Below are 144,179 nucleotides of genomic sequence, written 5' to 3'. Positions count from 1 at the left end.
ATTAAATCACTTTTAATTTTTAAACAAAAAAATAAGATATATGTGAAGAAAATGTTTTACACCAGAGAATCACATGTTCATGGTCTTTTTTCTCCATTTTCATTTGTCTTGTCCTCTAGGAGGCCAGAAGATTACATCTGATATCCTGTACTTAGAAACACAGGTAGTTCTGAGCCATTTGATGTGAGTGCTAGGAATTATACTGGGTTTACAAAGGAGCAGTACCACTAACCGTCTAGTTCCCAGTGGTGCCATTAAAATACAGAGGATGATGATGCTGCATTACCCCACCTGTGTCCTAGCACTTGAAGGTGATGGTGTCCCTTATAAATGTTTGGAGAAGGAATCAATGGGTTTTTACTGCTGTATGAATGGACTTTACACATTGGTTCTTATTTTCATAGTAACCACAGTTTTTTTGATGTGAGTAATTGTAACACAAGGATTTGTGGAAAGCCATCAATTATATTGGAAAAAAAGACCCATAATTTGAGATCTAGTCTAACTTTTGGAATCATTTGGAGACAGGATATGTCCACATAGCCCTGGCTGTTTTAGAACTCAATTTGTGAAGCAGGGCATGGTGGCACACACATGTAATGCCAGCACTCAGGGAGAAAGAGACAGGCTGATCTCTATAAATTTAAGATCAGCCTGGTCTACAAAGTGAGTCCAGGACAGCGAAGGATACATAAGCAAATTATTCCTTAAAAACAAACCAACAAGCTATTGCTTTGAATTCTTTTGAACCATCCAAAGAATTCACTCTGTGGACCACACTGGCCTCAACTTCAGAGACAGGGACGTGCCACTGACTCCCAGGTCTATGATGACAGGCACCACCCCTGAGCCACAGCTGAAATGTTTTTAAAATAATCTTCTTAAAACAAGGAATGAAATGATAAAATAAGATGTATAAAGGAACCATTATTCTTTTAATAAAGAGTAATAATTCTTCAAATTCTACAGTTATTTATACTTAAAAAAATATTTCTGATGTTGTCTACAAGTGAGTTCTTTGCTTTGTTAATTTCATCCATTTAAAAGTGTTTGAGTGTATGTATACAACTATTCCACAGTGTGTATGTTCCAGTGAGAGGACAATTTATTGCTATTTCTAATCTACATCCTATATTTGAGTTTTCAACATGGAACCCAAAGAGTCTTTTGGTCAGTGAACACAAGGGCCATTATTTAGGTTGAAAAATTATTTATGTGCTAGTTTGTGTTTGCATACACAGCAACCCAAGTATAACAATATTACAAAAGTCTGTGGTTGTGATAAAAGCTACCCAGAGATTGAGCTCAAATCATCAGGGTTAGCAACAACGAACTTTACCCACTGATACAATTCTGTGACATTCACTTGTAGTTCTGAGAAAATGTTATGAACAAGTCTTTATTCCTAAAAATAAACTAACACATTCCACAACACAAAAGCAGTAAATCATTTATACTTTCAAATAGCACTTATTATCCAAATCATATCATTTTCTTACATCCTAAGATGACAACTTGTTTATAACATGAATAGAGGACAATGTTGTCTTGATGTACTGTTTCAAGTAAGTTTATTTGAGTATCAATGAGCTCAGTGGGGGAATGTTTGTGGTATGTAAAACTGGCAACATAACCTTGAACATCATATCACAATGATGAAAATAAACCTCAAAAAGCATCACACAATATTCATATATCTTTCATTGCCCAAGATCCCACAGTTACATTACACACACACAAAATTCTTTTTTGAAATGAATCTCATTGCTGTTAAATTATCTAACACCTCTAGACAATTCTCTTAGAAGGCAGTTTTTCAATATGATGTGACATATAGCAAATATGGGAACATGAAGAAGCATGGAACTTCAAACAATATATACATACATAACCAAATTAATTAATTACTAACATTCAAGCAAGGCTGAAAACATCTTAAAGAAATTTGTGAAAATATAAAAAAAGTGGAATGCCTTCTCAGAGACCCTTTCTTAAAAACTATGATCACACACTGCCTGATAGAAATAAGCAATGGACCACATAGATGATGGAGATTTCCTTCTATACATTGCAGCAGAAAAATATCTATCACCAATTGGAAATGCAGTAAAAGATGAACAGCCACCACAGAAAGAATATCAGAACAACTTAATAAACTTCTGTGAATGCATTTGCTACACACACAACAAACTTCAATATTTGCTCCAATGTTTCAGTTCAGACCACAACCACAATTGGTGAGCTCCTCCATTACATTTAAGTGAACACAGTAAATAATTTACTTGCTCCAAGGTTACGATAAACAGATTTTAAAGTTTCTTTTCTTGAAATTGAATACATTTGTTATGTCCAAAGAAATCAAATCTTATATACAAATAGGGTTGCTCTCTTCTATGAATTCTTTTCTACTTCTTCACCTCAAGATGATATATCAAGATTTAAGATATTTACAGTACTAGAGACATGGCTTTGCAGTTGAGTTCATTCCCAGGACCTAGGTCAGGTTTTTCACAACTGTCTATAATTCTTGGTACAAGAAGATCAAAGGGTCCATTTTTCATGGAAACTAGAATGGACAGGCACAGAAACATGGAAAGACACACTGATATCACATAATGTGAATTAAAACAAATCTTAAGCTAATATATGTTTACTCAAGAATGTTTTACTTGTATAAGCATTCATGCAGATGTTGAGGCATCTACAGGCTTATCTACAGAGTTTTTCTGCATCATGAATTCCCTCATGTAAAAGAAATCAAACAAGTAGGATTGAAGTCAGAGAAATGAATCCTTCTCAGTTGGTGGTATCATTTGTGAAGGTTTAGGAAATGCAGCACTCTTGGAGGAAGTATGTTACTTGGGGTGGGCTTGATAATTTTCAACTGCATAACATCTGTAGTTCCCACTCTGCTTCATGCTTCTGGTTGAGGATGTGAGTTCCAAGTTTGATATGTTATCTGCTATGTGTGACAATTGTGATGCCCATTTCATAGAGATCCCAACTCACTCTGCAACCATAAGGCAAAGCAAACACATTTGGAAGATTGACACAGACATTGTGTATTGTCACAAAAAAGGCAGTAATACACACACATAAATTTTACAAGTGGATGATTTATTTCATGTAATTAAAGAGCCTTTTGAAATCTAAAATTTATAGGCCTTTTGTCCATATATGCTTTCAACTGGAAACAAAATAAGGATGGATATCATAATTCATGAATACATTGTTGACACTTGTTAGAATTTTTCTCCCAAATAATTTCGTGTAACTGAATACAAGTTGGTGGGTCAAAGATCTTGCAAATTTTTCTCCTACTAGATTTTCTTCATAATGAGTTCTTTCAGGTTTTCAAGGACTACTGTGATACACAATGGCTTTGTGAGATGTAGCTCACAGACCAAAGCTTTTACTCTTTTAAATGGTACCATGAAGCAGAAAACATTACCATACTCTGATTACATTCATGAAGTTTTTTTTTGTTTTTTTTTTTGTAACATGACTTTTTCTCATGATTTCAAAGACAACTCCATGAAAAGGATTTATTCCATTGCTTATTCATAGGGTTTCACTGCAGTATGTGTTCTTTTATGTATTTGGAGATAAATGCATTAAGGCTTTATCACATTGAATACATGTGTAAGGTTTTTCTCTACTATCTGTTCATTTATATACTTGAAGATGACTTTGACATGCAAAACTTGTAAAAGCAAATTGTATGTGGGAACATGTAAAAGCAATTTGCATAAGTATTTCCTTTAAGATACCAGCCTCCATTGATTTATAGGGTGAGCATAAGTTTAAGTTCATAGTCCCTAGGAAATCTGTAGACTTCCCAATAGCTGACCAGCTTTCATCACTTAACTTTTGTTGCCCAAAACATGACTGTTACATACCATGGTTTCTGGTGCCCTAACAAAATGACTGACCCAAACCACAGATTCTCTTTCCTAAAACATAATACCGTTTCTTAACCACAAAAGAACAAATGTATATGATTGTTTTGACTGTAAAACCTACATTTTGCAACAGGTGACTTCCCCAATGACATAAAAAAAAATTCCATATCCCTAAACCATAACTGATGGAAATAATTTAGTTTTAAAATGTTAAAGATGTTTATGATTTTCAAGCTTACAACCTCTGTAACTTTCTGACTCATTGGACAGGTAGGCATCACAGTTCAGCTCCCAAGAACATTATGTGGCCCTAATCAACCAGTAGTGCCTGGATGACAATAAAATTTTGTCATCTGTATTGACCTAGTGTTTGTGTTGTATTGGATTCAGTGGACAGAAGAACACAAAAGTCTTACCATATTAATTATATTCTCATATTTCTTCCTCCATTTTGAAACTTTTATGATAATGTAGAATATACATATGTGCAAAGGCCTCACATTTTAACAAATTCATAAAGTTTCTGTTTGTACAAATTCTTTCATGATGATGAAGATTATACAAATGTGGAATAGCTTCACCATGTAAATACACTCAGTATGTATTTTTTTCCATAATGAACTCTTTCATGAAGTTAAAGATGATTGTGAAGAGAAGTTTTTATTAGGAGATGACTGTTGTAAAGGCTTTTACAACATGTGTAAAAGGTTTTACCATATACGGTACATTCATGAGGTTTCTCTCCAATGTGAGCTCTTTCATGTATTAGGAAATGACTGTTACATGCAAAGGCTTTAGCACACTGTTTATATAAATAAGGTTTTCCTCCAGTGTGTGCTCTTTCTTTTATTAGATGACTGTTACGTGCAAAGGCTTTAACACATTGATTACATCCATAAGTTTTCTCTCCAGTGTGAGTTGTTTTATGTATTAGGAGACTACTGTTACATTCAGTGGCTTTCCCACATTGGATACAATTATAAGGTTTCTCTCCAGTATGTGTTCTTTATGTCACAGGAGATTACTATTATGTTAAAATGCTTTATCACATTGGTTAAATTCATAAAGTTTCTCTCCAGTGTGCATTCTTCTATGTACATAGAGATTATTATGGCATGCAAAGGTTTTGACACATTGGTTGCATTCATAGGGTTTCTCTCCAGTAAGTGTTCTTGTTGAAGATGACTCTTACATGAAAAGCCTTTATGACATTGGTTATATTCATATGGATTTTCTGCAACATGAATTTTTTTGTATTAGGAGATGACTGTGTACAAAGGTGGTTCATTCACTGCTTACATTCATAGGGTTTTTCTCCAAGCTGTGTTCTTTTTGTCTTTAGAGACTACTCTGAAATGCATAGACTTCACCACATTGGATACATTCAAAAGATTTCTCTCCAGTGTGAGTTCTTTAATGTACTACCAGATGACTTTTGCATGCAAAGGCTTTCCCACATTGGCTACATTCATGAGGTTTCTCTCCAGTGTGAGTTCTTCTGTATATTTAGAGATTACTGTTACATGCATAGACTTTATTTAACACATTGCTTACATTTATAAGGTTAATCTCCAGTGTGAGTTCTTTTATGTTTTAGGAGATTTATGTTTTAGGAGATTACTGTTCAGTGAAAAGGCTTTACCACATTGGTTACAGTCATAAAGTTTCTCAACAGTGTGCATTCTTTTATGTAATAGACTACTGTGACATGCAAAGGCTCTACCATATTGGTTACATTCATAAGGTTTCTCTCCAGTGTGATTTATTTTATGTAGCAGGAGAATATTTTCATATGCAAAGGCTTTACCACAGTGGTGACATTCCTAAGGTTTCTCTCCAGTGTGAGTTTTTTTATGACTTAGGAGATGACTATTACTTGCAAAGGCTTTACCACATTGGTTACATTCATACGGTTCCTCTCCAGTGTGAGTTCTTTCATACATTAGGAGATTAATGTTACGTACAAAGGCTTTACCACATTTGTCACATTCATAAGGTTTCTCTCCAGTGTGAGTTCTTTTATGTCTTAGGAGGTGATGGTTACATACAAAGGCTTTACCACATTGGTTACATTCATAAGGTTTCTCTCCAGTGTGAGTTCTTTCATGAATCAGGAGACTACTCTTATGTGCAAATGCTTTACCACATTGGGTACATTCATAAGGTTTTTCTCCAGTATGAGTTCTTTCATGTATTAGGAGATTAATGTTACGTGCAAAGGATTTACCACATTGGTTACATTCATAAGGTTTCTCTCCAGTGTGAGTTCCTTTATGTTTTAGGAGATCACTGTTAGATGAAAAGGCTTTAACACATTGGTTACATTCATGAGGTTTATCTCCTGTATGTGCCCTTTTATATCTTAGGAGTAGACTGTTATGTGCAAAGGTGTTATCATATTGGTTCCATTCATAGTGATCCTCACCAATATGCATACTTTTATACGTGTGGGGACTCCTACGATATGAAAAGACTTTATCATATTGAGTATCTTCAGGGGGGTTGTCTCCACTATGATTGTTTCCATACCTGCAAAGATAATTGGCACATATGAAATCTTTATCACATTCATTATACTAATGAATTTTTTGTGCATGTCACTTAATTTTACAATTTGGTGTAAATATAAAGAGGAATTACATCTTGAGTTTTCATCATTATTTCTACATTTACGGTGTTCTTCTCTGCGGATTGTTTTGCATATTTGAAAATACCTGTGATGGTAAAAACATTGGTTATCTGGCTCACATTTATACCCTACTTTCTTCTATAACATGTTTTACCACAGATTTGTAGAAAACTGCAAGACTACAGAGCTTTACCACAGTGACTGGATTAATAGATTTCCTTATACTGTGTGCCATACTAAATATGCAAAGATAATTGAGACAAACAGAATAATTTGTATATTCCTAAAAATTATATTTTCTGCAGTGGGATTTTGTGAAAATTCGTAATGAAGTTAAATAACCAGTTAAGTGATGTTGCTGTATATTGCATGAAAGTGTATCAGTATATGCTGATTGCTGAGCCAGCAGAGAGCTAAGTGATGACCAGATTGTGGAATTGCTCCTTTTATGGACCATCTCCTGTCCTATATTTTGTAAACATTTGTCCATCCTTAAAAAGTTCTAACAACTGATAGCAGAGCACAAAATGGATGCCTGAACTTCTGAGTGTGAGAGGGTTCCTGGGAAGAAGAAAGCAAATGACAGGCTATTCACCAGCAGGCCAATGAAATTAACAGATTGACATGAACATGAACAAAGAGGTAGAGCTGGCCATGCATCGGGACACTGTGCTAGGTTTATTTGTGTTAGGGGAAAAAAGGGTTCAGAATCTGCCCAGTTAAATTGCCTAAGCTTTTAATTATTAAAAAAGATTCTGTGTCATTATTTGTACTGCTGGCAGCTCTGAATAACCCATATAAAGCTTACTAGGTATTAATTTTTGACATCTATTCAAAATGAGGATTACTATACCTTTTAGTTGTTCTGGGTGGTACATCATTTCTTTTAAGATACATATACTAACATGACTTGTAGTCATTGTATTATACAATATAACTATTTAACTATTAAAAGAATAATAAAATGACATGGTTTCATGTTGCATTCACACATTTGATTTTTGTTCATCATGGACATGGGCAATAGGGATTATGTTTTTTTCCACAACAACATTCTTGACTCTAAAATACTGCCCTTCTCACAAAACTTAGCAACATTACTACAAGAATATGAATAAACCCAGCTTTACTATGGACTACTTGATTAGTATAATGTTTTAGATATACTTTCATCACCTATTTACTATGAATACATTTGGTAATACCTGAGCTGTAGGAGACTAAACAAATTGCAGTTCTGCCTCATAGCACTAATGAGGCTATGATTTAAATGTTGATCTTGCATAAGGTATGGTTTCCTTGCATTCTTTCTTACAGGAATGCCTTGCAAACACACATCAAATAACTAACACGGAGGTACATGGTTTAGTAACAAGTTAATAATCATCAATAAATACACTTAAAGCAGTTCATTTACACTGTCCTTTCTCTTTCAAACTTCGAAGACATAATAAAGTTTTCTCAGAATTAGTCATTTCAGCTTACATATAAAAATTATATGTAATTTAACACATGTCTTGCATGTGTTTTAGAAGTTTAACAATGCTCTTCAATATTATCATTTTCCCAATTGTAGCCTAAAATACAGTAACAGAAAATGTATGATTTATTATTGGAAAAAGGCAAAATTTAGGTCGTGATCTCTACTCAATCAAAGAACCATTCATCTCATTCTTCCTCATCCTCAAGAGAAATTACAGAAGCACATCTATAATGAATTAAAAGTTTCCCCATATTTTAATAAGTAAAGAATATTCATTTTCCTACCTATAGCAGTGAGGTTCCCGTAGGTCTCCAGCATCACATCTTTGTAGAGACTCTTCTGGGAAGGATCCAGCAAAGCCCACTCTTCTTGAGTGAAGTTCACATGCACATCATTGTAGGTCAATGCACTCTAATATATCCGCACACATGTACAACAGAAGGCATGATACTAGAATACTGGAAAGGTATACTTCATTTATAATATTTTCAAAGAATTCTGGTGTTTCTTCTACTTATTTTCTGACACACAAGTTCTAATTTAATAAGCAACTCCTTTTAGGAGGAAACTGAATAGTAGGTACATATCTCTAATTTTTGCATCCTTTAATTAGGATATAGACTTTCAAGAAAAATGCCAATTAACAGACAAAGAAAGAGTAAACAGATCAAAAGTATTGAGCCCATATGAGAAAAATAGTATGAATGATTCCTGATTATAATAACAATGGGCAGCCTGGGTGTATTTTCTGATGTCTTTAATTCCAAAATCACTCAGGGGACAGAGGCAGGTGTATCTCATAGAGGTGGATGCTAGCTTACTCAAAGCAATAAGTTCCAGGACAATAAGCGGTACATAATAAGACTCTGAATATTCTACAAAAAAATTAATCAAACAAAAGATAGAAAAAACTAAGAGAAAGTTCCTACAAATTGTTATACATTCTCTCCAGTTCTGTACTCATTTATAGACACCTGAACTACCTCATTTTAAACCGTAGTATCAATAGGATCTTGCTAAAATGAAATGTATATTTGAATAATTAAAATAGGACAGATGAAAATATTAGCAATGTAGATGTTGATCATAAATAGGCAATATTGATTAGTGTTTAAGAACTGTCTGATCTTCCAGAGGACCAGGGTTCAATTCCCAGGACCCACATCACAGCTCATTGCTGTCTGTAACTCAGTTCAATCAAACTGATATCCTCACATCAATGCACACAAAATTAAATTAATTATGAGAAATAAATGAATGAATAAACAAATTAATTAATGAAATAGGCAACATAGGGCATGAAAGATGGCTCAGCAGTAAAGACTTGTTGGTCTTGCAGATATTTGTACCTGATTGCCAGTATTTACATAGGTGGGGATCAGGAACCATGCAGTTGGTGGGTTAAGGGTGACAGATTCCACACAGAAACCTGGTAATCAAACTCCAGTGACAATACTCAAAGATACAGTTCTAACACTATAAACAAGTGTAACAGGTTTTAAATGATTGAAAGCCCAATTGTACCATCACATGCTAGCCTCAAGTACCAGTAACAATCAATCAGGTTAGTGCAACTGAAAGGAATGTTGGAGTTGTAGGGTACCCCACAACTTAGGAAATCTCCATAAAGAAGGGGAAAGCAACACTGCCCTAGTGTTGTATCTCTTTGAGACTTCAATAGTGTGTTAGAAGTAGCTAGTAGAAAAACACTGTATGCAATGGATCAGAACCTTTCAAGGAGTTAAAGGAGTTCCTGAAGCTTCACTTGCCTTTCCCTATGGACCTCTTAAGGGCTTATCTTGACATATCCCACACATCGTTACTCACACCTATCCATGATTCTAAATTCAAAAGTTCTGAGGCTATCTTCTGAGTACGGTGAAGACTAATCACACATGAAGTATTTATTCACAGGAACAGGTAAAATATTAATATTCATTAAAAAAATTAAAACAAGCAATCATATGATTCAGGAGATTTAAGCAGTATTAATGTCATAATGAAGATCAACACAAGAGCATATGTAATAGGTACATTCCAGGCTTATCACGTAATAATATAACTACAACTGCCAGCACTCTAAAGACACTTTAAACTTGATCTCTAAGTTGAGGCCTGCCTGGTCTATATACCTACATACAGGACACACAGGAATACAAAAAGGAAATGACTTCAAAAAAAAAACACCACAAAACAAAACAACAACAACAACAAAAAACAAGGCTTATATATCCTAAGAAAAAATAAGCAGTCATTAAAAGTTTCCCAAACAAAAAAGAAAACTCTGAGCCAGCAGGTTTTTGCAAAAAAAATTGTACCAGACTTTCAAAGAAAAGCTAATACAAATACTCCTTAAAGTATTCCACAAAGTAGAAATAGAAGGAACATTGCCAAAATCATTCTATGGCATCACAGTCACCCTGATAACTAAATGACATAAAGACACAACAGAAAAAGAATTTCAGAACAATCTCCCTTATGAAAGTGATGTAAAAATACTCAATTTAATACTCACAAACCTAATCCAAAACCACATCAATGATATAAGCCCCCAAGAGGAGGAAGCCTTCATCTCAGTGATGCAGGAATGGTTCAACATATGTAAATCCATCAATTTAATCCACCGTATGAACAAACTGATAGAAAAAAACCCACAAGATCATCTCATTACATGTTGAAAAGGCCTTTAAGAAAAATCAAACACCTACTCATCTTAAAAGACTTGTAGAGATCAGGCATACAAGGTTCAAACCTAAACATAACAGAGGCAACCAAGAGCAAGCCTATAGCCTACATCAAATTAAATGGAAAGAAAATTAAAGCAATTCCACCAAATTCCTAGCTAGAGTAATAAGACAACGGAACATATTCAAGGAGATAGAGATTGGAAAGGAAGACAGCAAAGTATCACTATACAAAGACGATATTGCAGTATACATAAGTGAATCTAGAAATTCTACAAGAGAATTCCTAGAGTTGACCAACCCTTTTCACAAAGTGGCTTGGTACAAAATTTACTTAAAACATTGGTAGCCCTTCTGTATACAGACATTAAATGGGCTTAGAATGAAATTAGGGAAACAATACCCTGAATAATAACCACAAACAATATAAAATACATTTCGTATAACTCTAACCAAGCAAGTGAAAGATCTTTATGGCTAGAACTTCAAATCTCTGAAGGAAAAAACTGAAGAAGATATCAAAAGATGGAAAGAACTGCCAAACTCATGGATCATACAATTAGCATTGTAAAAAATGGTCATCTTACCAAATATAATCTACAGATTTGAAGCAATTCCCATCAAAATTCCAACACAATTTTTTATAGACTTTGAAAGAGTAATCATTAACTTCATTGGAAAAATGCAATATAGGTAAAACATTTCTGTAGTATAAAAGAATTTCTGGCAGTACCAACAGCCATAATTTTAAGCTATACTACAGAGCAATGGTAATAACTTCATGGTGTGTTCATAGAAAATCACAGGTTTATCAATGGAACCAGATTAAGGACTGAGAAATAAACACATATTCCTACAGGAATTTGATATTTGACAAAGAAGACAAAAAGATACAATGGGAAAATGACAGCATCTTCAGCAATTGGTATTTCTCTAACTTGATGTCTACATGTAGAAGAATACAAATACAGCCATATTTATCACCCTGCACAAACCTCAAGTCCAATTGGATCAAAGACTGTAATGTAAAACTGGATATACTAAATACAATAGAAGAGAGAGTGGGGAATAGCCTCGAACTCATTGGTCCAGGAGTCACCTCTGTGAATAGTACACCAACAGCTCAGACAAGAAGATTAACAATTAACAAAAGGGATGCATGAAAGTGAAAAGCACCTGGAAGGCAAACAACACTATCAATAAGAGAAATGGCAGCATGTGGACTGGGAGAGCACCTTCACCAATCCTACACCTCCCCGAAGGATAATATCCAAATTAAACAATTCAACAAACTAGACAGCAACAAAACAAATAACCCAATTGAATGCTGGCATACAGAGCTAAACAGAGAACTCTCAGCAGATCAAGTGCTAATGGCTGAGAGGCACCTAAAGAAATAGTCAGTGTCCTTAGGCATCACGGAAATGCAAATTAAAAGGATTCTGCATTTCAATCTCACACTTGTCAGAATGGCTCAGATCATGAACTCAAATGACAGCACATGGTGGTGAGGAGGAGTAAGAACACACCTCAAGTTCTGGTGAGAATGACAACTTGAACAAACACTTTGGAAATCCCTTTAGGTGTTTCTCAAAAATTTTAGAATACACCTATCTCAATACCTATATACCTCAATAGCTGTACCAATGAGGGGAATATATTCAAAAGGTGCTGTACCATACCACAAGGACACTTGCTCAACTATGTTCACAGCAGATTTATTTGTAATAAACCATAACTGGAAATAACTTGGCATCCTTCTGCTGAAGAATATATAAAGAAAATGTGATATAGTCACATAATGGAATACCAATTAGCTATTAATAGGAAAGACTTTATGCAATCAGCAAGAGAATGGATGGAACTAAGAAAATTTTTCTGAGTGAGATAACCCAGACCCAGAAAGACCCACGTGGTACTTAATCACTTATAAGTGGAAATTAATCATAAAGTACAGGATAATCATGGAACAATCCACAGACCCAGTGAGTCAAGGATAGCAAAGAGAGGATATAGGAAATTCACTCTGTGACAAAATAAGATAAGTATCTGAATTAAATGGAGAGAAGGAATAGGTTGGAAGTGGGAGTGGTTACAGTAATGGGGATGGACATCAGGTATGGGGAGAGTAGAGGTAGGAGGAAACAAGGAGAAAAATAGAAATCAGGGTGGTTGAGTTTCTGGGTATTGGGAGGCTCCTGGAAGTTTATAGGCATGGCCCTAATCTAACAGCAAGGGTTAATGAGTCTGAAGTTGCCAAATGAGAAATATGCTCTGCAAATTCTCAAAATTCAAGATGTGGGTAAAGATCAATTCAGGAACAGATTTGATACGTACAAATATCAAATTTCATGCCCATCAGCCAATAATATAAAAACAAAACAACAGTACAAAGACAGGCATGTGGGCCCACATCTAACCCCAGGACTTCAGATCCAGGTGGATCTCTAAGTCTAAGGCTTGCTTGATTTACATGCCTAATAACAGGACACAGAAGACAACAGAGAGAACTTTTACTTCAAAAGCAAAAACGAAATTAATAAAATAAAACAATAGAGCCAATAATGCTTTAGAATATGAAAGCAGTCATTAAAAGTATGCCAAACAGACACACACACACACACACACACACACACACACACACACACAAGCCCTGGGCCAGATGGCTTTCGCACAGAATCATACCTGATTTTCAAACAAGAGTTAATATTAATACTTATCAAAGTATTCCAAAAATACAAACAGAAGTAACATTGCCAAACTCATTCTGACAGCACAGTAACCCTGATATCCAAACCACACAAAGACTCAACAAAGAAAGAGAATGTCAGGCCAATCTCACTTATGAACATTGACACAAATTTACTCAATAAAATAATCATAAACCAAATACAAGAACATATCAAAGATATAGATGATGAACAAATAGGCTTCATCTCGTGGATACAGAGATGGTAAAGCATATGAAAATCCATCAATGTAATTCACCATATAAACAAACTTAAAGAACAAAATCACATGAACATCTCATTACATGAGAAAACACATTGATAAAATCCAAAACCCCTTCATGTTATAAAATGTGGAGAAATCAGGCATACAAGGAACCAGCACATACTTAACATAATAAAGGCAGTAAAAAGCAAGATGATAGCCAACATCAAATTACTTGAAGAGAAACTTAAAGAAATCCCATTAATATGAGATACAAGACAAGGATGCCTTCCCCCTCCATATGTCTTCAATATACTATTAAAATCCTACTAGATAGATCAGTAAGACAACTGAAGGTGATCAAGGAGATACACATTGGAAAGAAAGAAGTCAAAGTACCACTATTCTAAGATGATATACTAGCATACATAAATGACAAAAGAAATTCTACCAGAGAATTCCAACAGTTGATATATACTTTCCACAAAGTGGCTGGAAACACCATTAACTAAAATGATTATTAGCCCTTCTGTATACAAATGAAAAATGGGCTGAGAATGATATTTTGGGAAAGAACACCCTGAAGAGTAGCTAAAAACAGTATGAAATATTTTGTTGTAACTGCAACCAAGCAAGTGAAAGACCTCTATGACTAGAATTTCAAGTCTTTAAAGAAAGAAACTGCAGAAGATATCAGAAGATGGAATGAACCAAAAAACCTCATGGATCTGTAAGATTAAGATAATAAAACAGCATTCTTAACAAATGTAATCTATAGATTCAACCCATTTCCCACCAACATTTCAACACAGTTATTTGCAGACCTTGAAAGAGCAAACATAAACTTCATATGGAAAAATAAAAGACCCTTGATAGCAGACCAATCCTGTACAATTGGAATAAGGACACAGAAATAAACCCATACTCCTAATGGAACTTTATTTTCAACAAAGAAGCCAAAACCATACACTGGAATAAAGACAGCACCTTCAACAAATGGTGGTGGTATAACAGGATGTCTATATGTAGAAAAATGAAAATAGACCCCCTTATATCACCCTGCAAAACATGAAGTCCATGTGGGTCAAAGACCTTGACATAAAATCAAAGACTAAATAATCTAGAAGACAAGGTGGAGAAATGTATGGAACTCATTAACATAGGAGACAATAGAACAACAACAGCACAGGCTCTGATCTCACCAATTAACAAAGCTTTTCAAGAAACTAAAAAGATTTTGTAAGTGAAAATACACTATAAATAGAATAAAATGGCAGCCAACAGATTGGGAAAATATCTTTCCAACCTTACATGAGAAAGAACACTAATATCTAAACTATACAAAGAACTTAAAAAAGTAAGGACCAACAAATCAAATAATCCAATGTAAAACTGGGGTTCAGAGCTAACCTGAGAATTCACAACAGAGGAATCTTGAATAACTGAGAACTTAAAGAAATGATCAAAGTCCTTAGCCATGAGAGAAATGGAAGTCAAAATGACTCTAAGATTCCATCTTATGCTACTCAAATGTCTAAGATGAAAAACTCAAGTGACAACACATGCTGGTAAGGATGTAGAGAAAAGGGAACATTCCTCCATTGCTGATGTGAGTACAAACTTCTATATTTCTATGGAAATAAATCTGGTGAATTCTCAGAAAACTGGGAGTAGTTCTACCTCAAGACCCAGCTATACCACTTCAGGGAATATATCCAAAAGATGTAGAACAAGGACATTTGTTGTACTATGTTCATAGATATTTTATTCATAACAGTCAGAAACTGGAAACAACCTACATGTCCCTCAACTGAAGAATGGAAAAAGAACTTCTGGTACATCCATACAATAGAATACTACTCAGTTATTAAAAACTGAGAAATCATGAAATTTGCAGGCAAATGGATCTAAATAGAAAAGATCATCCTGAGAGAGGTAACAGAGATGTAGAAAGACACATATAGCATGTACTTACTTACAAGTGGGTATTAGGTCGATAGTACAGGATAACCATAGTACAATTCACACACCCAAAGAAGCTAAGTAAAAAGGAGGGTCCACAGGAGGGTTCCAAAATGTCACTCAGAATAGAAATAGAATAGAGAGAAGTGGATGAAAAAAGAGAACTGGGCAGAAGTTGGAAGGGGGAGGAAAACAAGTATGGGCACCAAATGTAGGGAGAACTGCATATGAGTTGAGAGAGCTGAGAAAAAGTAGGGAAACTGAGAGGGGCATCTCTTTGACAAGCTGGAGACATTTGACAGGGATGTCTCCTGAGAGGATATGGGTGTGACTCTAGCTGAAACATGTAATTGAGAGGTGGGGAAAAGGCATATGGAAACTGAAGTGATCACCTTCTGGCCAGACTGGACTAGTGAAGAGAGGAAACAACAACTGATCCACAAAACCTATGATCCCAAAATTACTCTGCCTACAAGAAGTTTAGGGATCACGAGGGAACAAAGTTTGAAGGAATGTCCAATCAATAATAGGGGCAACAAGAGACCCAGCTTACACTACAGAGCCGGCCAATGAAATTGTAGATATTGTTTTGCTGTGCTTGTAGAAAAGAGCCTAGACATGCTTGTTATCTGAGAGGATACACCCAGCAGCCAAAGAAGACAGATGCTGGAACTTGCAAGTAAGCATGGGGTGGACTTCCAGCGATCTTATGGAAATACCGGGGTAAAATTGGAAGAATCTGGAGGGGACAGGATGTCACAAAAAGACCAACAGAGACAAATAACCCAGACCCAGGAGAGGCTTACAGAAAATGAGCATGCATGGTTTGGACCTAGTCCTCTTGAACTTATATGTACTATGGGTGGCTTGGTCCATGTGACTTGAGTGGCTACTGGAAGGGGACAGTTTCTAATATTAACTCTATAAACTCTATTGCCTGCTTTTAGATCACCTCCCCATCAGGGTTGCAGTGCCTGGCCTCAATGGATGAGGATATGCTCAGTCCTGATGTGACTTGATGTGTTTGGAGGGATGAAACAAGAAAGGAGGACATTTATATTCCTGGTGGCATAACTTTTAAAATAACCTAATTTCTCATTTGTTGAGGTCACACCGGGTACCTCAGGAGGACAGTATGGTAAATGAATGAAGACAAAAGCAATGGCTAAAGGATTACTCACTTATAAAATACTCTTACAGTCAGTGATGTATTGGTCTTAAAACACCGTGTAATTACAGCATAAGCAATGTCAAATCAATGAACCTCTTTCTCTCTGATTTCAATCTTGCTGCATTTCCATTTGTCCATTGGGTTGGAGAGCTTTAGTTATCTTGTCTACCTTAAAGTTTGCAATAGAAAATGAAGGGCAGAAACAACACAGAACCTAGCTGAAACAATCACCTTCAAAGAATTTTTGTAATATATGGAATTTTTATAATGTGGAGAATCAAATATCAAATATCAGGCTTTTTAGAGCAAGAGTTGTTATAAAAATAATAAGCAAATGTGATTTTATAGTGTACAGTAAAATGTAGAAAGTTTGTTTATTTGGATGGTATGAGAGCTTTCTGCCAATAAGTCATACTGCATGAAAAAGTGAAATGAGTTAAGAAATAGACAGACTTGTTTTGTTTGTATTTAAATAATGACAATAAATTATAGCTGAATAAAAATATAATAGTCTTAGACAAGGGACAAGTTCCTTAGTTTTGTTCTGACCAACTAACATGCCTTAGATGGTAACACTTTTATTTTCATTGGAAAAACATATTTAAAAACTTAACATTTTAAAATATCAGTTTGCATATACTTCATGTATTATATAGTTAAGTATAAACAGTGTATAACATTACATATTTATTTCTATTATTGTGAATAGTTATTCAAACTTTAGTTTTTATTGTAGAGAAGAAAGAATACTCTTTTGGAATTAAGTGAGCAGGTACTCCTTTAATTCCATGTAACAGCAGAAAATAAGTTTTTTTTTTCTGCAGATTATATATTTCACATTGGTGAGAGCAAAATTAATTTCACAAATCTAGATGGGACCAAAGACTATAACTTGACAGACTCCTGAGTGTTGCTTATTCTCTACGCATACAGAATGATAATTGTACATCATGATTGTGTTTTCTATGTCTTCACTTATTTCACTTCTCTTTGATTGCTTTCCTTCTTTCCATTTTTAGTTAGGAAAATTGAATTAATATTTTTTTTAATTGAAAAGGATTCTTCCCTCATACAATATATTCTGACAACAGTTTCCTCTCCCTCCACTTCTCCCATGTCCAGCCTATCTCCATTCTTCCCCAGATCCACTCCTCCCTTTCTGTGCTATGATGACACCAGCTTCAAAGTTGGTCAGTGAACTCAATTCATACACAGGTCCCTCTTTATTTGTAATTGCCCACCCTGTTTGAATAACCTCATTCACTGGTCCAAGCTTAATGTCCAGCCTGAAATGAGTTGCAAGACACTGGGACACAGAGGCAGGATAGATGTTGAAGCAAGTCTTAACCACACAGCATGAAGAAAGGCTGAGTTTTGGGAGACAATGCTCTAAACAAACTAATGAGAAATCCATTTTTAAATAGGAATGGAATTCTTTTTTAAAAATTATTTAATTTTATTTTCTGTGCATTGGTGTGAAGGTGTCAGATCCCTTGGAATTGGCATTACAGACAGTCGTGAGCTGCCACGTGGGTGCTAGGAATTGAATCTGGGTCCTTTAGCAGAGGAGACAGTGTTCTTAACTACTGGACTGTCTCTCCATTCCCAGAAATGAAATTTTTAATGACTGGGAAATGTTGGAGAAGAGAAACAAATAAAAGATTAGAGCAGTGATGCATAAAGAAAAATAAAACTTAGTAAACAATACCGACAACTGACTTTTTTAGAAAGTTAAATATAATTGAAAAACTGTAGGTGTCCTGGCTTTGAACAAAAGTAGACCCTTCTCTGCTAGAGTAATAGCATTAATAAGATACTCTTTGACCTTGATTCTACCTGCACTGTTAGCTGCTGATATTGGTAACCTGACATACAAAGCTACTGCCAATAGCTGAGTCTCAAATTTCTGAGCAGACATAGCACTCTTTAGAAAGACTGCACATAAATGCATAGGATAGACTTTATTTGGAAATTCAATATTCACTGGCTCCATCTAACCTACCCAAGTTGAAACCCACCAATCTGGTCTGTTTTCACTCATACACAAATTTAATACATGCTAGAAATTGAAAAAAATCACTAACTCTGTGGGGATCATGTCCTTCTTCATAGGGTGACCCCTGCAGCTGACTGCCTTAAACTTTAGTCTTTGATCTAGCTATTGCCTATCCTGTTTCACCAAGCAATTGTACATAATAAATTGTTCTTCCTGTTCTGAACAGAAGGCAGAAACCATGCTCCACATGCAAATCCTTTAACTGTAAGTACAATGGACAGTTTATTACTAACTCAAATTATAAAGCTCTTTTTTGGTACAGCCCTTTAACTAATGAATTTATAAAGTTTAATCAAGAGAAAAGCAAAGCCATTGACCTAGGGATAAACAGACTGGGATAAAGGTGACCTCAGTCTGAATAGCTTGTTTTGGGAACATTTATCTACCAGGCTGAGGTGGCAACTGTTCTAGAACTAATATCCCCTCCCAAGGAGAAATCACTGCAAACACAATTAAAAGATTAATTAAGACAGCATACATTTAATGACAGCATACATTCAGCTCTGGCCAATGCTCAAAAGGAGCCAGCTGAGGACGGAATTTTGCATTACACAGATCTTGTAACCCTTAAGTCATTTTTAGGTTCAAGCCCCAGGTTATGTTTTCAGCAATTTAAATGTGGACTGGAGACTTTTAAGTCTAGCCACTTAGAAAGATTTACACAGCAAAAATATTGCCAGAAATACACCAGTGGCTTCAAACAGCAGGCCACTCTTCAGTGACAGGGTCCTGAAGTGAATGTGGCAGAAGAGGAGAAGACAGGAAAAGGCAACATTGGAAAAAATAAAAGCTGAGGTTGGGAGGTCTTGTACAAGTTATGTGTTAAACAAGTAAGAATTTGTCCTTCAGTTCATTTATTTAATCACTTAACAGCCAGATGGAAACCTCCACCTTCCTTTCCTCCCTGTCTCACCCCTACATCCCACTCCTCCCTGCCTCTATCCTCGTAGAAGGTAGAAGCAGAGCCCCTTCCCCATTTAAGTACCAATATACCCTGATGCATTAGGTCTAAATGGGACATATTGTATCCTTTCCCACTGAAGCTAGGCAAGGCATTCCTGGTGGAGGACAGTGATCCACACATAGTCACAGAGTCAGAAACAGCCAGAAACTCCCATTGTTAGGGGAGCTACATGAAGACCAAGCTGCACATCTCCTACAACTGTGGAGGGGTTCTATGTCCAGCCACTCTTACTACTTAGTTGGTAGTTAAGTCTCTGTGAGCCCCATGGGCCAAGTTAGCTTCTCGAGGATAGCATCTGGTATAGCACTTTCAGGGAAAATGGAAGGAAATGGTTAACTTCTATGATGTCAGTAAAAAAATACCCAAGTTTGGCATCCTGCCACAAGGATGATTCTGCACACAAACCCCTGCTGCAAACGCTCTGCGCGGATGCGACCCCCACACTGAAGTGACTCGGATGCCCCTGCTGGCTCAGCGCCCAGGACCACAAGGTCCCTCCCCAGTGGCCGCCGTTGACCAGCCAGTCTCAGAAGAGACCCCACACATCAGCTCCCGCCGCACAGCCGCCTTCTCCTCCCGGCACTCACCATGTTGCGACTTCGGAGCCTGCCTCAGTTCCCCTCGCAGGACCCAAGCAGTGGCGGCAGCACTCAGAGCTCTTCACCTGGAACCACGGGAGCTTGCTCAGCATCAGGAGCTGAACCCGCACAAAAGCACCCGGGAAAACATGCCTCCTATCTTGATTGGCAAGTCCGGTCGCAGGCCCTGATTGGCCAGAGAGTCTTGAGTGACGGGAGCCCCTTCTTTAGGGTTAGAGTGTGCGGAAAGGACACAGCCCTTTAGTCCTTGACCCTGGCTTCCAGGCCAGGACCGCGCCTTCCTCAGATCTGCAGAGATTCGCATTTCAGCAACAGTAATGCCTGTCCTCTCATAACATACATCTGACTGCACACCCCGCTTCGGGACCACCCAGGCCTCCCAGCCTGGCCACTGGAACACTTGTTGCTCTCCTCTATGGGAGGGGATCCTAGGTTCCCAAACTCAAGATCTCAAGGCATGCCTGATCTCCCCCACAGCACTCAGTAAGTAGTTCTCTTTCTTCCTCCTGGTGGATCAGGCTTCCATAGCCCATTATTCAACTGCAGTAGAGTTACCCATCTGTCCCACAAATGGAAGGGGTCCTAGAATATTTACAATCAAGGAGATTTTTTTAATTATTCATACATTTTATAATTAAAGAACAAAATACAAATTAAGCTGACTCTCTATTAAATTAGCATGGTGTTTAAATGCTTTAGCAGTAATATACATATAATAAAATATAAAATGTAGGAATCCATACTCCAAGAAGTCCATTCCTGTGAGATGATTAACATGTCTAGAGAATATATTCAGAATAATCAAACAATGCTAATGAAATGATTGCAGGATTCTTAAGTTATGTTAAATCATATTTATCTTTGGTGGATTGTCAAGTTTATAGTGATTTACAAGTACTACAGAGGAGTTTATTAGATTTTATAAATGACTATTGCAGGAGTTATATAGTCGTCTCAGAGAACAATATGCATTGTTTTTCATAATAAATGCAAAATGCATCCTTGGCAAAAAGTATAAAAGCTGCTAACAAAATTTTGATTGGGACTGTGTGTTCCTTATACATTTCATTTCTGAATATTATGTTTTTTTAAGTTTTTATATTAATTAAAGATTATCACTTTGTATCCCAGCTGTGGCACCCTCCCTCAATCTCTCCCAATCTCACTCTCACTCCCTCATTTCTATCCATGCCCCTCTCTGTCTTTTTTGAGACTGATAGTCCAACCAAGAACCGTGCATGGAGATAAAATAGAACCCCTGCACAGATTTAGCCCATGGCTGCTAATATACAAGTGGGTGTCCTAGTAAGAGGAACAGGGTCTGTCTCTGACATGAACTCAGTGGCTGGCTCTTTGATCATCTCCTCCTTAGTGGGGAGCCACCTGACCTGGCCACAGAGGAAGACAATGAAGCGAGTCCTGATGAGACCTGATAGACTAGGGTTAGATGAAAGAGGAGAACCACCCCTATCAGAGAAATTTCAAGAAACAAGATTTTTGTTTTGTGGCTTAATGTTGGTCTCGGAAAACTGCACCTATGTTTTCCTGGTACCTGTGAAAACCTTGGGAGAAGAGCAGTTAACAGATGAAAAACTTTGTGGAGCAGCGTTTTTAACAGCCACATCTTCCAAAATAAGAAGGTAAACAAAACAAAACATCTGTATTAGTAAAGATTCTCTAGATGATCAGAACCAATAGAATGAATGTACATATGTAGAAAGTGGGCTTATTAGAATGGCTCACAGGCTGTGTTCCAACTATTCCAACAATGACTGTCTACCAATGGAAATTTGAAGAACCCATGTTGCAGGATTATTTGGGCATAATGTGAACTCTGAGATGGTGTTCTTGAAAACTCTGTCTCTAGTTGTGGTATGGCTCAGTACAAGCACACACCTTTAATCCATGAGCTCTCTGCTAAAACAGGCTTAAATAAACTCAACTATAGGTCAAGAGGCCAAGCAAGCAACCAGTTGATACAGAAAGAACATAGGAAAAAAAAAAAAAACTACAGTGAGAGGAAATTTGAAGGACAGGTGGAGAGATGCATGTGAGGTAGAATGGAGGGACATTCCATTTAAAAGAATTTTAAGAATGCATGGAAGGGATAGAAGCTTTTTTTGTTTTCTGGGACTTTGGCTGAGTAGGAAGGTCAGCTGGGTGCTTTCTCTACCTCTCTGAGCTAGAAGGTTTTCACCAGGCATCTGACTCCAGCATCTTTATTGGTGACATCAATTGTTTTGGATTTTGCTTAAAAACAAAAAATCCAGTAATGGTTCAGCCAATTGGCTGGATGTCTCAGCTGGTCTTCAGTATATACCCAAATTCTTAAGAAATGGGCTTTAATGCCAGTTTTTTTAAAAAATGAGCTTGCTAGCCAGAGGTAGAGCCAGCAGACAAAGAGAAAGCTACCATCTCCAATATCATATATACAACATATATATTATGTTGTATATATACAGTGTTTTCTTGGTAAATGTGTGGTTGCTACTGAAAGACTCCCAGGAGCCTATCTAGACGGGGAGACCCCGCTTCCAAAGGAACAGCGAGACCAGCCTTCGGATGCAAGCCGCAAGAGGTTTATTTTGATACACGGGTACCCGGGGCGACCAAGCCTATCGGAGGACTTGCGCGCCTCTCGGTTGGGGTGACGGGTTTTTATAGGGCTCGGGAGCAGGAGGCGTGGTTACAGAAGCGAGAAGCATAGTTACAGGGGTCTAATTGGGTGGTTTGAACAAAGCCGTAGTTAAGTCACGTACCCAGAACAGGGAAGGCGGGAAGGCAGATTGTGAGCCAAGTCACGTACCCACCCGGAACCGGGAAGGCAGGGAAAGAGTGCAGCGAGGTAGCTCTTGCTATACCGCGCCTACTCTACATAGTGTTAACAATCGCTGCTTATCTTTTGGTCTTTCACTGTTAGTCATTAATGAATGGAACTCTCCTGCAAGTGGGGAAATCAGCCTCTGGCAGGGATGAGCTCCCTCATTACATATCCAATGGAAAGTCTTCAGCCCTGAAACCATATAAACAGAACCAACAGAAAGGGATTCAGGTTTAATTCATAAATTTGCACATAACTGCTCACATACTTATAAGGAAAAATTGGAATAGATGAATTTAGAAAGGGATGAAGAAAGGACATGGAAAAGGTAAGTAAAACAATAAATACACCCAACAGAAATGGACTCAGCAGGTATTGTTTATATATTTATTCAAACTTACACACTTAATAGGAAAAAATTGAAATGAAGTATATGGGAAGGGATGGAGAAAGGACATGTAAAGGAGGAAATTATGTATTTTAAATAACATGTACAAAATGAATTTTAAATAAAAAGTTCCTAGTAAGATAGCATGGCAGTGAAGAGCACAGGGTGGTGTTACAGAAGACATAGGTTCAAATTCAGAAAGTAGCTGGTAGGTAAACAGTTCCTTAACTTCATTTCCAATGAATATGATGCCCACTTCTGCCCTCTGCCTGTACTGCACACAAATACATTGAAAAACCTTATGAAATAAAATTTCCTGTGATGACGTCATAACCCTGAGAAGGACTGCAGCCAGAGGTAGTTGAAATGACTTCCTTCTGGTTCTGCATAGAAGCAGCTGTGTCTCTCCTCTGAGCCTGCCTTCTCAGAGACAAAAGCTGCCTTACTCTGAAGTAAGAGTAGCTCACCATATCTGTTCATCTATGAACTGCAAACACAGTGCTTACAGGTGACTTTTCCTTGATGTTTTCTGTATTTGTGTTCTCTGTTCTTTGTATGTGTGAGCATTGTGGCATTGATAAACTCTTCAGGTCTATCTTTCAGGGTATATATTTTGATCCAGAAGACAGATTTGCTCTGTAAGTATCCCAGTACTTTAAGGGTGAAACTTGCAGTCTAGCGTTTTTAACAATCGAAATTGTTCAAAGTAAAACATGGGTCCTGAACTTAGAAGAGATTTAAGGTTGACAGGACATGTGGAATGCAAAAATCTGTTTTAGACTGCTCCCCTTTAAGTAGTAGTCAGAGATGAATGCATGCTACTATTTAAGATATTTTTATTCAATAATCTTTTAAGTGTATGGAGTAATTTCTCAGTATAAAGGTTATTAATTCTAGAATATTGTGATTGTGGAGGTCTTCTCCATCTTGGCCTCCAGTGCAGGACTTCTGGGGTGCATCTTTTTTCCAAAGTGTTACATTATTCTCTTAAGACCAGATAAGAACACTTTGAGATGTTTTAAAAACAATAGACAATATATTAAATAATTGATTATTTTCATGAATTCAGTCTCTCTAATAAAACACATCAGCATAATAAAATTAAACTATTTACCTACTTTTGAGTAGTTCTTTTTGAAATGTATATTTAATCAAAAATAAGAGCCCCTCACTTTGTCTCACAATCACAGACATTCTATGTTAGAATAGATGCTACTGCTGAAAACACATTTTAGGAAGTTTTGGCTGTTAACTATTAATTTGTGGACAATATAAATATCAAAATTTAATTACATGATAGTAAATATTATATATAAGATATGAACGAAATACTTGTTCCCCTTGTTCTTTTTCAGAGTATAACACATTTGGTGTTATTTGAGATTCTTCTATGGAACAGAAAAATAACAAGATCTCTGAAAAACAAGGGGGGAGGGTTTTAAAAACCTTTTAAAAAGGTTGAGCCATTCCAGAAATCAGTGTAGAGATTTCTCTTAAATGAAACAAAAATAAATCTGCCTCATGACCCTGCTCTCTTATTTGTTGACATGTGCACAAAAGATTTAACATACTACTCCAGATATACTTGCTCAGTCACCTTAATTGCTAGTCTATTCAGAATAAGTATGAAATGAAAACTTACAAATATCTTTTAAATGGATAAGGAAAATGTCATACAAATAAAGCAATGGAACTAGAAAAAAATATTGGTTTTGGTTACCCAGAACCAACAAAGTCAAAGATCACTTGTTCTCTCTACTCTGAGGCATCTACTTCCAAATCTTAAGCTGTGAGTATTCACCATGGAATCACTGTAGAAACAAAGAAACATGGTAGGCAATCAATACAGTGGCAGGGTAAAATTGATCTGATTGGGATAATGTGGGGGAGGTACTCTAAATATGAAGGTGGATTATTATAAAAGAAGGAAGTGGGAGAACATCCAGTAAATATATGTGAGAGTCTTAAGCAATCATACTCTGAGTTATCTACATAAAAATAAATATAATACAGATAAGTCCATGCATGAATATAAACACGGTGTTTACATAGAAAATATACAATGCTTACTTTAATAAACTAGCATAATATCTACCTAATATTTTCATTATATCTATATATAAGCATAGTTCACCAGTGACTAAAAATTTTGTTTTGTTTTGTTTTTGCCAAAACAATCATGAGAGAAAACCAAAACAAATTAAAAGCCAAAATTTTGGACAGCATATCTGATACAAAAGAATCCCCACATTAAATGCTCAGAGAACATGCAAAAAAAAAAAAAAAAGGTTGTGAAAACATTGTTCAAGATAGAGGATCAGAGTAGGATCTGGGACTATATGTCCTTTTAATGACAGAAGCTACACTCAAAAGACTTGCCAATATACTTTCATGAACATGAACTGAAGTGCTCCAGGAAGAAATCATAGTCCTCAAACCTATGCAAAGACATATATGGAACAAATAAAACTGAGCATGGGAGAAATATTCTTCCTAGTAAAGAACATAACAATCAGTTAGTTATCAAGCACCAAAAAAGTCACCCTGAAAACATATAGAGGTCACATTGAAAGACTGACCAAAATATTTTTAGAACTCTATATGCATACATATTTGTGTTTAATAATGAAATTAATGAAAAAGACTATGAATGTGTTTTTTCTTCCAAAATACATTAATTTATTTATAATTTCTGTATTGTAACATTCTTCTTTCTCCTTTTTCATTTATTTATTTTTTTATTTATTACAATTTATTCACTTTGTATTCCAGCTGTAGAGCCATCCCTCATCTCCTCCCAATCCCACCGTCTCTCCATATTCTCCATCCATGCCCCGCCTGAAGTCCACTGAAAAGGGAGGTTATCCTTACCTTCCATCTGATCCTAGCTTATAAAGTCTCATCAAGACTGGCTGCATTGTCTTCCTTTTTGTCTTGTAAGGCTGCCCTTCCTCAAGGGGAAGTGATCAAATAGCCTGCCACTGAATTCTTGTCAGAAACAGCAAAGTGGCAGGATACAAAATCAACTCAAAAAAATCAGAAGCCCTCCTGTATACCAAAGACAAAAGGGCCGAGAAAGAAATTAGGGAAACAACACCCTTCACAATAGCCACTAATAACATAAAGTACCTTGGGGTGACACTAAACAAGCAAGTGAAAGACCTGTTTGAGAAAAACTTCAAATCTCTGAAGAAAGAAATTAAAGAAGATATCAGAAGATGGAAAGATCTCCCTTGCTCATGGATTGGTAGGTTAACATTGTGAAAAAGGCCATCCTGCCAAAAGCAATCTACAGATTCAATGCAATTCCCATAAAAATTCCAACTCAATTCTTTACAGACCTTGAAAAAAAGATTCTCAGCTTTATATGGAGAAACAAAAAACCCAGAATCTCCAAAACAATCCTGTACAACAACAGATCATCTGGAGGTATCTCCATCCCCGATCTCAAGTTGTTCTACAGAGCAATAGTAATAAAAACTGCAAGGTATTGGCATAAAAACAGAAAGGAGGATCAATGGAACCGCATAGAAGACCCAGAAATAAACCTACACACCTATGAATACTCGATTTTTGACAAAGAAGCCAAAACCATTCAATGGAAAAAAGACAGCATCTTCAACAAATGGTGCTGGTCCAACTGGATGTTCACATGCAGAAAAATGAAAATAGATCTATATTTATCACCCTGCACAAAACTAAAGTCCAAGTGGATCAAAGACCTCAACATAAAACCAGATACTCTAAATCTGTTAGAAGAAAAAGTGGGGAACAGCCTAGAACTCATTGGCACAGGAGACAACTTCTTGAACAGAACACTAACAGCACAGGCTCTAAGAGCAACAATCAATAAATAAGACCTCATGAAACTGAAAAGCTTCTGTAAAGCAAAGGACCCCATCACCAAAACAAAATGACTGCCTAAAGATTGGGAAAGAATCTTCACTAACCCTTCATCTGACAGAGGGCTAATATCCAGTATATACAAAGAACTAAAGAAGCTGAAAAGCAGCAAACCAAGTAATCGAATTAAAAAATGGGGAAGAGAACTAAACAGAGAATTCTCTGTAGAGGAATATCGAATGGCAGAAAATCACTTAAAGAAATGCTCATCCTCATTAGCCATTAGGGAAATGCAAATCAAAACGACCCTGAGATATCACCTTACACCCATCAGAATGGCCAAGATGAAAAACTCAAGTGACAACACATGCTGGAGAGGTTGTGGAGAAAGAGGAACCCTCCTCCACTGCTGGTGGGAATGTAAACTGTTACAACCACTCTGGAAAGCTATCTGGTGCTTTCTAAGACAATTAGGAATAGTGCTTCCTCAAGACCCAGCTATACCACTGCTTTAGGTATATACCCAAAGTTTGCTCAAGTACACAAAAGGGATACTTGCTCAACCATGTTTATAGCAGCTCTATTTGTAATAGCCAGAACCTGGAAACAACCCAGATCTCCATCAACGGAGGAATGGGTACAGAAATTGTGGTATTTTTACACAATGGAATACTACTCAGCAATCAAAAAGGAGGACATCATGAAATTTGCAGGCAAATTGTGGGATCTAGAAAAGATCATTCTGAGTGAAATATCCCAGAAGGAGAAAGACAAACACGGGATATACTCACCTATATAGACCTATAAGATATGATAAACATAATGAAATCTATACACCTAAAAAAGATAATCAACTGAGCAGACATGGGGTAAGATGATCAATCCTCGTTTAGAAAGACAGATGGGATGTGCATTGAATGTATGACAGGAGTCTACTGAGCGCATCTGAAAGACTCTAACTAGCAGTGTTTTCAAAGCAAAGACTCATGACCAAACCTTTGGCAGAGTACAGGGAATCATAAGAAAGAAGGGTAGTTAGTCTGATGGGGAAAGGATAGGAGCTCCACAAGGACCAGATATATCTGGGCACAGGGTCTTTTCTGAGACTGACATTCAACCAAGGACCATATATGGATATAACCTAGAACCTCCGCTCAGATGTAGCCTGTGGTATCTCAGTAACCAATTGGTTTCCCAAAGTGAGGGGAACAGGACTATTTCTAACAAGAACTCAATGACTGGCTCTTTGGCCTACCCACCCTCCAAGGGAGGAGCAGTCCTGTTAGGCCACAGAGTAGGGCTTTGCAGCCAATCCTGAAGATACCTGATAAAACAGGATCAGTTGAATGTAGAGGAGGTCCTCCCCCTATCAGTGGACTTGGAAAGGGGCATGGTGGAGATGAGGGAGGGAGGAAGGGACTGGGAGGGAATGAGGGATTGGGACACGGCTGGGATACAGAGTTAATAAAATGTAACTGATAAGAAAAAAAATTAAATTAAAAAAAAGAAAAAAGTGTTTTTCCATTATGTAGATGTACCACAGTTTCTGTATCCATTCCACCACTGGGGGACATCTGGGCTGTTTCCAGCTTCTGACTATAAAGCTGCTACAAACATGGTTGAGCAAATGTCCTTGAGCAAATGTCCTTATTGTGTACTTGTGCCTCTTTTGGGTATATGTCTAGGAGTGGTATAGCTGGATCTTGAAGAAGCCATATTCCTAGTTGTCTGGGGAAGCGCCAGATTGATTTCCAGAGTGGTTGTACAAGTTTAAATTCCCACCAACAGTGGAGGAGACTTCCCCTTTTTCCAGAACCTCTCCAGCATGTGTTGTCACTTGGGTTTTTGATCTTAGCCATTCTGATGGGTGTAAGGTGAAATTTCAGGGTCATTTTGATTTGCATTTCCCTGATGACTAAGGACGTTGAACATTTCTTTAAATGTTTCTCTGCCATTTGAAATTCCTGTTATTGAGAATTCTCTGTTTAGTTCTGTACTCCATATTACTCCACAATAAAAAACAAGGAAATCATGAAATTTGCAGGTAAATGGTGGGATCTGGAAAAGATCATCCTGAGTGAGCTATCCCAGAAGCAGAAAAATGCACACGGTATATAATCACTCATACAGGCATATAATATAGGATAAACCTACCACAATCTGTACACCTAAAGAAAATAATGAAGAGGAAGGACTCTTGGTAAAATGCTCAATTCCTACCCAGGAAGGCAAAGAGGTTGGAAATCAGAATGAGAAAAGTGGGAACAAGTCGGGAGCCTGAAATAGAGAACTTCTGAAAGGTTCTGCAAACTATCAATGCAGATGCTGAGACTTATGGGCAACCTGTGGACAGAGTGCAGGGAATATTAGGAAAGAAGTGGGAAACAGTAAGATCTGGAGATGACAAGAACTCCACAAGGAGAGCAACAGAACCCAAAAAATCTGATCATAGGGGTCTTTTCTGAGTCTGATACTCCAAACAAGGACTGTGCATGCAGATAACCTAAGACCCCGGCACAAATGTAGCCCATGGCAGTTCAGTATCCAAGTGGGTTCCATTGTAATAGGAACAGGGACTGTCTCTGACATGAACTGATTGGCCTGCTCTTTAATTACCTTCCCCTGAGGGGAGAAACAGCATTACCAGACCACAGAAGAAGACAATGCAGGCACTCCTGATGAGACCTAATTGACTAGGATGAGAAGGAAGGAAAAGAAGACCTCCCCTATAAAGGGACTTGGGGAGAGGCATGCATGCAGAGGGTGGAGGAAGGGAGGGATTGGGATGGGAGGAGGGAGGGAACCACAGGGGGGGGTACAAAGTGAATAAAGTATAATTAATAAAGAATTTTAAAAAATAAAAATGAAAAATAAATAAGTGTTTTTCTAAGTGTAAAATGGAAAAAAGGGGTTTTCCACTTCAAAAGCTATGAGTATGAAAAATCCCTGCAATACTCAACTCCTTCTGTTTGCCCTAAGTCCAGATATAGTAAACTTGACTGCCCAGAATAGCCATCACACCAGCCAATGCAGAAAAACTGAGAAAGAGGTTTTTGCTGGGGCAGGCAATAAAAGCATGTGAGTCCTTTACAAAGCATTGGTTTTCTTCAACAAAATGAGCACTGGGATTTCATTTAGAGACTATGGATATATCCAAATGTGGGTTCGCCTACTCTGAGCCATGCTAAATAATATCTATGCTAAATTAAATCCTACTCTGAATGTAATCACAATGTAAAATCAGAGATATAAGGGCACTCTTAGCTCAAAGTCATGATGAAATACATGTAATTTAAAAAAAAAGGGACAGAAATGCCTTTGGAATGTTTAATTTGAACCACAAGTTCTTACCTGAAAATTAAGTAACTGACTCCACTAAATTAGATTGCTCAGGAGGCAGTGCCTTCTGTTATTCATGATGTCTGATATATCAGGCGGATGTTTCAATGCTACATTGTAATTGTAACCAGAGTCACTTGAAATTTCCTGGCTTTTCATTGTTGTATTTTCCTCTCCTACCTGTGTTCTGGGATCTCATAACCCTGGGGCTCTGCACCTGCATACTCGATGTGGATGAAAACATGTTTGATTCTTTCTTTCTTCCCCGAACCTCCATGATTTCATCATGGTCCACAGTGAATTTGGAGAGTCCCATAATCTGAAACAGAATTGTAGGTCATCTAAAACTAGCTTGTTTGTTTGGATTGTCGTTGTGAAGGTAGTTTGAACAGGTGATTTTTTAAAAAAATAAATGTATTCCACAAAACTTCACTTAAAATATTTCAAGATTGGCAACTGGTGGTGTCAGTCTTTTGTGTCTGCCATTCAAAAGCACAATAGCCTTGTATCTATCTTGACTCCCTGATCTGTTGTCTTCTCTTTTCACCGATAATTATAACTTTTTTTAAAGAGTAAAGATATTACAGTCAACTGCACATGATCATTTCCTATGTCACCCATTCATAATATTAAGATAATCAAGCATTAAACTCACAATCTGTTCTGCTAATAGCACACTCGTGTACCAGCCACTCCACAATTACATTTTTTAATAAATCCAATGTTGTGTTTTGAAATACCAAAATGATCCAAAAAGTCACAAAAGTCCAGGAAAGCATGATCTTTATTTGAATTATGCACCAAAAACTGACCAGTCTTGGACAAAGGCACAGATTTGGGAACTGACTGATTCTCTGACCAGTCCTCATAGTAAATATTTAAGCAGATGAAAAAAATCTTACTACATTCAGGCCACTACTGATCAAATACGGACTCAGAACAGACTTTGGAGCTGAACTGTGACACGAAAGTGAAATTGTACAGGATTTTTATAGAATGGAAAGACAAATCAATGGGGAGCAGGGAAGGCTGTGGCATTTTCCAATCATACCTTGACAGAGAGCTTTGATCAAGTAAGTAAACATTGGTGACTGAGCCCTATCCAGGACACATGGTTTCTGAGTTCTTGACTTAGCTTTTTCAGTCACTTCCCCTTCTGGCCTTACAGGAACAAAAGATTGGAAAAGCTACTCATAATCAATTTAAGTCCTGACAGGCAACACATTTACAACCTGTGTGTATCAGTTTAGATGATCAGCAGATTCCCTCTTTACACTCTTTACCTATCAACAGACATGAAACACCTGAAGAAGAAGGGTAGGAGTTGGTTCTGGGGCCTGGGAACATGAACTCAATTTTCACCCTGCCAGCAAGAAGGAAGATGTTTCTGAGACAGCAACCATCTCATAACAACTAAAAAGAATAATACTTTACTTCTATAATTGTTCTGCAGTTCTTTAATACAGTTTATCATAAATATGCTTGATATAATCTCATGGTAATATTATACATTACTTTTACTATAATACAATATATACAGTATAATACAAACAAAATTTTGAAATGTTACTTATGTAAAAACGGTTTATGAAAAATTGGGCATGAATTTTTAAAATACTAAAAAGTGTTTTTAGGAGGCTTTGAAGGGAAGAAAGTGAAAGAAAAATGATTTACTTATAATTTTAATATAGAAATAATATATAAATAAATAAATGAGCCAAGCCCAGGGATCCTCAAAAGATAGGAAAATCACTGACTTGGGCAGGCAGTGGTTTCTCTCAGGGTTTGGGTACTCTTGAGTTGGACCAGGGTTAGGGTTAGGGTTAGGGTTAGGGTTAGGGTTAGGGTAGGGGTTAGGGTTAGGGTTAGGGTTAGGGTTAGGGTTAGGGTTAGGGTTAGGACTGATGTACTTCTGCTGATCTCTGGGGAGGAAAACAATCAACATTTCAGCTTGTGATATTATTTACTAATTGTACATTTAATTCATCAGACTGTTTTCCCCCATGATATGGGTAGCCTGGCATATTCTGTTTCATGATAGTACCAATATCATGAACTTTTTATGAATCCCCAAATAGCAATATTTTGACTTATTCCTTGTCCTTGGTCTTTTTTAGCTGACCTCCTTCAGTTTCCTGAGGTCCCATTTAATAATTTAATAATTTAATAATTGTTGATCTTAGAGCCTGAGCAATTGATATTTCATCAGGAAGTTGACTCCTGTGCCAATGAATTCAAGACTCTTCCCCACTTTCTCTTCTAACATATTTAGTATATCTGCTGTTATATTGAGGCCTTTGATCTACTTTGGTTTGAGTTTTGTTTTTTAATTTTATTTTTCTTGTTAGTTACATTTTGTTAACTCTGTGTCCCAGCTGTATCCCGCTCCCTCATTCCCTCCCCAACCCCACACTCCCTCCCTGGTCTCCTCCCTTCCCCTTTCCAAGTCCACTGATAGGGGAGGACCTCTTCCCCCTTCTTTTGACGCTGTTTTATCAGGTATCTTCAGGGCTGGCTGCAAAGTCCTCCTCTGTGGCCTAACAGGACTACTCCTCCCCTGGGGGGTTGGGGAGGTCAAAGAGCCTGCCCTTGAGATCCTGTTAGAAATAGTCCTTGTTCCCCTTACTTTGGAAAACTACTTGGTTACTGAGCTACCATGGGCCACATCCAAGCAGAAGTTCTAGGTTATATCCAAAGATGGTCCTTGGTTGAGTGTCAGTCTCAGAAAAGATCCTGTGCCCGGATATATTTGGTCCTTGTAGAGCTCCTATCCTTTCCATATCATACTAACTCCCCTTCTTTCATATGATTACCTGCACTCTGCCGAGGGTTTGGTTATGAGTCTTAGTGTCTGCTTTGAAACACTGATAGGTAGAGTCTTTCAAATGCCTTTTGCGGTAGACTCCTGTCATACATTCAATGCACATCCCATTTGTCTTTCTAAATGAGGATTGATCGTCTTTGCCCGTGTCTGCTTTCTTGATTATCTTCTTTAGGTGTGTAGATTTCATTATGTTTATCATATCTTGTAGGTCTATATAAGTGAGTATATACCATGTTTGTCTTTCTCCTTCTAGGATACTTCACTCAGAATGATCTTTTCTAGATCCCACCATTTGCCTACAAACTTCATGATTTCCTCCTTTTTGATTGCTGAGTAGTATTCCATCGTGTAAAAATACCACAATTGCTGTATCTATTCCTCCGTTGATGGACATCTGGGTTGTTTCCAGTTTTCTGGCTATTACAAATAAAGCTGCTACAAACATGGTTAAACAAATGTCCTTGTTGTGTACTTGAGCAAATTTTGGGTATATACCTAGGAGTGGTATAGCTGGGTCTTGAGGTAGCACTACTCCTAATTGTCTGAGAAAGCGCCAGATTGACTTCCAAAGTGGTTGTACCAGTTTTGCAGGTAGATAAATAGGATCTATATGCATTTTTTTCTGCATGTAGAGATACAGTGAGACCAGCATCGTTTGTTGAAGATGCTGTCTTTTTTTAATTGTGCAGTTTTGGCTTCTTTGTAAAAATTCAGTTGACCAAAGGTATTTGGGTTTATTTTTGGGTCTTTGATTCAATTCAGTTGATCAACGAGTCTATCTCTATGCCAGTACCATGAAGTTTTTATTACTATTGCTCTGTAGTAGAGCTTGAAATCAGGGATGGAGATAACTCCAGAGGATCTTTTACTGTGTAGTATTGTTTAACCTATTCTGTTTTTTTTTTTCCCTATGAAATTTAGAATTGTTCTTTCAAGGTTTGTACAGATCTGTGATAGGATTTTTATGGTGATTGCCTTTGGTGAGGTGGCCATTCTTACTGTGTTAATCCTACAGATCCAGGAGCATGGGAGATTTTTCTCTTTTCTGATATCTTCTTCAGTTTCTTTCTTCAGATACAAATTTCCTTTCATACAGGTCTTTCACTTGTTTGGTTAGAGTCACATCAAGATACATTATAATATTTGTGGCTATTATGAATGGTGCAGTTTCCTTAATTTCTTTCTCTGCACATTTGTTCCTTTTGTACAGGAGGGCTATTGATTTTTAAAAATCACTCCTGTGTCCAACTACTTTGCTGAAACTGTTTATCATGTCTGGGAGTTCTCTGGTGGACTGTTTTTGGTCACTTACATACACTACCATCTCATCTGCCAATAGCAGTAGTTTGGCTTCTTCCTTCCTGATTTTTATACCCTTGATCTCCCTTTGTTGTCTTATTGCTCTAGGTAGAACTTAAAGTACTATATTGAAGAGGTATGGAGAGAGTGGTCATCCTAATCCTGTCCCAGATTTTAGTGGAACTGCTTTGAATTTTTCTGCATTTAGTTTGATGCTTGCAATAAGCTTGATGTATATAGCCTTAATTATGTTTGAGTATTGTCTGTGTATCCTTGATCTCTCTAAGATTTTCATCATGGTGGGGTGGTTATATTTGGTCAAAGCCATTTTCTGCATCTAATGAGATGATCATGTAATATTTTACTTTGAGTTTGTTAAAATGGTGGATTACATTGATGATGTTTTGTATGTTGATCCATCCCTGCATCTCTGGAATGATGTATATGATGTGTTCTTGGATTCAGTTTTATTTTATTGAGTTTTATTGCATCAAAGTTCATGCATGAAATTGGTCTGGAATTCTCTTTCTTTGTTGGGTCTTTGTGTAGTTTAGGCGTCAAGGTGACTGTGGCCTCATAGAATGAATTTGGCAATGTTCCTTCTGTTTCTATTTTGTGGAAGAGTTTGAAGAGTGTTCACATTAGCTCTTCTTTGAATGTCTGGCAGAATTCTGTACTAAAACCATCCAGACCAGAGCAGTCTTCATCTATCTATCTATCTATCTATCTATCTATCTATCTATCTATCTATCTATCTATCTATCTATGTTGGGAGATTTTTGATGATTCCTTCTATTTTCTTAGTGGTTATTGGACTGTTTAAACGTTTTTTGGATCTTGATTTATCTTCGGTAGGTGAAATCTATCTAGAAAATCATTTGTTTACTTTAGATTTTTGAATTTTGTGGAATACAGGCTTTTGAAGTAAGACCTAATAATTTTTTTAATTCCACATTGTCTCTAGTTATGTCACCCTTTTTGTTTCTGTTGTTGATCTAAATAATCTCCCTCTGCCTTTCATTTAGTGTTTCTAAGGGTTTGTTTATCTTGTTGAGTTTCTCAAAGAACGAGTTTTTTGTTTCATTGATTCTTTGTATCAATCTCTTTGTTTCCAATATATTGATTTCAGCCCCAAGTTTAAATATTTGCTGTCATCTACTCCATATTGTTGTATTTACCTCTATCTGTTAGAGCTTTCACGTGTGCTGCTAAATTACTATTATGGGACCTCTCCAATTTCTTTATGAAGGCACTTCATTTTTTCAAAATGCTGTGAGCTTTTCTCTTAGCACTGCTTTCATTGTGCTTCATAATTTTGTGTATGTTGTGCCTTCATTTTCATTAAAAACTAGAAATTATTTAATTTCTTTCTTTGTTTCTTCCCTGCCCCAGTGGTGTTTCTCTTGTTGTTGACAGGAAAACCTCAAGGAGACCAACAAAAACAGAAAATTTGAACACAGGGGTCTTTCCAGAGATTCATACTCCAACCAAGGATTATGAGTTTTAGGTTATGAAGATAACCTAGAACCCCTGCACAGATGTAGCCCATGGCACTTCAGTGTTCAAGTGGGTTACATAGTAATGGGAAGAGGAACTGCCTGTGACATAAACTGATTATCCTGCTCTTTGATCACTTCCTCCTGAAAAGGGAGCAGCCTTACAAGGCCACAAAATATGACAATGCAGCTACTCCTGATGAGATCTGATAGACTAAGATCAGAAGGAAGGAGAGGGGGACCTCCACTATCAGTGGACTTTGGGAAGGACATGAGTGAAGAAGAGGAAGGGAAGGTGGGATTAAGAGGGGGAAAGAGAGGGATTTATGGGGGGATACAAAGTGAATAAAGTGTAATTGATAAAATTAAAAATAAATTAATTAAGCTATGTAAAAACTAGAAATAAAAAAAAAACTGAAGAGGTCAAGCAAAAACTCAAGTGATAAGCCTCACCAATACAGTCCAAAACATGAAAAAACATTCTCAAGACTATAACAAATGCTATTGTGTTTAGAAAGTCTTTTTTTTTTTCAGGAAGTGAGTTCAAGGCTGTTCTTAATTTCTCATCCATTCTCTGTTTATTGAGTTTACTGAGGTCTTCAACCTATTTTCAGTGAGTTTTGTGCAGAGTGATAAGTAGGGATCTATTTGAATTATTTTACATGCATACTTCCAGTTTGACCACAACAATGTGTTGAAGATGCTGTCTTTATTCCACTGTTTATTTCAAGATTTCTTATTTTAAAAATATCAGGTGTTCATAAGTATGTGAATTTCTACCTGGGTCATCAATGTCATAATTGAGCAAAGTGTTTGTATCTCTTCCAATACCATGCTGTTTCTACTATAGTTTTTAGTTCAATTCAATCTTGGATGGGTGATCCCTCTAGCAGTTCTTTTTAGGATTGTTTTAGCTGTCATAGTTTATTTGTGCTTTTATTTGAAGCTGAAAATTGTCCTTTGTCTGGAATTTTGATGAAGATTGCACTGAATGTTGATGTTGAATGTTTTTCTTGGGATGGAGAGTTTTACTCTATAAATCTTATCTATGAGCAGTGGAGAGCTTCCTAGCCATTGCCCAGGCATAAAGATAAACAGTCTTCCGAAATACAGCAGAAAACTGAAAATCTTCTGCATAACAAAGGACTGCCATCATTCTGAAAATGTAGCAGTGTACAGAAAACTAAAATACTTTTACTATCTACACACCGAAATAAAGGCTAATATTGAAATGCATAAATAAGTCAAAAGAAAATTTACAATCTAAATAAAACACACCTACAATTCTAAATAAAGACTTTTTTATTTTTATTAATTACAGGTTATTCACTTTGGTTCCCAGCTGTAGACTCCTCCTCCAACCCCTCCCAATCCTACCCCCTCCTTCTTATTCTCCTATGACCCTCCCCCATTCCAATGATAGGGTAGGACCCCCCTCCCCTTCACTTTGACCCTAGACTATCAGGTCTCATCAAGACTGGCTTCTTTGTATTCCTCTCTTGACTGGTAAGGCTGCTATCCCCTCAGGTGGAGGTGATCAAAGGGCCAGTCCATGAATTCATGTCAGGTCACTATTTGCAGTTGTTATGATAGTATACATGAGTGACCCCAAAAATTCTACCAGGGAACTCCTACAGCTGATAAACTCCTTCAGCCAAGTGGCTAGATACAAAATCAACTCACAAAAAATAGCAGCGCTCCTGTATACAAAAGACAAAAGGGCTGAGAAAGAAATTAGGGAAACAACACCCTTCACAATAGCCACAAAGTATATAAAGTACCTTGGTGTAACTAACCAGGCAAGTCAAAGACTTGCATGGAAAACAAAAACTTTCAGTCTCTGAAGAAAGAAATAGAACAAGATATCAGAAGAGAATTCTTAAAAAAAAATAATTCAAATGGCTGAGAAACATTTAAAGATATGTGCAAGGTCCATAGTCATCAGGGAAATGAAAACCATTTGTGATGTGGTGTGGTTTGCGATATGGTCTAAAGAGAGTCATAGGGCTAAGAATGTTCAGACATTACTAGTAGGAGTACAAATATGTTTAGCCACTAAGGACATCTCTGTGGCTCTTCCTCAGCAAGAAGGGAATTGTTCTGCCTCAAGAACTAACTATAGTACTCTTGGTCATATATCCAAAAAATGTTTCATCTTTCCATGTAGACATTTTTGCAAAGATGTTTATGACTGCTCTACTCAACACTTCCCAAAATTGGATATAACCCTGACATCCATCAACAGAAGAATAGATAAAGAAAATGTGGACATTTACACAACAAAATATTACTCAGTCATTTAAAAAAGTAAATCATGAAATTTCAAAGGAAATGCATATCTACAGGTAAACTAGAAAAAAGTCAGTCTGAGTATATAGTAACACAAGTTCAAAAATACAAATATGGCATGCATCTACTTACATGATATTATTACTTGTAAAGGGAATAATAAGCATCCTACAGTACATAAAACCATGTAGGATACACAAAGAATAAGGAACTAGTGTTTGAGAAGAAGTAAATAGATCTCCCTAGGATAGGGTAATAAAATAGTTATTTATAGATTGAAGAAGGGCTCATAAAGAAGACTTGGTTGGAAGTGGGGAAGAAAGAAGACATTAAGGAAAGTACTATGAAGAGAGACAGCCAAAATTAAATGTCAGTTGAATGTTACTGTAGCAAACTAACACAGTAGAAGCTTCCTGCAATATATACATAGCTGAAGGTGATCCAAATGAAATAATATGAGAGTCCCAACAGGATGTCACTTGTCATCAAATGAAGACTGGGTTATATCTACTTGAGGTGGTGGCCAAAGGAGTCTCATTGGAATCCCCAAACAATGCACACTTTTGTCAATATTATAATTTGCCCTCCATAAATTCACTGCAAGTCTCCATTGCACTTACTTAACTCACTGAATATAGAGAAATTAAGCTTGTGCCTACATAGAAATTTCACTATATAGTTATATTTATAGATAGATAGATAGATAGATAGATAGATAGATAGATGATAAACAGGTAGATAGACAGACAGATGATAGATAGATAGGTAGATAGATTTGTTTGTGTATAATTAATCTGTATATATTTTTTAAATTCCATTAACCAAAATTTTGTAAGATTATACATAGGAGACATCAATTAATTATTTCATTTGCTTATATATAAGAATTAACATTACACCTTTTTTCCACTTTTCTTCCTTCAAAGCCTCTTGCAGATTTAGCTCTTTGGAAATTTCATGGCTGCGTTTTCATGAATGAATTTTACCTAAGATAGATATCAAAATTTGATTTGCATTATATTGTATATATTATAACAATAATATATAATAATACCATGATATTTTATCAGCAGTAATTATGATAAATAGTGTTACACTAAAGTAGAAAAAGTATAGAGTTGAAGTATTTTTCTTTTTGGTTGTTGTTATGAGACAGTTGACTGAATCCAGCCATCTCAAGACTTCTGCTGCCAGGTTCAAAACTGAATTCATATTCACAGGTCCTAAAGCCTATTCCTATCCTGATTCTTCAGGTGATTCATGTTCGTCTTTTAATCAGGAAAGAATGTAAAGAGGAAAGTGGCTGATACTCTAAACTAAGCACACAAGTCGTAAATGTGTTGCCTGTCATGACTTAAATTGACTATGAGCAGGTTGACCCCTCTTTTGGTCCTGTATAATTCTGAATTTGGTGCCAGACATCCAGGAGGAGGTCTGAATGCAAAAGCTGAGTTGAGAACCCTGAAACCAGGTGTCTTGCATAAGGCTGAGTCACCAGTGTTTACTTTCTTGGTCAAAACCCCATGTCAAAGTATGATTGGAATCTCTCCCTCTCCAGCCCCCACCCCGATGCCCCTTTTCTAGTCCACTGATAAGGGATGTCCTCCTCTTCTACTATCTTACTGTAGCCTATCAGGTCTCATCAAAACTGTCTGGATCCACTTTTCCCATTACCTAGTTTAGCCACCTTGACTGCTGGAAGTGATCAAAGAGCTAGCAAAGTGATCAAAGCGTGATTGCCCTTGCTCCCTTTCCTAGAATAAATCAAATATTCAAACTACCTTTCACAACAGTAACCCAAAACAAACAAGCTATTTTTTTTTTGATGACCTACAATTTTGTCTCAGACTCTGGTGCTCTCCAAAGTCACTGTGGACCATGATGAAATCATACAGGTTGTGGAAGAAAGAAAGAACCAAACATGTTTTTCACCCACATAGAGGAATCAGGTGCAAAGCCCCAGGGCTATGGGATTCCAAGAGTACATGGATGAGAGGCAAATAAAGCAATAAAAGGACAGCAAATTCAGAGTAATTTTGGCTACAGTGACAGACATACCTGAGTACTGTGACCCTCAGATGTCTGGACTTTGCTGCAGTGTGTGTGCTGGCCTGTCATGAGAACCATTGGATATACACAGACTGAGAGCCTGAAGCAACAATAGGAAGCAGCTGCAGCATTCAAAGTCTTCTCTGACATTGTTGAGGTCTGAGCCTGTTCCAAGACCTAAGCCAATAATCTCCTTGGATCTGCCTTGATGCAGGGGTCTGTCTCTGTGTAGTGAAGAGCCTGATATGCCCCTTCCTTTGCTTTGCCTCAGCCTCCTCCTGCAACATGTGTATACATCAATGGGGATGCCTTTATTCAAATGTGATTATTACAGGGAGACCAACACCTACATGGGGGCAGACTTTAACATCGCTACATTTATCCCCATTTCGATCCCACTTGTTCTATCCCAATACCGCCAGAATATTTTTGACAGAGAACCAAGTCAACTATGGAATGTCGACCTGTGAGTATTTGCTTGAACGTACTATGCTTGTTCTGGTTAAAAGATAGTACATGACCTGCTAAACACATGTAATTCCAATGAAAATAATGAACTAGATACAGAACAATGTAAAAAAAAAGTTTCACAATTTTTTTTTCTGCTTCATTATGCCTCTGCAAACATTTCCACTTCTCTTTGTTATGTTTCCAGTCAGAAAGAAATCAGGGATAGAAAAAAGAACAACTTATATGTCTGCTCCATGGTGTGATTCCATGGTGAGACTTACATATTTTTCACACCCTGACTGTAATATGTCAAGATAAGTTTCCATTCTTCTCAGGTTTATTTGGCCATCTAAATGTCTTATGTTTAAATATCTGTTTCTTTCCAGAGACTTGGAGATTTTCTGTTAGAGTGAAATTGAATATCCCTATGTTCTCAGTACAAATCTTAGAATTTCTGGTTTCACATGTTCTGGCTTTAGTATCTCAGAGTTTAGATACTGTGGTCATACTTATAACTTATTTATTTATCATTGATATTGTAATGGGTGCTCTGAAATTCATGTCATTCATGCTCATATTCTGTTCTCTGTTTAGTTAGCTCTGCTGGAAACCTAGTGTTCTCTGATTTGATTAGAGGTTTTATAATTTTCATTTGCAACCTTTTTATCTGTCTTCTCCCTCACAATCTCAATTTTCTCTTATGATTTGTCTTTTATGGTACTCAGTCTTTACTGTGTACAACTGTTTATTCTACCCCTCATCCAAGTTCTGGTGGAGACTGCTGATTCTTGCCTCAAAGCTCAGTTGAAGTCATTGCTTGGCTCTGTCTTCTTTTCTGATGTTCATCTCTTTACTTTCTGAAGTACTCATCTTCCACTTTATCTCTCTGAGAAACTCTGAGTTAAGTTGTTGGTTATTTGATACTGTGGAGGACTCATTAGGCTTTTTCAAATTCCTGTTTTTTCAGTTGATGCTATAATTGATACATATGTTCATTTGAACATCAATTTTGGGATTAGGATAGTCCTTTGAAGAAAAGTACCTTCTTGAAACTTCAATACATATTTCCTCTCTGAGTAGGAAATAAACATACAAGCCTCTGTTCTTGGTAGTTGTATAGTTATGGAGTTTTTGTATAGAAACACACACACACACACACACACTAGGATTCCTAATCTTTTTTGGAAGTAAAGAACACTTAGGAATGCTTTAACAAGATAGAGAAAGCATAGTTCAGTAGCCCACTGCAGCCAGAGATAGAAGGAATCCCAACAAAGGAGGAAGAAAAGAACCTATCCTCAGAGATATAAAAGAGACAGAAAAGGCTGAATTGTTAAAATTGACGGGTCTTAATCTAGATTCTGTTTGACCTGTGATAGGTGCATCAAGTCTCAACTCCTTGATGTTTAAATCAGAGTTGTTTAAAGTTTACACACTGTTATACAAGTTCTGAATATATTAACATGACCACATTGTATAATCTACACTGAAATTTTCACTGTAGGAAAAGCAGGTAACAAGTTTCTATAAACAGTTGTAGTAGACAGATAAGCTTGGACACCAAAAAAGGAATGGTTCTGGGCTAAAAAATGAACAGCCTTTCTTCTCTCTAAATATGTAATGACAGATAAGATTTCAGCACAATGAGAAGCATTGAAGTATATCTTCAGCAGGAATGAAAGGACATTAAAAACTTTGATCCTGTAACTATGAGAAAACTAGCCAGTGCTTTCACCTGGTGGTTTTCATAGTATATCAGAACTCCACTGATTAATATTCTAAAACTCTGAAATTTTAAACTCTCTAAGTCTCATTTTCACATACTTTAAACCACTTTTTCTGGACATTTAAAACTTTCATTTATAAACCTTTAAATCCACTTTCTCCTATTGTGAGCACTTTTGTACTGTCTTAATGTACTTGGAGGTTTTCCTCTCTTTTATATGCTACTTTAAGTTACTTTTGCCCCTGCCTTACCCAGGAAACTCTACTCATTCATTTAATCTGAAAGCTTAGAGAAACACCTTTCCTTTACTACATTTTTTACTACTTTTTGAATTTTTGTAAAGATTTAATAATTTTTTTACATTATGTTTATGAGTGTTTTGCCTACATGTTAGTGTGTGTCCCACTTGTGTACATGGTCCCTTCAGAGGCCAGTGGAGGACATGGATCCCCTAGAAATGGGGTTACACACTATTGGAATCTAAAACTGGCTACTGTTTTCAGGGTCCTCCACAAGAGCAGCAACTAGTCATAACATATCATTTTTCAAACCCAAGAACACTATTTTGCGCATGCTTATTTATTCTTATTTCGTGAACTTGAGAGCTCACCTTCATATATGTGTGTGTGTGTGTGTGTGTGTGTGTGTGTGTGTGTGTGTGTGAATACCACAGGTATGCCTGGTGCCCAAAGATGCCAGAAGGGCTCTTAGGAACTGCAGCTAACCATGTTTCCAAGGCCACCATGTCGGCACTGAGAACTGATGCTAGCTTTTATTCAAAGTGGTCTAGCTATATACCACAAAGAGACACTTTAACACTAAGAGTGCATATAAACTTGTTAGAATTTTTTCAAGTGAGTATGATATAGAATAATTACCATATAAATGGACATGAAGCTCTTACTTATATTCCTAGTGAATACTTTAGTGACTCTTTCATAATCCTGTGCTTGCATGAGCCAAAACAACATAAGCACCTATGTATTCAGTACTCATATGATATAAACACGTGATATTTTATGCACACAATGTACACCAAAAATGTTAGAAACAGTTAAACTTCTGAGAGTTTAGGAGCCATTCGATGATGTTCCTGGGTTGTCATGGGCTCATTCACACAAGGTATATCACAAGAAAAGTCAAAGGCTAGGACCTCTAGGTTCCTGTATTTGATAAAAGACTTTTTGAGAAAAATGTACTGACAATACCCATCATTCTGTTCCTCTGGTTTAGATACAATTGGAGAAACTATCAATATTTGCTGACCTTATACTTTGCCATTGAAGAGATTAATAAGGACTCAAACTTGCTTCCCAATATAACTTTGGGTCCCCACATCTACAATGCCTTTAATTCTAACAAAAAAACTTTGGAGGGCCCTCTGATGTGGCTGTCTGGAAGGAGTGATTATATCCCTAACTACAAGTGCAACACTCAACAGAAGGCTCTAGGAATCCTTTCAGGAAACAAGCCGGAATTTTCTGCTGCAATTGCAACACTGTCAGAGCTCTACAATGTCCCACAAGTAAGTTAGAAAGATATTTTAAGCACAATCACAGACCTGACCAAAACAAACAAACCAATGAAAAACAATAACAGAACAAACAAAAGAAAACAGAGAAGTGTATTATATTTAGTGTAGGCAGATTTCAAATAGCAGTGAACAAATTATTTTGATATAGCAATACTTAACAGATGACAGAGTGGTGAAAATCATGGACAGCAAATTCTGGGAATATCTAAGCAGATCACTTAGTAGTATCCATGATTCTATCTCCAAACAGTGGATTATTTATGACAGATACTCAGTCTATATTTGATCATAAGTCAAATTCTACAGCAAAGATACCTAACTACCCAATCTAGCATATAAACATCTCAAAATTCCTACAGTTGTCAATACCTCACATATGGAAAAAGAAAGTCCAGGACATGTAACTAAGTTTGGCACAATGTTTAATGCCATCACTGATGGAAAACTTTCAAGGAATTAATGATCTCATTCAGGAAATTAGATCCCAGAATAGCACCTACAGAGACCAACCACTTAGCTGTATCATACAACTGACTCTTGCAAGGCTACACTGAAGAAATACATCTGTCATCAGTCATTACTACAAACAGAGAACATACTTGGTGAGCACAAGGGTCAGCAATAATCAAGATTAAAAAAAGCCACATGGTAACTCTCATTGTTATCACTCAGTTAAATAATTCATAAATGAGTTTTAACCTAATGTAATAAAAAATAAAAAGCAATGATTTACATTTGTCTGAGTTTTGTCTCTATCAACTCTATCGAGAGGGATGATACAGTAAACCCTGGCAATGAGGCCCCAGGTCATCATAACTTGAACCATTTTTAACTTAAGAAACTGAATCTCTAAAATCGTTAGTCTATTTCCATATTTGCTTTCCTACAGATGAAGGTTCTTGGAAATATGGTGTTATGTGACAAGAAAGTACCTGTTAATGCTTTCTGCAGTTTTCTCTACATCAGATACTCTTGCATTGTTACTACACCATAGAGATCTATCTTGCCTTTCATAGCCAGTGAACAGCTTATTGACTGCTTAAGACACCTTAATAACTTTGGAGCCTATGGTATTTGTAAAAGACTGTATTACAACACATGATTTAGGGACAAGATAATCTCACAAAAGACATCCTCCTTAACAATATTCAGGCCTTTAACCCTCATATTTGAATTATTAAGTAACTTCCTCACTCAGGGTGATGATTCCAAATACCTGAAACTCAGAATCACTTTTTTCTTTGCTTCTTCAGGTTACATATGGACCATTTGATTCCATGCTTAGTGACAAAGATACATCCCCATCTCTTTATCAGATGTCTACTAAAGACAGAGGTCTAGCCCAAGCAGTGATTTCTTTATTGCTCCACTTTGGCTGGAAGTGGGTGGGGCTCATTGTGTCTGATGATCAGAGAGGAAGGGAGTTTCTCTCTGACCTGAAAGTAAAGATGGTATCAGAAGATATCTGTGTGGCCTTTACAGAAAAACTCCTAGATAATTTTAAGGAAAATGTAAAATATGGTTATGGTTTGCAGAACTTGAAACAACATACACGAGTAAATGTTAATTTATTTTATGGTGATATAGATGACTTGCTGTTCTTCTGTGTAGACATTCATAATATCTTTGTAACCAGAAGGAAGGTGTGGATCTTTGCAAAGCCACACTCGACATACTTAGAGTCTATAACAAGTAAAAAGTATGTTTTGATAAACCTATTCAGTGGAAGCTTATCATTTTTAAAAAAGAGAACTATCCCTGGCTTCAAGCACTTTCTTGAGGCCCTTACTCCTTCCCATTACCCAGGAGATGTTTACATCTCTAAATTCTGGATTGATAATTTTAATTGTTCACCCCCTGCTTTGCGATGTGGAAATCATAAACCCTGTCCAGTGAATATTTCCCTAAAGACTAAGGATAAAATAAATGATATGATAACTATTTCTGAGCCCAGCTACTCCATATGGAATGCAGTGTATGCAGTGGCCCACGCCCTACATAAAATGCTATTGAGAAATACTGAAATGGGATCTAAAGAAGACAGAAACACAGACTGGCTTCTACCATGGCAGGTAAGCCTCACTCATAAGCAGGGGAAGCTTAGAATCTTACGTTATTACTAAGTAATTTGCTGTGGTCAATCCAATAGAATATTTTCATCTTATAATTAAAAGTATAAGTTAAAATAGAAAAGGGTTTAAGTTTTTCTCCATTTAGTTCCATGTTGGCTATAGGCTTGCTGTATATTGTCTTTACTATGTTTAGGGATGTGACTTGTATCCCTGATGCCTCCAAGACTTAGTTAAACATGAATGGGTACTGGATTTTGTCAGATGCTTTTTTAGCATCTAAGGAGATGATCATGTGGTTTTTTCCTCCTTCAGTTTGTTTATATGATTGATTACAATGAGGGATTTCTGTATATTGAACCTGCATGCCTAGGATGAAGCCTACATGGTCATGGTGGATGATATATTTTATGTATTCTGGGTTTTGGTTTGCAAGTATTTTATTGAGTATTTTTTCATCAATGTTCATAAGAGAGATAGGTCTAAGGTCTTTTTGTTGTTGTTGTTGGGTCTTCTTGAGCTTTTGGTATCAAGGTGACTGTGGCCTCATAGAATTAGTTTGGTAATGTTCATTATTCTTCTGTTTTGTGGAACAGTTTGAAAAGAATTGGAGTTAGCTCTTTTTAAGGACTGTAAAATTCTGCACTGAAGCCCTCTGGCCCTGGGCTTTTTTGTAAGGGATACTTTTGACATTGCTTCTTTTTCCTTGGGGCATATAGGACTATTTAATCTATCTACCCAATCTTGAGTTAATTTTGGTAAATGGAATCTATTAAGAAAATTGTCCATTTCGTTTAGATTTTCAAATTTTGTGGCATACAGGCTTTGGTATGATTGTTTGGATTTTCTCAGTATCTGTTGTTATGTCCCCTTTATTGTTTCTGATTTTGCTAATTTGGATAATTTCGCTCTGCCTTTTATTTAGTTTATCTAAGGGTTTGTCTATCTTGTTGATTTTCTCAAAGAACTAGCTCTCACTGATTCTTTGAATTGTTTTCTTTGTTTCTAATTCATTGATCACAGCTCTGAGTTTGATTATTTCTAATTGTCTACTCCTCTAGTGTGTCTGCTTGTTCCCCCCCCCCCCCCGAGGGATTTTAGGTGTGTCATTAAGTTGCTTGTATGAAATGTCTCAAACTTCTTTCTGGTGGCACTTTGTGCTATGTACTTCCTTTTAGCACTGCTTTCATTTTGTCCCATAAGATTTTATTACTATTGCACTGTAGTACAACTTGAAGTCAGGGATAGAGATACCTCCAGAAGTTCTTTTATTATACAGAAAGTTTTAGCTATTCTGTTTTTTTTTTTTGTGTGTGTGTGTGTTTGTGTGTGTGTGTGTTCCATATGAAGTTGAGAATTGTTCTTTCAAGGTTTGTGAAGAATTGTGCTGGTATTTTGATAGTAATTGCATTGAATCTGTTGATTGCTTTTAGTAAGATTGTCATTTTTAGTATGTTAATTTGACCAATCCATGAGCATGGGTGATATTTCCATCTTCTGATGTCCTTTTCAGTTTCTTTTTTCAGAGATGTGAAGCTCTTGTCATAGAGGTCTTTCTCTTGCTTGGGTAGTTACACCAAGATATATTATATTATTTCTGGTTATTGTGATGTATCCTGTTTTCCTAATTTTTTATAAGCCCATTTATCATTTTTAGTCATGTGGACTACTGATTTTATAAGTTAATTTTATAACAGCCAATTTACTGAAGAGGTGAAGGGGTTTGCCTACTGTAGAACATCTCTGGTAAAACTTATATATAATAGTGTATCATCTGTGAATAGGGAAATTTTGACTTCTTCCTTTCCAATTTGGATCCCTATGTTTTGTAGTTGTCTTATAACTCTAGCTAGAACTTAATGTACTGCACTGAAAAGCTATGAAGAGAGTGGGCAGCTTTGTATTTTTCTGTGACTTTAGTGTAATTGCTTTGAGTTTCTCCCCATATAATTTGATTTTGGTTATCAGATTGTTGTATATTACCTTTATTATGTTTATGTAGTGCCTTGTATCCCTGATCCTTACAGGGCTTTTATCATGAAGTGGTGCACAATTTTATCAAAGGCTTTTTTTGCATACAATGAGATGAACATGTTTATTTAATTTTTTTTCTTTCAGTGAATTACAGTGATGGATTTAAATATGTTGAACCATCCCTGCATCCCTGTGATGATGCTTACTTGATCATAGTGGATGATGTATTTGATGTGGTCTTGGACTGGTTTTACCAGTATCTTACTGAGTATTTTTGCATTAAAGTCCTTAATGGAAATGGGTTTGAACTTTTCTTTCTTTGTTGGGTCCTTTTGTGGTTTAGGTACCAGTGTGACTGTGGATTCATGGGACTGAGTTTGGCAATATTCCTTCTGTTTCATTTTGTACAATAGTTTCTGAAATATTGGTGTGAGCTCCTCTTTGAAACTCTAGTAGAATTCCATGCTAAAACCATCTGGTTCTGGGATTTGTTTTTGTTTGTTTGGTAGACTTCTGATGACTGCTTCTATTTTCTTAGGGGTTGTAGAACTCTTTAACCTGCTTACCTGATCTAGATTTAACTTTGGTAAGTGAAACCTATCAGGAAAATTTCGATTTCCTTTAGATTTTTGAAAAATCTAAAAACTTGTGGAATTCAGTCTTTTGAAATAATATCTAATGATTCTTTGGAGTTATTCCCCCTTTTCATTTCTGATTTTGTTTATTTGGATACAGTCTCTCTGACTTTTTGTTAGTTTGTCTAGAGGTATGCCTATCTTGTTGATGTTCTCAAAAGAAACAGCTCTTGGTTTTTACTATGATACTGATTTCATCCATGAGTTTGATTATTTCCTGCTGTCAACACAACTTCGGTGTGTTTACTTCTGTCTGTTCTAGAGCTTTTACAGGTGTTTTTAAGCTGCTACTATGAGAATGCCTTAATCCATTTTAGGAAGACATTTAATGTTATGAAACTTCTCCTTAGCACTGCTTTCATTGTGCCCCAGAAGTTTAGGCATGCTGTCCCTTCATTTTCACTGAATTCTAAAAAATCTTTAATTTATTTCTTCCCTGACTCAGTGGTCACTGAGTTGTTCATTTTCCATGAAATATTTTTTTTTTAGGTTTTCTCTTGTTTCCATTGTTATTGATATCTAGCTTTAATCCATGGTGGTCTGATAAGATAAAAAGGTTATTTCAACCTTATTGTATTTTTTGAGGCTCACTCTCTGTCAAAGTTAAAGGGCAATTTTGAAGAAGCTTCTGTAAGGTGCTGAAAAGAAGGTATATTCTTTTTGTCTGGGTGAAAATTCTGTAAATCTATTTGATCTGTGCATATGTTAGTTTAATTGTTTCTCTATTTTCAGTCTTCATGACCTGTATTTTGGTGAGTGTCGGATTTTGCAGTATTACTGTGGCTGTATTAGTGTATAATTTAAGCTTCAGTAATGTTACTTTTACAAATGTAGGTGCCCTTGTATTTGGAGCAAAACATTCAAAATTGAGATATCATTTTGGTGGATTTTTTTCCATCATATGTAGCTTTTTGCTATGATATGTGTCCTCTCTTATCTGTTTTGAATAAATACAGTTAAAAGATTATTTTATTAGATATTAGGATGGCTTCTTTCAACTTGCTTCTTAGGTCAGTTTCCTTGAAAAACCTATTTTCATCCCTTCACTCTGAGGTAATGTCCTCCTTTGTTTTTAAAAATTTTTGTAGGCAGCAGATTGATAAGTCCTGTTTACGCATCCACTGTGTTAGTCTGTGTTTTTTTTTTTTAATTGAGGAATCGTGTCCATAGATGTTGAGTGATAGTAATGATTAATGGTTGCTAGTACCTGTTACTTTGATTTTTATGATTGCAGCAAGTTTTTGTGTTTCTGTTCTTTTGGTTTTGCAGCAGCGGTGCTTTTTATTTTCTGTGTTTCTCTGGGTGTTGTTTACTTCCTTTGGTTGGGGTTTTCCTTCTAGTATCTTCTGTACTGTTGTGAAGCATAGACACTGGAATTTTCAAGTCCACAGCATGATCTCTCACTTGCTGTGAAGTCACTACAGTTGAATCCTTAGTAACCATGTCCACTGGGTGCCACCATTTTGGATCCTCTTCAAATCTACATCTTCTAAATGGAAATATTATTTTCTGGTCCTGGAGAAAGACACAGGACCGTTTTTCAACTAAGGACATGCTACACACTATACTATCTTCCATCTCATAGACAATATTTCTACTTGTGTTCAGTAGCTCTTGCATTATTTCTATGGGAAATAATTTTAATTTCACTAAACAACTGGGAAGATGAATAAACAAATTAAGCACTTACAAAAATAAGCAATGTTAGAGAGAGGGAAAATTAACTTCTCTTTAAAGTCAGCCAGTAATCTGTGTGGGTCACTCATATCATATGATGTCTCTCTTCAGCTGCATCCATTTCTGAGGAAAATTAAATTTATAAATGCTGCTGGAGATGAAATAAGCTTTGATGAGAACAAGAATATTAGGGAAACATATGATATACAAAACTTTATTGCATATAGTTTACGAAATGCATTGTTACTTAAAGTGGGAGAGTTTGTCTTCAAGAGTGCACAAGATCAAGGCTTTTTCATCAATGAAGTTCTGATTCAATGGCCAAGCAAATTAAAACAGGTCTGGAAAATTTTCAGTATTTAATATGAAGGGAATTATTTGTAAAGAATTATAAAAATTGATTGTGTAATGATTCTTTGAACTTTTAAAATGATTGTGAAATTTTAATTTCTTATGTCTATTGTGAATATTAGCTTGTGTGTGGGTGTTCATGCACCTGAACACGTGTGCTTCTTAAATCCCAATCAACTGTGGTTATCTTCTTCAATTGCTGTCAACTTTATTTTTATCTGTGAAACCCTTACTTTCTGATTTTGCTGAACTCAGTGGACAGAATTACCTAGGTTCTCTGTCTTCATGATCATAAAGTTTGGATTACAGGCCTATTTTTCTGTACCCAACTTTACTTCCATCCTTTCATCATGATCAAATTCATGTTTTCCTGCTTATGTGGCATGCATGTTAAATACTAAAACATCTCTTTAGTTCTGTTTGATGACATTAAATCAGAAATGAACTAATATTTCAGAATTACATATATGTATATACATACACATATAAATATACATACAAATGCACACATAATGTCACCTAATTCCTTAGCTACAATTAGATGAATTGAATTTGAATGTTTGTGTTCATTCATAATGCAGTGAATGAATGATTGAGTGCTCATGGTTATATAAAGGCATGTATGTGTGTTTCTATATGTAAACACACATGCACACAAAGTTCTGTAAATTTTCACGTCTTAATTATAAAGGCTAGCTGATGCTCAAGCATTCCTTCCATTCACATAACTCATACTCAAGCATATCAATAATTTTACAGGGATGTGAGCTAGCATAAATAATTAATAAATTATGGATTTGGACACAAGACATTTCTCTAAGCAATGTATATGGGCTGCCCAATATGTGTGTCAGGAACTGAACTTATATTTCATTTCAAGAGCTATGTGCACTCTTAACAGCTGATCCAGTTATCCAGAAACATATTCCTGTTAATATGTACATATTCATTAGACAGAAACTGAATCCAAACCAAGGCAGAAAAGAGGTCTACGATAGAAAGATTCCCTGTCCTACAAATTTCTAATATATAACAAACTAAAATTGCATTAGAATTTTATTAGTTATGTGATTATCTAAGAAAGCAACTGCTGAAAATCCCATTTGATGACTACACTAAGGTTTGAAAAGAAAGGCATAGAATAATCCCTAGCATTGGGACTCAAGGGTAAAAGTCACAGTAACAGATTATAATTCACCAATGGCCAAACCATTTCACCAGAAAATTGAACTTCCTTTTGGAGCTGAATCAGAGTGCATGGGTGTTACTACAAGACTGGAAATATAAAGGTAGAAAGAAGTGTGCTCGGAGGCAAATGTGATTGGATTCTTGTCTTAAAACCCAAATGTCCCAAAATTCATACAATAAAATCAGTTCTGGCTTGCTGCCTCACAGAAGAGAATATGTTGAAGTTCTACACATTTCACACAGGATAGGCAGTAGTGAGTCATTGTTTGGTCACCATATAGGCATGTTGAACATTTAGTATTGGAAAGTTTGTTAAGTTTAAATCTCCATTCTACAGTCCCACATTAAAACATCAGAGTTAGTCATAAAGAAATACAATCTCCATAGGTTACATGTATTTAGCCTAAAATATTTTAATCTAATGTTCGATATCATGACCAGTTTTTCTGTGTTGCCTTCAGACTCCTCAATCTGTATGTACACAGAGCTGTGTTCCAGGATTCTGGAAAGTACTACAAAAAGAAAGACCGGTCTGCTGTTTTTCTTGTGCATTTTGTCCAGAGCAGCACATTTCCAACCAGACAGGTAGAAAAATAATACTTTTACTCAAACTGTTTGGGAATGGAGATGGGGAAAGTTAAGAAGTGACCTTGGTGTCATAAAGTAGTGCTGTTCCCTATGTCTCTAACCCTCATCCCTGAATCCATTTTTAATCATTGCTGAAGCCACACGATGTGTGAAGTTTAGAGTGACAATTCTCATGCTATTGTGTCATATGCACCCTACTTTTCAAAAACCTGCTTTTGGGTGCACAGAATGGCCATCTCAGCTCTTGCAGTGTTCCATGCTATGAGCTTTCCATTAATTGTGAGTTCTCCAGTTGTCCAGGATAGATTTGTATTTCTGTGATTAACAAACCTAATGATTATTGCCTCAAAGTAACTCCAGGAAAACTACATATCTGATTGTTTCTGAATGCACAAGAAACTGAACTGCATTTACAACACAGTTGTTATTTTCAGTATCAACAATAGAAAAAAGCAAGTCTTTGTAAATGAAAACATGGCTGCCTTTTTAGGGTTGTGGTCAACTGTGTGATAACATATATAAGCAAAATCATATGGAATGAGCAGGTTGCATTTTTATATACAAACACACACACACACCAAGACACAAAGACATTTAATGAGAAAAGAGCCTATGTATTTGAGAGTGAATAAATATAAGGTGAGTCCAGGAGACAGCTTAGAGAAATGAAAAAGAAGAGGCATAGTGAGGTAATTATATTATATTATTTTTAAAATGAAAATTTTTACAAAAAAATAAAAAGTCAGAAGGAAAATACATTAATATCATGATGAGAATCTACTATTTATTCTATTAAAAAGGCCAATCCTTAGAAAACCATAATACAAATGGAATTTTTTATGTATTATTGGAAATGATCAAATGTTGAAAATTAAATATTCTTTATATTCTAAGATATAATGCTATCATAGGTTAAATTCCTTGCAGAGTGACAGAGGACTTCAATTCCTATGTTAAAAAGATATGGAGAGAGCAGAGATCATTGCCTTGTTCCTGATTTCAGTGAAATAATGAAGCTTACAAAGGTCATGAATCAAATACCTAATAGAAGTCCTCAATTGGGATTGATTTGAGTTTCTCTCTGTTCAGGTTAATGTTGGCTATAGGGTTGTTGTATATTGACTTTACTATGTTTAGGTATGTGCTTTGTGACCCTGATCTCTCCAAAATTTTATACATGAACAGGCATTGGATTTTTTTGAATCTATGGAAATGATCATGGAATTCTTTTCCTTCTGTGTGTTTATGTGGTGGATTAAATTGATGGATTTCTATAGACTGAACCACTCCTGCATGCCTGGGATAAAGCTTATTTGACAGTGGTGGATGATATCTTTTATGTGTTCTTGTATTTGGTTTTCGAGTATTTTACTGAGTTTTTTGTGTCAGTGTTCATGACAGAAATTGGTCTGAAGTTCATGTCTTTCTTGGGTCTTGACTGTGACGTGAATGCATCTTCATCGAATTAATTTGTTAATGTTCCTTCTGTTTCTATTTTGTGGGATAGTTTGAAGAGTATTTATATTTACTCTTCTTTGAACTCTGGTCAAATTCTGAGCTGAAACCATCTGGCCCTTGGCTTTTTTGGACAGGGACTTTTGATGACTTCCTCTATTTCCTTGGGGAAGATAGGATGTTTTATTTACCTGATCTTGATTTAACTTTGCTAAGTGGAATCTACCATGAAAACTGTCCATTTTATATAGATATTAAGTTTTTGTAATGTATAGACTTTTGAAGTAAGACCTAATGATTCCTTCGATTTCCATGATTTCTGTCCTTCTATCACCCTTTTCCTTTTTTATTTTGTTCATTTGGATAGTGTCTTTCTACCTTTTAGTTACTTTGGCTAAGAGTTTGTCTCTCTGGTTGATATTCTCAAAGAATCAGCTCTTGGTTTCGATGATTCTTTGAATCATTTCATGTCTAGTATATTGATTTCAGCACTGAATTTGATTATTTCCAGCCCTCTACTCCTCTTGGCCCTGTCTACATCTTGTTGTATTATTTATGGTTTTTCAGTTGTGTTATTAGATTGCTTGTATGAGATGTCTCAAATTCCTATATGAAGGCACGCAGTGCTATGAATTTTCCTCTTAGCACTGCTTTCATTGGGTCCCATAAGTTTGGGCATGTTGTGCCTTAATTTTTATTGAATTCTAGGACATCTTTAATTACTTTTTTATTTCTTCCATGACACCTGTTATTGAGTAGAATTGTTCAGGTTCCATGCGTATGTGTAGGCCTTTTACTCTTTCTGTCATTGTTGAGGTCCAGATTTAGAACATGGTTGTGTAATTGGATCCAAGGGATTATTTCAGTCTTATTGTATGTGTTAAGACTTGCTTTTTGCCTGAATATATGTTCAATTTTGGAGAAAGTTCCTTGATTTGTAGAGAAGAAGACATATTTGTGTCTGGGTGACCATTTTTTAGGACTTCTATTAGGTATTTGATTCATGACCTATATAAGCTTCACTATTTCACTGTTTAGCTTCTGTGACAATGATCTGTCACTTGGTGAGAGTGAGGTGATGAAGTTTACCATTATTACTGTGTTAGGACTGATATGTGATTGAAGTTTTAATAATGCTTCTTTTACAAATGCAGGTGCCCTTCTATTTGGGGCATAGTTGTTCAAGATATTGTTGTCCTCATTGTGGATTTTTCTATGATGAGGACGAAATATCCTTCACTTCTCTTTTGATTAATTTTGTTTGGAAGACTATTTTATTTTTAAGATGGTACTGCCACTTGCTCCTTGGATCCATTTAATTGGAAAACCTTTTTCTACCACTTCGCTCTAAGGTAGTGTCTATCTTTGGGGCTGAAGTGTGTTTATTGTATGCAGCAGAATGTCGAATCTGGTTTCCATAACTATTCTGTTAACATGTTTTTTTATTAGATTGCTGATTCCATTGATGGTGATAGATATTAGTCACCATTGAATTTCAGTTCCTTTTATTGTGGTGTTATCGTGGATAGTGTGTTTGTGTGCTTGTTTTCTTTTGATTTTTGTTCTGATCTTATCTATATCGTGTGTTTTGTGGGTGTAGTTGTTCTCATTGGGTTGGAGTTTTCCTTTTAGTAGCTTCTCAAGGTCAGGGATAGTGCATAGACATTGTTTTAATTTAGTTTTGTCATGGAATATCTTGTTTCCTCCATCTGTGTGATTGTAAGTTTTGCTTACTACAGTAGTCTGCTTTGGCATCTGTGGTCACTTTGCCTCTACATGACATCCTCCCAGGCCCTTCTGGGTTTCATAGCCACTGTTGGAAAGTCTGGTGTTATTCTGATAGGTCTGCCTTTCTATGTCACTTGATCTTTTTCCTTTGATTCTTTTGATATTTTTTCTTCATTGTGTAGATTTATTGTTTTGATTATTATATGCCAAGAGGATTTTCTTTTCTGGTCTAGTCTATTTGGGTTACTGGAAGCCTCTTGTATGTTAAATGTTATCTCTTTCCTAAGGGTGGAGAAATTTTCTTCTATGATTTTATTAAAAATATATTCTGCACTTTGGAGCCTGGAATCATCTATTTAGTCTATTCCTATTATTCTTAGGTTTCACCTTTTCATGGAGTCCTTGCACTTTTCTAATTTTTTGTTTTCTTTGGGAGGTATATCAGTTTCTTCAATTGTAACTTCAATGCCTGAGATTTTCTCCTCCATTTCTTACATTTTGGGGGTGATGCTTATATCTTTGGTACTGGATCTCTTCTCTAAATAGTCCATCTCCAGGGCTTTCTCTGTGTTTCTTTATTGATTCAAATTCCATTTCCAAGAATTGAATAATTTTAATAATTTACTTCACCTGTTTAATTGTGGTTTCTTGTCTATGATGGCCTCTCTTTGTTTGCCTTGTATTTCTCTGTATTTCTTCAAGACATTTATTTTTTCCTCTTTATATGCCTCTAATAAGTGCATAAACATAGATGTAATGTCCTTTTCCTGTGTTTCAGCTGCATTAGAATATCCATTGCTCTTTGGAGTGGGTTCTGGTGTAGCCAGGATGTCCCAGTTTGTCTTGACTATGTTTCTAGGCTGGCCTTTAGCCATCTTGTTGTCTGTAGCCTTACCTATTTCTTCCTGGAACCTGCACCAAAGACTGGATCCTCCTGTCTTTGGAGTTTAGAGTAGTGTTCAGGAAGATGTCAAATATGGAGTGACTCAAGAATGGGTGCTGGCAGTTCAGATGCCAGCATCTTGAAGGACAAGGCACAGGGCAGTGTATGGAAACATAAATATGTAGGGACAAGTGAAATGAAGGACAGGGGTGTGCATGCACTGGAACTCTGAATTTTGGCGTGCAGGTACTGGTACTCATCATTATCATGGTACAGGTGCAGGTGCCCTAGGTGGCATCTGTGGGATTCCTCAGAATAAAGCTGGGCTGCAGCTTACAGGCCTGCTCCGAACTGTGCTCCCTGTATTCAGATTCCCCTGAGTAATTTGGATCTGGGATCCCTGTAATTCTATTGTTCACTTGGTGTCCACAGGGAGACCAGAAGAACAGTGGCTTAGTGGCTGGGGTGCTCTCCTAGTAATCCTGAAGCTGACCCACACAGAACAAGAGGTTTCTGAATTCTGGCTGTTAGAGCAGAGAGTCCCTGGATATGGAGATCCAAATTCACTAGAGAATGTGAAGGGGCAGGTAGCCCAATATTTGCTACTTCTGGATCAGTGAGATGGCCACAGAGGGCTTGGATCATATCGATTCCATTTCCTAGATGGCCTGTCCATAAGAGGAAGCCACAAAGTTGATGCTCTGGATCTAGCCACTTGTCCATACACTGGTCTCAGAGTCTCTGAATCTCTGTCCCTCAGATACAGTGCACACTGGTCTCCACCATCTTAGAATCTTCTTTCTCTCTTTTTTTTTTGATCTTTCATTCTTCCTTTCTGTTGTGGTGGGAACATTTTGTGACCTTTTGAATTTATTTATGGGTATGTTTAGGTCCATTTAGGTTGTTGACTTATTGTTGAATTCATCTTTGAATAATGGTTGCTTGGGCAAAGCTAAAACATCCATCTCATGTACATTTTTTAAGCTTACTGGAATATAGTATTTTAAAAATATTTCCTTAGAATATTCTCAATTTTGTTGCTTTCTGTAGGAATGTTTTTCTGTAATTCCTTATTCTGTTAATTTGAGTATTCTATTTTTTTCTTAATTTATTTGAGATGTGAGTTTGTCAATTTTCTTTATCTTCAGAAAGAGCCAGCTCTTCCTTTGGTTAATTCTATGTATTGTTTTCTTTATTTCTCTTTCATTCATTTCTATTATAATGTTATTTCTTTTTATTATATTATTAATTAATTTGTGTGTGTACTATTGTAGCATCTGCTCACACCTCTCCTCCCAGACCCTCTCTTTCACCTCACCTCCCAACCCAATGTGCCTCTACTCCCTTTCTTTTCAAAAAAAGAAGTCTCCCATGGATATCAACCAACCTTGGCATATAAAGTTGCAATAAGATTAGGCACAACTTCTGTCATTGAGGCTACACAAGGCAGTCCAATTAGGAGACAAAAGAATCAAAGACAGCTTTGGTCTTGCTGTTAGGTGTCCCCATAAAGACCAAGCTGCACAACTGTTGTATATGTGTAGAGAGCCCAGATCTGCCCTATGCATGCTCTATTGTTGGGAGTTCATTCTCTGTGAGCTTGTGCTAGGAGCCTTTCTGTGGGGCAATCCTGAGCATGGAAATGAGAGGTCTTTGTCTGCAGGGTGTTACAGAGAGCAGATATGGAGTCAGCAATGAGAGAGAGAGAGAGAGAGAGAGAGAGAGAGAGAGAGAGAGAGAGAATTCATCAGCTGAAGTGGTCAGAGGAATCTAGCAGCTGACTTATTCAGACCTTTCTTTGGCTCTGACTTATTGTTGACAAGGCTCTTCTGGTTTATACAAGTTTCACAGTACAAACACATATTAATGATTATACAAGTGGTAGAGAATGGGTATTTGATGTTTTTTAATTATCCAGGGATAAAAGCTCAGTTACAATTTAAGCAGTACACACGGAATATATTTGATTATCATTATTGGCCCTATAACTCTACTTTAAACAATCTAAAGAATGTCTCCTTCAAAGAAAACACATTTAATATGGGAAAGCCTGCTTTCAGGCTCCCATTGTTTGCAGTATGAGTGTAGTCCAGAGAAACAGAAAACACTTTAACTGATCTCTTTATGCATAGCAAATACAAATAAATAGCTCCCTTTACTCTATCTATGTATCACCATCTATGCTACAAAGTAGAAAAAGTTTAGTTAAGTCAATTTATCTTATTTACTGAGTTTTATTTGGTCAGGAGTGTGCTCTCTGTGACCTTCTATCTTTAAACTACATTTTCAGGAAGCTCTAAGCCTATAATAAAAGATCTTAAACCTATACATGAATCTCCAGGCCTCTCAGGGTAGTCACATTGCCTCTGTTTACCCTGCACCAATATACTGTTTAGAAATTCATATACCCCAAGAAAACTCCTGAAATAATGGCCTCAACTCTCTCTCTGCTTAACTCTGCTTAACAATCTCCAGCTCACAAAGATTTTTAAACAGTGGATAGATAAAGTTTAGTATTTTCATAAGGCTCAGGTCTCATCACGGCTGGCTGCATTGTCTCCCTCTATGGCCTACTAAGGCTGCTCCCTGTTAAGGGGAGGTGATCAAAGAGCCAGCCACTGAGTTAATGTCAGAGGCAGTCCCTGGTCCACTTAAAATGCAGCCAGTCCTGATGAGAACTGATAGGCTAGGGTCAGAGGGAACAGGAGGAGGACCTCCCTATCAGAAGACTTGGAGAGGGGCATGAGAGGAGATGAGCATGGGAAGGTGTGGAGGGAATGAGCAAGGGTGCTACAGCTAAGATACAATGTGAAGAAACTATAATTAATTTAAAATGCCTAATTAAAAAAAAAGACTCAGACATTTTTTCTGTAGAAAAAAAAAAAAAAGAAATTGAATCATAGTGCCGAAATTCCACAGTAATGCAAAACACAATTAAAAAAAAAAAAAAAACAAAAAAAAACAGAAGTTAGAAATAGAAGAACAATGATTGTAACAATCTGCTCATCTTTGCTGCAATAGCACCAGGCAACTGTACTGGCTTCATAACTCTCAACAATTTCATTGAATATGGCTGTGTCATTCCCCCTTTCTGATTTAACATTTTTGTAGACTTATGGTATTTATGACATGCAGGTCATTTTTCAGTCTTCAGAATATTACTGGAAGAACAAGAGTGAAAGTTAGAACAATTCCCAGGATTATTCTGGAATTAATAATGAAAGACAAAGAGTCCTGTCCTGAGTCAAAGGAGGTCAAAGATTATAGAAATTTATTTTCAACTTCCACAGCTGAGATAGGTAATGATTGGTCTGAAATTATAGCTGGAGTTTGTTGATGTTTATTTATCGCCAAATCAGAACTGTTCCATAGGTCATGGAGGTGAGACCTAACTTATTCCCATGTTACCTTAGAAAAATTATAGGAGTGGGATAACAAATATCCACTGAAACAGTGAGTAAAAAGAAAAATGAGAAGAACCCATGATGATGGAAACAAGGAAGTGTATTTTTATACATTGATATCACCAAAATACACTGTACACATACTTAGAATCTCAAAGTGTAAAAACAGATTTGAAGGCTCACTTGACAGTATTACTTTATCTGAATATGAATAAAATAGATTTCACTGCCCTTGAGAAACAGTGATAAGCTGCTGAGAAGAAAGCTTATTTTTAATTAAAGAAGATAAACAGTAGAAATGAGAATTATAAAGAGTTCGTGTACTTGGCAGTAACAGGAAGAAAAATATACCAGAACACACACATCACTGGAAAGCACTTTAATGAATTAAATGTGCAACAAATAGATATTTATATAAGGTGAAATGTTGATCCAATTTCTCCATACAGATCAGCAGGAGTGCATCCCTTGCCCAAGTCAAGAGTACCCAAACCCAGAGAGAAACTATTGTCTGCCCAAGGCAGTGACATTTCTTTCCTTTGAGGATCCTCTGGGCATCGCGCTGGCATGCATAGCTATGTGCTTATCTGTCAACACAATTGCAGTTTTGGGAATCTTTCTCAAACACCAAGAATCTGCCATTGTTAAGGCCAATAACAGGACTCTCAGCTACACCCTGCTCATCTCCATCCTCTTCTGCTTCCTCTGCTCCTTTCTCTTCATTGGACGCCCAAACACAACCTCCTGCATACTGCAACAAATAACATTTGCACTTGTGTTCACCTTGGCTATTTCCACCATTTTGGCAAAAACTATAACTGTAATTCTGGCCTTTAGGGTCATGAAACCAGGGAGAACAATGAGAAGGTTGTTTGTCTCAGGCGTCTATAATGCTGTCATCCCCATCTGTGTCCTGATCCAATTTATTCTCTCTGGAGTCTGGCTGGGAACCTCACCTCCTTATATTGACACTGATGAACACTCTGTACATGCTCATGTCATCATTTTATGCAACAAGGGCTCAGTTACTGCTTTCTACTGTGTGCTGGCTTACTTAGGGACCCTGGCCTTAGGCAGCTTCACTGTGGCTTTCCTGGTAAGGAACCTGCCTGACACATTTAATGAGGCCAAGTTCCTGACATTCAGCATGCTGGTCTTCCTCAGTGTCTGGGTCATCTTCATCCCTGTCTACCAGAGCACCAAAGGCAAAGCTGTCATGGCTGTGGAGGTCTTCTCCATATTGGCCTCTAGTGCAGGGCTGCTAGGGTGCATCTTCTTCCCTAAGTGCTACATTATTCTCTTAAGACCTGATAAAAACTCTTTGAGATGTATTAAAAATAAAAAATGATCATTTTGATATATTAGTTTTCTTTTTACTAATAAAACCTATTAGTATACTAAAATTAAATTATTTTAAGTAACTTTTAAGTAACTTTTTTAAGTAACTTAAAGTAACTTTTTTAAGTAACTTAAGGTAACTTTTTTAAGTAACTTAAAGTAAGTTTTAAGTAACTTTTTTCTTAAATGTATATTTAAACAAAATAAGAGCCCCTCACTTTGTAGAACAATCACAGACATTCTATTTTAGAATAGAAGCTGCTGCTGAAAACACATTTTAGTAAGTTATGCATGTTTTTTTATCAATTTTTGGACAATATACATATTCAAAATCTAATTACATGATAGTAATTGAGATAAATAGTACATGAACAAATACTTGTTTTCTTTGTTATTTTGTGGAGTATACAGGGCTTTCGGTGATATCTGAGATTTTTCTATAAATGAGGCATGAAAAACAATTTCTGGAAAGCGGTCCGTGGTGTGTCTTTTTTTTTTTCAGAGATGAAGACTGAACCCAGGGCCTTGTGCTTGCTAGGCAAGTGCTCTACCACTGAGCTAAATCCCCAAACCCTCTGTGGTGTGTCTTTTAAACAGGTTGAGCCATTCCAGAAATCAAAGTAGAGAATTTTCTAAACAGAAATTATAAATCTGCTGCTTGACTCTGCTCTCTTTTCTTTGACATATGTAAAAATGACTTGACATCCCACTCTACAAGTACTTGCTCAGTCACCTTCATTGCTATTCTGTCCACAATAGATAGGAAATGAAAACTCATAAATGTTTATCATGATAAATATCATACATATAAATAGATGTAAGTAAAAAAAAATAATTTAGGTAACCCATATCCAGAAGACAAATATCTTTCATTCTCTACTCTGGGGCATCTAGCTCCAAATGTTGATTTGTGAGTATTGATCATGGAATAACTATAGAAACAAGAAGGCATGGTGGGTAAGCAATACAATGGCAGATACAATTGATCCGATTGGGATAGACCAAGGGAGGTACTCAAATTATGAAGGAGGATAAATATAAAAGAAGGTAGTGGGTGAAATAATAGTAAATTTTTGAAAGAGTTTTAAGCAATCATACTGTGAATTATATACATAAAATCCCTATAATACATGTAAGTCCATTCATGAATATAAACATGTTGCAGTCTAGATATTTTCAATAATGCACACAGATAAGTATAGTTCACCACTGACCAAATTTTATGCTACTGCCATCTAACCTGAAAACTACAGTCCATTTCCAGCCTGAAAAGATGTTTTTTTGTTTGGTCTGAAATACCTGAAAATAACATGATACAGGAGGAACTAGGAAAATGAAGAGGAGCCATGCTAACTCCTGAAAGTTTAATTTCCACCAAGTGTCAGATTCTTGGAGCATAACTTTATAGTTATTCTCAAGTGCCTGCTTTTTCAACAATACATAAGACATTGAAGACATGGCATGCATGCTTGTGGGTGCTCGTGTTTCCCTTAACATTCACCATAGTCCACCTAAAGAGGAATGTACACACCAATCCAGCCATACACCTTTCACTCTCCAATGGTAACTTGCCTACAAGATTTGCTGGTGTGCTTGTGGAACAAATTTCATGGAAGTGACCAATTAATATTTGGTTGAGTTTCAGGAGGCCCACTCCATGAAAAGGAACCTTGATCCAACATGGCTTGGGTGGCCAGGAGCCTGCATCTACACAGGCCAGGGACATCAGAGAAATGTAAATGCTATAGTTGTGCTAAAGGAGCACAGCCATAATCACAGATCGATGCCTTACTCAGCCATCATAGAATACTTCTTCCTGCAGCAGATAGGAACAAATACAGAGACCCACATCCAGTTGATTCTCAGACAGTGAGAGGCCTTGGACCATTCCACTCTAAATGAGATGTCTCCAGCAATTTCCTCCCCTAAGGGCTCAAGGAACTCTGTGCAGAGTGTAAACACCAAAGAGGATGAAGGACAGGAGGGTAACAAGGCCTTGTAAACACAGCAGGACCAACACACATATGAATGCACCCTGACCCACAAGCTAGCTTTTCTATCACATTCCCCTGTTGGGGCTACCTTGCCACACCACAGGGCAAGAGGATTCACTGAGTCCTGATGTGTCTTGATATAATGGCATGGGTGGGTGGACACAGGGGAGGGGATGATCCCCTTCTCTGAGGAGCCAGGTGAGGAGTGATAGGGGAAACAGGGAGAGTAGAACCAAGAGGAGGGAAGGGAAGGGTCTACGACAGGGATGTAAAATGAATCAATAAATATTAAATAATGATATAATAATAAATGAGGGGGCTGGAGAGATGTCAAAGAGCTTAAGAGCACAGGCTTCTCTTCCAAACGTCCTGAGTTCTATTTCCAGCACCCACGTGGTTGCTCACAACCATCTATAGCGAGATCTGGCACCTTTTTTCTGGTATGCAGGCAGAATACTCTACAAATAATATATTTTCAAAAAAAAGATCCCCTTTCTCCAAAAAAGAACACTCACTATCTCTTTAAATAATAATAATAAATTTTAAAGATAGTTTTCTCCAAAGGGCCAAAAAAACAGACTAATCGGTTAGCCCCATGAGCGGCAACAGATGGCAACAGAAATATTCAAGGGCATATTTGTGGGTTGTCAAAGCTACAATATTTATTCACTTCTTTTGTATGCCTGTGGCTTCTGGTTTTATGCTTTCATGTTATTTCTGTGTAAGCGAATATCTGTATCTCTGTACCCGTGTTTCCCTCATGTTTTTTCTTTGCTCCTTTTATTAATAACATTAGGCACTTCAACCATTTTATTGATTTCTGGAAGATTGGAGCCTGACAATTTCCTCTTTATGAAATATGAAAGTGTGTGCTTGTGACATAAATCCACCTCCCCAAACTAATGATCTGGCCTGCCATTTAGGGTTTTCTGGTCTAGGGTTTGGTGCATGTCTGTGCTTCTTTGCTATCACCGCTGTGGTTTAAATCAATTTTTGAAGTACTAAGCCTTTCCTGGCCAAGGGCAATCCCAGAATTCTAAGCCATCCCTTGATTATCTGCTACTACTGCTTCCTCTACTATTTATTCTACATTGGCCACCACACCACAGTCATCTGCGTCACCCAGCAAGCCACTCTGAGGCTCTGTTCATGATTCATTTAGGGTGTATATATTTGAGAGAGAGAAAGAAAGGGAGACAGAGAGATAGAAATAGACAGACAGAGAAAGAATACTGCTATGTGTGTGTGTGTGTAGATAATGCTATAATTCAGGAACACTGAGGCAGTTGCTGGTATCAATAGCCTATCATCCTTCTCATTTGCTCTTGGATTCGACTTGTTGTCTGTGCAGTTTGCTGGGAATTTCTCTCCCATGTTAAAAGAGTTGCACACCCTGAACCTGACCGCCCACCTCATCATGGGAATGAGAATGCCCACAGAGGTGCTGTGTCTACAGAGTCTGACTGACCACTCAGAACTGGAGTGATGTGGAGATGTTGATGTGTCCAGAGCCTGATAACAATTTGTCTTGGGCCATCTTTAGCCCCTATTTGCCATTCCTTGCCAGCCTCTTGGTTGGACCTAGTGTCTTAGGACTGATGAATACCTGTAGGGTCATGCTAAATAGAACACAAGCTTCTTCCAGGCCGGTTGTTAAGAATTTCACCTTATGGTATTGGAGGCCCATAGCTGAGTTTCCTCTTTTGCCATAACCCACTTTTCTAAGGTCTCACTGAAGAGCATTTATGGCTGTTCTGATAGTATATATATTTAATGGGATTGCCTCCACATGGGAACGTGGAATTTGGAGTGACCCGAATCTATGCCCCCGGGCCATGGTTATTGTCATGTTCAACAAGGACACAACTCCTGCTTTCTACTGTGTTCTGGGATACTCAGTTGTCCTTTCACTGATGAGTGTCCACTGTGATTTTTCTGGCTAGAGCTTTCCTGGCTGATCTACAGAAGCCAGGATCCTGACACCCAGTGTGTTGGTGTTCTGCAGTGTCTTAGCCACTTTCCTGACTGACCCCTATAGCACCGTGGGCAAGGTCAAGGTAGTTGCAGAGTTTTCATGGGAACCCAGAAATGTCGGTGACTGCCTTCTTGACTTACAGTCAATATTGTGAGAGGATTTCTACCAATAAGCCACAACACTGAGGATGAGATCATGGATGCCTTTCATAGTTCTGGGGCTACAGAGAAGGCTCGGGGTTAAAAGCACTTGTTCTTGCAAAGGACCAGGTGTGTTTCCCACCTGATAGCTCACCCCATCTGTAACTCCAGTTCCAGGGGACTCAGCTCCCTCTTCTGGTCTCTTAAGGCAACAGGCATCCACCTGGTACACAGGTACACCTATTCACGTAGGCAAAACAGTCATATGTGTAAAAATAAACAGATGGGATTTACAGTTCTTAGGAGAGGGAAAAAAAAGATTAGTAAGTAAAGCTATTTTATTGGCCCCACAGCCACAGCTTAAATTTACATAATCCCAGTTTAAATGTGCCCAGTTTAAATTCTGCTCAGCCAGGGCCCAGCAAGTCCTTGCTCCCTGAAAAAGAAATTCTGGGATCCCTGCCACACTTTCTTTAATGAGCCAACTCTCCCAGTGAAAAACAGGCCTGGTCTCAGAAAGGTAGACAGAGATTATAAACTGTTTTTATAGATAATAACAAAAAGCCAGGTGTGGTGTTATACACCTGTGACCATCAGTGGGGCAAGGAGAGGTATGTGGGGTCTGTGTGAGTTCCAGGTCATCTGGGTTTGCAAAGCCAGTTCAGGACATGCAAGGAGGAAGGAAGGATGGAGGGAAGGAAGGACGGAGTGAAGGAGGGAGGGAGGGAGGAAGGAAGGAAGGAAGGAAGGAAGGAAGGAGGGAGGGAAGGAAGGAGAGAAAGAGAGAAATAAAGGAGGAAATGAGGGAGAGAATGAAGGAGGAAGAGAAAGGGATGGGAAGGAAAGAAGGAGGGAGTGAAGGAGGGAGGGAGGAAGGAAGGAAGGAAGGAAGGAAGGAAGGATGGAGGGAGGGAAGGAAGGAGAGAAAGAGAGAAATAAAGAATTCCAGGCTGCCCCAATTGCTTGTGAATTATTTTGAGACAGGGTCTCTCTTTGTTGCTCCAGCCAAGTCCCGGACTTGCTCTGTGGACCAGGATGGCCTCGAACTCACACCTCCCTGAGCTCCAGAACGCTGCAGAAACCTACTCACAACCGTACCCTCCCCTCCCCTCTCCTCCCTTCCCCAGCCAGCAGCCCCCACCGGGTTTGGACTCACTTGGCAGCGTCCTTGTCCTCTGGTAGCTCCTGACGTTGTGGGTCTTGCTCTTGTGCTCCGCCTTGTGAGAGAAGAATGCTGTGCGGGGGTAAGTGAGGAGAAGGTCACAGTTAGACACACTCCGGGGGTGGAGGAGAGGACGGGGTATCAGACCTTTCAATTGTCTCCCCAAGACTTTAAGATGCTTCCTGGATTCTGGAGGCAGAGGAGGAAGAGGAGAAAGAGAAGGAGGAGGAGAAGGAGAGGGAGGAGGCAAAAGAGGAGGAAGTTAGAGGAGAAGGAGGAGAAGAAGGAGGAGGAGAAAAAGAAGGAGGAGGGAGGAGAAAAAGGAGGAGGAGGAGAAGGAGAAGGAGGAGGAAAAAGAGGAGGAAGGAGAAGGAGGAGAAGAGGAAGGAGGAGAAGGAGGAGGAGGAGGAGAAGGAGAAGGAGGAGGAAAAAGAGGAGGAAGTAAGAGGAGAAGGAGAAGGAGAAGTAGGAGGAAGAGAAGGAGGAGGAGAATGAATTAATGAATGAATGAGTGAATGAATGAATGAGGGCACAGAGGACTGAAGGATTTGCACAGAGGGTTAAGTCCATTGCCTGTGAGAAGGGAACCCAGAGAGAAGGAGCTGATAACACATCATTATCATTATAACGTACTAATAACATCTTTGCCATCCTCCTGGAAGCTTCACGTGACCCAGGTCGCAGGACAAGGACCCCCATGTGACCCCTCAGGCAGGTTACCCAGAGGGCCGAACGCTTACCATCAGACCAACCTCCAAGAGGTGACCTCTGAGGAGCTGGAAGGGACTGGCCTGGAAGGGCGTCCTTTGAGCTCCACAGCACATTCCAGTGCATCGCGTAATGTATTTAAATATATTCAAATTTATTCAAATACCCGTGTATTAAAATAAAGTCAAACACATTCAAATATATTTAAATGAGCTTGAATACTCAGGGTTCACAGACGAGGAGAGACAGAGAAAAAAAAGAGACAGACACAGAGAGACAGAGACTCAGAGACACAGAGACAGAGACACAGAGAGCCAGAGACACAGAGACATAGATACAGAGATAGAGATACAGAGGGAGACAGAGAGACAGGGACAGAGAGAGACAGAGAAACAGAGAGACAGACAGAGAGACAGAGACACACACAGAGACAGAGATACAGAAAGACAGAGAGACAGAGACAGACAGAGGCAGAGACAGGGACAGAGACAGAGAGAAACAGACATACACAGAGACAGAGATGGAGACAGAGAGACAGAGACACAGAGACAGATACAGAGAGAGAGACAGATACAGAGAGACAGAGACAGAGATGCACAGACAGAGAGACACAGAGAGAAACAGAAAGACAGAGAGACATAGAGAGACAGAGACAGAGACAGACACAGAGAGATAAACAGAGACAGAGAGACAGAGACAGACAGAGACAGATAGAGGCAGAGAAAGACAGAGACAGAGTCAGAGACAGAGACAGAGAGTCAGAGAGTCAGAGACAGAAACACAGACCAACAGAGACACAGAGAGAAAGAGACAGAGAAAGACAGAGACAGACACAGAAACAGAGACAGACACAGAGACAGAGAGACACAGAGAGGCAGAGAGACAGAAAGACAGAGACAGAGAGATACCAGAGTGCTGTGCAGAGGGGACAGGACCCCTGTGTCCACTCCACATCCAAGGATGGAGGGCGATGGTGATTGTGACAGTGACAGTGATGGTGGCAGAAGGCGGCTCTGAGGAAAGCTGGGAAAGGGCCCCTCGCACTTCTCACACACACAAGAAAGTGACAATAATAAAATAATAATAGTAAACAGACAAAATTACCAATAAATGATAAAAATCAGGTAATAATAATCAGATGATAATAAACAGATAATAATAAACCGATATGAACCAGATGATAATAATCAGATGGTAATAAACAGGTAATAATAAACAGATAATAAGGATCAGATGATAATAATAATAATCAGATGATAATAATATCAGATAATAATAATAAGAAAATAATAATAAACACATAATCATAATCAGATAATAATAATGAACAGATAATAATGATCAGATAATAATAATCACATAATAATAATCAGATAATACTAGCCAGATAATAACAATCACATAATAATAAACAGATAATAATAATAAACAGATAATAATAATAAACAGATAATGATAATAATATCAGATAATAATCATAATCAGATAATAACCATATCATAATTTACAAATAATAATAAACGGATAATCATAATGGTAATCAGTTGATAATATCAAATAATAATGATTAGATTATAGTAATGAAGAGATAATAATAATATCAGATAATAATGTTCAGATGATAATATAATAATAATCAGATAATAATAATCAGATGATGATAATCAGATGACGATAATCAGATGACCAAACCCCAGCGGGTGATGGAAGTGAGCTGTCCCGTGAGGGCTGGGACTCGAACTCGAACCGGGAGGGAGGCGGGAGCTGATGCAGAGGCAGTGGACCAGCCGCCCAGGGCTGGCTCCGTCCACAGGGGCCATGGTCTCACCACAAGCCCAGAAGATGGCTCCTCCCACAGGGGGCGGGATCTCCTCACCAGCCCAGGTGATGGCTCCTCCCACAGGGGGCCTGGTCTCCTCACCAACATGGCTCCTGCAGAAGTCCTCTCCTTCACAGGAGCTAATTTCAGATCAAACCTCTTTACAAAGCTTTCCGGTTTGGGCCAGCAGCTGATTTTTACTTATTCCTAGAGGAGAATCCTAGGCTCCCTCCGCCATTTCTTTTTTTTTTCCTGGTGATACTTCCTGACCAGTTGTTGGTGGTCAAGAGCTAAAGTCCTGTCCCTAATATTATCATGAACCCTGGAATCCTCCCGAAACAGACGGAGAGAGAGAAAGAGAGATTGTTATGTGAATTTTAACAATGTATTTTAGTTAAAGCATTAGAAACACAAAATTAAAAATGTTATTAAACCTTGAATGGAGAAAGATAAACGAGCTTACAAAGGTGGCGAGCCTGCTAGAATAATACATCAACTTTAAACTCAGAAAGAAATCAAAACACAGAGCCTGACTCCTTGGACACCGTCATTGTTAGCAAAGAGGTTATCATCTGCAATGGTATGTATTAAAACCGAGAGAGGGATACTCTTTTAGGATAAACACATATGAAAAGACTTGATGTGTCCATAGACGGGTCTGTAGAGAAAATGAGGAGGAATGCCTCCACCTAAGGAGAAGAATTAACACATCCGAGACATCATAAGGTGCTTAAGACGTTCCCCTGCGATGTTAGGTGGTTGAATAAGCCCAAGAAAACAGCATGAGGTCATGAACATGACAGGAATTGGCATACATCTTTCGACAATAATTCAATAAGTGGTCTAAAATTCTCAATAAAAAACACACGAACTACCAGACTGTCTAAGAGACAGGATCCACCTGTTTTCTACTTCCGAGAACATCCCCTCTACATTAGACACAGAAACTGACTTGTGGTCACAGGTTTGAAAGAATCACAAGGAGGTGGAACTGGAAAACAACCATATTCTATCATCTGAGAAGATTTTTTATTTTTTTGGTCTGACAACATGCACTTCGAGTCAAAAGTTGTCAACAGGGGAGATCCAAAATGGAGGTGTAAGCATGCAAGGAGGTGAGAGCATGCAGTGAGGTGTGAGCATTCAGGGAGGTATAAGCATGCAGGGAGTTGTGAGCATGAAGGGAGGTGTGAGCATGCACGTAGGTGGGAGCATGCAGGGAGGTGTGAATGCGCAGTGAGGTGTGAGCATGGTAGGAGGTGTGAACTTGCAGGGAGTTTTGAACATGTAGGGATGGTTGAACATGCAAGGAGATGTGAACATGTAGACAGGTGTGAATGTGCAATGAAGTGTGATCATGCAGGGAGGTGTGAGTATGGTAGAAGGTGTGAACTTCCAGAGAGGTGTGAGCATGGTATGAGGTATGAACTTGCAGGGAGGTGTGAACATGTAGGGAGATGTAAACATGCAAGGAGGTGTGAATGTGCAGGGAAGAGTGAGCATGCAGGGAGGTGAGAGCATGCAAGGAGGTGTGAGCATGGTAGGAGGTATGAGGGTCCAGGGAAGTGTGAACCAGCAGGGAGGTGTAAGCAGGAAGGTGAAAGCCTACTGGGAGGTGTGAAAGTGCAGGGAGGTGTGAGCCTGGTAAGAGTTGTGAACATTGTAAAAGTTGTGATAGTTTTAGGAGGTGTGAATGTGCAGGGAGGTGTGAGCGTGCAGGGAGGTGAGAGTGTGGAAGGAGGTGTGAGCATGGTAGGAGGTATGAGGGTCCAGGGAGGTGTGAGCATGCAGGGAGGTGTGAGCATGGCATGAGGTGTGAAAATGCAAAGAGGTATGAATGTGCAGGGAGGTGTGAGCATCCAGGGAGGTGTGAGCATGCAGGGAGGTGTGAGCAGGCAAGTAGGTGTGAGCCTCATAGGAGGTGTGAGAATGCAGGGTGGTATGAGCATGGTAGGATGTGTGAACTTGAAGGGAGTTGTGAGCATGGCATGAAGTGTGAACCTGCAGGGAGGTGTGAACATGTAGGGATGGGTGAACATTCAAGGAGGTGTGAAAATGCACGGAGGTGTGAGCATGCAGGAAGTGTGAGCATGCAGAAAGTGTGAGCATACAGGAAGTGTGAGTGTGCAAGGAGGTGTGTGCATGCAGGGAGCCGTGAGTGTGGTAGGTGTGAGCGTCCAGGGAGGTGTGAGCCTTGTAGGAGGAGTGAGTGTGCACTGAGGTGTGAGCATGGTAGGAGGAGTGAACTTGCAGGGAGGTGTGAGCTTGTAGGGAGGTGTGAGCATGCAGGGATGTGTGAACGTGCAGGGAGGTGTGAACATATAGATAGCTGTGAACATGCATGGAGCTGTGAATGTGCAGGGAGGTGTGTGCATGCAGGGAGGTGTGAAGGTGCAAGGAGGTGTGAATGTTAAGGGAGTTGTGAGCGTGCAGGGAGGTGAGAGCATGGTAGGAGGTGTGAACTTGAAGGGAGGTGTGAGGGGAAGAAGGTGTGAAGTTTTAGGGAGGTGTGAACATGTAGGAAGGTGTGAATATGGAAGGAGGTGTACGTGTGCAGGGAGCTGTGAGCATGATATTTGTGAGCATCCAGAGAGGTGTGAGCCTTGTAAGAGGAGTGGGCATGCAGTGAGGTGTGAGCATGGTAGGAGGTGTGAACTTGCAGGGAGGTGTGAGCTTATAGGGAGGAGTGAACATGCAGGGATGTGTGAGCATGCAGGGAGATGTGAACATGTAGAGAGGTATGAATGTGCACAGAGCTGTGAATGTGCAGGTAGGTGTGTGCATGCAGGGAGGTGTCAGCATGGTAGAAGGTATGAACTTGCAGGGAGGTGTGAGCATACAGGGAAGTGTGAATGTGCAAGGATGTGTGAATGTGCAGGGAGCTGTGAGCATGCAGGGAGATGTGAGCATGGTAGGTGTGAGCATCCAGGGAGGTGTGAGCCTTGTAGGAGAGAGTGTGCAGGGAGGTGTGAGCATGGTAGAAGCTGTAAACTTGAAGAGAGGTGTGAGCTTGTAGGGAGGTATGAACATGTAGGGACATGTGAGCCTGCAGGGAGGTGTGAACATGTAGAGAGGTGCAAACCTGCACAGAGGTGTGAATGTGCACAAAGGTGTTAGCATGCAGGGAGGTGTGAGCCTGCAGGGAGCTGTGAGCATGGTAGAAGGTGTGAACGTGCAGGGATATGTGAGCATGCAGGGAGGTTTGAGCATGCAGGGGGATGTGAGCCTTGTAGGTGTGAGCATCAAGGGAGGTGTGAGCATGCTAGAAGGTGTAAACTTGCATGGAGGTGTGAGAGAGGTGTGAACATGCAGGGAGGTGTGAGCCTGCAAGGAGTTTTGAACATGTAGGGAGGTGTAAATGTGCAGGTAGGTGTGAATGTGCAGATAGGTGTGACTGTGCAGGGAGGCATGAGTGTGCATGGAGGTGTGAGCATACAGGGAGGTGTGAGCATGCAGGGAGATGTGAGCATGGTAGGAGGTATGAACTTGCAGGGAGATGTGAGCATGTGGGGATGTGTGAGCGTGTGGGGATGTGTGAACATGTAGGGAGGTGTGACCGTGCAAGGAGATGTGAGCGGGCAAGAAGGTGTGAGCCTTGTAGGAGGTGTGAGCATGAATGGAGGTGTGAGTGTAGTAGGAGGTGTGAACTTGCAGGGAGATTTGAACCTGTAGGGAAGGGTGAACATGCAAGAAGGTATGAACGTGCAGGGAGGTGTGAGTGTGGTAGATGAGAGCGTCCAGGGAGGTGTGAGCATGGTAGGAGGTGTGAACTTGCAGGGAGGTATGAATTCAGGGTATTGGGTGGGCTATGCCAGCCTTGAGGACCGTAAAACATGGAAGAACTGAGGGATTGCTGGGAAAAAATTGGCAGCTAATTCTGTATTGATATGTTAAATATGAACCTCTGCCTTTTGTTCCAGGTATGAAACCTACATCTATGGAAATATAAACTTCAGACTGAGCAGTTTGGTCTCCACTAGGTAATGATTAAAAAATGAGCTCACAAGGAAGAAAGGTGGCAAAGACAAAGATTCTATTTTTCTTTGCTTTCTTTATATCTTCTTTCTTTTCTTTGAGGGAGGGTGGGTACCCAGACTGGACTCAAATTTTTGCTGTCGTTTTGCTTTTCTAATTAATTTGTATGTTATTAATCATTTTTATTTTTTCACAATTTATTCGTTGTATACCCCTTTTAAAGGTCACTCCCTCAACTCCTACTGGTCCCACACTTCTTCCCTCTTTCCCCCAAACCCTTTCCCCTAATCCTCTCATAGGGGGAGTTCCCCTCCTCTCCCATCCATCCACACATTATCAGAACACTACTCAGCTATTAAAATCAGGGAAATAAAATTTCTGCTCTTATTACTTCTGCATAGGCCACTGTGCTCACATCAGAAGATTTCATACCATGAACCTTGCCTGCAAGCTTACTGTGAACTAAACAATAGGTATAACTCATTTTAGAGAGTTCCACCCCCAAGACACTGTTTGATTTACCATCTCACATCAAGAAACATGTGAAATTTGAAATGCTATGAAGTGTGAAACATTTTTTTTCACAAGCATTTCAGAGAACGTGGTTCTCTTGCTGCCTGGAGGCTGTTTCCCACCAGCCCAGGAAGGAAGGAGGCCCAGAAGATGAGGTATAAAGCTTGGAAGCCACCAAAGCATAACAAAGATCAGAATACTCGGGGAAAGTAAGTTCAACTTTAGAAAGTAAGTTCAACTTTAATTCTAGAAAACAGAGGGTATGTACCCCTTGGGGAGTGACTGGGATGCTCTAAAATAAGTGTAGATAATTTTTTAAAACAGGGCACTTCAAGGATGCTTGATTTGCATTAAACAGCACATTCCTATCATGTGAAAAAGAACATGGAACCTAATTAACCTATATTTGAAGGGAGGGGAGTTATCAGGGATCTGTGTCAAAGGCCATGTATCAATTTTGGTTGGTGGCATCTATGTCTAAAGGCACTCTCCAGATGAAGTCAGGCAGAGAAAACACACCCTTGCCATGGTTTTACAACTAGGCCAGCAGCAGGGTCATACATGGAAGAGAAAGCCTCCTCCCTCACATCTCAAAATTCAGTCTGGGTTGTGATGGTTTTCAATAGAACCCCTGGAACCATAGGTATGTGCACGCAAAGAAACTTCTACAGGCTACCACTGTTGTGATACTCTCAGAGAACTTCCTGGCTGGTGTTAGTTCACCATTCCCTACATATTCATCCACTGGACTCAAAGTTTCTTGTGTAAAGTGAGGCAACTGAAAACAGTAAATGGTGAGAATCAAGATTATCAATAAGTCTTCCATAAACACCTTATTATATAATACTGTTGCATGTAATTGATATTCACCATTCATTGTATTTTTTTTAAAAATAAGTTTATTTACTTTAAATTCCAATCATAGTCCCCCACTCTTCCCTCCCCCAGTACTACCCTCTATTCCTATTGCCCCTATTCCCTTTCCCCTTCAGAAAAGGGAGGTCAGTTCCATTGAGCTGGTTTTTCAGTTCTGCTGGATCTCAGTAGACCAAAGAACACAAAGGCCTTTCCATATTGCTTATAGTCACAGAATTCCTCTCTAGTAAGGATACTTTTATGATGATGATGGCTCTAGATTTGTGAAAAGCCTCACCATTTTAACACATTCATAAGTTTTCCTCCATTATGAATCCTTTCATGATGATGAAGATTATACAAATGTGGAATGGTTTCACCATGTTAAAAGCACTCACAGGCTTTCTGTCCATTAGGATTTCTTTCATGAGTATGGAGATTATTCTGAAGTCCAAAAGTTTTTTCACATTGGTTACAGTCAGACAGCTTCTTTCCAGTATGTGTTCCTTTATGTATTAGGAGACATTATGTGCAAAGGCTTTACCACACAGTTATATTCATATGGTTTCCCTCCAGAATGTGTTGTTGTCTTAGGAGATGACTGTTAAATGGAAAGGCTTTATCACACTAATTACCTTAACAAGGTCTCTCTCCAATGTGTGTTTTTTCATGTTTTCGGAGACTACTCTGTTGTGCAAGGGCTTTATCATGTTGAGTATATTTATAAGGTTTCTTTCCAGTATGTGTTCTTTTATGCCGTATGAGATTGCTGTTTTCTGCAAAGGCTTTTCCACACTGGTTACATTCATAAGGTTTCTCTCCAGTGTGTGTTCTTTTATGGCTTAAGAGAGTACTGATTTGTGCAAAGGCTTTACCACACTGGTTACATTCATAAGGTTTCTCTCCAGTGTGTGTTCTTTTATGGCTTAAGAGAGTACTGATTTGTGCAAAGGCTTTACCACACTGGTTACATTCATAAGGTTTCTCTCCAGTGTGTGTTCTTTTATGCTGTATGAGAGCACTGTTTTGTGCAAAGGCTTTACCACACTGGTTACATTCATAAGGCTTCTCTCCAGTGTGTGTTCCTTTATGGCTTATGAGAGCACTGTTTCGTACAAAGGCTTTACCACACTGGGTACATTCATAATGTTTCTCTCCAGTGTGTGTTCTTTTGTGGCTTAAGAGAGTACTGTTTTCTGCAAAGGCTTTACCACACTGGTTACATTCATAAGGTTTCTCTCCAGTGTGTGTTCTTTTATGGCTTAAGAGAATACTGCTTTTTGCAAAGGCTTTACCACACTCATTACATTCAAAAGGTTTCTCTCCAGTGTGTGTTCTTTTATGGCTTAAGAGAGTACTGTTTTGTGCAAATGCTTTACCACACTGGTTACATTCATAAGGTTTCTCTCCAGTGTGTGTTCTTTTATGGCTTAAGAGAGTACTGATTTGTGCAAAGGCTTTACCACACTCATTACATGCATAAGGTTTCTCTCCAGTGTGTGTTTTTTTATGCCGTTTGAGATCACTGTTTTGTGCAAAGGCTTTACCACACTGGTTACATTCATAAAGTTTCTCTCCAGTATGTGTTCTTTTATGCCGCGTGAGATGACTGTTTGTTGCAAAGCCTTTACCACATTGATTACATTTATAAGACTTCTCTCCTGTGTGTGTTCTTTTATGCCACATGAGGACAGTGGTATAGGGGAAGGCTTTACCACATAGAGTGCATTCAAAGGGATTCTCTCCTTTATGACTGCTTTCATGCCTGCAAAGCTAATTGGCACATGTAAAAGATTTACATTTCATTACACTAATAAATATATTTATCTATATGAATTAATTTCATAATTTGGTGTAATGGTAAAGAAGAATCAAATTTTAAAGTTTTATCACTTTATTTACTTTCATGGTATTCGCCTTCATTATGGGTATTTTTGAAAATCCCTGTGATGGTAAGAGCATTTGTTATGTGATTCACTTTTGTAGCATCATTTTTTCTATAAGAGGTTTTCTCCTATATATGAATAGTATTGTTAGAATTCAGAGTTTTACCACAGCAATCCCATTCAAAAATTTTTGTACTGTATGAATGATACTTCATTTACAAAGTGAGCAAGGACAATCAGAAGAAGTTCCAAATTCCTAGTATTTGTAGGTATTTTCAGCAGTATGAGTTTGCTGATGAATTCTCAGTTAAGTTGCAAAATCAATTAACAGTAACCACTTATCACATTCAGAAAATTTATTCACAGTGCGGACTTCTACAAAAAGAATTGTTCTTGGAGAAAGAGAGGGACACTGCTTCTATCAATATCCCTATGCTCATGTGTCACAAAAGCATTTTGACATATGATATACCAGTTTAATTTACAAGAATAATAAAAGATTCCCACATTGAATTAACAGTTTGTTTTTTGTTCATCATAGACATGTCATATAGTGATTAATGTTTCTCCTCAACAATATTCTTGATTCTCATAAGCTGCACCTTTCACTAAACTTTACAGTGTTACTGCGTGAATATGAGTAACACTGGTTGTCCTATGAAATATTTGCTCATTAGAAGGTTTTGGACACATACTGATCACTTATTCAATGTGTATACCTCTTACAATATCTGATTAGATAGAATGAGACTAATCATATTGGCAGTTCAAGTCAGTAGCTGTAATGTCCATATGGTTCAAATGGTATTTTCAATTACAATATTATTTTGTTTTCTTCTATCTTAGGGGAGTGCCTTGCAAACCCAAATCAGATACCTGACATTGAAGTACATGGAATTGTTAGATTTTAATGATCATCAGTACACTTAAAGCAGTATTGTTTGTACACTGTTGCTTTTCTTTAAAACTTCTAGGACACAGCCAGCTGTGCTGGTACATGCCTTTAATTCCAGCACTTGTGGAGGCAGAAGCAGGCAGATCTGTGTGATGTTGAGGTCATTCTGGTCTAATAAGCAAGTCTAAGCCAAGCCACAGCTACACAGAAAACAAAAACTATTTCAAAAACAGAAAAAAAAGCAGCCAACAAACAGACAAACAAACTTCCAGGACACATTAAAATTTCTTAAGATTCATATCTGTATCATTGTGCACATAAAGTTACCTTTTATTACTTGTAGAACTTTGAAAATGTTCTCCAATATTATGGTGTTCCCAATTGTAGCCTAAAATATAGTACCAGAAAATATATATTATTTTGAAATATATTATTATTAAGGCAAAACTCAAATCACTATCTTCTTGTGACCCTTAGAACCATGCTTGATTTAATCACTTCATTCCTCCTCAGTCTCAATTGGAATTACAGAAGAGAATCAATAACAAAGTAAGAGTTGTCTCCTTATTTTAAATATGAAAAAAAATGCTGTCTTACCTATAGCAGTGAGGTTTTTACAGGTCTCTAGCATCACATCTTTGTAGAGTTGCTTCTGGGAAGGTTCCAGCAAAGCCCACTCTTCTTGGCTAAATTTCACATGCACATCATCGAAGGTCACTGAATTCTAAAATTTGCCATACATTTGTACAAAAGAAAGAGTGGCAACAATATAAATTTATACTTCATTGGCAATATAATCATATAATTCTAGGGCTTCTTCTGTTTATTTTCTGACACAGAAGTGCTAGTGTTAGAGAGTTGGGTGCTGTGAATCAGGTGAAGGATGGGAGAAGAAAAAGCCTAAAGGTTAGATTGTAAAGGAAACAAAAGGCTTGCTTTGAAAACCTATGTTAAAGGTGTTGTATTAGTTTGTAAGACATGTGTATGACGTAGCCATTAGTTGGGTTCTTGAGTGATCTATGAATCATCTTCAGTTACTTGGGCAAGTAGGTCAGGAGCCTGTCATGAGACAGGTGGAAGGAAAAGACACAGTCATCATATTTTATCTAGCAACAAATGAGATGTGGATATCAGGGGACAGTGAACAGATGGGTGACATCAGTCAAAAGACAACATGGTACTGAATATCATGTTTTCACCAGGGCTTAGAGATGTGCCATATAAGTATATGAAAAGGGGGGCTCATATATTTGTGGAAGGGAAAGTGGACTACAGTCAATAGATGGATAAAAATGATGTGAGTGGCAAGCAACAATAATCATAGCGGATAACATCATATTTCTGAGTAACCAGACAAAAGAAAAGGCATACAACACATGATTATTCTTTGATCATTGTTTTGTACACTTTCCTTTCTACATCATGTATAGTCTATAGTTTAAAATAAAGATTATAACTTTTCTATTAAAAATAAGTGTTAATGTTATCACTAAGTCATTTTAGAAGAAAACTGAATAATGAAGTTTAACTGTGTCATATCTGAATCATATCTGAACTTTTTTGAATAGGATATAGCTTTGGAATAGTCATGGTAATTCATGTGGACAAAGACCAACAGAGAGGAGAGAGCGAAATGAAAGAGAGAGACAGAGACACACAGAGAAATTAAGAGATGGACAGTACTAAGTACACATCAGAGAAATTTATGAACAATTACTAACAACAAAAAATGATCGACAAGCTGTGTGTATTCTGTTGTGCCTTTAATTTCATCACTCAGGAGGCAGAGGCAGGTGTATCTTATTGAATTGGATGCTAGCATGATCTATACAAAGAGTTCTAGGACAGCCAGACCTATATAGTAAGACAGAGCCTCCCCTAAAAGTCAATCAAACAAATACAAACGATTGAAATAACTGAGAGGTCTTTACTGAAGCTTCTACAAGGAATTATACACTCACTCCAGTTGTGTATTCATTTTCCAGAAATCTGCACTGCCCTAGCTTAAACTGTAACTTTAATAAGATCTTACTAAAAGGGAATGCATGTTTAAACAGCTAAAAATAGAAAGATGAAAATATTAACAATATAAATGATGATCTTAAATAAGCAACATAAGACAGGAGAGATGGTTCAGCATTGAGGAGCTCTTGCTGCTCTTTCAAATAATTGGGCTCAATTGTCAGTGTTTAACTGGGACCCGCTACTATCAGTTGCTATAAGTTCATGAATTATGAACACATCTTTGGACTACTGTGATGATCAGGCACGCAAGAGGTTCATATTCATGCATACAATCAAAATACTCATATTCAGTAAAAATTAAAAAACAGATCCCAGATGGCAGACCTGATCCCACACTGTGTCTGATCAGCGGGGTAGCAGAGACTGCACAGTGACAAATTGTTGGAACTATTGGCCCCCAAACACCATTGACTGTATTTACCAGGTGATAAGAAACCCAATGTTGAGAAAAACAATTGGGTTCAACCTCAGAGTACCCAGCTAATCCCTGTAAAATTCCCTGGGCTGTTGTGGCAGGAGTAGGGTTTTCAAGCAAAAAGACCCAAGAAGCATGTCCTGATCAATTTCCCAGGCTAAACTGTGCACCCCAGGGCGCCAGAGACGGGGAGTCCCAGTCTCAAGAAAACCCCACAGGGAAGGAAGCAAGTGGGACTGACCAAATGTTACCCAGTCTATCCCTGGAAAAGGTCCTGTAGACCTGTGGGTACACAGCAGCCAGCCCTGAGTGGGGTTCCAGCCACCAGTCCCTCCCACCTGACTCTTCGTCACTGACAGAACTGTGTGCCCCAGGGCACTAGATGCTGGGTTTTCCTGTTGGGAGAAAACCCACAGGGAGGGAAACAGCAGATCCCAGCTTAGAGCACTCAGCTGACCCCACCACCACTACCACCACCACTACCACCCCACATATGGGAATATTCTTGGAAAAAGTTCCCAGGTTCCTGTCCAGTCACCAGCTTGGAGCCACCATTCTCAAGCAAGTGCCTGTGCACTCTACACCACCCCCAACAATAGAGACTGGGTCTTCCTGTTGGGATAAAACCCAAAGATGGAGGAAATATCTGGCCCTACCTCAGGACACCTATCTCCAGAAAAGTTTCTGGTTATACACAGGCTCCAGACTCTAGCCTCTTGCTGTACACATGAGAGTAGTGCTCATGTGTCACTGATTAGCACTTGGGTACTGGGAAAGAGAGCTCCAAACTCAGACCTCCAGAAGCCTGGGTTCCCTGATATCAACCCCCAGATACTGCCCCAAGGGACAACCAGTTATCCTTAACTAAACTGACCAAACCCCAGGGTACCCAGGTTACAGCAGCAAGCTCACTAAATTTACATCAAGAAACCCAGCAGCAGCACAGCTGTCTCTAGGACTTCTCTGGGTGAGAGGAGAGCCCCCTTTACTAACAAAGGCCACAATTAGTACTCAGGTCTGTACACCTGAGGTGAGCTGTGGCAATTCCGGAAAAACACCTGCCATTCAGTGACCATACCCAAAAAGCTGAGGAGGCCTCCTTTGGGAAAAATCATCTTCCTGTCAAGGGTATTCGACCCACTATAGGATCCCAGGAAGTACCAGAAACTAACCCCCCACACCTCAGATAGCCTAATGGGTAGAGGCCAGCACAAAAGCTCAACCAACAAAAGACAGAGCAATATGGCATCCCTAGAACAAGTTATCCAGGAGCAAGCAGCCCTGGATAACCCAGTGTAAATGAAATTCAAGAAGATGACCTTACATCTGTGCTTATGAACAGGATAATAGAGGAAAAAAATAAACTGCGTAAAGACCTAGATGAAGATAAATTCAAACAGATTATTGCCATCTGCAAAGAAATGGAAGAAGATAAAGTCAAACAGATTATGGCCATCCTTAAAGAAATACAGGAAGTTTCAGCCAAACAATCTGTGGCCTTTCTTTAGAGAGGAAATACTTAAATCACTGAAAGAAATTAAATTCAAACAAACAGCTGAAGGAATTGAAGGAAAATATAGTCAGACAGGTGAAGGAAATCAATAAAATGGCTCAAGATCTGATAATAGAATTGGAAAAATTAAAGAAAACACAAATTGAGGAAATTGTGGAGAGAAAGAACTTAGGGAAGAAAACAGGAACTACACAGGTAAGCATAGCCAATAGACTATGAGAGATGGAAGAAAGAATCTCAGGTGTGGAAGACACAATGGAAGAAATCAATGTATTCATCAAAGAAAATGTTAAATCTACAAAATTCCTGACCATCCAAGAAATCCAAGACAACATGAAAAGGCAAAACCTAAGAATAATAGGAATAGAGGAAAAAGAGTTTCCTTCCTCCAAGGCTCAGAAAATATTTTCAGCAAAATCATAGAAGAAAATTTCACCAATTTAAAAGAGAGGTCTATACGAATACAAGAGGCCTACAGAACACCCAATAAATTGGATCAGAAAAGAAAATTCTCCCACCATATAATAAACAGTAAGTATACAGAACAAAGAAAAAATACTAAAAGCTGCAAAGGAAAAAGATCAAGTAACATATAATGGCAAACCCATCAGAATAACACCTGACTTCTCAACAGAGACTATGAAAGCCATAAGGCCCTGAACAGATATCATGCAGACCCTAAGAGAACATAGATGTCTGCCTAGGCTACTATACCCAGCAAAAGTCTCAGTCATTAGAGATGGAGCAAACAAGATATTTAATGACAAAAACAAATTTAAACAACACCTACCCACAAATCCAGAGGTACAGAAGCTCCTAGAAGGAAAACTACAACCCAGGAAAGCTAACTACATTCAGGCAAACACAGGAAATAAATAATGTCACTACAGCAAAACTAAAAGTAACCAAGCACACAAACACACTACCACAAGCAACATCAAAATAAAAGGAACTAAAAAATAAATAAATAAATAAATAAATAAATAAAAGGAACTAACAGCTACTGGTCATTAATTTCCCTCAAAATCAATGGAGTTAACTCTCCAATAAAGACACAGACTAACAGAATGAATACTTAAACAAGACCCAACAAACTGTTGCATACAAGAAACACATCTAAGTCACAAAGATAGACATTACCTGAGAGTAAAGAGCTGGAAGGGTCCAAGCAAATGGACCCAAGAAACATGCAGGAGTAGCCATTCTAATATCTAATAAAATAGATTTTCAACCAAAATTAATCAAAAGACATGAGGAAGATCATTCCATACTCATCAAAGGAAAATTCCACCAAGAAGAAATCAAAATTCTGAACATCTATGCCCCCAATACAAAGGTACCCACTTTTGTAAATGAAACATTAATAAAACCTAAACTGTACACAGATCCCCATACATTACTACTGGGAGACTTCATCACCCCACTCTCAACAAAGGACAGGTAAACAACAGAAATTAAACAAAGAAACAATATCTCTAATAGAGGTCATGTATCAAATGGACCTAAATGATATCTACAGAATCTTACACCCAAAGACAAAAGAATTTACCTTCTTCTCAGCACCTCATGGAACCTTCTCCAAAATAGACCATATCGTTGGCCACAAGTGAGTCTCAACAGATATAAGAAGATTGAAATAATACCTTGTAACCTATCTAATTACCATGGACTAAAGCTGGACCTCAAGAACAACAGAAATAGCAAAAAGCCTACACTCACATAGAAACTGAACAACTCACTACTAAATGACAGCTGGGTCAGGGAAGAAATAAAGAAAGAAATTAAAGTCTTCCTAGAATTTAATGGAAATGAAGACACAACACAACCAAACTTATGGGAGACAATGAAAGCAGTGCTAAGAGGAAAGTTCATAGCACTAAGTGCCTTCAAGAAGAAATTTGCAACATCTCACACAATCAACTTAATAGCTCATCTAAAGGACCTAGAAAAATAGAAGCAGACACACCAAAAAGAATAGACACCTGGAAATAATCAAACTCAGGACTGAAATCAATAAATTAGAAACAAATAAAACATTTCAAAGAATCAATGAAACTAAGAGCTGGTTCTTTGAGAAAATTAACAAGATAGACAGATCCTTAGCCAAACTAACTAAAAGGCAGAGAGAGATTATCCAAATTTAAAAAATCAGAAATGAAAATGGGACAAAACAAAAGACACTAGGGAAATCCAAACAATCGTTAGGACTTACTTCAAAAGTCTATATGCCACAAAATTTGAAAACCTAAATGAAATGGACAATTTTCTTAATCAATTACACTTACCAAAGCTGAATCAAGAGCAGGTAAATCAATAAAATAGTCCTTTATCCACTAAGGAAATAGCATTCCTCAAGACTCCAATCCACAAAAAGCTCAGGACCAGATGGTTTCAGTGCAGAATTCTACCACACCTTCAAAGAAGAGGTAACTCCAGCTATCTTCAATTTATTCCACAAAATAGGAACAGAAGGAACACTACGAAACTCATTCATTGAAACCACAGTCACCTTGTAACCTAAACCTCACAAAGACCCAACAAAGAAAGAGAATTTCAGGCCAATCTCCCTTATGAACATTGATGCAAAAATACTCAACAAAATACTTTGCAAACCCAATACAAGAACACATCAAATTTATCATCCACTATGACCATGTAGGCTTCATGCCAAGTATGCAGGGGTGGTTCGCTATACAAAAATCCATCAATGTGATCCACAATATTAAAAAATTGAAAGAAAAAAAAAAAACAAATGATAATCTCCTTAGATGCTGAAAAAGCATTTGAAATAAAATCCAGCATCCATTCATGTTTAAACTATTGGAGAGATCAGGGATACAAGGCACATACCTAAACATAGTAAAAGCAATATACAGCAAGCCTGTAGCTAACATCAAACTAAACGGAGAGAAACTTACAGCAATCCCACTGAATTCATGGACAAGGCAAGGCCGCTCACTCTCTCCATATCTCTTCAACATAGTTCTTGAAGTCCTTGCTAGAACAAGAAGAAAATTAAAGGAGACCAAAAGGATACAAATTGGAAAGGAAGAGGTCAAAGTATCACTATTTGCAGATTATATGATAGTATACCTGAGTAACTCCAAAACTTCTACCAGGGAACTCTTACAGATGATAAACACCATCAGCAAAGTGGCTGGATACAAAATTAACTCAAAAAAATCAGTAGCCCTCCTGTATACAAAAGACAAAAGGGCTGAGAAAGAAATTAGGGAAACAACACCCTTCAAAATAGCCACAAAGGACATAAAGTACCTTGGTGTGACCATATCCAAGCAAGTCAAAGACTTGTATGAAAAAAAAAAAAAACTTCAAGTCTCTGAAGAAAGAATTAGAAGAAGATATCAGAATATGGAACTATGTCCAATACTCATGGCTTGGCAGGGTTAACATAGTAAAAATGGACATCTTACCAAAAGCAATCTACAGATTCAATGAAATTTCCATCAAAATACCAACAGAATACTTTACAAACCTTGATAGAAGATTTCTCAACTTCATATGGGATGCAATGAAAGCAGTCCAAAGAGGAGTTTGAATAGCAACAAAGGCCATCATAAGCTATTGGAGACATCCCATACAAGCAACTTAATGGCATACCTGAAAGACCTAGGAAAAAAAGAAGCAGACACACCCAGCAAGACGAGACCACTAGGAAAAACCAAACTCAGGGCTGATATCAATAAATTAGAAACAAAGATAATAATTCAAAGAATCAACGAAACCAAGAGCTAGTTCTTTGAGAAAAAAAAAACACAGACAAATTCTTAGCCAAACTAAGTAAATGGCAGAAAGATACTATCCAAACCAACAAAGTCTGAAAGAAAAAGATGTAATAGACACTGAGAAAATCCAAAGAACCATTACCTTTTATGTCAAAAGCCTATATGCCCCAAAATTTGAAAATCTAAATGAAATATACAATTCTCTTTAAAATCCACTTAGCAAAGTTGAATCACCATCAGGTAAAGATATTAAATAGTCTTATAGTGAATAAGGCAATAGAGGCATCCATCAAAATACTCCCAACCAAAAAAAATCCAAGGTGATTTCAGAGCAGAATTCTACAAGACCTTCAAAGAAGAGTGAATACTGATATTCTCCAAATTATTTCACAAAATAGAAATGGATGCAACATGACCAAATTCCTTTGGTGAGACCACAGTCACCTTGATAAATCCTCAAAGATCCCCAAAAAGAAAGAGAACTTCAGACCAATCTCTTTTATGAACAATGATGTAAAAATACTCTATAAAATACTTGCAAACCAAATCCAAGAACATATCAAAGATATCATCCACCATGACCAAGTAGGCTTCATCCCAGGCATGCAAGTGTGGTTAAGTATATGGAATCCATCAATGTAATCCACTGTATAAACAAATTTAAAAAAAAGACCATTTTCTTAGATGCTGAAAAAGCATTTGACAATATCCAACTGTTATTCTTGTTTAAATTCTTGGAGAGACCAGGGACAAAGGCACATATCTAAAAATAGTAAAGATAGTATACAGAATATACAGAATATATACAGAATAGTATATAGCTAACATCAATCTAAATGAGAAAATGTTAAGTCAATTCCACTGGACTTGGGGACAAGACAAGGCTACACACTCTCTCCAAATCTCTTCAATACAGTACTCAAAGTCCTATCTAGGGCAATAAGACAACTAAAGGAGATTAAGAGGATACAAATTGATAAGGAAGAAGTCAAAGTATCTCTATTCACAGGTGATATGACAGTATACAAAAATGAGTCCAAAATTCTACTGTGATGTCATGAATCCCTTGCAATGTGAAAATAATAGCACTGAGATGTCAAAATTGCTTTGTGATATCCTAATAGAACCATTGTGAAGTCACAATTCAATTTTAATGTCATGATTCTGTAGTGATGGCCCAATAGCCACATTGCAATGTGATATTACAATTGTGATGTGCTACTAGTAACATTGTGAGGTCACAATACCATTATGATGTCTTGGTAGAATTGTAATATCATGATATTGTGACGTCACAATCGTATCATTCTGATTTCAAAATATGAATGTTATGTCCTACTAGTTTACAATTGTGATGTCATAATTCCCTTATGATGTTACAATAGTCTCTGTGATATCATAATTGTGATATCAGAATGCCATTTTGACTAGAGAAATGTACCATTGTGAGTTCATAGCACAATTGTGATGTTACAATCGGACCATAGTGATTTCACAATAAAATTGTTATGTCCTACTAGTACACTGTGATATCATAATTCCCTTTGATGTCTCAAAAGTAGCATTGTAATGTCAAAATATCTTTGTGATCTATTAATACCTTACTAATATCATAATTCCATTGTTACACCATAGCACAATTGTGATGTCACAATAGTAAACATTTGATGTCACAATTCAATTGTAATGCCATAATTCACTAGTGATGTCACAGTTGAACCATTATGATGTCAAAATACGATTATGATATCCTATTAATACCACTGTGATTTTGCAGTACGGTTGTGATATCCTAGTAGTACCATTGTGAGGTCATAAAAAATTGTGATGTCACAATTGTAACAATGTGATGTCATAAGGTCACAATGCTACCATTGTATTGTCACAATACAATTGTGATGTCCTACTAGTACTATTGTGGTATCAGAATATTCCTTTGTGATATCCTAATAGTACCATTATGATGCCATAATGCCATTGTGACAAAGAAATAGTATCATTGTGATATCATGTTTCAACTGTCATTTCACAGTACTACCATTGTGATGTCACAATACGATTGTGATGTCCTACGAGTACCATTGTGATGGCATAATACACTTGCGATATCACAATAATAGCATTGTGATGTTACAATGTCTTTGTGATATACTTATAGTATCATTTGATGTCATAATTCCATTGTGACTACAGAATATTACCATTGTGATGTCATAGTAAAATTGTGATGTCACAATAGTACCGTTGTGATGTCTCAAGTCAATGGTAATGTCATAATATTCTAGTGCAATGTCACAATAGTAGCTTTGTGATGTCACAATGTCTTTGTGATATCCCACTAGTACCATTCTTATGTCATAATGCCATTGTGAGTAGAGAATAGTATCATTGTGATCTCATTGGATGTTACAAGAGTACCATTGTGATGTCACAAGTCAATTGTTATAATTCTCTAGTAATGTCTAAATCATTAAATTGTGATGTCACAATAAGATTGTGATGTTCTCCTAGTACCATTGTTATGTAATAATAGCATTGTGGTTTCACAATAGTAGCTTTCTGAAATCACATTGTCTTTGTGATGTCCTAATATTACCATTGGGGTGTCATAATACCATTGTGACAAAACAATAGTACCACTGTGATGTCTAAAGTCAATGGTAATGTCATAATTCTCTAGTGATGTCATTATAAAACCATTTAGATGTCCCAGTAATATTGTAATGTCCCACTAGTACCATTGTTATGTCATGATACCCTAGTGATGTCACAATAGTAGCATTGTGATGTCATAATGCCATTGTGACTAGAGAATAGTTCCTTAGAGAAATCATAGTACAATTTTGATGTCACAATAGTACCATTGTGATGGGACAATTCAATTGTAATGAAATAATTCTCTAGTGACGTCACAAACGAACCATTGTGGTGTCACAATGTGATTGGGATCTCCTGTTAGAACCATTATCGTGTCATACTACATATGCGATGCCACAATAGTAACATTGTGATGTTACAATGTATTTGTGATATCATACTAGTACCATTGAGATGTCATGATGCCATTGTGACTAGAGAATAGTACCACTGTGATGTCATAGTACAATTGTGATGTCACAAGAATACTATTGTGATGTGACAATTCAATTGTAATGACATAAGTCTCTGGTGAAGTCACAATTAAAACATTGTGATGTCACAATATGATTCTGATCTCCTGCTAGTACCATTGTCATGTCATAATGTACTTGCAATGCCATAATAGTAACATTATGATGTCACAATATCTTTGAGATATCCTACTAGTAGCATTGAGATGTCATAATGGCATTGTGACTAGAGAATTGTACCATTGTGATGTTATACTACAATTATGATGTCACAAGAGTACCATTGTGATGTCACAGTTCAATTGAAATGTCATAATTCCCTAGTGATGTCACAATATGATTGTGATGTCCTGCTAGTACCATTGTGATGTCATAATATACTTGTGATGTCACAATAGTAGTTTTGTGTAGTCACAATAAATTTGTGATGTCCTAATAGTACCATTGTGATGGCATAATGCCATTTTGACTAGAGAAGAGTAACATTGTGAGGTCATAGCTCAATTGTGACAACACAATATTACAATGGTAATGTCATAGTACTCTCGTAATTTCACAATCACAAAATTGTGACATCACAATACAATTTTAATGTAATACTTGTATCATTCTGATATCATAATATACTTGCGATGTCACAATAGTAGCTTTGTAATGTCACAATGTCTTTCTGATATTCTAATTGTATCATTGTGAAGTCATAATGCCATTGTAACTAGAGCATAGTAACATTGTGATTTCATAGTACAATTATGATGTCAAAATTGTACCATAGTGATGTCACAATTCAATAGTGATGCTACATTTCTCTAGTGATGTCACAATTGAACCATGTTGATGTCAAAATTAGATTGTGATATCCTACTAGTACCATTGTTATGTCATAGTACAATTATGATATCACAATAGTAGCATTGTGATGTCACAATGTGTTTGTGATATCCTCATGGTACCATTGTGATGTCAAAATGCCACTGTGATTAGACAATAGTTCCATTGAGTTGTCATAGTACAATTTTGAAGTCATAATTGTAGCAGTCTAATGTCACAAGTCAATTGTAATGTCATAATTCTCTAATCATGTCAAAATCATGCCGTTGTGACATACCAATAGGATTGTGATGTCCTACTAGTACCATTTTCATGTAATAATACACTTGCAATGCCACAATCGTAAAATTGGTACGTCACAATGTCTTTGTGATATCCTACTAGTACCATTGAGATGTCATCATGCCATTGTGACTACAGAATAGTACCATTGTGATGTCATAGTACAATTGTGATGTCACAAGAGTACAATTGTGATGTCACCATTCAATTGAAATATCATAATTCTCTAGTGATATAAAACTATGATCGTGATGTCCTGCTAGTACAATTGTGATGTCATAGTATAATTGAGATGTCACAATAGTAGCTCTATGATGTCGCAAAGTCTTTGTGATATCCTACTAATACCATTGTGATGTCATTGTATACTCTTGGTGCCACAAGTGTACCATTGTGATGTCACAAGTCATTTGTTATATCATAATTCTCTAGTAATGTCGAAATCACTAAATGGTGATGTCAGAATAAGATCGTGATATCCTCCTAGTAATAGTATGTCATAATAGCTTAGCGATTTCACAATAGTAGCTTTCTGAAGTCACATTGTCTTTGAGATGTTCTAATATTACCATTAATATGTCATAATGCCATTGTTACTAGAGTATAGTAGCATTGTGATGTCACAATTCAATTATAATATCATAGTTCTAGAGTGATATAAGAATCGAACAATTGTGATGTCACAATACATTTGTGAGGTCCTACTAGTACCATTATGATGTAATAATCCTCTTGCAATGTCACAATAGTATCATTGTGATGTCACAATGTCTTTGTGATATCCTAATAATACCATTGTGATGTTATAATGCTATTATGACTAGAGAATAGTACCATTGTGTTGTCATAGTACAATTGTGATGTCACAAGTCTACCATTGTAATGTCACAATTCTATTGTTCATAATTCTCTATCGATGTCACATTAGTACCATTGTGATGTCACAATGATTGTGACATACTGGTGGAACAATTGTGATGTCATAATTCCCTTCTGATTTCACAATAATAGCATTGCAATGTCACAATAGTGTTGTAACATCCTAATAGTATCATCATGATATCATAATGCCATTATGACTAGGCAGTTGTACATTGTGATATCATAATACAATTTTGATGTCACAACAGTCCTACTATGATGTAACCATTCAATTGTAATGTCATAATTCTCCAGCGATGTCACAGTAAAACCAGTGTGATATCACAATGAGATTATAAAGTCCTTCTAGAACCATTGGATATCACAATAGTAGCATTGTCTTGTCATAATGCCATTATGACCAGTGAATGTTACCATTGTGATGTCATAGTGTGATATCACAGGTCAATTATGATGTCATGAATCCCTATCGTCACAATCGAACCATTGTGATGTCACAATACAATTGTGATGTCCTAATAGTACCATTGTGATGTCATAATAACCTTGTGATGTCACAATAGTAGCTTTGTGAAGTCACAATGTCTTTGTGATGTTTGTATTGTACCATTGTGAAGTCATAATGCCATTCTGACTACAGAATAGTATCATTGTGAGGTCATAGTACAATTGTGATGTCACAATCATATCATTGTGATATCACAATTCAATGTCTTTGTGACATCCTTATTGTAACACTGTGATGTCATAATGAATTGTGACTAGAGAATAGTACCATTGTTATGTCATAGTACACTTGTGATGTCACAATACTACCATGGTGATGTCACCATTCAATTGTAATGTCATAATTCTCCATTATTGTCAAAATCGAACCATTGTGAAGTCACAATACAATTGTGATGTCCTACTAGTTGCATTGTTATGTCATAATACCCTTGCGATATCACAATAGTAACATTGCGATGTCACTACGACTTTGTTTTATACTAATAGTACCATTGTGATGTCATAATATCATGACTAGAGAACAGTACAATTGTTATGTCATAGTACAATTTTGAAGTCACAAAAGTACCATTGGAATGTCATAATAAGATTGTAATGTCATAATTCTCTAGAGATTTCACAATCACACAATTATGATGTCACAATACGAATGTGATGTCCTACTAGTATCATTGTTATGACATAATAACCTTGTGATGTCACAATACTACCATTTTCATGTCACAAGTCAACTGTAATGTCATAATTCCCTAGGAATGTCACGATCACTCCATTGTGGTCCCAATACTACCTTTCTCCTATCAGAATGCCATTGTGAATAGAGAATCATACATTGTAATATTATAATACAATCATGATGTCATGGTTATTATTGTGATGTAACCATTCAATTGTAATGTTATAATTCTCCAGGGATGTCACAATAAAACCAGTGTGATGTCACAATCATATTGTGATGTCCTTCTGGTAGAGTTGTGATGTCATAATTACCTCGCAATGTCACAATAGTAGCATTGTGATGTCACAATGTGTTTGTGATATACCAATTGTACCATTGTGATGTCACAAGTCAAGTCAATTGTAAAGTCATAATTCTCTGCAAAGCTCAAAACTGCCCAATGGTGAGTTCACAATACAATTCTGACATTCTACTAGTACCTTTGTGATGTCATAATTACATTGAGATGTCACAATAGTAGCATTGTGATGTCACAACTAATTGTACCACTTGAAGTCAAAATGCAATTCTGAGTATAGAAGAGTACCATTGTGATGTCATAGTACAATTGTGATGTCACAATCATACCATTGTAAAGTCATAATTTTCTAGTGAAGTCACAATCAAACCATTGTGATGTCATGGTACACTTGTGATGTTACAATACTGCCATTGTGGTGTCACCAGTCAACTGTAATATCATTATTCTCTATTGCTGTCAATATCGAACCATTGTGATGTCACAATACGATTATGATATCCTACTAGTAGCATTGTTGTGTCATAATATTCCTGTGATATCACAATAGTAACATTGCGATGTCACAAAGACTTTGTTTTATACTAATAGTAATATTGTGATGTCATAATACCATTGTGACTAGAGAATATTATAATTGTTATGTCATAGTACAATTTTAATGTCACAATAGTACCATTGGGATTGCACAATAAAATTGTAATGTCATAATTTTCTAGGGCTGTCACAATCACACCATTATGATGTCACAATAGGAACGTGAAGTCCTACTAGTACCATTGTTATGTCATAATATCACAAGAGTATTAAGGGTACCATTGTTATGTCATAACACCCTTCAGATGTTACAATAGTAGCATTGTGATGTCATAATAGTACCATTGTGATGTCTCAAGTCAATGGTAATGTCAAAATGCTCTAGTATTGTCACAAACACAAAATTATGCTTTCACAATAGATCGTGATGTCTTACTTGTACTATTTTCACAATACAATTCTGAAATTCTACTAGTACCTTTGTGATGTCCTAATTACCTTGCGATGTCACAATAGTAGCATTGTGATGTCACAATATTTTTGTGATAACCTAACTGCACCATTTGAAGTCATAATGCCATTCTGACTACAGAATAGTACCATTTTGATTTTACAGTACAATTGTGATGTCACAATCATACCGTTGTGATATCGCAATTCAATTGTAAAGTCATAATTTTCTAGTGAAGTCACATTCGAACTATTGTGATGTCAATGCCATTCTGATGTCCTACTAGTACCGTTGTGATGACATAATACTCTTCTGATACCACAATTTTAGCATTGTGTTGTTACATGTGTTTCTGTTATCCCAATAGCACCATTGTGATGTCATAATTCCATTATGACTAGGGGATAGTACCATTGTGATATCAAAGTACTATTGTGATGTCACAATACTAATATTTTCATGTCACAAGTCAATTGAAAAGTCACAATCACTCCATTGTGGTCCCAATACTACCTTTCTCATATCAGAATGCCATTGTGAATAGAGAATAGTACAGTGAAATATCATAATACAATTATGATGTCATAGTTACTATTGTGATGTAACCATTCAATTGTAATGTTATAATTCTCCAGGGATGTCACAATAAAACCAGTGTGGTGTCACAATGAGATTGTAATGTCCTACTCGTAGAATTGTGATGTCATAATTACCTCGCAATGTCACAATAGTAGCATTGTGATGTCACAATGTGTTTGTGATATACCAATAGTACCGTTGTGATGTCACAAGTCAATTGTAATGTCATAATTCTCTATGAAGCTCAAAATTATTCAACTGTGGCTTATCTGTCTTATCACCTGTGATATTTCTATTTTCTTGTGAAGTGACTGAAATGTTGCCTGTGATCTTTGAAGTCTCTCTTGGGATGGTTGAAATTTCACCTGCAATGGATGACCTTTTTCGTGTAAAGATTCAACTTTTACCTCAGATTGTTGAATTTTCTCCTGCAAAGACTGAACTTTCTTGTGCCATCGGTAAAATTTTTCATGTAATGGCTGAAGTTTCACCTTGGATAGTTAAAGATTTCCTGTAAAGGTAAATTTTGCACCCTTGATATTTGAAGTTACCTTTAGGTGGCTGAAATTTCACCTGCGATGGTAGAAGTTTCCATTGTGATGTTTGAAGTTTTTCCTTTAAGTTTGAAAATACACCTATATAGGCTGAATAATTGCCTGTGATGGTTGAACTTTCTAGGGAGGTGACTGAAATGTTGCCTGTGATGTTTGAGGTCTCTCTTGCGATGGTTGAAATGTCACCTGCAGTGGTTGACCTCTTACCTGTGAAAGGTGAAGTTTCTCCTGATATGGTTGAAATTTTGCCTGCAAAGCATGAACTTTCCTGAGCCATCACTGAAATTTTGCCTGTAATGGTTGATGTTTCACTTAGGATGGTTGACTTTTTTTCCTGCAAAGTTTAAAATTGCACCTTCGATAGTTGAAGTTTCCCTTGAGGTGGCTGAAAATTCAATTGTGATGGTTGAAGTTTCACCTAGGATTGTTGACATTTTTCTTCTTAAAATAAAATTTGAACCCTTGATAGTTAGTTTCCAAGAGGTGGCTGAAACTTCACCTGTGATGGTTGAAGTTTCCTTTGTGATGGTTGATACCTTACCTGCAACATTTGAAATTTCACTGGGCTTGCCTGGCTTATCGCTTGTGATATTTGGATTTTCCTGTGACATGACTGAAATGTTGCCTGTGATGTATGAAGTCTCTCTTGTGATGGTTCACTTGTCACTACCAGTGGTTGAGTTTTTCCTGTGAAGGTTGAAGTTTCACCTGAGATTGTTGAATTTCCACCTGCAAAGACTGAACTTTCCTGTGCCATCACTGAAATAACCCCTGTAATGTTTGAATTTTCACCCAGGATTGTTGATGTTTTTCTTGTAAAGATAAAATTTACACACTTTATAGTTGAAGTTTCCTTTGAGGTGGCTGAAATTTCATCTGCGATGGTTGAAGTTTCCATTGAGATGGTTGCAGTATTTCCAGCAAATATCCAATTTCACCTACACAGGCTGAATTATATCCTGTGATGTTTAAACTTTCCTGGGAGGTGACTGAAATGTCACCTGTAATGTTTGATGTCTCTCTTGCAATGGTTGAAATGTTACCTGCAATAAAATTTGATCTCAGATGATTGAATTTTTGCCTACAAAGACTGAACTTTGAGGTGGCTGAAATTTCACTTGCCATGGTTCATGTTTCTGTTGTGATGGTTGAAGTTATTCCAGCAAAGTTTGAAATTTCACCTGGATGGTCTGAATTATCTCCTGTGATGGATGAACATTCCTGTGAGGTGACTAAATGTTGCCTGTGAAGTTTGAAGTCTCTCTTGCGATGGATGAAATGTCACCTGTGGTGGTTGACCATTTCCTGTGAAGGTTGAAGTTTTGCCTGTGATGGTTGAATTTTCACTTCCCAAGCATGAACTTTCCTGAGCCATCGCTGAAATTTCACATGCAATGGTTGATGTTTCACCTGGGATGGTTGACTTTTTTCCTGCAAAGTTTAAAATTGCACCTTTGATAGTTGAATGTTCTTTTGAGATGGTTGAAACTTCATCTGCGATGGTTGAAGTTTCCATTGTGATGTTTGTAGTTTTTCTACGACATTTGAAATTTCACCTGGCTTGGCTGACTTATTGCCTGGATATTTGGATTTTCCTCTGATTTGACGGAAATATTGACTGTGATGTATGAAGTCTCTGTTGCGATGGTTCACATGTCACTAGCAGTGGCTGAGTTTTTCCTGTGAAGGTTGAATTTTTGCCTGAGATTGTTGAATTTTCACCTGCAAAGACTGAACTTTCCTGTGCCATCAATGAAATTTCCCATGTAATGTTTGAAATTTCACCCAGAATTGTTGACGTTTTTCTTGCAAAGATAAAATTTGCACCCTTGATAGTTGAAGTTTACTTTGAGGTGGCTCAAATTTTACCAGCAATGGTTGATGTTTCCATTGTGATGGTTGAAGTTTTTCCAACAAAGTTTGAAATTCCTCTTGGGTAGGCTGAATTAGCTCCTGTGATGGTTGAACTTTCCTGTGAGGTGACTAAATGTCGACTGTGATGTTTGAAATCTCTCTTACGATGGTTGGAATGTCACCTGCAATGGTTGACCTTTCTCCTGTGAAGGTTCAATTTTCGTCTGTCAAGAATGCACTTTCCTAAGCCATCACTGAAATTTTGCCTTTAAAGGTTGATGTTTCACCTACGATGGTTGTCATTTTTCCTGCAAGGTTTAAAATTGCTCCCTCGTTAGTTGAATTTTTCTTTCAGGTGGCTCAAATTTCACCTGCAATGGTTGACGTTTCCAATGTGATTGTTGAAGTGTTTCCAGCAAAGGTTGAAATTTCTCCTGGGTAGGCTGAATTGTCTCCTGTGATGTTTGAACTTTCCTGGGAGTTGACTGAAATGTCACTTGAGATGTTTGTATTCTCTCTTTCAAAGTTGAAATGTCACCTGAGATGGTTGAACTTTTTTGTGTAAAGGTTGAAATTTGACCTGAGATTGTTGAATTTTCGTCTGCAAAGACTGAAATTTTCTCTGCCATCGCTGATATATCCCCTGTAATGTTTGAATTTTCAACTCTAATTATGCTGCCACATTACATACAAATGAGAACAGAGAACAAAAATTATCAAGATTCACACAGAACTTTTTGGCATGTTCTAAATGTCTTCCTTCTTTTTCAGGTATAAGAAGGAGAAATGTAGAGTGCTCTAGTTTAATTCTGTTGCTGTAAAAAGAACCTGGCCAGAAACAGCTTTGAAAGGAAAAGCCTTATTTTACTTCAACTTCTGGGTCATAGTCCATCCTAGAGGAAAGTTAGGGCAGGAACTTGAAACAGGAATGCTGAAGCAAAAATATTACCTAGATGAATAAATAATACCTAGATGAAGAAATACCTAGATGAATACATAGATGAATGCTGCTTTCTGGCTCATTGTCTACCTCATGCTCACTTAGCTTTCTTATACAGTGCAGGCCAGCCTTCTTAGGGATGGTGCTATCCACAGTGGGCTGGTCCCACCCACATCAATTATTAGTCAAATGATAGATACAAGCTAATGAGATCTGGGAAATTCCTTGATTGAAGATTTCTTTTCCCAGGTAAAGCTGGGTTGTGGTATGTTGTCCAGATAAGCTAATTAGCATAGTAGTTGGTGGAAGTAGGGAAGAGAGCAAAAGACATAAATGTACATAATGGAAAATTGAAAGATGCCAACAGCAATCACTCTGGCACCTCTTGATTAAAGATAGATGGTCAGGCGCTTGAGAATATGTTGTACTGCTCAGCATAAACGGAGCCTTCTGGAATAAAACTTTGTCACATGGCTGTCTCATTTTCTGGTCCATTGTTACCATTTTCTTACAGTTCTTGTTTTGTGTCTTAGACATAGACTTCTGAATCTCGGAGCTAACATATATTAGGACAACATTATGCTACAGAGTGAGCCTTTATAATCTCATGCACTAGCTTGAGCAATCACAGATGTTGACATGGAAATATAAGGTTGACATGTACAGTCTGCTTTGTAGGAGCAGAGCTGCCTGCATCATGGCTGCTACTCCCCGAGAAATACATCTTGTCTCCCTACCCTTCACTGTGCTTGTTTTTTTTTTGTTTGTTTGTTTGTTTTTTTCCTTGAGATTGGGTATTTCCAAACAAAGTTGGAGTGAGGGGCTTAAATTAAAGGAACTTGAAGTAGATAAAAGCAGTAATAATCACCCCGGGTGTCTGATCTTTCTTCTTTTAAAGGGATGCAATTGTTAGGACACGTTAACACATGTGACATAGTCTGTCTAACAACACTTCATGAACTTAGTGCTTAGAAACTCCCTTCTGAATCATATAAGTAACCATAGACATCCTCCCATATCTGCTCTAGAATAACTTCTTGCTCAGTTGGCTCAAGTTGTGTAGTGTGGAGCCTGTCAGATGTAAGTGAGTCTAGTATGTCCAGCAGACCTTGTCATCTCCCACTTAGTTATGTCCAGAAGAGCTTCTCATGTCTAGCTGAGCTTGTCATAGCCTGCTAAGCCTGTCTCTTGCTGAGTTTTTCACATCCATCAGAGCCTGTCATTTCCAGTTTTTCCTGTCTACTGCTGAGCCTCTTATGTCAAGCTGTACCTGTCATGCACATCTGAGCCTTTCTCCAGCTGAGCCTGCCATATCCATCTGAGTCTGTCTCAATTTAGGCTGTCTTCAGCTGAGTTTGTCATTCCCCGCTGAGCCTGTCATGTTCAGTTGAGTGTGTCATGTTCAGAAGAGACTATTTCCATCTGAGCTTGCCATGTCCATTTGAGCCTGTCTTGTCTATCTGAGCCAATCATGTCCAACTGAGCCTTTCTTGTCCAAATAATCTGGTGTGCAGCTGATCTTATCATGTCCAGCTGAGCTTGTCTCTAGCTGAGCCTGCCATGTCCAACTGTTCTTTTCTTGTACAACTGAGCCTGAGTGTCACACAGAGAATGTCTTTTCCACCTGAGCCTCTTGTGTCCAGCTGAGCCTGGCCTATTCATCTGAGCTTGTCATGTACAGCCTAGCCTGTCACTGCCTGCTGAGGCTTTCTCTATTGACCCTGTCTACATCTGAGCTTGCAATGTCCTACTGAGCCCGTCATGTCCAAGAGAGCCTGTCAAATGCAGCTAAGTGGGTCATGTCCAGCTGGGCCTGTCTCTAGCTGAGCTTGCCATGTCTAGTTGAGTCTGTCAATATCAAGGCTGTCTCCAGCTGAGTCAGTCATGTCCCCCTGAGCCTGTCATGTACAGGAGAGCCTTTCTTGTCCAGGTAAGCCAGTGTGCACCTGAGCTTGTCATGTCCAGCTGAGCCTGTCTCCAGCTGGGCCTGCCATATATACGTAGGACTGTATCCAGATAAGCCTTTTAAATCCAGCAGAGCCTGTCATGTCCAGTTGAGCCTGTCATGTCCAGTTGAGGCTTACATGTCCAGCTGAGTCTTTCATGTTTCTAGCTGAGCTTTTTACATCTAGCAGAGCCTGTGGGTCCAGTTGTTCCTGTATACTGTTGAGACTCTTATGTTCAGCTGTACATGTCTTATCCATCTGAGCCTGTCTCCAGCTGAACCTGTCATATCCAGCTGAGCCTGTCATGTCTCTATCTGAGCTTTTCACAGCCAACAAAGCTTATTATATCTAGCTGAGTCTGTCTCCACCTAAGCTTTTCACATACAGCAGAGCCTGTCCTATTAATTCTGTCTACTGCTGAGGCTCTCATATCCAACGTGCCTGTCTTGTTCATCTGAGCCTGCCAGGTCCTGCTGAGTCTGTCATCATTGAGGCTGTCTCCAGCTGAGCTTGTCATGTCCTGCTGAGCATGTCATGTCTAGGTGAGTCTATCTGCAGCAGAGCCTGTCATTACCAATTGAGTTTGTCTCCAGCTGAGCCAGTCTCAAACTGAGCCTGTCTCCAGCAGAGCCTGTCATGTCCAGTTTCACCTGTCCTGTCCAGTTGAGCCTGTCTTGTTCAGGTGAGCCAGTATCCAGCTTAGCTTGTCATGTCCACCTTAGACAGTATCAAGCTTAGCCTGTCTCCAGCTGAGAAAGTCATATCCAGTTGAGCCTGACATGTCCAACTGAACCTGTCTTGTCCACTGGAGCCTTTCAGGTCCAGATGAGCCTGGTATGTCCAGCTGACCTTGTCATGTCCAGTTGAGCCTGTTTCCAACTGAGACTTTCACGTCCAGCAGAGCAAGTGTGTCCAGTTGATCCTGTGTCTCCCTAAGCCTGTGATGTCCAGCTGAGATTTTCATGTCCCACTGAGTCTGTCACATCTATGTGAGCCTGTCATGTCCATGTGAGCCTATCTATAGCTGAGCCTGAAATTTCCAGGTGAGCTCTCATGTCAAGCTTTGCCTCCTGTCCTGTAGAGATGAACCTATCTCCTGCTGAGCATAAAATGTCCAGCTGAGATTGTCATGTCCAACTGAGACTGTCATTTCCAGCTGAGCCTGTCATATCTCTAGCTGACCTTTATACATCCAGCAGAGCCTGTCATGTCCAGTAGATCCTCACTATTGCTGAGACTCTCATGCCCAGTGTGCTTGCCATGTCCACCTGAGCCTTTCACCTCCACCTGAGTCTGTCACCATGGAGGCTGTCTCCAGCTGAGTTTGTCAGGTCCCTCTGAGCCTGTCATGTTCAGGTGAGACTGTCTTCAGCTGAGTCAGTCTTAAGCTGATCCTGTCTCTAGGTAGGCCTGTCATGTACATTTGAGCCTGCATGTCCAACTTAGCATGTCTTGTCCAGTGGAGCCTGTCAGGTACAGCTGAGCCTGTCTTCAGCTTAGCTTTTCACATCCAGCAGAGCCTGTTATGTCCAGTTGATCTTATGTCCTGCTGAGTCTGCCTTGTCCGGCTGAGTTTTTATCACATTAAGGCTATCACCAGCTGAGCTTGTCATATCCCACTGAGCCTGTCCTGTCCAGGTGGGCCTATCTGTAGAAGATCCTGTCATGACCAATTGAGCCTGTCTCCAGCTGAGCCAGTCTCAAGCTGAGACCATCTCTAGCTGGGCCTGTCATGTACATTTGAGCCTACATGCCCAACTGAGCACTGTCCACTGTCCACTATCTTGTCCAGTGGATCCTGTCAGGTGCAGCTGAGCCTGGTATGTCCAGCTGACCTTCTTATGTCCCACTGAGACTGTCATGTCCAGCTGTGCATGTCATGTCCATTTGAGCATGTCTCCAGCTTACCCTGTTATGTCCAGCTGAGTTAGTCTCTATTGAGGCTGCTTCCAGCTGAGCTTGTCATGCCTTGCTCTACTGGTCATGTCTAGGTGATCCTGTATTGTCCAGGTGAGCCTATCTGCAGCAGTGCATGCTTATTGCTGCTGCATTCACAAAAGCCATTAAGAAGAATCATGCTAAATATCCCTCCAGGGATGAACAGACTTTTTAAAAAAATATTGTACAAATACACAATGGAATTTGATTTAAACAAGCAAAATGAATGGAAATGAAAAATTACATTAAATAGGGTAATTCTTGATCAAAAAGACAAATGGCACTTGCTCTCTTTCACATGCATACCCTATCTTTTGATTTCTATAATGCACTTATGTGGGGGTAGTATAGAAGCCAGAAAGGGACCAATGAGTGACATAAAAAGAAATTTAATAGAAGAGCAAGTTTAGTAGTGCATGTAAGCTACAAAAGTAAAATGGGGACTACTGGGAATTTAAGGGTATGGGGGTGGGGGCAGAAAGCTGTGATAGACAACAATCAAAACTAAGTAGGTATGAAAATGGATAATGGAAATGGAAAATATTTGATGTGTTAATTAAAATTATTTCAGTTTCAGTTTGTGGAGTTTGTTTGTTTATAATAGGGTTTCATTAGGTAGCCCTAGCTGGCCTAGAACTGGCTATGTGGACCAGGATGGCCTTGAACTCACAGAGATCTGCCTGCATCTGCCTTCCAAGTGCTAGGATTAAAAGTGTGCACCACCACACCTGGCCCTAAGGGGGAAAACAGAGCTAGTGTTCTATGTGGTGATTATTATTTACTATTGATATGCTTTTAGTAATGCTGTTGTTGATCCTAAACAGCTATATACCTAAACCGCCACACAAAACTGGGATTTATTTAATTAACCTAGATCATAATGTTGGGCAATAGTTGCTCAATCCTAAACCTCCAAGCCCATGTAGTTTCTACCATTCACATTTCCCACATTATACTTGCTTTTAATGATATCTTAGGTCTGTTCCATCTCTCCACATCGGTCCAAGACCTCTCTCCCAGCTCTGCTCTCCCAGTTCTGCTCTCCCAGCTAGTCTCCTGCCCTTCTCTCCTCCTCTGCCTCCCACACCTTCCTATCCACAGGTTCCTCCCACCCTCTCCATTCTTTTCCATTGCTCAACATTGTGGCTGTTTGTTTTATTTTAGCATGTTTAAACAAAGTTGAGACAAGTGATTCTTAGAATAAGTATTACAATGCAATGTCCAGACCAAAACAGAGAGTGGGGGAGAGAAATCAGCATTTGAATGAACAAGGGTAAGGTGTATACATTCCAAAATAACATTATACCAACAAGCTAGTGAGTGGTTAAAGGTTCTTGTTACTAGGCCTAATGACTGAACTCAACCACTAGGTCCCCCATTGTAAAAGAAGAGAGTCTACCCCTGTAGGCTGTCTTTTGGTCTCTACACATATCAAGGGGTAGATGTATGCCCACATAGACGTACACACATATATTCCTATAAATACATGCAATATTTTAAAAGATAAAGGTATCACAGTGAAAAGGGCTGGATGTCCAATTAAAAATGTGGACTACCAAAACACTGGCCACAATACTGACCATATATATTCGATCTCTAGGACCCATGTGATGGAAAGAACAAACTCCCTCAAGTGCTAGGACTTCCTTCACACACAGGACATGGCAGAAATGCACGTGCATGCACACACCCCACAGCCTAAATTCAACAAAAATCATTTTATTATTTTAAAATAATTTCATACTTGATCTTACATATTTCCCTCCCCAAACTCATCCCAGGTCCTTTCCTGTACCCACCCAACTTCATATTCTCTCTCTTTGCCAGGAGCCAAAGCCAACTAGTGAAGCTAAAGGCATTTAGTGGAGCCAAAGCCAATTACTGGAAAGTTACCAACAGCTGCACTATGACCTAAGGACATGGGTGATAGATTTATGTGAGAACATCTGCTTGTTAGGCTTGGAGTATCCTTGAGATATCTTAAGGAAACATTCTTACGGTATCTTGCAGGTGCAGTATCTCGCACCATAAACCACTTTGCTATCTTCTACAGTAATAAACTATCCTTCTCCCTATAAAACTGTGTAAAAATTTCAAATAAGCGAGGCCCTGATCAGACAAACTGTCTTGGTCTCCTTTCTTCGAGTCTCTTGTTCCCACTCTATTCATTTCACCCTTCATTAGAAACCTGTTGAACCCCCAATGGCTGGGGCATCTCTTAAAATAAAACAAAACACCACAGAGTACTTTTCATGTTACCCAACTACTCTTGAGGATAAAACCTGCCTTGGAGTGTGACTGATATAAACTGACTGTCACTCTACTGATGAAAACTGATTTTCCCCATTTCCCAGGAGGCATCAATTGCAAACATATTCTTGGTTAGGAGTTGGACGGTATGTCCACATCTACTTCTCTGGGCTTGAATTTTGTCAAGCACTAACTTTTGCAGGTTTTGTGCATGCTGTAACAGTCTCTGTGAGTTCATAAATGCAAGAAAAAAATCTTTTTTAAAAACAGGCTAGGAAATACCCAAAACCTGTAGCTTACAATTTAATCATCCAAATTCTGTAGTGTGGACAGTTCTAGCAGTGGATTGAAGAAAAGTTTACTCTTGTCCATGTGGGCTCAGGTAATGTATTTACCAAGGACATTTTGTATTTTTGTACACACCAGATACATAGTTCACACACACATACCATCCCAGGAAGCTTTGCTTCTCTTCAGTCATCTTTCATCATGACGTCTACTCTTGGCAACTTTAGCAAATCCACTTCAAACCTTCCCCCTCACACACACACTTCTTCTTAAACCTTACTAAAAATAACAATACACGAATCTCTCATTTGGCCTGAGTCTTTCACCTTATAGATCTTATTCCTTCCTTGAACAGCCTGAACTCAAACAATCCATTCCTTCACCAGTAATTTCAACTGAGTCTGTTCTTCCAGTTTTCTGAAATTTTATTCTGTATCAAGCACATAAGTCAGCCTTCTTACCTTGCCAACTGAGTGCAGACAAGCACCAAGTATATGTAAACTGCTGAAACAACAAATACATGGTTTTACTTTTTTTTGAGGCAGAGTCTTACAATAGTATTCTGACTAGCTGTCAGTGACACTATGTAGAGGAAGTCTAGCCTTGAACTCCTTCAGTCTTTACCTCTCTTCAAGGCAAAGGTATCACCAGCACACACAGTTCAAATTCATGAGTACCTTGTCTATTGCGGTGTGTGAAGGAGGCTGAAGGACAGGGCAGTCAGAGCCCAGTGTTTACCTGTTTCCTTTTCTGCACTGTTAAATGTTAGCTATTCTGCCCTGATCACCACAGCCTTCCAACAGATGGTCACTGCATCTTCTCTGCACTTCAGTTTTTTCATGTGTATTACTACTATTTTTTACTAGATTATTTATTACATGTCTATCTCTTCTCTTTCCTATAAGATTCTAAACAGTAGAGATCCTATTTCAGCAAAGTCTACAGCCTTGTGTTCATCCTTGTCAAACCTTAATTCTTCCCTACTTTGTGATGCATAACAGGTCATCAGCACATGAACGCTCTTCCTTTTCATCTCTATCACAATCTGCTCCTAGGCCACACTCTTCTAGTTCCTCGCACAATGCCATTACACACACATGCTACTCTTTCCCTATTATCAGCTGGTCTTGCTGAATATGGATGGCCTCTCACTTTCCTATTAAAAATAACAAGAGTTTGATGTTTGTTACCTATAGAGTTTACAACTACCATCAAGGCTCTCTCAGATCTAAGTCCACTCTTATTTCTGGCAGTTTCTATTTCAGTCCCCAGCAACACTGAGCCATAATGCCTCTGCCAAAGAGCATGGGGGTTCATTCTCTTCCTGAGAATGCCTTAGTCATTTCCCATCTTCTGGAATATTTTTCTCCAACAAAGTGTCTCAAATTCTTACTAATCTTAAAGGACTAGCATATACTATTCTGTTGATACATGTGCTTCCTTAAGCCAGAACTACTCTTCAGTTCCCCCATATATGATCTCAATATTCATTCAATAAGATTGTTTTACTTTAGAATTGTTTTTTTTTTGCCTAATGAATGCTCTCTGTCCCACCCCACTCCACTTTTTGAATACTAACCTGGATAGGTTTCCAGAGTTTCTACTGCCTCTCAGAAAGCCCACTGGGAAGTGTAGGTAAGACAACCATGAAAAAAGTAATGCTGCTTAGACTCACCAAACTTCTAACCTTACAATGTATCCATCAAACACATTAAGTTGATAACCATGCTATTTAGCTGTATTACTATCTTTGCTCTTATGTCCCTCTGTGAGCATTCATTTGTTGAGGACAACCAACTGGAACTTGAAGGTTCCCTTCCAATTTTGTTTCTGAAATCAGTGTATATGGAAGCTTGAATGTGAGTTTGTGCACTTGAGTCAATGCCTGAGAAGGCCAGAAGAGGGTGCTGAAACCCATGGACCTGGAGTTACAAGGCAGTTGTGAGATGCCTGACATGGGTGCTGGGATTGCAGTAGGGTCCTCTACAAGGACAGTGTACACTCTTAACTGCTGAGACATCTCTCCAGTCCTTCTATCTTTTCTAATCTTCTCAAAGCTAGCTAGAAATTTTATTTTCTACTCTTCATTAAAAAAGTAGTCTTTAAAGCCAAGCACATGCCATGAATCCCAGCATATGAGGCAGATATATTTGAGTTTGAGGCCGACCTGTTCTACAGAGTGAGTTCCAGGGATACACAGAGAAACCCTGACTTGAAAAACCATCAAAAAGAAAAAAAAAGGCTTTAAAGTCAATAAGCATAAAAGGAACACTTTGAGGGTATATTAGTACCCACCAGCAGAAAAATTGTGGAATACAATACAAACAGAAAAACTTGCAAATTTTTCCATAACCACTGTCAAACAGTGATATCAATATTTTCTTTGGAGAGTTAAAAACATCATATGCATAAATTATAACTAATTTTTTAAGTAAAATGTTATTATCTCTCACATTTTCAATTAACACTTTCTCTACTACCTCTGTGTCTCTTAGCATGCATAACTGAAAACTTAAGTGAAATAAGTGAGCTGAAACTACATTAATAAGATAAAATCATGTTTAGAAATTTTTCACTAGTCACTGATCAACCATAAAAACACAAAGACCTACCCCTTAATATATCTCCTAAAAATATAGTCATTACAGAATACAACTTAGTCTTTTGTTAAGAAATGTATACAACTAATTTTTAAACTAAAAAAATGACATCTTACTAGTCCTTAAAATTATGTTATTTTATGAATATACCTAAAAATTATGCTCAGTTTTAAAAAAAGTAACTCAGAAAATTAAACATATTATTTCATTTAGTAAAACAATTTCCCTTTAAGCCATATTTTCTACGCAGAAAAAAAAAATAGCCACCGTTAGTCATGTTCCTAATTTTCCTCAGCAGACCTAGAGCATACATAGGGCAGAATAAGGGCAGCATTTTTACATGCAACGCTTTTAACCCAAGATACTTCCACTCTTTTTTACTGTCCAAAGAGGTAACCACACTAAACTTTTGTCATTTCATGTGGAAATTAGGACCCTCAAACCAAATTTTACCTGTCCCATTCTTAAATAAACATTATCTAAATAGAAGTCTATTTAAAATGAAATAAACAGATGGGCACACATCTCTCCATGAAAACTGCAGAGTGGTAAGATAATTAGTTTACTCACACATGCCATCACCCAAAAAAGGGATCTGTTCTCCTGTATGCTGCTGCAAGATTGCATCTAAAATGCATTATGCTTGGTTGAAAATGCCACACTTAAGAGGCTACGTAGAAGGTAATATAATTCTTTTTATGTGCCATTTTAGAAATGGCAGCAGTAGAAACATAAAACCATTCATCTATTCACTCACTTGAAAACTAGCTTGGAAATATCCCCTACCTTAAAGTCAGTAGTTTGCAGACAATTACAAGGGTATATTCCTGATCAAAATGTAAAGGAGACATGTCATATTGGGGAAGAGGCAATGACAGAAATATACCCCATATGTAGGACTTAAAAACTGATTAGTTTGACTGACAAAGAGGAAGGGAGGACCAGAAGCTAATTCTAGGGGAAAAGGAAAGAGCAACCATATACGAAGAACCAGAAACTTAAGCCAACATGTGTAATCAGGGACAGAAAAAAATACCTTATAGATGAAGGAAAGATGAGAATTAATAATAAGCCATTCAGAAAACCCACACATCATTACAACAATTAAAAAAAAGAAAACAACATCAGAAAAAAAAAACAACATGAGAGCAGGAAGAATAAGGACAAAGTAATAATGGTATTATGTATAAAAATATCACAGAAGTTTGTGTACTTCACCAAAATAATTTTTAAAGAGGTGAAAAAAATAACAATAAAAAAGCACAAACCCTGACAACAGAACAAAGAGGCAGATCAGGAGGAATAGTCACACACTGTGTGCACAAAGGCAAATCACTCTAGCTGCTTTGCAAAAATGATCTCACAGTTCCTTTTAGAGTTAAAAAGACTTTTACCTACAATTTGGCAGTCTTGTTCCTTGACATTTACCCAAATGAAATTAAAACTTACACTTACAAAAAAAATGCACTTATAGATGTTCCTAATGATTACATTTGTAATTGTGGAAACCTACCTTTCATTTGGGGAGTGGGACAGCATACTGGTTTGATCATTCATACCTGCAGCAATAGAAATGAGTCTATTCTCTAAAATATTGAGTCACAAAGATGAATCTTTAATTCATTTTGGATTATGCAGAGCAGATTCTGGCAGAATTATGAGGCTACATATTATGATTTCATGCATATGACATTCTACAAAAAGCAAAGTTATAGGCAGAAAACACATCAGTGGTTGCCAGGCTAGAGATTGGAAAGAACCATCTACCAAGGGACGGAGTGATGGAATATTTTGTACACTAGGTATAGTGGTTAAGACTGCACATATTTGTAAAAATTCAAAGAACTCTATACAAAAAGGGTTCAATTTTACTATATTCAAAATACATACAATGTTAACCATCAAAGGAAAAGAAGGATGAGAAATCATGGATACAAACAGATGAGAATGAAAAATTACATAGGATGGTCACATCATAAATGACTCTGGTAAAAAGTTTCATATGTTAGCCCCAAAGCATCTGTTCCAAATGATTTTAAGGAAGAGACAGACCCAAGTCAGCTCTGTCTGAGAAATACACTGTTAAGAGTTATAAAGAGAGCTCACCTGGAAGGCAATCACCAACCACATTGGGAACTCCAGAAATAAATTACCAAGACCCAACTAAGGGACATGCAGTGGAGACACCAAGAAAAAGATAAAATATTAGAAATCCTCAAGTTCCTACCATCAGTAGAAAAAAAAAAACTTTTCAAACAGGGTATATTCAATGGTTGTGGAAGACTCAATTGCAAACATCTTGGTAGATGTATCTGACTGGAGCTCAAGCGAATAAATGAGACATAAAATTAGATATAAGGCTCAGGATATTTGTAGCCATGAAAATATGAGTTTGAAATCCTTCATAGATGGAACACATAGAATGACAGCTATAGAGAAACCTTGGAATCATCATGAGCAGTGCCAGCATTATGGAGAAGAATAAATAGGAGTTCTTATGTATCTAAAAGGTTAGGCTTTCTCTTGGGAATCTCTAGTTTTATGTTTGCTTTGATCACCTTGGCAAAACAGGCAGTTAAGAAGTGTTGGGAGTATCCCAAACTTTCCCCTTCTATTTTTGGTACTACTGACAGAGTATATCCAGCAAAGAAAACAACAATGTATTGGACAATTGCTTTTCTTAATTAAACACAGAAAGTTCAACAAGAGGGATTCAAATACAGGTTAACTTACCTGAAGAGTGCAATACCTTGGTAGCTGGACAAATGATCATATGGTTTGTTTTTTTTTAAATGACTCTAATATTCCAATGAACTATCAGAAAACAATATGACTTTAGAGAATTAATTCCTTTTAATATATATATATATATATATATATATATATATATATATATATATCCTGAGTTTATTATTCTTTTTTTTTTAAATAATTTTTTTTAATTTTTTATCAGTTACATTTTATTAACTCTGTATCCCAGCCGTGTCCTGATCCCTCATTCCCTCCCAGTCCCTCCCTCCCTCCCTCATCTCCACCGTGCCCCTTTCCAAGTCCACTGATGGGGGGACCTCCTCCCCATTCATCTGATCCTGTTTTATCAGATATCTTCAGGGCTGGCTGCAAAGCCCTCCTCGGTAGCCTAACAGGACTGCTCCTCCCTTCGGGGGTGGGGAGACCAAAGAGCCAGTCATTGAGTTCCTGTTAGAAACAGTCCCTGTTCCCCTCACTTTGGGAAACCAATTGGTTACTGAGCTACCACAGGCAACATCTGAGTGGAGGTTCTAGGTTATATCCATACATGGTCCTTGGTTGAATGTCACTTGCTCAACCATGTTTATAGCAGCTCTATTTGTAATAGCCAGAACCTGGAAACAACCCAGATGTCCATCAATGGTGGAATGGGTACAGAAATTGTGGTATTTTTATACAATGGAATACTACTCAGCAATCAAAAAGGAGGAAATCATGAAATTTTCAGGCAAATGGTGGGATCTAGAAAAGATCATTCTGAGTGAAATATCCCAGAAGGAGAAAGACAAACATGGGATATGCTCACTTATATAGACCTATAAGATATGATAAACATAATGAAATCTATACACCTAAAAAAGATAATCAATTGAGCGGACATGGGTTAAGATGATCAATCCTCGTTTAGAAAGACAGATGGGATGTGCATTGAACGTATGACAGGAGTCTACTGAGCGCATCTGAAAGACTCTAACTAGCAGTGTTTTCAAAGCAAAGACTCATGACCAAACCTTTGGCAGAGTACAGGGAATCATAAGAAAGAAGGGGAGTTAGTCTGATGGGGAAAGGATAGGAGCTCCACAAGGACCAAATATATCTGGGCACAGGGTCTTTTCTGAGTTTATTATTCAACACCAAAATCCAAAGATTAAGAAGGCAACATAACTGAATTATTTTATTTATTTTTTAAACAAAGGAGTAATCTCATTCTCCTGGAGAATAGGAGAAAAACTGTATGTAATTATATCAGATGTGATATCAAATAAACAACCAAACTGTAAAATGGCATACAGAGTCTGTCATGCCCTTTATGAGGCAAAATATATAGGTTTAAAATAAGCATGTAAAAATATGCTCTCCCTCATTTATCATTAGGGAAATGCAAAATAAAATGGCATTGAGGTACCAGGTAGAAGCGAAAACCCATCAGCATATACTATATTCTGAAAGCTGATAATTTCAAGTTATGATAAGGCCATAAAACTATAGGTTCTAAAACTTATTGCTCATGTGAATGTCCAAACCTACAACTACTTTGGGGTATTATCTAACAGTTTTATTTATAAACCGAAATACTTTTATATAATTCAATAAATATTCTCATTGGGAATTACCCAAGTGAATTCAATGCTTACGTCTGTGAAAACAACCTTCCTATGGGTTTTAGAGCAAGGTTAGGAAAAGGTATCTTTTAGTTGGTAAATGGATAAATATAGTCACTTTTACAATGGAATAGCCCAGAAATATGATTGCACAAGCACTTTGACAATGAAAATACTTGAGGACAGCTTAAGTGGATCCTAGCAATTGAAAGGATATGACAAAACAACTACGAGAATTTGGGTGTAGAATTACCCCACTAATTCAAGTGTTTAGATACTTAGTCCTTAGCTGGTGCTGTTTTTGGAGAAAATGTAGAACTTCTGGGGCAGGAGGAATTAATGGTTAAGTATGACACCAAGGATGGGCCAACCAGCTGGCCTTCCTACTCTACCTAAAACTCAGAAGGAAAATGACCTTCCTATTCAGCTTACCTACCATAAAGAAAAAGCTCTTTTTGTTTAGCTCATGTCCCAGAAGAAAAAAGGCAAAAGGACCTTTTTTTTAATGATACCTTAAATGTTCTTCTTACACTGTCCCTTCTTTCTGTTTAATCTCTGTCAGCTGGTTGCTTGCTCTGCCTCTTGACCTAGGGTTAAATTTATTTAATTGTGTTTACAGAGAGCTCTTGGATTAAAGGTCTGTGCTAGAGCTGAGCCAAACTACAAGAACTTATTTACAATAAATAGAAAGCTCTTGGGTTAAAGTTGTGTGTTAGGATTGATCAACATCAAGCAAGAAACAGGTTTTTACAGTTCACAATGGAATGTAGGCTCCAACACCTGTGAAGGAATGGATATTCTAGCAAGGCCAGTGCAAGCAGGCAAAGAATAAAAATTTCTTTATTCATTGTCCTTATTTAGGCTTCCAACAGAAGGTATGATAAAAAGGCTTGTCTTCCCACTTTGACACCCAGATCAGAGGTGTTCCCTTCATTTCTGGATTGTAGTTTACTACAGATATAGTTAAGGTGACAAACAAGAATAGCCACCACAGGGGAAAAGCAAGATAGTTCTAACTTTCAAAGGCCCATTCTTGGAGAATTAATTCTTAACTAGGGATATGCACCAAAATTCCTCATGGTCTTTCTCAAGATACCTACACCATTACAAAAGCTTCACCACAGAAAATTCTGATTGAGAATATTTTGGTTAAGGTACAAAAGTAACTTTAATAGTCCCATAAGTGATTCTGATGCACATACATATCACAGCACATGAATTCTAAGACTAAGTAATAAACCAAATTTGGTTCCACAATCAACCAGAGTTTTCATTCTGAAGCTTTTGTACCACACAGTAACCTTCTAGGAAGCTCTGATTCAAGGACTTAGAAGCAATCCACCTTCCAAGTAATACCTCAGACTGTGAACCCTAAGCCCTTTCAGATACTTACAAGCCACGCACCAGGTTTGGCTTGGCAAGTTTTAGAAGATCCAGCTTCTCAGCAGAATTCAGAAAAAAGTGAGCCACTCTATTGCTTAAACCTCAGCTCTCAGTTTTACTAATGACCCTGCCAGAAAGACTATTACAACCATGACTTAACAGAATCAATCTGTTGTACTGTAATATTTACAGTCGATTTTTCCAAAACCAAGATTTTCAAGATTACACCTTTCAAATTATATCATTCATATTGATAAAACATTTCAAATATAATTATCCAGGAATTAAAAATGGTTATGGCAACCAAAATTTACAATTACCCATTTCTTCTCTTACAATTTCTACTTCAAAATAATAAATCTCACAGGCTGCTAGTATCGGATGCTTGGCTTGAACAGGTGCTGCATCTAACAGAGTTTTACCATGACCTACATGTGAAACTAGAAAATCAAAGTACAGATGAGGTTTTCACGTGAAAGTCTTAAACAATTAAAATAAAATAGGACACTTAGATGAAATTTAAATTCTGTTCTCATTATTTCAGGTAACTGAAGAACTAACAAATCATTTACCATTACAATTAATCAATATGCAAAATAGCTGCAGCTAGCCAAAAGACTCTTCACACTATATCTTGGTTGTATTAAGAGTTCAGAATCTAGCCAGGCAGTGGTGGCACAAGCCTTTAATTCCAGCACTGGGGAGACAGAGGCAGGAAGATCTCTGTGAGTTAGAGTTAGAAGATCTCTGTGGTCTACAAAGTAAGTTTCAGAAAAACCAGGGCTACACAGAAATATCTTGTCTGAAAAACTCCAAAAGTTTTCAAGAAAAAAAGAATTAAGAATCTGAGCAATCTGAGTATGGACAATGGCCCTATTTTTTCTTTCAAGATTTTACAAAGATTTTCTTTATGTGTGAGTGAATGAGTGTCAGTGTGTATGTATACCACCTGTGTACCTGCTGCCCAAAGGCCAGATGAACCTGTTGGATCCCTTGGAACTGCAGTTATTATAGGCTATTGTGAGGTTGCCCTGTGGATGCTGGAAATCAAATCCAAATCCTCTGCAAGAACTATTGACTCATCTCTCTGGTTCCCAAACTAGAGAAATTTAAGGTTACAATTTTCAGTTATTCTGGGTTTGAAGCACATGAGAAAATGATCATAATTTTATCAGATCTAAATCTGCATTTAATTTTTAACATTCCTCATTGGTATAATGTTCTTTTCGAATGTATACAAGTTCCTCTTGTTCATTCAAATGCTGGTTTCTCTACCCCACTATCTGGTTTCAATCCAGACAATGTATTGTGATGCTTAGCATCACCTGTCTCAAGTTTGTGTAAACATACCACCATTTGTTCTCTATGTTGTCAATAAAACAACCAGCCATTGCTATGCAAGGGTAGAATAAGATGGGATATCCTGACCCAGAGGGGAGAGGAAAGAAGACAAAGGGTAGGAGCAGAGGTCAGCAGTATAGAACTTGTAACCACATGGAGAGATGAACAGAACTTAAGATATGACTAAAAGAAAGTATAACGAGTAAATCTGAATGGTAGGAAACTATGTGGGTTTGGAGGTTTAGAATGGAGTAATCATTGCCTAGCATTGTACTCTAGGTTAATAAATAAATCCTAGACTCTGTGTGGTGATATGATTTGGTGATCCTAATTTAGGAATAACCACTGGCTAACTAAAACATAAATCAATAATAAATAATAATATTCAACAATTCCTATACATACTTTTGCAAAATGGACAATATTTTATACTGAAGATATTTGTATGATGGCAAAATTTAAAATAAACTACATTAATAGATAAAGCACACTAAGAATTTATGAATCTGTTATTTGATATATTCTTATCATTTCTGAATTAAGGATAATCCACAGTTGTTTTTTGTTTGATTGATCCTGTTTCTGTTTTGTTTTGTTTTGAATTTTCTGAGACAGGGTTTCACTGTATAGCCTTGGCTACTCTTCAGTGTGGACTACACAAGAGATGGCATCTCAAAGAACCAAGAGTGCTGAAGTTTACAAATGAATTACGCAAAGAAAAGACAAAAGACCTACTGTTTGAATAATGCTCTTTGTGATGTAATAATTAAAATACCCAGCAAAAACTGAAGTTGTTGTATTCGGGTAACTATTGAATCAAGCATTATACTCTATTCATAAATATTCATGAGCTAGCAAAAGCATTAAACGTGGATAATGAAATTCTCTTGCTTTCAAATTTTCCCGGGACAGCTGTCCTAACACAGGGTTAGATCAAGGAGAGACTCCCTTAGATTGTATGTGTTAGTCAATGCTGACATTTTGATTAATCTATATCACTAAAAGATTCAATACGCAAAATGAGGTGAGAGTCTACCTTACTTTAGCAGATACAGCAAAATCTGAAACCAGTGGATGATTTAATGTCCAAACAAGAAAAAAAGAAAAGCAATGGGAACTTGACCTGGAACAATTTTGAGACACTAATCTATTATTATCTCTTCCTTTAAAAACTCCCCCCAAAACTTTATTTCATCAAGGCTAAATTTGTCTTCATCGCTTAAAAAAAATGGCCCCATAGAAGGGCAATGAAAAAAAGGAACACTACTATTCAGTTTCCCTCTCCTCACAAGTGTAGCACTGGCAAAGAGCAACAACCTGCTCCCCCCTCAGACTGCATTCAGCCCCAGCCTCTCAAAGGTATCTATCTCCAGAGCAGGGTGTGGGTTTCCCTCAAATTTTAACATTCACAGGTGACAGGATCTTAATGGAAATGAAGAGCACTGCCTTGCTTGACCTCCTTAATCTCACTGGTAGTTTTCATATGGTGACCAAAAACAAGACACCTATAGGGAGAAGCTAAGGGTCCGTGGGGAAAACTATGGTTTAGAGCAGCCAGGACCCTTTCTGGAGCTGCATCCTGTTTGGGGGATTCCCAGCTCCATCTGCAACATAAGAAACAGGGCTGACAGGCTCTTTCCTCCAAGCATCAACAGCTTTTAGCACTGCTTTGCTTTCAAGACAGGGTCTTGCTGGGTAGCTCTGGCTGGACTGCCAACCCGTGGCAATCCTCCTGCCTCAGTAGAGTACATGAGATCCCATACCAAGGTGCAGTTCTGTTTAAAGTTTCTGGGACAGAGCAAGTCTATTCACAATAAATACATTTTATTTTCAATTGTCTAATGTACTCCTACATCTATCTCTTAACAGACTGTCGCCTTACGGGACAAAATAAATCATCACCACCCTTATCCTCCTAAAGCACACACTCCAGAAATGGTGGTCGAACACCACAGAACTTACACCTCGGGGAAAAAAAAAGAAAGACAAAAAAGCAATAAATGATAAACAAAAACAGCAGTCATGGTAGACATTTGACTAGGTTTTTCGAGAAGCAGTAAACAGTGAGTCCAGAGGAGCACAGAAGGCTCAGAGGGGTCTCCGTGGAAAGAGACAGGAGGAGGATCATTGCTCTACCAAGAACACAGGGTCCTGCATACCACCCTGCTTGGCTCAGAAGGCATTGTAGGACTGTTTCCTGAAACCTTAGTCTCAGGTGTCCAGAAAAAAATGACTCACAATGCTGAGGTGTGAGAGTGACTTAGGACTATAACTGATTTGGAGGAAGGTTTAGGCTGGGAGAATAAGCAGGCAGTGAGCACATCTCAGCACTCTGCATCTGAGGCACCCAGGGATTTGCACTGAAATGCAGGTTCACCTCTACCCCACTGGCCAGTCCCAGGGCACAGGGCTCTCGGACCTCCACCCGAGATGGATGCTCAGCCAGAGTCCTGACCCTGCCCTATGGAAGCCTGATACAACCCTGTTCCTGTAGCCCTACCCACCCCCCACCATGGGTGTCCGGGAGGTCTCTTTGCCTGATTCTTGTCATTCACTGGCCTGCCCCAGGCAGTAGATTCCCAAGCTGCCCCCCCAAGGGTACTGGGGCCCCAGACCCTCCAGGTTTCAGCCCACCGCATTGGCAGGCAGCACAGGTGGCTGAGCCCCACAGCAGTAGCAGTCCTACACTGACCTCTTGGTCCAGCTCCTGGTGCTGCCCATTAGGTATGGATCAACAAGAGGGCTGCCAGCCGAGGGAGCAGTTGCCTGGCACCATCATAGAAAGCACCGAGCAGAATGCCTGGGACATGTGACTGTGATGAAAGAATTGGCACATGTGCACCATTTTCAGGTTTCCCTGTGGTGGAGCTTCTGCTCCAGCAACTTGGCAGGCTAGAGCGCCCGACGACCTCAGTTTCCTCACCTGAGCAACCCTTTCTGTTAATCTGGCAACACTTATCCCCTTACACACACTCAGGGAAGGTCAAAGGTATGGTATTTGTTTCCTTGCCTGCCTCTGTGCTTCAAGTCTCAGCACACAGTGGCCCCGTTTTGCCCCAGAGCCCCCGAGCATCCCTTAAATTCCTAAGACAGTATCTTTTGCCCTATGCTATCATGACTTGTCTCCAAGGCAAACTAGAGTCCCCTGAATATGGCCATCTCTTGTTCTCCATAGCAGGCCCCTAACCTTGGGCTTGCCCTCAAGATTAGGATACCAAGGGCACCACGGCACCTGGTCAAACATCAAAATATCCCGACTAGCTCTGAGAACTTTGAGCTTTAGCTTCTCAGAGATTTGGTTGCTCTGTCTATAAGATGAAGATGAACAAGAGGCAGATTTAAGAAGCTCTTGGAGTAAGCAGAGTTTCTCAGAAAAAAATCATCCATAAGCCACTCTCAGGCTGCTGATTCTGAAGCTTCTAACAGTCTTGTTTTGGATGGAAAGCCCATTAAGAAAGAAAATTCAGTGATGAGGAACACTTGCTGTTCTTGCAGACAACTTGAGGTCTGTTCTCAGTCACAGCTGAGCAGCTCACAGCAACCTGAAACTCCAGTTTCATGGGATTCAACACCATTTTCTGGCCACCATATACACCAGCACGCACATGGCATATATGCACAAAGACACACGTGTACATGTAAGCATACTTTTTTTATGGTGTTCTTCCTGGAAAGGGCATAGTGGTATACATCTCCAGTCTCTTCAGGGGCTGAGGATAGCCAATCTCTAACTATGAGGTATACACAGTGAATTCCAAGCTGGCAAGGACTGTATAATGAGACCTCATCTCTAAACTAATAAAGACCAGAGGGGTCTTTTTTTCCATAGAGGACGTTCATATTCTTCCTACGCCTGGGTCCTCTTACTGGCTCCACAATGGAGATTGTCCAATTCTCTGATAGGGTTCAAGCCCACCGATTTGACATAAGGGGAAGATTAAAACTTGAAATTGCCAGGCATGGTGGTACATGCCTCTAATCCCAGCACTCTGGCAGGCAGTGACAGGTGGATCTCTGTGAGGTCAAGGTCAGCATGGTCTACAAATCGAGCCCAGAATCACCAGGGCTACATGGAGAAACAGTCTCTAAAACAAACAAACAAACAAACAAAATAACCCAGAAGCCAATATTGGTCTGGAGAGTGCTCTATGCTTAATGCTCTTCCAGAGGACCCAGGTTTAATTTCCAGCATTCAGTGGCTTACAGTTGTATCTACAGTCCCAGAGAAGCTATGACCTTTTCCTGCCTCTGTGGTTGCCAGACTTGCATGTGGTGGACAGACCTACCTTGAGGCAAAATATCCAATATATATTACACTGAATATATAAATAGATAAATAGGGCAAATATCAAACTGACTGTGGCTGTCAACATTTATAATCCTAGCACTGAAGTGAAAGAGGGAAAGAACATCAAAAGTTTGATGTCAACCTGGATTACAAAACAAGATAGTGACTTTCCTAGGCTCACAGTAATAGTGTAAAAAACAAAATGGGGCAGACAAAATGGCTCAGGAGACAACAGTGCCTGCCACACTAACATGACTACAAAGGTGGATCCCTAAAACCGATGGTAGAGGAGCTGCAGACAGGACTCAGAGGTTAAATTCCTGAGTTCAAATCCCAGCACCCACATGGGGGCTCACGACCTTCTAGAATGAGATCTTCTGGTGTGCAGGTGCCCTCTACTGGTGTACAGGTGTACATGCAGACAGCATATTGTATACATAATAAATAAATAAATAAACAAACAAACAAATAAATAAATAAATCTGTAAAAAGAAAAAAAAATACACTGAGGGAGAGGAAGTTGTCCCCTGGCTCGAGCACTCTCTCTGATATGTGTTTATATGTGCATGTACACAAGTATATGTACACACACACCCGAAAAAAATATATAAAACAGAGAAAATCTCCTGTTGCTTAAGGGCTATAATACTTTTGCAGTTCAAAGAGACTGAAATATTCTCCAAATATTCTACCTGTTTGAAATATGTCTTATAAAGCCGGGGAAAACTTTGACTGGACTCTGGAAATAAGCCATGAAGGTAAAGGGACAGAATCTTAAACAGGGAAAAAGGCCGTGGGATTCAGCTAGTGAGAAGAACCAGGCAACAAAATGCATATGGGATGCTGAGCAAGCTATTCTGTTACTGAGTTCTAAGGATAAAACCTGAAGAGGTGGGTTGAGGCTAGCAACAACATTTTGGGTGCCATAGTAGGACATCAGATCTCATTCTATAATCCTGTGGGCTATTTTCTTTTTCCTTGAGGCAGGGTTTCTCTTAGAATGTATGGTAGCCCTGGATGTGCTGGAATTCACCTTGTAGACCAGGGTGGTCTCAAACTCAGAGATCTGCCTGCCTCTGTGTAAATTTCTGACCAGTGTAAATTATCTACCATCTGAGATCTCAATATGTTATTAACAGTTTACAGGTGCTAAGAGAGCCCATGACTTTAATCCCAGCACTTGGGAGGCAAAGACAGGTAGATCTCTGATTTTTGTTATTTTATATTTATTTTTTATATTAATTACGGGTCATTTACTTTGTATCCCATCTGTAGCCCCTTCCCTCATTTCCACCCAATCTCATCCTCCCTCCCTCATCTCCTCAACATGCCCCTTTCTAAGTCCACTGGTAGAGGAGGTCCTCCCACCCTTCCATCTGATCCTAGTCTATAAGGTCTCATCAGGACTGGCTGCAATGCCCTCCTCTGTAATTTAGCAAGGCAGCTCCTCCCTCAAAGGGGGTGGGTCAAAGAGCCTGCCACTGAGTTCATGTCAGAGACAATCCCTGTTCCTCTTACTAGGGTAACCTACTTGGATGCTAAGCTGCCATGGGCTATGTCTGATCAGGGGTTCTAGGCTAATCCATGCATGGTCCTTGGTTGGAGAATCAGTCTTAGAAAGGCCCCTGTGCCCAGATATATTTGGTCCTTGTGGTGATCCCATCCTCTCCATGTCTTACTAACTCCCCCTTTGTTCATGATTCCCCACACTCTGCCCAAGGTTTGGTTATGAGTCTCAGCATCTGCTTTGATACATTACTAGATAGAGTCTTTCAGAGGCCCTCTATGGTAGGCTGCTGTCCTGTTTCTTCTTTTCTCCTACCCATTTGTCTTTCTAAGTGAGGATTGATCATCTTATCCCAAAACCTCTTCTTGTTTAGCTTCTTTAGGTGTGCAGATTTTAGTATGTTTGTCCTATCTTATAAGTTTAGTATCCACTTCTAAGTGGGTATATACTGTGTGTGTCTTTCTGCTTCTGGGATACCTCACTCAGGAAGAAGATCTCTGATTTTGAAACCAGCATGGTCTATGGAGGGAATTCAAGGACAACCAGGAGGCTGTGGAGAGTCTGAGAGAGAGAGAGAGAGAGAGAGAGAGAGAGAGAGAGAGAGAGACTTAGAAAGAAAAAGCAAGCTGAGCCAGCTGAACACTTAAATCCAAGCACTCTGAGGATACAGGCAACTCTTGAGCCTGGGATACACAAAGAATGGCATCTCAAAAAAAACCTAGAGTGCTGAATAAGTGCTGAAGCTTACAAATGACCTGTGCAAAGATAAAGACTGAAGACCTTCTACTATAATATTGCTCTTTATATTGTAGCAATTAAAATACCCAGCGCAAAAGTGATGTTATTGTTTTTGGGTATCTATAGAATCTAGCATCATACCCTATTCATAAACATTCATGAGCTAGCAAGAGCATTAAACATGGATAATGAAATTCTCCTGCTTTCAGATTTTCCTGGGACTCCTGTACGTACATGGGTTAGGTCAAGGAGAGACTCCCTAAGATTGTATGCATTAGTCAGTGAAGACAACTTGAGTCACCTACATCACTAAGATATTCAACACCCAAAAGAGGGTAAGAGTCTAACTTACTTTAGCAGATACAGCAAAATTTGAAACCGTGGATGATTTAATTTCCAAACAAGAAAAAAAGCAATGGGAGCTTGACCTAGAACAGTCTTGAGACACTAATCTATTATTATCTCTTCCTTTAAGAACTCAAAAAAAAAACTTTATTTCAAGGCTAAATTGTCTTCATCAATTAAAAAAAATGGCCCCATGGAAAGGCAATGAAAAAAGTAACACTACAACTCAATTTCCCTCTCCTCACAAGTGTAGCACTGGTGAAGAGCAACAACCTGCTACCCCCTCGGACTGCATTCAAACATTCACAGGTGACAGGATCCTAATAGAAATGAAGAGCACTGCCTGGCTTGACCTCCTTAATATCTTTTGTTTCATATGGCGACAGACAGAATACAAAACACCTGTGGGGAGAACCTAAGGGCCCATGGGAAAAAATATGGTTTAGAGCAGCCAGGACCCTTTCTGGAGCTGCATCCTTTTTGGGGGATTGCCAGCCCCATCTGCAAGGGAAGAAACAGGGCTGACAGACTGTTTCCTCCAAGCATCAATGGCTTTTAGCACTGCTTAGGTTTCAAGACAGGGTCTTGCAATGTAGCTCTGGCTGGACTGGCAACCCATGGCAATGCTCCTGCCTCATTAGAGTGCATGAGGTCTGATTCCCTCTTTCAGTTCTGTTTAAAGTTAATGGGATAGTTCAATAATATTCACAATAAAAACGTTTTTCAATTGTCCTCACATACTTCTACATCTATCTAGTTCCTAATTGACTGTCTCTTTAAGGGACAAAATTAAACATCACCACGCTTATCCTCCCAAAGCGCACACTCCAGAAGTAGTAGGGGTTGAACACCACAGAATTTCTACATCCAAAAAAATTGAAAAAACAAAACCCTCAGTCATTTTGGTCATTTAGCTAGGTTTTCCAAGAAGCAGTGAACAATGAGAACTGAAGAGCATGGAAGGCTCTGAGGGGTCTCCATGGAAAGAGACAGGTGGAGGAGCAACATTTTACCAAAAAAACATGGGACCTTGATACCTCCCTGCTTGTCTCATAAGGCATTTGGGGCCGTTTTCATCTAATCTTAGTCTCAAGCAGCCTGAAAAAATTACTCACAAGATTGTGGTATCTAAGAGCGACCCCTGATTTGGAGGGACGTTTTGACTGGTAGAAAAAGCAGCTAGTGACCACATCTCAGCACTCTGGGTATGAGGCACCCAGGGATTCTGGCTGAAATGCAGGTTCACCACTTCCCAGCCATCATCATCATATGCCATGGCAGAGAAAGAATGGCAACTCCATGGCAGTGGGATCATGAAGTAGCTACATGTTTACCTCTCAGTAGACAAGGAAACATAGATTATGCATCTCACCTGCACCCCACCCTATAGATTCATCTCCTCCAGGAAGGGCCTACTCTCCAATGGTTTCACAGCCTCCCGTTATAGTGACACCAAATGGGGACCTAGTGTTCAAACATGAGCCTGCGAGGGACACTTTACCTCTAAATATTCACTCTCCATCCTGAACACCTCTCAGGCAGCTGTTGTGGCCATGTGTCTGGATCCCTTATTGTTTCAAGAACTCACACAGTGATAGGCAAAAGTTTTCTAAGACTATATTTGGCCCTCCCCTCAGCCACCTTATGCCAATATCACATCCCATTAAATGTACCAAGATAAATGCATGTTCCAACATAAACATTATTTAGTGGTGGAAATAGTTCTGAATGGGCTTCCTGATGTTGTTTGGAAATGAAATATGGTGCCTGTCTTCATCTACAATTACTCAGTCCTCAGGCCTTGTGTATACCTTGGGGCTATGAGGGAAAGATCCTTAAAAATTGTTTGCAAATGTGACAACTGTTACAATGTCACTTCAATTTATATATGATTGACAGTGCATTCTTTTCTGCCTATACTTTAACACTTATTTGATTTTGTCATTATTTTTAATATTTTGGGCATGATTCTCTCTGGAGTAGAAAAAGTTGTGGGTCTTCAGTTCTTTCTTATGGTGCCTAAAAAACCATTCACACACTTACACACCTACATTCACGCACAAATATGCAGACACATAATACACACATACACATACATATTTACGTACATATTCACAAGTGCATACATACATATACACACACATACACAAATATACACACAAGTACCCTGAGTTTTTCTAGATTTGGTTTTGTTCTATTTTCTGTCTAGGAGTGAACTTGTATAGTAAAAACATTTAATGAGAAAGAGATTTTCCAGTTTTGCTCCTCCCAAGAGAAAGGCACAAATGCAAATTTTTGTGAATGCTAATTATTACAAAATGACCAGTTTGTCTGGGTTCCCATCTCCATTGGTCTTTCTTCTAGCCCTTGTCTCAGGAAGGCAAGTCTCAGAATAGGACAAGTTAAGGATTTAGAATAAATAGTGTGAATTCAGTCCATTGAAGTGATAACCCCTGCCAGACAGCCTGGCAACTGGGTGAGAATCCTCCAGAAGAAAGCAGACCCACAGGAAAGTGGAGAAGGAAGTAGCAGTGTGTGGTTTTCTGTGTGGTGAAAGAGTGGCAATAAGATAAAGAAGCAGCATCTATCTTGTGACCAGGGTATCGAGGCAGATGCTGAGACTCATAGCCAAACTTTGGGCAAAGTGCAGGGAATCTAATGAAGAAGCAGGAGATAGTAAGACATGGAGAGGACAGGAGCTCCACAAGGATAGCAACATTTCCAAAAATTCTGGGCACAGGGGTCTTTTTTGAAACTGGTACTCCAGCCAAGGACCACTCATAGAGATGGACTGAAACCCCTGCACAGAGGTAGCCTATGGCAATTCAGTATCCAAGTGGACTTCATAGTAATGGGGACAGGGACTGTCTCTGACAGGAACTCATTGGCCTGCTCTTTGATCACCTCCCCTTGAGGGGGGATCAGTCTTGCCTGGTCACAGAAGAAGACTATGCAGCCACTCCTGATGAGACCTGATAGACTAGGATCAGAGTGAAAGGAAGGAGGACCTCCCTTATCAGTGGACTGGGAAAGGGACAGGGGTGGGAAAGATGAAGGGTGGGATGGGGAGGGGAGGAAGGACGGAGGTACGGGGGGATACAAAGTGAATAAGCTGTTATTAATAAAAATTTAAAAAGAACAGAATAAAATGTTGAAAGATTTTTTTAAAAACTATGCTGTTACACATACTTTCAAACTTTGAAAATATTGCCTGATATCAGTTATTGCTCCTAAATAAAAATAAATAAATAAATAAGTAAATAAATAAATAAATAGAAATGAGGAAGGATACTTCATACTCATCAAAGGAAAATTCCACCAAGATGGCATCTGTATACTGAGCAATAATGCCCCAAATACAAGGACACCCACATTTGTAAAAGAAACATTAATAAAACTTAAAGAACATATCAATCACTGTACATTAATAGTGGGAGAGGTCAACATGTCACTATCATCAAGGGACAGAGCAATGGAAAAAGATTTAAACTGAGAGATAATGACACAAATGGATGTCATCAATCAAATGAACCTAACAGATATCTAGAGAATTTTTTAACCCAAACAGAAAAGAATCTATCTTCTTTCAGCACCTCATGGAGCTTTCTCCAAAACTGAACATACAGTAGGTCACAAACCAGGTCTCAACAGATACAATAAGATTGAAATAATATCTTGTATCCTATCAGACTATGATGGACTAAAGTTGGACCTCAACAATAACAGAAATAACAAAATGCCTACACACACGTGGGAACTGAACAACTCCCTACTCAATGAAATCTAGGTCAGGGAAGAAATAAAGAAAGAACTTCCTACAAAGGTACCTCATACCCAAACTGCAATGAAAGCAGTCCTAAGAGGACTTTTAATAGCACTAAAGGCCTTCATAAGCTATTGGAGACATCCCATACAAGCAACTGAATGGCACACTTGAAAGCCCTAGAAAAAAGAAGCAGACACACTCAACAGGAGTAGACTACTAGGACTAACCAAACTCAGGGCTGAAATCAATAAATTAGAAACAAAGAGAATAATTCAAAGAATCAACAAAACCAAGAGCTAGTTCTTTGAGAAAATCAAATACATAAACAAACTCTTAGTCAAACTAAGTAAATGGCAGAAAGACACTATCCAAATCAACAAAGTCTGAAAGGTAGAAAGAGAGATAACAGACACTGAGAAAATCCAAAGAACCATCAGCTCTTATGTCAAAAGCCTATATGCCAGAAAATTTGAAAAATTTAATGAAATATACAATTCTCTTGTTAGATTCCACTTACCAAAGTTGAATCAAAATCAGGTAAAGATATTAAATACTCTTATACTGCCTAAAAAATAGAAGAGGCATCAAAATCCTTCCAACCAAAAAAAAAAAAAAAAAGCCAAGGGCAAGATGATTTCAGAGCAGAATTCTACAAGACCTTCATTGAAGAGCAAAACCGATATTCTTCAAATTATTCCACAAAAGAGAATTGGACACAACATGACCCAACTCCCTTGGTAAGACAACAGTCACCTTGATAAATTTTCAAAGACCCCAATAAAGAAAGAGATCTTTAGACCAATCTCTTTTATGAACAATGATGCAAAAATACTCAGTAAATTAACCACAAACCAAATCCAAGAACATACCAAAAATATCATTGAACATGACCAAGTAGGTTTCATCCAAGGCATGCAAGGATCGTTCAATATATGGAATCTTAATCCATCATATAAACAAATTGAAAAAAAAAGCAGCACAGGATCATTTCCTTAGAAGCCAAATAAAGCATTTGACAATATCCAACAGTTATTCTTGTTTAAAGTCTTGGAGATACTGGGGACAAAGGCACAAATCTAAAAATAGTAAAGACAATATACAGCAATTCTATAACTAACATCAAACTAAATGGAAAGAAAGTTAAATCAATTCCACTGAACTCAAGGACAAGACAAGGCCACACACTCTCTCCAAATCTCTTCAATACAGTACTCAATGTCCTATCTAGGGCAATAAGACAACTAAAGGAGATCAAGGGGACACAACTTGATAAGGAAGTAGTCAAATATCACTATTCACAGATGATATGACAGTATACAAAAATTACCCCAAAAATTCTACTGTAGGGAACTCCTACAGTTGAAAAACACGAGCAAAATGGCTGAATATAAAGTTAACTAAAAAAAAAGACAAATAGACTTTATACAAAAGACAAATAGACTGAGAAAGAATTAGGAAAATAACACCCTTCACAATAGCCAGGGGAAAAAAATAACATAATGTATCTTGATGTTATCCTCAACAAGCCAGTGAAAACCTATTAAAAAAAACTGAAACTTCAAGTCTCTGAAGAAAAAAATTGAAAAAGATACCAGAAGATAGAAGATAGAAATATATCTCATGCTCATGGATCAGTAGGATCAACATAGTAAAAATTGCCATCGTACCAAAAACAATCTACAGATTCAATGATATTCCCATCAAAATTCAACACAATTCCTTAAGGAACTTGAATAAACAATTCTCAGCTTCATATGGAAAGATAAAAAAAAGACAGAATAGATAAAACAATCCTGTACAATAGCAGGTCTTCAGTAGGTATTGCCATCCCTGATCTCAAGCTCTACTATAAATCAATAGTAATAAAAACAGCATGGTACTGGAATAAAAACAATCAGTGGATCAATGGAATTGAAGTGAAGATCCATAAATAAACCCACACATCTATGGACACTTGATTTTTGACAAAGAAGCCAAAATCATGCAATGGAAAAAGGACAGCTTCTTCAACAAATGGTGCTAGCCTAACTGGAAGTCTACATGTAGAAAAATGAAAATAGATCCATATTTATCACCCTGCATCAAACTACAGTCCAAGTTGTTCAAAGACATCAACATAAAACCAGATAAACACCTAAAACTCTATATTCCATGCTCAGCAGCCAATGATGGTGATGTTGATGCCAGGCATGTTGGCCTAGATTTAAGCCCAACACTCGACTGGAGTTAGAGCTGTAAGTTCAAAACCAGCCTGGTCTACATGCAAACTTTCAGGAAACATCCAGGAACTCTGGGACATTATGACAACACAAAACATGCTGATAATCAGATTAGAAGAAGGATGAGATCAAAGGTCCAGAAGATATTTTCAACAAAATCATACAAGCAAAATTTCTTAACCAAAAGAAGAAGACGTCTATGAAGGCACAAGAAGCCAAGAAGCATACAAAACACCAAAGAGACTGGACCAGAAAAGAAACTCCTCTTAGCACAGAATAATCAAAATACAAAACATGCAGAACAAAGAAAGAATATGAAAAGCTGCAACTGAAAACAAAAAAAACCAACAAACCAAACTAACCAACCAATCAGACAAACCAAAAAAAAAAAACACCAAAAAACAAAAAAGGCAGATCTATTGGAATAAATCCTGTATTCTCAGTAAAAATGCTAGAAGTTGAAAGGCTTAGACAGAATGCTTCTGACTCTAAAAAACTACAGAAGACAAGACAAATTACTAACCATGCCCAGAAAGTTTCAATCAGCAAATGAAGAAAATAAGATGTTTCATGATAAGGTCAAATTTAAACAATATGTATATATAAATATAGCCCAACACAGGGTGCTAAAACCGCCACCACCAAAATACCAGGATTTACAATCACTGTTTGTTGATATCTTTTAATACCATTGACCCAAATTCACCAATAAAAAGGCACAGGGTCACAAAAATGGATGATAAACAGAATCCACCCTTCATCTAAACACATCAAACACAGCTTCATATCAAGATAGACATTATATCAAGGTAAATGTTTGAAAAACATATTCCAAATAAATGGACTAGAGTATAAGCTTGTATAGCAATTTTAATATGTAACGAAACAGTTTTCAAAAAAGACTAATCAAAAGATGGCAAAAGACATGACATATTAAAATAAAACATCCAGCAATATAACATTTCAATACTTAACAACTATGCCCCCAACCTAAGAGCACCCAAGTTATAAAAGAAACCCTTCTGCAGCTTGCATCACATCCTAACCCTAAACTGATAGGGGAAAACTTCAATATATCACTCTCACTAATGGACAGGTCCTCCTGACAAAACTGAACAGAGAAATGCTCCAGCTAACTAACTTCAAAAAACTAAATATACCCAAATGCTGTTTACAGAACATTCACCCAAGCACAAAAGATTGTTCCTTCTTCTCAGCAACTCATATATTATTCTCCAAAATTGATGATGTACTTGAACAGTGGAAGTCTCAAAAGATATAAGAAACTTACAATAACCTCCTGCATCCTATCAGACCACTAAGGTTTAAAGCATCACATCACCAATAACAAAATCAATAGAAAGCTTACAACCTCATAGAAATGGAACAACTCTCTACTGAATAAAAAATGGATCAAAACTGAAATAAAGAAAGAAAATAAAGGCTTTCTAGAAGTCAACAAAATGAATACACAACATATCAAAATTCATAGTACACAATGGAAGTGTTGACCAGAAGACAGTTCATAGCACTTAAATACATTCAGAAAAAATAATCAGAAAGATCTCTTAGTAGCAACTTAACAACAAACCTAAGTACTCTAGAACAACAACAAAAAAAATTAAACATAACAAAAAGGAGTAGACAGTGAGAAACTACTGAACTCTGTCTTCACAGGTAAAACAATGTTTCCACAGGAAAAGAAAGGTGGATTCTATCAAAATTGATAATGATTAGATTTGAATAGTAGAGATCTCCTGAATAAGCAGAGGTAAGTGTTCATCAGACAAGGTGGTCATTCAGTCCAAATTAACTTAATAATGACTAAAGTTTTCTTCTTAAATAAAAAAGGATACTTTTGTTGTTTCATATTAAAAACAGTTAAGAGTTTTAAAATGTTTTAAGTAAATTCTAAGGTATAAACTTTTTTGAGTTGGAATAATTTGGAGTGAATATAACATATTTGAGCAGCATGGTGATAGACCCATTTAATCCCAGAAGAGACAAGCAGTTCTCTATTAATTACAATGACAGGGTGTTGGTGGTTCATAGCCTTAATCCCAGCATTTGGGAGGCACGTGCCTTTTACATACCACCTGGGAGGCAGAGGGAGGTACACAGGATTTACAGTGATTTTATTTAAAAGCTGCTTGTTAAAGGCAGGCTGAAAATCAAAGTGAATGTCCTTTGTTATCTAGAAATAAATACACTTTAAAGTATATTTGTAAACTTTGAAATATTTTTTTAACTTTAATTGAGATATTATACTTTTTTATTTTCCAAAAATACACTTTGCCCTATAAAAGATATAACATGCCTAAAAAGGTATGAACCTCACCCCTGAATTAGGGTTGGGGCAGGGTTTTGATTTAATCTTTTCAGGAGAATAAAATCATCCAACTAAAGAATATAGAGACCACTGAACACATGAAACTTCTGAAGAAAATGACAGATCACCAAAATAAATAAATAAATAAAGGATAAAATGTCGAAATGAAGGGGTAAACTAGCCAACTGGTATCACTCACCTTCAACACCTTCATGTTGTCTCTTCTGTCTTCTCCAGACATGAGTGCAAATTGTCTTTATGTGATTGCTAAAGTACAATCCAAAATCTCTATTTCATATCAGTAAAGCCACCTGGTAAGAAACAGAGGAAAACAGAAAACTAAGGGATGATTCTACTGTCACAAATCTCATAATATTCTAGCATGATGTGACTTCTGTACTTACCACAAACTTCAATAATCAAGAATGTGTACAGTGTTTGTGAAAGAATGAGGGGGTGGGAGAAAAAGCCAAAAACACAAGCCTAAAATATAGTCAAGTTTACATGAAAAGACATAAGGAAACTCTAGCATGAAAAATGTGTACTGGACCAGAGATACCTTTGATTTTCTAATTAATACAAATTAAATAAACAAAGATTTCACAACTGCTACTAGACAAACACAAAGTGACACCTAAACTGTTATATTTCTGACCCTCCAGCTACTACTAACCTCCTTTCCAGAGAGTCCGTTTGCTCTGGAAGTCTCTTAGAAAATGGAGGTGATCATGAGCTGGGCTATGGCTTGTAGTCCCTCATGTCCCCTTGTGGATTCAGGCACAGCCCAGCCCTTGCCAACACTCACACACAAAAAAATGTTGGAGAATAATTTAGTTTCTGTTTCCTGCTGCATGAATTATGTCACAATATGTGGAATCTTTCCTATCCACTTATTTAAAACTAGGCACACCTGACAAAATTCTGAATCTCAGAAATTCCTTTTGTACCCTGGAATTGAATTTAACTAAACCACGCCATTGTGACTGGTGGTAGTTGAAAGGTTAAAAAAAAATAAGTATTGATGAAAGATCACCACCACCACCTCTTTTCTTCCAGTTTCAAAACGAGTTGTAAAATTTCTTATGCAAAGCTCTATGTGGGATACAACATTCATCATTTCTAGAAATGAGACCTTAAGTTTTCCAATCTGTCCACTGCAAAACCAATGCCTGGGTGTGCACACTAGATAGTGATATTATAAGCACCACAACTTTTTACTGCCCAGGCCACAAAGTCCTCACTTCTCTGGAGAATCAAGAAGGGTTGGAGGCCAAGGGTCTCTGCCGAGATCACCACATGGAGACCAACAGAACCACAGCCTAAACCACAGTCTGAACCACAGTCCATCTTGTTCAAAGCATATCAGGCTGTGATAGCTCAGCAACCTGCTCTTCCTGACCTGGGGACAATGGCCCCACACTCAAGATGACATGGTCTGGTCTCACTCACAGCTCTTTAGAGCTACATCAGAGGAAAATCCCAGAACAAACCCATAAACTAACTCCCACTATTGCTCCTGACTGTTAGGCCTGCCCAGAGTCCCTCACTAGCATGAACAATACAGCTGAGTATCAGGACAGTAGTATCTCATCTACAAGTGGATCAAAGATCAAATGATGCTGAAAGCAGAGGCATTCTAGCTTTGCCCTAAACCCTATGGGCACACAGAACCCTAGCATTGTTATAAAAGAATGAAAATCCCAATTATTCAATTTTAAAACCTTCTAGCACAGGGTGGCAGAGAAAGCAACCATCTGACCCTACTACTCACCTCAACTCCAAGAGGAAAAAGCCCCAAAAGCTCATCAGTTCAGATGACAGCTCAGGGGGGGGATAGGCCAAAGGAACCCAAGGCCAAAGGCTTTCTAGGTCAAAGCTCAAAAAGCCCAAAAATCTACCAAGCTAAACCTCCTTCCACTTTTATACTCTATCTTAAATACATTTCAGCTGAAAGTTTGACTTAATTTTTAATCCCTGTCAGCTGGTTTCTTGCTTTGCCTCTTGACCTAGGGTTAACATTATTAAATCCTATGCACAGAGTGCTTTTGAATTAAAGGTATGTTCTAGAGCTGACAGAATCGTACCATAATCACCTGTTTACAATAAACAGAAAGTTCTTGGAATTAAGGTTTCTGTTAGGGCTCAACCACACCAAACAAAGCACAAGGTTTTACTGTTCACAATCTAAAGGATCACACTGGGATCAAATATTCTGCAACACCATCATCTTGGAAATATTTTAAAATGCAATCTTCCACTTTCCCAGGGCACCTGTTCATCTTCCAAGATACAGGTCATTTATGTTGCACATTCCATTACACAATCAGTGTCCATTACACAATCATCTCTACCTCATAGTTGGGAAGTCCTTCAGCCAAACTTCAGTCAAAGACTAAAAGTAACAACCATTAAAGAAACAAATGGCCATGAATTTGAAAGAAAAGAGTAGTTAATGGGAGCTCAATGAAAATGAAATATAAAACAAAAAAGATGTGGCTGTTCGTAGTTATGTTGGAGTAGAAAGTTTGTTAAAGATAGAAGAGAGAACAAAGTCAAACACAGGAAAATCTGGGACAGTCTAGGGTTGACATGACCCTGAGCTATGTGAGATGAGAGGAGAGTGTAGAGCCAGAACAAAGGGCCAGGAGGATAAATGACAAATGAAAAAGACCAGGTAACCAAAATGGTTAGAATACATAAGGAAGGACAGCTGGGAGGAGGGCAGCTCAACTCCTGGGCTAGAGATCTGGGCATGACAGACATACCTTGTAAAAGGTAAGAACTGAGGGATGCTGGGAGAACCTGAGAACTACTTTTGTTTGATTGTTAAGTAGCCACCTTAACCATTCATCCCAGCATTTGAGACATAAGAGCAGTGAGGAATGAGAAGGTTGAAATGATTTTATTATACTCTCAAAAATTAGTTTTAAAAGTTGAAAATGGCTTTATGGTCCAATATTCTTCAGGGAATTCATGTACGTATTAGAGCACACAAAATATTACACCTTTTCTCTCAGGTTGTGCATTTTCAAATGGGGAGGGAGGAAACATGCTTGTTAGTCACTACCACAGCATTTTATCCAGAACTTCTGTGTTGTTTGAACTCGTGCAACTATAGAAATTTGCTTCCCAGAAACAAGTTCAGCAACTAATCTATATTCTTGATTCCCTTTGTGTATGATTCCCCTCAAATGTACAGTTTTCACTTTTATTGACCATCTAAAATTGATTACCCGACTCATTACCATCTTCCCTCTTCCCCCTCCTTTTCTGTGTTGTGACTACACCAGCTTCAAAGTAGGTCAGTGAACTCAATTCTTACACAGGTCCCTCTTTATTTGTAATTGCCCACCTCCAAAAAATATCAGAGTGCTCAGTGGACATTCATTCACTGGTCTCTTTTACTTTACACTCACCAGTCAGGCCCCACCTAAAAAGAGCTGCAGGACTATGTTCTAGGCATTGGGCAGTAGGGGCAGCATTCAGTGTGCAAAGAAAGTCTCGGTTACATAACATGTGAAAGGTTGAAATACAGGAGATATTGCTTTAAACAAAAACAAATATCAAACCACCAGAGAAAAATGAATGAAATTCTTAATGACTGGGGATTATCAGAGAATGTTAACTAATAAGAGACTAGAGCAGTGATGCATCAACAAAATAAAATTTAATAATACCAACAACTGACTTATTCATTTATTATGTGTACAGTGTTCTGCATGTATGTACACTTGCACACCAGAAGAGAGCACCAAATCTTATTATAGATGGTTGTGAGCCACCATGTGGTTGGTGAGAATTGAGCTCATGACCTCTGGAGGAGCAGCCAGTGCTCTTAACCTCTTAGTTGAAAAAAACACATAGGCATACTGACTTTGAAAAAGAACATGCCATTCTGTTGTAGAGGGAAACCCATTAATAAGATACTGTTTGATGTTGCCCCTGTGTACAATGTCATCTGCTTAGACCTGTAACCTGACAGATAGATTTAGCCAATAGCCTGTGTCTCAATTTTGAACTGACAGAACTGTGTCAATGAGGATTGTACATATGGGCATAGGACAGTCCCTTAATTCAAAATTCAACATTCACTGGATCAAGTTACCTGAACTAAACTGTACACCCACCAATCTGGTCTGTTTTCACTCGCAATCATAAATTAATAAATACACTTTGAGAAGTTACAAATTAAAAAACTCACCCTGCCACATTTCTAGATAATCCTGGTGAGCAAACATGTGTATCCAGGGATCCTAATCTCTAACAGGCCTGGTAGCATACTACTTATCTGTGGAGTGTTTTACAGACAGTCTTCCCTCAGCTACATTCTAACTGGGACCACTAGCTTCTCAGCAATAGGAAATCCTTTACATCATCATTTCTACTCTTCTATATCACAGTTTAATATTGGAATGCTGTCTGACACAGGACATGCCATTTACAACCCCCACAAAAATCCAAATGGATCTTTTAGAACTGAGAGAACCTACCTGACACCTCCAAAGGTCACCAGGAAGTAGTCCTAAAAAGGTCACCTAAGGTCACCAGACTAGTGACTCTACTATAAGGTCACCAGGAATTGGGCCATGTCATAAGAGTCCCTACCTAAGGAACGGCCTGAGGATAACCACAAGGATGGGAAGGTATCTCATCTCAAAGTGGGGCATTTGTGCTGAGCAGCCTACCAACCTTGTAGTAGAACATTCAGTGACACAGAAAATACCTAACATTCCTGAGGCCTAGAGATAGCTTGCTCAATATGAGTTATGTTAGCTATCCAATCACTTTGTAAAAAGCTTGCCATTGCTGAATGTCACCCAATCATGTAACTATTAAACCGGAACTTCCTGGTCCTTCCTAAAACCCCAGTCAAAACCCTGCCATGCAGCTGCTCAGGATTCTGCTCTCTGATCCACTCTGTTGGTGATGTTGGAGAGACCCAGCTTAAGCCCAAATAAAATTCTTTGCTCTTACATATGTGGTCCAGCTCCTGATGATCTTTGGGGACCCTAAGATCTGGGCATAACATGTGGGGTCTCATATTGGATCCTCAAGACTCCCAAGCACCCCGGGCACAAGGAACTGAACAACAGCCAGTAAGTGAGCACTCTGTCTGTATCTGTCTGTGTCTGTCTCTGTGTTTCTCTAGTTTCTTTTTTCGGGCCATGGGGCAAAATGCATCTATGTGGTCAGAAAGGTTAGAGCTGATGCTCTGGACAACTGTGGGCCACAGGGAGCCTGGAAGACATTCCAGACCCCCCCTTGAAGGGCCACATCTGTAAAGGGAGTTGAGCATCCACTTTTCTGTGTTCTCTGGACCTCAGAGAGGATGAATGTGCCCCTATCTGTAAAGGGTGGTAGAGTACCCAGTTTTCTGTGATCTCTGGATCTTTGGACAAGGACAATGCAGGTAGCTCCTGCATCAGGGATTCACTGATATCCTACTTTCATTTTTCCACTGCAGGAGTGGTGGGATCTGCTGTCTGGCTCTGTGTATTTTTCTGCTTCACAAGCAATGGGATCTAGTCTGTGTCTTGTTTAACTGTTTTGACTCTCACTGCATTTTTTTTTTGTCTCTGGGACTGACTGAGGACATGGGACAAAATCCTTCTATCCCCCTAGACCTGATTCTTTCCCATTTCAGGGAGGCTTAAGCCATGCTTCATAAGTTCCAATGAGAGTGGCAAGGAGGTGGCAAAGGATTGATACAGTATGTAGAGCCCCAAGCTTGGCACCTCTGCCAATGTTTTCTGGTCTCTGGTCTGGCAGATCTTATCCACTACTCTGGCCTCGGGTTTGGCAGAGCATGTCCCCTGCTCTGGACTCTGATCTCGGAGAGATTTCCTGCTGCTGTGGTCTCTGGTCTGGCAGAGTTTGGCTGGTGCTTTGGCCTGTGGTCTGGTAGACAGAGATCAACAGATATGTTGCTGCTCCATTCTCTGGTCTGGCTGAATGCAGGTCACCATTCCAAACTCGGGTGTAGTTGGGTGGAGCCTGATTTGGGGGTGGGTCACCACTAATGGAACAGGATAGAGGGCCCATAGAGAGACAGGCCACTGTTTTGAGTTTTGGTATTTTCTTCTTCCATACTCTTTGAGCACATTATACCCAGTACATTTTTTCCTTTGTTGTATTTTTGTGATTTTGTTTGCTTGTGATGGTCTCAGTGGGCTGGTGATCAAACAGCTGTGCTCCATTGTGACTTTGCCTTCCCCATGTTCCCAACACTACAAGCTGGGGCACCTCTGTTCATCAGTGGGAACACATATTTCCACATATTTGGCTAGGAAGGCTCGGTTGGAGAGGGGTCTGTGTACAGAAAATCTTGCTGGGCTCAACCTTGTTGCCTCCTTGCTATCTCTATGAGGAAGGTCGGTGACCTGAGGATAGCTCTGGCTTGGAACAATGACCGCCAAATAATGCTCTTAGCTGAAACGTATTGTAGTTATTATTATTATTATTATTATTATTATTATTATTATTATTTGGTTAGGGTCCTCTGTAGCCCAGCCTGGCCTTAAACTAAACAGCTATAAGATGACCTTGAATTTCTGATTCTTCTGTTTCACCACTTATCAACTGAGCTACAATCCCAATCCCACAAACTTCTTTTTTTTTTTTTTTTTTTTACCCATAGGTGGCTTCAACAAGGAAGTGAACCGAACTCAAATAGGGAAGGCTTGGCTCCACTGAGCTCCTGGGTCTGAGCCTGTGTACTAGCACTGTACACAGAATACCCACCTGAGCACCTTGATATGTCACTTATTAGCCTGGCTGTACTTATGAGATTGTCACCTGAGAATGAAGCCAATTCTTTTTTAGTCAAGGTCTCATACTGGCAACTAAAAGAATTTTATTACAAAATATTAGAAAGCACATGTTTGATTGTGGTTTGAATGGGTGGGGAACCTCTATCAATGTGCTCCCCAAAGTGCTAAAGGACGTAAGCATGGAGAACGGGGAGGGGTAGATGAGGAATTCACCATGTCTGGGTATCTACCCTTACGCCCCAGAAAATGAGTTGCTTTACTTAATCACCAATGCAAGAAAAAAAATAGCTAGAATGCATTTGAGGTTCAAAGTTTAGAAGTGAGGCTGCAGGGGTCCTTTTGGCAATGCTTTTGAAGAACTGCATCCATTCAAGTGCAATGTTTGTAAATTCACACTGAGCAAGGAAGGCAGGGAAGGGAAGGGGAGGGGAGGAGAATAAAAAGGAGGACAGGGGAGGAACATGTTCAAACTATTCCTGTCAAGAAAACAAAAAGGAAAAAAATCTTAATGAAGTCCCACTTTTTGTATGTGTGCCCAAGAATTTTTTTTATTATTTATTTAATTTTTTGTTAAATATTTTTTTAATTTTTTAAACTTTCATTAATTACACTTTATTCACTTTGTATCCCCCCATAAACCCCTCCTTCCTCCCCTCCTAATCCCACCTACCTTTCCCTTTCTTCATGAATGATCCTCCCCAAGTCGACTGATAGGGGAGGTCCCCCTCTCCTTCCTTCTGATCTTAGTCTGTTAGGTCTCATCAGGAGTGGCTGCATTGTCTTCCTCTGTGGCCTGAGATCAAACAGCAGGCCAATCAGTTTATTTTAGAGGCAGTCCCTCTTCCCATTACTATGTAACCCACTTGGACACTAACTGTCATGGGCTACATCTGTGCAGGGGTTCTAGGTTATCTCCATGCATGGTAATTGGTTGGAGTATGAGTCTCTGAAAAGACCCTGGTGTTCAAATTTTCTCATTCTGTTGCTCTTTTTGTGGAGTTTCTGTCCTCTCCAGATCATACTATTTCCCACTTCTTTCATAAGATTCTATGTACTCTGCCCAACAGTTGGCCATAATTCTCAGCATCTGCTTTGATAGTCTTCAGGGCAGAGCCTTTTAGAGGGCCTCTGTGGCAGGTTCCTAACTTGTTTCCTGTTTTCTTCTTCTTCTCATGTCCATCCTCTTTGCCTTACAGGATAGGAATTGAGCGTTTTAGTCAGGACCCTCCCTCTTGATTAGTTTCTTTAGATGTACAGATTTTAGTAGGTTTATCCTATATTATATGTCTATATGAGTGAGTATATACCGTGTGCCAAGAATTTTTAAGTTGTGTTTATGTGTACATTCCTTTCATCATATTTACATATATACTCTAAACATTTGCTGAATAATGGTGTTTCAATGTTTTCCCCACATTTCAACTGAATTATTTTTGTTCACTAAATCTAAACCCAATTCTTATCAATATTTGGAGGTTTTACTTGTTTTGAATGTGTGGTTTTATTTTCTTAGTTAACAGTGTATACACAGTCCCTTACACCGGGGTCATCATATTTGGGTCTCTAACAAAGTAATGAAAAACAATAAAAAGTGCTAATAATGTTAACGACTACAATGAAAATAACTGAGTGCATTGTACAATGATCTCAGATGCTCTTTTCAGACAGGACATTTTATGATGAAATTTTTTTCGTGAGGCACAAAATGCCTGCTAAGCTTAAGGCTTGTTTACAACATTCTCTTGAAAACAAGGTTCAAGATGCATCCTGAAGTCATAACATCAAATGATGTACAGAGAGGACATAATCACCTTTGCAGATTTGGTCTCCTAGGGATAAGTATGGTAGGATTCAAAGCTCAGGACACTTTCTGAGGATATGACTTCTCATAAAACCTGATGAAAAAATTGATTCATCCCAGAAAATGAACATATACATAAAACCAACTACATATAAAGCAGGTAAATGTCAGGAGAAGGACCAGGTTAAAAACTAACACCAAATAAGTATCACTGTTGCTGTATCTGGAATTTCTACCTTATTTGGAATGCAGAGACAAGAAGACTGTTAACCCTTGTATTGAAGGAAGTGCATCTGCTTAAAGAAAAGCAATGTTTCGATTCTCCTGTTCTTTTTTTCTCCTCCCCTTCCTCCTCCTTCCTTACCTCCTATATGTGAAGCAAATGTTCTACCTCTGACTTGTGTTCCTGCCTTCTGTACAAAACAGGCAGGAACAGATAGTCTTTGGATATAATGAAGCCAGATGCTAAATCTCACTAAAGCTTAAAGGAAGTAACTTGTTATGGGATAAATTAAAGAGAACACAGAGAGGGCAACGGGCATAGAGTAGGCTGTCCTACTAACAGTAGTAACAGAACAAGATAAAAAGACTCCAGGAAGTTTTTTACAGATGGCACAATGGCTGGCATTAACAAATAAAATGCTACATGCTCCCATCCTTTAGGTGGGAATTCTGTATTACTATCAGATTATGAAGACTTTGTTAAAGTAATTTACTTTTTAAAAGGTTATTTGTCCTTCCACAGATAGTTATTGTGAATTAGGTACCCAATACTGTGCTAAGTCCTGAACACACAAAAATGATTGATGTAAACACCACTCTTTCTCTATAAGCTTACAGTCTTGTGGGGTAATCCACCATAAACAAACCCATAGACCATGCATAGAAATGTATACATCACATAAATTCCACTATGAAACCTAAAGGAAAGAAAGAGGTACCTAACATCCCAGAAAGGATAAAGAACATACATATTCAAAGGCTGAGAGGTGAGAACATTTTAGTTCAGTAGGGTAAATGCAAGAAGGTGAATTTGTTTGCAGTATACTAGGGAAGAAGAAAGGAATGATGATGATGATGATGATGATGATGATAATAATAATAATAATAAAAGAATAAAGAGAGATGATAGCCATCCCTCTATGCTGCTGCTGTTCTTTTCATCCTTGCACCCTCTCATGTGCTTCTGTGCCCTCTAGTGGTGACGGGAGGCAACTTCTCCATCATTTCTCTCTGGAATTGTTGATGGTTTAATCAGCAGAGCCTGAAGGGCTGGTGGCCCCCAGGGAGAGCCCATGAGGGCGAGGCTTGGGCAGGTGACTTCAGGAAGTGACCATGCTCCCTCAGCGTTGTTCTGGTTGGAACTCAGAACACTGGTTGCCAGGTAACCAGACGCCAGCAGCAACAGCTGCCTGGACAGACCAGCTCGTCCAGAGGAGCTGGAGAGAGGAGTCTGTTGTTCTGCTTCCAGACCTCCAAAGGCTTAGGTCTCTTTGAAGCCAATGGTGGTCGCCTGGGCCGCTGCTGGAGACATATGTTGTGCTCACTGACACGTTTCTGGCCTGTTCCCCACCGTGAGACCAAGGTAATCAGGGCCGCTGTGTGGTGAGGGAGCTTTCTGGTCCACTCCCACCCCCCATCCACCACGGTTGCGGCCTGGGCGAATGTTCCTGTTGGGTCACTGAGGAACACGTTTCATGCCTGCTTCCCTCTTCAGTGTAGGGAAAGGGGTCGTTGCTGCCCCTCGGGGTTTGCAAACTTCAAGCCTTCCTCCTGCCGTGGTCCTTCCTCAGAGCGAAAGGAAGCTAGCCTTCCTGCATGGTATCCCCATTTCTCAGCAATGCTGGCGTGAACTTCGTGGAGCAGATGATCCCCTATTTGCCCACCACTATTTCTGGCCCTTTATCCAAAGTTTGCGACCACTGGAATGGTTTTCTGGACCTGATCCTGAAAAGGCAGTCGAGCGACTCCACCAGGGATCCAGCCCTCAGACCTCCTCCTGCTATTTTCTAGGGCCTGTGCCCTCACAGAACCAGACGACTGTGTCGCAGCAGCCTAGGTTCCGGGCCTGGCCCTTTAAAGTGACATAGCCATACATGGGCGATTGGGGCAGGGGTGGGGCTCTAGCAGGTGCCATTCACCTTCCCCAGAGAGTGTCACACACCACCCATTCTCAAGCCCTGAGCATCCTTTGGGTAAAGGATTCTGGACCCCATCTGTGGTGTTTGGGATAAATGGAGCCCCCAGCACCCCCAAACCCCTTCCTAGGAAGATTCGAATATCTCCCTCTAGACATCTGGGTGGGTTGGGGACATGGGCCTTAGGGGTGACATCCCTGTGGACTGTCACAGGTATAGATCCTTGAGGCCCGAATGTGAGGAGGACCAGAAAACAAGGATGTGAGTGAGCTTGTTTGGAGGGGGAGGTAAGTGGGGAGGAGCATTTGGGATGGCCAGGATGGAGGACCAATAATGGCCAGAAGCCTCGCCTTTGGGGTTCTTGCCCTAGGAACTGTCCGCGCAACCTCGCCGGCTGGTGGAGTACAGAGGTCTCCCACCGGGCTCCTGGGTTTTGAGCAGCAGAGGGAGGAACAGGAGAGGAAGGGCCCTGGTGGACACCCATGTCCCCCACCCCCGTAGCCCAGAAGCAAGGCCAGGCTCCCGACCCCAAGTCCCTCTGTCCTGCTCTTGCCCGCAGGGTTATCTTCTCGTTCCTGTCCCAGTGGCTACAGAGATTCCCCCAGGATATCTGTGGGGCTCTGGACCTGACCATCATGAGGCGGCCAGGATCCATGTGCTCACTGCAGAGTTGGACCGCCAGGCCGGGGAGATCCTTCTGGCAATGGAGGAGCAGAAGGTCAGGAGGATGAAGCCCGAGGAGGAGGAGGAGGAAGAAGATGAAGAGGAGGAAGAAGAGGAGAAGGAAGAGAAGGAGGAGGAGGAAGAGCAGGAGGAGGAAGAGCTCGGGGAGGTGTCTGGAGAACCTGCAGCTGGTTCCATCCCTGGGTCTCACTGGGAATGTGTCCTGAAGCTCTTGCCAGGAGAGTAGAGCTGGACGCCAGTCAGCTTGACCGTCCTGCAGGCAGGAGAGCGGACTGCGCCTTCCCTGGCAAGTAGACGCCATCTTGGGAGAGCTCACACCTTTTTGGGTGCCTTCAGGCAGTCCCCCTATCCCGGCTGATGGCTCACCCTCTTCTGTGTTCAGATCCTTGGGTCCTTGCCTGCAGCCTGCACATGCAGGAGCCCTTGGGGATACAGGAGACACAGACCGGCTTCAGGGGCAGGAGCTATGCCCCAAGAGGATACTGAGCTCCTGGATCCCATGGCTGCGGGTCCCCCAATCTTGCCAAAAGCTGAACCAGTGCAACCTCTGGCTTTAGCATCAGAGGACGCGCAGTCCATTGTACACTTGGTGGATAAGCTACTGTTTCTCTCCACTGTGGCACACTTGGGGGCACCTGAGCCCATGTCCTAGCTGCCCGAGGTGGACATATAGTTGGTACAATCGCCGGCTGGGCTGCACCCAGCGCCTGCTCCCCTTAGAGAAAAGGTTCCCTTAATTTTGTGTATTTTTAAATTGCTGTTTTTTACTCTTGCGATATTGTTGTTGGTTTCATATTATTATTAGAAAAGTGTTGCTTACTTATCTTAAGTGATGTATTCGGAGATGGGGCCTCCCCATCAGCCCACAGTGGGCCCAAATTCCTAGGCTGTGGTCCGGGCTGAGACAAGGGGTATGAAGCCTATTTTTGTCAAGAGTTTCCCGCAAGTTGGGCATGTGCATCCATCTATAGAAGATGTTGCCAGGTGTTGGTGCCCAAGGGGTCTAATGGGATAGATTGAGCCCCAGAGAGAAAGCCCAGAAAGGCCAGCACTTGACAGCGGACTTTTGGGGCCACAGCTGGGCTGAGGGCTAGGCTCTGAGGACCAGGACCAGGAACAGTACCAGGACCCAGCTCCTTGGGCACTATACCTGAAGGGGAGAAACCCTATAATTTGAGATATAGAGTACATTTTTGGGGATCATTTAAATACATGATATTTCTACATAGTCATGCCTGATTTAGAATTCAATATTTGGAGCCTGGCATGGTAGCACACATCTGTAATCCCAGCACTCATGGAAGAAGAGACCTGAATTTGAGCCAGGTCTACAAAGTGAGTCTAGGACAGCCAAGGCTACACAAGAAAATTCTGTCTAAAAAACAAACAAATGAATGAATGAATGAATGAACAAATACAAAAGAGAACTCACTTTGTTAACCAAGCTGGCCACAGTCTCAGAAAGATTAGCTTACCATGGACTCCCAGGTCTAGGATGACAGGGATGCACCTCTGAGCCAAGCTAAGATATTTTTAATGACCTATTCTTGAATCAAGGAATGAAAGGATAAAATAAGATGTACAAAGCTACCATTTATCTTTTAATGAACAGTAATAAGTCTTCAATATCTACATTTATTTACAATTGCAAATCATTTCTGATGTTGTCAATAGGTGAGTTTTCTCCTTTGCTTTAATTTCATACATTGAAAAATGTTTGAGTACGTATCTGCCAGTGAGAAGACAACTTATTGCTGTTTGCTATCTCTTTACTCTTTACATCCCATATATGAGTTTTCAACATGAAACCCAAAGAGTCTTTTGACCAGTGAAAAAACTGGCCCTTATTTAGGTTTAAAAATGATTTATGTATGTGCTGGTGTGTGAATTTGTATATACAAATGCCCAAGTATAGAAATATTAGAAAAATCTATAGGAGTAATATGGGCTACCCAGAAATTGAGTTCAAATTATCAGGCTCAGAAACAACCAACTATTCCCACTGAGACAGTTCTCTGACATTCACTTATAGATATGAGACAGTGTCATGAGCAAGTCTTTACTCCTAAGAGTGAACAAACATATTCCAAAACACGAAAGGATTATATAATTTTAATTTAGAAATAGCATTTATTATTCAAATTATTTCATGTTCTTCCATCCTTATATAACAATAAGTTTATAATCTGGATTGAAGACAATATTTTACTGATGTAATATTTCATTTAAGGTTATTTGAGTATCAATGAAATCAGTGGAGAATGTCTGTGATAAGGAAAACTGGCAACATGACTTTGAACATCATATAACAATGACCAAAATAAGCTCCACAAAGCTGTCACCAGGTCTTCACACATCTGTCATGGCCTAAGAACCCATAATAACATTACACACCACAACATCCTTTTTTGAAATAAATATAATTGCTGATATATTATTTAGCACCTCTAGCTAATTCATTCAGAAGGCAGTACTTCAACATTAGGTGCCATAGAGTAACTAATGGGAACATGAAGAAGAACGGAACTTCAAACTGTACATATATATATATATATATATACACAGTCATACATTCATACACACTATTAAGCATTTTAACATTAATGTTGGTAAAAATAGAACACATTGGGGAACATCTTTTACCCTTGGACGTGTATTCAGATGGCTGACACATGATAATCAAGATTTCAAATGTAGCTTTGCCTAATTACTGACATCCAATTCAGGCTTCAAAACAAACATCTTAAAGGAATTTGTGAAAATGAAAAACAAAATCACCACACTTTCTCAGAGACCCTTCATTGAAAAGCATGATCACACTCTACCTAATATTAATAAGCAATGGATCATATAGATAATGGGAATTCCATTCTATACTTTGCAGGAGAAAAATACCTATCACCAAGTAGAAATGCATTAGATCAACAACAGCCACAGAAAGAATATCAGAAAGACCTAATAAGCTTCCGTGATTGGATTTGATACGCATACAGCAAACTTCAATACCTACACCAATGTTTCAAAATGTAGAACACAAACCACAATTGGTGACCTCCTCCATTACATTATAAGTGAACATGGTAAATAATTTACTTCCTCCAAAGCTATGATGAAAAACAGATCAAAAATGTTTCTTTTCGTGATTAGATTCTTAGGGTGTATAGATTTTAGTTTGTTTATCCTGTATTATAAGTCTAATAGGCACTTATGAGTGAGTATATACCCTGTGTGTCTTTATGCTCCTGGGATACCTCACTCAGGATGATCTTTTCTAGATCCCACCATTTGCCTGACAATTTCATGATTTTCTTATTTTTAAATGCTGAGTAGTATTCCCTTGTGTAAATGTACCACAATTTCTGTAATTATTCCTCAACTGTGGGGCATCTGGGTTGTTTCCAGCTTCTGGCTATTACAAATAAAGCAGCTACAAACATGATTGAGCAAATGTCCTTGTTGTATACTTGAGCATATTTTGGACATGTGCTGGATCTTGAGGTAGCACTATTCCTAATTTTCCGAGACAGTGCCAGATTCCTTTCCAAAGTGGTTGTACAAGTTTACATTCCCACCAGCAGTGGAGGAGGGTTCTCCTTTCTGCATGTCCTCTCCAGCATGTGTTGTCACTTGAGTTTTTGATCTTATTCATTCTGATGGGTGTAATGTGAAATCTTGGGGTCATTTTGATTTTCATTTTCTTCTGATAACTAAGAAAGACTTTTGAGGGGACAGGAGTTCCACAAGGAAAGCAACAGATGAAAAACTACTTGGCACAGGGGTCTTTTCTGAGCCTGATACTCCAACTGATGAACATGCATGGAAATAACCTAGAACCCCTACAACCCCTGCCCAGATGTAGTCCATGGCAGCTCAGTCTCCAACTGAGATCTCTAGTAATGTGAACAGGAACTGTCTCTGACATGAACTCAGTGGCTGGCTCTTTGATCACCTCCCCCTCAGGGGGGTGCAGCCTTACCAGGCCACAGAGTAAGACAATTCAGCCAGTCCTGATGAGACCTGATAGGCTACGGTCAAATGAAAGTGGAGAAGGACCTCCCTCTCAGTGGACTTGGGGGTGGGAATGGGAGGAAGTTTGGAAGGATGGTTAAACAAAGGAAGAAGGATGGGGCTAACACATGGATACACAGTGAATAAACTGTAATTTATAAAATCATAAATAAATTTTTAAAAAGTGAAAAAAGGAAATTATCTTTCATCATTAGAATGTTTTTGTTTACATCCCAGGATTTTTTTTTAAAGAGATTCTCTGAATGGCCTTGACTGACCTGTTGTGCTTTGTAGACCAAGCAGGCCTTGAACTAACACAGATCCATCTCCCTCTGCCAGTCATAATGCTGGTATTAGAGGCATTTGCCAACAGTCCAGGCTTTGATTTTTCTTTTAGTTTAATATTTTATTTAATTTAATTTAATTTAATTTAATTTAATGTGTTTTAATTTTGAGGCATGGCGTCTCAGTGCATCGTTGCCAGTCCAGGATTCTCTTTGTAAACCAGGCTGACCTTGAACTCACAGAGACCCACCTTCATCTGCCTCCAAAGTGCTGAGACTAAGGATGTGTACCACCATGCCTAGCAAGACTTTCTTATAGCCTGGGCACACTATGTGATTTCAGA

At 38.5% G+C, this 144,179-nt stretch overlaps 2 protein-coding genes, 1 long non-coding RNA gene and 1 pseudogene across 3 annotated transcripts; all 4 read right to left on the bottom strand.

The window, feature by feature from the left end:
* Positions 1–5,725: 5,725 nt before the first annotated feature.
* LOC132651337 (zinc finger protein 120-like) lies at positions 5,726–6,175 on the bottom strand (the record flags this gene model as incomplete). The annotated part of the gene is made up of 1 exon (XM_060376557.1): positions 5,726–6,175. A coding segment is annotated over one exon (450 nt), but the record flags the coding sequence as incomplete, so codon positions are not given.
* A 1,850-nt stretch (positions 6,176–8,025) lies between these two features.
* Positions 8,026–9,851, bottom strand: LOC132651336 (zinc finger protein 431-like; annotated as a pseudogene).
* A 50,907-nt stretch (positions 9,852–60,758) lies between these two features.
* On the bottom strand, positions 60,759–66,081 carry LOC132651342 (uncharacterized). The gene is made up of 2 exons (XR_009589068.1): positions 65,996–66,081; positions 60,759–61,145 (listed from the first exon to the last, which is right to left on the bottom strand). It is a non-coding gene; the product is annotated as an uncharacterized LOC132651342 (long non-coding RNA).
* A 9,518-nt stretch (positions 66,082–75,599) lies between these two features.
* Positions 75,600–139,844, bottom strand: LOC132651335 (zinc finger protein 431-like; the record flags this gene model as incomplete). The annotated part of the gene is made up of 4 exons (XM_060376556.1): positions 139,734–139,844; positions 78,252–78,372; positions 77,983–78,042; positions 75,600–76,555 (listed from the first exon to the last, which is right to left on the bottom strand). Coding segments are annotated over exons 1-4 (1,248 nt in total), but the record flags the coding sequence as incomplete, so codon positions are not given.
* Positions 139,845–144,179: the final 4,335 nt, after the last annotated feature.

The sequence above is a fragment of the Meriones unguiculatus genome (genome assembly GCF_030254825.1).
Source record: "Meriones unguiculatus strain TT.TT164.6M chromosome 13 unlocalized genomic scaffold, Bangor_MerUng_6.1 Chr13_unordered_Scaffold_47, whole genome shotgun sequence".
Taxonomy (NCBI): Eukaryota; Metazoa; Chordata; class Mammalia; order Rodentia; family Muridae; genus Meriones; species Meriones unguiculatus.
The sequence above is the reverse complement of the archived record's forward strand: the minus strand, read 5'-3'. Positions and strand labels throughout refer to the sequence as shown.